Source organism: Haliotis cracherodii, unplaced genomic scaffold, assembly GCF_022045235.1.
Source record: "Haliotis cracherodii isolate W230 unplaced genomic scaffold, xgHalCrac1.p SCAF_26, whole genome shotgun sequence".
Lineage (NCBI taxonomy): Eukaryota > Metazoa > Mollusca > Gastropoda > Lepetellida > Haliotidae > Haliotis > Haliotis cracherodii.
The window spans coordinates 4,960,690-5,087,378 of record NW_027266282.1 but is presented as its reverse complement, the minus strand read 5'-3'; the positions used below and the strand labels follow the sequence as shown (position 1 = coordinate 5,087,378).

The window sequence follows — 126,689 nt, the reverse complement described above, 5'->3', positions numbered from 1 at the left end:
TGGATTTGAACTGACGATCAAAGATGTCATAGCATACTGTAGTGCCTTAGATGACTGGGCGGCCTTTGCACCCAGGATTATAAGAAGCCCAAGGGTTATATTTCTGATTGGTGCCCAGTTTTGGTCTACTGTGAGTTAGTTGGGTTTAACGCCGCTTTGAACAGTATTCCAGTCATATTACAGTGTGTCAGCTTGATGTGGGACACACCAGAAATGATGCAGGTCTCAGACGTTTACCACTTTGGTGAAACACATGAGCACAGGTATGGTGCTGACAAACCTGGAAACACAATCACGGTTAACCTGGATTCAAACCTACAAAATTGCATCACGTTAGAGGACTGGGCCACCTGTGCTCCCAGCTTAAGTCTACATTATGAAGTTCTTGTTTGATGCATAGAAGTGAGACACGGTCTCCACTCTACTACAGCAACTATGGGAGTAATGAAAAGGAGGAATCTGGAAGCTGAAGAAGAGAAACTGCTGGGCCAGATTTGAACCAGACATCACTGCAATCCTGCCCAAACCATGGTCACCTTGGAGAATTTCTGTGACAGATCTTCCAGACTAAAACTTGATGAAACATAATTCCTGCATGTTTGAATAGCATGTGTTAAATCCACTGATGTTGCAACACCAATTGAGGGACATCTCTACATCAACGCAATAACATCAATATTTTGTAAGACGGTAGTGTCATGTTTTTAAAACGTCAGTGTTACAATACCGTCCAAAGGTTTGAAAGGTATGAAAAAAGGTTATTTTGAAAAATGTCAGTCAGAGACAGAAGTAACTACAAATGTACTGATTAATTCACAGTGAAAAACATTTCCATCATTTTCCAATTCAAACATCAGACAGCAATGCCTATTTATTCACGAAAAAAAAACCCACTTCCAACCCAAAGTCAACTTACATTTTGAAAAACACTTTGAATTCATATGTGTTTTCAAAATTGAAAAGAATAAAATGAAATGTGATAAGTGACCAAAATAATGTGTACATGTAACTAATCTCTGTGCAACACTATTGCACAACCCTATGTTGTAATATAAACAATTACTGCAGTTTTTGGGACCTTTACATACTTAATTCTGAGTGAGTGAGTGAGTATGGTTTTATGCCACTTTTAGCAAACATCATAGCAGGGGACACAAGGAGTCATGGGCTTCACACATTGGACCCATATTAAATTTGGAAAAAACGTTTAACAATGATATGACAAGAAACTGACTAAATGCATGTTTTATCAATTACACTTTACCATCGCATGCATAGTGTGTAGTTTGATCATGGACTGAAGAATTGTAAGAATCGGGGCAAATGGAAGTGCATTACCCTGGTGAGGGGGAGGATGTGCTGGACAACTTGATTAACAAGCCATTACCTAAAGCATGGACTGCCTTACAGCAAATACTCGGAGTATACATTCGCAAAACAAAAGATATCCTTGTGGAACTTTAAACAAACCCTTGAAAACATCCCTTTCACCACTACGAAACCACTCCAACAAAAGAAAAGAGATATCCCCAAAATGAAACAAACTTCAAGCCATGATCACATTGGTCAGGGTAACAAATTTGGCATAGTGAACACAAAATACCGAAACTGCCAAATTTCTCACCCATTTGAAGCAACTACCTTCCATTTGCCTTTGCCTTTTTTCACATCAGTCTCAAGTGAGTGAGTAGACAGCATTATCATTTCACTGCAGCAGGAATGGACATGACAATCATATCTATGAGACAGCAAGACAGAAAAGCCTATTATTAGATGATGGTTCATCATCATCACTGGGTGTGATCACCACCATCACCAGCAAAACATAGTCATGATCCAAGCTGTCGGCCATGATGATAATGAACAAGCATCTCTGTCCATTATGTTCCCGGGGAAGAGTTTTGATTAGTATTATAGGTACATCTTATTAAGTGCAGGAACCTTCAATAACTGGGAACACATTCACATTCAAGATCAAATATGAGGAAAGCTAAATCAGCAATGTGCATGGTAGTGATACCATGTTAGAGTGATTGATGCATGCATACACAGACTGCCATGAGGCCACACTTGGCTCATTGTGAGTGAGTGAGTGTGAGTATGGTTTTACGCCGCTTTTAGCAAGATTCCACCAATATCACGGTGGGGGACACCAGAAATGGGCTTCACACATTGTACCCATGTGGGGAATCGAACCCGGGTCTTCGGCGTGACGAGCGAACACTTTAACCACTAGGCTACCTGACTGCCCCTCACTTTGCTCATAATCAGCTTCCATACACTAAGGATCAGTTCTGCACCATGGCTTCCATAATGGTTGAAATTCCACTCCTTCACAGGTTCATCATATTTGCCAGGAGGTGTTTCCTTATTTATCAACAGCAAAATGAACCATTTGTGGAGACAAATCCACAACTTGGTTTATAACAAAATTCTTGTGGGCTCTCTCTTGCACTCACATGCACAAAGGAAGATCAACAAAAGTACAACATGAGCTCCAGATCACAGAAACAATGGAGATGCTCTATCACAGACTCCTGCCATCTCACAGCCTTTCAAACACATGCAGCAGTATTCAGCACTGTGTGCTGGACCCAGCCACACAAACAACAACCTCACATTACCGGTACTCACAAGCTGTAGGACAGCGCAAGCTGTAGGACAGCGCATGTTGAAGTACTGTTGGGAAAAACTGAAGGGTTGTGTTTATGGTTGTATATAGCCAAGTTGTAGCTTCTCTCTGATGCTATGCCACCCACTGTGAATTGCATGTCCCCTTGAGGTGTGGACTTGGGGTGGGGTGGAGGGGTCGGGGGGTAGGGATGCCAGGGAAGGGTGCATACATGTGGACTCAGGGGGACCAGGGAACCTGTTGTTTCACTGACTACGTTAGTGACACATCAACCCTATTCAATCCTGACACTGTGTCAGGTTTAAAAAGAAAAAGGACAGATTACAGAAAGGATCCCTTTTTTAACAAACCAAATTAATGGCAAAGATTGCAAAAAGAGTTACGGTTCTTAATAAAATCAACTTGATCGTCTTTATAGATTGAACAATAAGTTCTGATGGCAGAGATACAATGCAATGAGTGAGCTAGTTGGGTTAATGCTTCAACTGCAAAACCCACAGGTGTTGTGCTGACAAAGCAAGAATTATAATCAGGGCGGTTCTATATAAGGATTCTGGTAGGGATGTCACAAATTACAGGGGTCACACGATACATATCTCGATACAGAAACCATGATACATATCTCAATACTGCATATACAACATTTTGTGCGGAAAACCAAGTCATTAGACTGAGAATAGAGTCCATAGACTTCCTCATAAAGGGAAAGAAGGACAGCGGATTAATACCCAACGACATGGCACATTAGTTAAGCCAACTATTCTGTATGAGAAAATAATAAGAAACAAACAACTTAACATAGTGTATTATGACAGGCAGCAAGGAAAAGCTGGTCAGTCTTGGTATCGGGCCAGTTTAGTATCCGAAAGACAGTCAAGAAAGTTATGAAGAATTACCAAAATAGTCTGTACTTGCTTATTGATATCGATGCAAGATCCACAAGGACAAACAATATGGGAATAAATGTGAATCGATGCCAAATTAAGTGTATCGGGTATAGTATTGTGCAAAGTTTGCAGACGATGCACCTGTGTTCCGGTGAATGGCAACATCACTAATTCTGACAATGGCAGCAGCGTCTCCCTCTGGTGCTGTACATATTGAAAGCAAATGAATAATGCTGCATACATTGCATTGTAACTAGGTGGTAACAATGATGAACTACTGATATTATTTGCAACCCTTACCACAAAATACTGTGTGGATACATGGAAAGCACTTCCTGAATATTAGATCCACACAAGGCCAAATAGTTCCAGTTCTACACAAGGTGAAAGTAGGTATTTGATTTCCAGATGGTGCATGCACATAGAATAATTTTCTACGAAGATGTAGTTTGAGAAAAAAATATATACCATATTAGCCGTAATAAGCACCTTGGTGGGGATTATTAAAACCATTAAACAAGTTAATTTATCTCACCTTACATTAAAATACTAGCTTCTGAATGGATAAGAAGCAGGCAATTATTTTCCATGTTACCTACTCATGTTGACCACTGAGAAATCAATTGGAACACACCTTAGGTAATTTGCTTATCTTGCATAAGTATCGTTGAGCTGAAATGAACTGTTTATCCGAATGCATTGGGTAAAGGGAAGTAACTCAGTTTATTTATCAAAATGGCTGAATCAAACAGTTTTTCTCCGTGAAAGTTCGGACATATATTCCGTGTCTGTAGGAATGAATAATGGCTCGGGGTATATAGGCTCACACACAAGGTACATCACACCACATGCCCCTCGAGATAAGTTGCCAACTTAAATTATTTTCAGACAATGAGCGGTAGTGGACAAACATAGTTCAAACATCGATGGCACTTAAACCTTTTTGATAATGGTAGACAATTACAAACACTACACAGCTAGAGTGATTCTTCCTTAAAATACACACAAAAATACAGACTGTCACATCAAGTAGGTGGCGCTAATAAAAATGACCTTTCAGAGTTGGGTGCTTAATACGGCAAGTATGGTAGTTCTAACAATGAGAAATAAAACTGATGACAGCCATTCGTACAAACAAAAGTAAAAGCTATGTAATGACTAATTAAGCATGTGAAATAAATTACCCTCTTTGACAATCATTTGGCTGGATAATTTTAACATTTTCGTATAAAGTGACTGATGAAAAAGATTTCAATTACACATATACATTCATTGTAATAATTTATATTATTTTCCGTATAAGTTTTTTTATTCACATCTACCCGATGACTTAAGTTGACTGATATTTAATACAGTATTTTGATGAAATGAATTGTGTTTGCGGCCTCAAATGGATCCTTCTAACCAACAACTTCGTGTTGCAAATGGACAATTCAATGGCCATAACAACATAAAAGCAATCACATTAGAAGCTATGAGCCCACTCAAAGCAAATCTATGACACACCCAATATATGATGGCATAATTGTGTCCATAACTTGACAAAGACGAGAGAACATGGCAGTCAGAAGATTCTTCCACAGCGTCACGTACAGAGTCACGTACAACCAGGGCAAAACAGTTCTTTAACTTTACACTCAAGTTTTCTGTCAAACATCTTCGTCTGAGCTAAAAGTCAGCATCAGTACATACATTCTGTTTTAAACAGACAGTCCTTCCTAGAAGAAACATATTTACAGCATCTGTCGTATTGCAGTATAGTACACACGACCATTCAGACTTTATAACAAGACTTCTAATACTCGATCAATCCTGAATCCTGAATCCTGAAGGTAACCAACACACACATCCACAATGTTCTTCCGACCATTCCCAGAGAGTGCTGTATTCCGACCCCACATCCAGACAACGCTAGAATGGTCAGTTTGTGAGTCAAGGCATGGTTACTGATCTGCTTCACACAAACAAAGCAGGTAGTTTTGTGGCGTGGGTTTCCAGCATAGCCCAACCCAGTCGTCTTGTCTATACAATATCTTACAGTGTATGTACATATCTACAGAGATTGTGCATCTGTTAAACAATATGGATTGGCCCTTGACAGAACTTGCAGGGTAGGAAGTTTCTTTCTGTGAAAGGAGGTTTCTCCACCAGATTGGAATGGCCGATTTCCGACAGTAAATGAAGAATTCGGTGAGCGGTTTGGTCCTCCTCGGGAAGTGTTCGATGCATATGTTTGGTGCCGTGTGCATGGTTTTCCTTATGAATAGTCATGTCTGTGTCCTCTGTGTTTAGTGATTGGTCGGGGGATGGAGTGTCGGTTAACATTGGTTGGTTGATTTCTTCAGTGGGTGTGGCCGAGTCGGTGTCATGGGTTCCACCCACTATAGGCTCTACCTCACTCTCGCTGTCGCTCTCCGAGCTTGTGTAGTCGGGCCAATCTAACAGAAAGAACAGAAAACTTTGGAAATCAAAGACTCCACAACAGCCTGTGATATTTCCCATCCAGTGAGAACAGTTACCATATTCGACGTAATAAGCGCCCCACTCTAATAAGCGCCCACGGCGTTATTTGCTTATGTAATGGTTAGTGAACAATCCCAGTTAGCACCCTTTCCGATTGATCAGTGTACACAAGACATATTTATTCGTGTATAATACACACTCGTTTGTCATATGCACCCTTAATTATGGGCAATTTAATTCTCGAAAATATATCTATCGTGTATAATACACACAGATTCTTCTTTCATATCATTTCAGGCTGTCAGCATAAATCACAAAATTAACAATCTTTCAACCTCGTTTTTAATCTCACCAAAATTATATTCTAATAAGAGCCCCCTATTTCTAATTTTGAGAGCACCCTGGGCGCTTCTTACGTCGAATACGGTAATCATAGTAACACTAAAATCTTTAGAAAAGGATACATAAACACGAAAGCAGACTCAAAGCAAACAAGTTTTTGTCAGAGACTGATGCCACAGCATTCAAGTACTCCTTAGCCAAAGTAGCATTTAGAAATTTACACAGGGCATCAAATGATTTGTTTGTTTGTTTGTCACACTCCAGATGATCCAGTGACTGGTATCATGAGAATTGATCTACACAATTTGCATACAATGACATGAATCAACCAAGTCAGCGAGTGATCGATCCCATTAGTTGTCACTTGCGACAAACATGGGTTGCTGAAGACCAACTCTAACCTGAATCTTCACAGATTTGGAATCAAATGAAATAACTTAATGTAAATCCTATAATATTTCATCAAGCTCATCAAAGCATCCAATTATTTTTATTACATGGATCAAAACAAATTTTGAAGACCTTGTATGAAAGCTTCAGAGTCAGCATAAAAAATACATGTAGTCAGCGCTGACTATCTGACTGCCATACTCTTGAGAAAAGCAAGGCAAATTTCCCAGGATAGCTTATTAAATTGTCAGAATCTTACCGTAGTTATTGTTGATGCCATTCGTCATTGCACTCCTATGATGGTGATGCTTGTGGCCCGTTTTGTGTGCAAGGGAGGAGTTGAGATGTGGCTCGAGGTCGGAGATGTCGGGGGGTCTGGAGGCCTCTTCTGTGTAGCTGTGGAGCATGTTCCTCTCTCCCAGCAGCTGCATCACTAGGGCCTGGAGCTGGCCCAGCTTACCCTGCAACACAGATACACATCACGTACAGGTCAGTAGCCTGGCCCAGCTTACCCTGCAACACAGTTATACATCACATACAGGTCAGTAGCCTGGCCCAGCTTACCCTGCAACACAGATACACATCACGTACAGGACAGTAGCCTGGCCCAGCTTACCCTGCAACACAGATACACATCACATACAGGTCAGTAGCCTGGCCCAGCTTACCCTGCAACACAGATACACATCACATACAGGTCAGTAGCCTGGCCCAGCTTACCCTGCAACACAGATACACATCACATACAGGTCAGTAGCCTGGCCCAGCTTATCCTGCAACACAGATACACATCACATACAGGTCAGTAGCCTGGCCCAGCTTACCCTGCAACACAGATACACATAACGTACAGGTCAGTAGCCTGGCCCAGCTTACCCTGCAACACAGATACACATCACATACAGGTCAGATATACAGTTACATACAGGTCAGGTATAGTCACATACAGGTCATTGGCCTGGTCTAGCTTACTCTGCAACACAAGTCAGAGATATACAGTCACATACAGGTCAGAGATATACAGTCACATACAGGTCAGAGATGTACAGTCACATACAGGTCAGAGATATACAGTCACATACAGGTCAGAGATATACAGTCACATACAGGTCAGAGATATACAGTCACATACAGGTCAGAGGCACACAGTCACATACAGGTCAGAGATATACAGTCACATACAGGTCAGAGACATACAGTCACATACAGGTCAGAGATATACAGTCACATACAGGTCAGAGATATACAGTCACATACAGGTCAGAGGCACACAGTCACATACAGGTCAGAGATATACAGTCACATACAGGTCAGAGACATACAGTCACATACAGGTCAGAGACATACAGTCACATACAGGTCAGAGATATACAGTCACATACAGGTCAGAGATATACAGTCACATACAGGTCAGAGGCACACAGTCACATACAGGTCAGAGATATACAGTCACATACAGGTCAGAGACATACAGTCACATACAGGTCAGAGACATACAGTCACATACAGGTCAGAGATATACAGTCACATACAGGTCAGAGACATACAGTCACATACAGGTCAGAGACACAGTCACATACAGGTCAGAGATATACAGTCACATACAGGTCAGAGATATACAGTCACATACAGGTCAAAGAATCAGAGTCACATACAGGTCAGAGACATACAGTCACATACAAGCGCAGTGGCCTCGACTGTTGGTCCCATCTTGGTGCCCTTGTAAAGGGGCTTAAGTACACCTCATACCTGCATTTCCTCCCTATCCCGGGCCAGTTGGGTGATGTAATCGTTCTTCTGATGTTCCCGCTGCTGGAGCAGCGCCCTCTGGTGGTGGTACAGGGAGATGTATTCACCTACAACACAGAACAAGATTATACAGCTCACAGCACACGAAGTACTTTGTGTACTTTCTGGCGACCGAGGACTGAAGCAGTACATCCACATCCTACAAATGTTCTGACCAGAGGTTTTTACTTCCCAACAGCTGTATTTCTTACACACATTTGTGGCAAGGCATTGTTCATACAACCAATAATTAAGCACTTGTAACTTCATTCAATGATGCAAATCAGTTGATGACATAAAGTTAGTGAGTGTTTGTTTTTGAGTTGCTTAACACAGCACTCAGCAATATTCCAAATATATGAGGTCAGTCTGTAATTAATCGAGTCTGAATGAGACAATCCAGTGATTGACATATGAGCATCAATCCACGCAATAGAAATACGATGACATGTATCAACCAAGTCAGTTAGTTAGTGAGTGAGTGAGTGGGGCTTCACGCTAACATATCACATGTGATATGTTATATCACAGAGTGTCAGCTTAATGTGGGCGGAATTCTGACCCCGGTCTTCGACATTAACGACTTTGGTGAAACCCAAGAGCAGAACAAACCAAGAAACAGTATCGAGGCAAACCAGGATTCAAACACATGATCACGGGTTCCTGGCGTGCCCCCAATGAAATAAACAATGAGAGGAAAATTAAAATAGATACGCTGTCTGTATATATACCTTAGTTATAGGTTTTCAGGCGCTTAAGAACAATCGTAGTATTCTCTCTTATCACATGAACAAGTGTAAAACATCTCATTCACTTAGTAAAGACTACTATCTCTTGAAAACACGCCATCATCTGAGTATGTACAATGTCTGTGTGATGCTACACCAACCGTTATAGCTTGAGTAATCAAGATAAACATGAATACATATGACGTCTAAAAAACTATGACCCAACGATAGTTGTTACATAGATCACGATGAATCGATGTGTGATTCTATTTTTCAATGAAAAGGTCATTTTCACTTTATCCTGCATTGTTTGGAGCTTAAGGCCTTTCAACATGTTCAATAAGCAAACTGTGCAACCCATTGTTTGCACTGTTGACTTGAAGGGGGCAGGTATGTTTACCTATAGTGTCTGTCTCCCCCTGCAGCTGAGTCACCATGTGCTCCAACATGTCCGCCTTGTCTGTCAACTCCGCCTTGTCCCGCATCACGCGAGAATACTTATCCTGAAACAAAGAAAATGAAACGTCAAATTTCTGAACCAACCAACAGTAAATACTGAGATACCGGCCATTTGATATATCTGGAGAGGGCAATTCATTCCATAACACATGTGTTGCAGAAAAAACACATTCTGTCTCTTACAAACATCCCTGAGAGTACGAAATGCTTAGTCCCTGACATCTGGACAAAAAAGTTCCTTGACCTGTAGAGGTGAGGACCACAATATGTGAGTTAATACCTGCACTAATTATCATCATTATTGACACAGTACAATATGTGGTTAATATGTTTATGAATTATGTGATTTGATTTCTGTTAAGCTCACCTGAATCATCTCCAAAGCCATTTTCAACTGGTCATAATCTGCTCTTGTGATGATGTCGTTATCAAAATTCATTTGATCTGAAAAAGAAGAATCATAGAAGCATCAGTTGGGAGACAGTGACCGGGGACAGTGAGTGAATATGGTTTACGCCACTTTTAGCAATATTCCAGCAATATCACGGCAGGGAACACCAGAAACGGGCTTCACACATTGTACCCATGTGGGGAATTGAACCCTTGTCTTTGGCGAGACGAGCAAACACTTCAACCATAAGCCTCTCCCCCCCAAAAAATGTACACAGAGAATGGAGACTGTGAATGGGGACAGTGTAAGGCCAAAGTTAACAGTCACAGAAATTGGTCACAGAGAACGGACACAGTTAACAGGCAAAGTCAATGGACACCAGCACTAATAACCCTGCTAACAGACTCAGACTACAAATAAATGGAAATGATTAAAAAAATGATTTTTGGACCTCATTTGGTAAACATGGAACACGGAGTACCAATTTTAACAAATCCTTTTAGATCTCAATTCAGCGTAAATACTACTGGTCTAAATATTTTCTCTTAGGGCCAACTGAGCACATTCACACCCAGATATATAATGGCATTGTCACCATATTGTCAGGCCATCTCCACATGGATACCCACATCTTCAGATGCATAACAATTGTATCATTACTGCGCTCTACATCTATTAAAGTAAACAATAAAGTAAATAATAATAACAAATATCGAAATAACTAAAAATTTCCCAATTTACCTTAGTAGACCTTTTGATAAACAATACACTTCTACAAGGCAATCTAAATAATCATGGAGCCTTTCAATTCATAATGTCCCTGGAGATGTGATGAATGAAGAGCATATATATATCTCTAAAAACAAATATTTCACTTTGAAGCAGGCCTCACTTTTCCTAAGAATCTCCTCCTGTAGATCGGCCACCTTGATCCCGAGGCTGTCTGAGAGGTCCCTCTGCTCTCGCAGGTTATCCACCAGCTGACTACGCTCACTCTCCAGTTGCTGGATTGTCGACTGTAGAGACTCCATCTGAAACAGATAAACAGTTGAATTCCGCTGCGTAGACTGAGTCATGTGTGTGAATGTTGTTTGATGCCACTGTCCGCAATATTCCAGCTATATCACAACCGCCTGTAAAAATATCAAGTCTGGACCAGACAATCAAGGACTATCAGAACAAGACAATCCATGTCATCGTGGTACAATAACCCTGTCACCAAGTTTCATCACCCAAACTCTCTTTTTGGCTTTTACAACAAGAATGGGATACTGGGCAGGGGTCCGGAAAATTTAAAATCCCAATCGGACATTTACATTTATGCCACGCCCCCTTCAAACAGCGTCTTTTAGTACGACTTTTTACACACAAATTACAAGTTGTTACGTATTCATAATATGATGAATTATGAATTGTTTCAATTTAAATTGTTTAATTCACCGGACAATTAATAAGAAATAATATCATTTTAGATATATATGGAAAACATACGTTTGTTTCTGTTATAATAACGATCTGTCAACGTTGTGAACGGTCTAATTAATATTCATGAGTCTGCTCAAGTGTACGCATTGTAACATTTGGATCGAGACTATTATCCCATATTTGGTTATCACGTGACCTCACGGGAAAAGGTTTTTTTTTAAACTAAAGATTATTTAAAAACAAGACAGATAATATAATCATAAATCCTAAACTATCGTTGATAGCAATAGTTATTTGAATACTTTTTCATCTGTACTTAATTATTGACCATAAAAAAATTTGATATCGATCGTCACAGAAAGCAAAATGGCGGTCAATCAAGATTCAATATACGACTAGCTACTGAAAACAATAAAATCGGCAAATCCTCATTGTATGTCAACCAAGTGAAAGTCGTTTGCCACGACTTACAAAATGAGCATTCAGACTTTGTGGGTTTGTCAGATCCGCTCGACTGATCTGCATCGGTCGACTGGCTGTCGTTACGTATCGTAGCATTGTGAGGATAATGAGGTACATCGATGATGCAAGGTATTTATGTACAGTTGTAAACACATTTTACTCAAATTAACAAGATGTTCTCAGTAATAAATCCTCGATTAATCAGTGTCAACTCAGTTTATTGCCTATTACAGTGATTGACCGATTGGACTATCATTCTAGGTACGATGTATTTACAGCAATCAAAACAAACAAAGCTTGTCAGTGTAGATAATCTTCATTGTGTTACAATCGCAGACAGAAATTGCTTAGTCCTAACTGTTGATCATGTCCGGTCAAAATTTAAGAATGTCCGGACAATACTTTATAAAAAGTCCGGACAGAAAAATTTAAATTCCGGTAAGCAATATTTTAAACCGGACATTTGAGATTCCCAATCGGACATGTCCGGCGCATATGACGGTTTCCGGACCCCTGATACTGGGGATCTATTCTTCCTTGGATGTTGTTTTGGTTGTTGTTTAATGCAACACTCAGCAATATTCCAGCTACATTAGACAGTCTAGTCATTGATATCATGAGCATCAGTCCACGCAATTGGGATATGATGACATGCATCAACCAAATCAGTGAGTCTGACCACCTGATCCAATTAGGCGCCTCTTACGACAAGCATAGTTGCCTTTTAGGGCAAGCATGGGTTGATGAATGCCTATTCCACCCCGCATCTTCAAGGGTTCTTCCCTGGAATCCCCACTGGGATGTCCCAAACCAGGACAAGGTATTTGCCTTCAGTGGCAATATATATATATATATATATATAGTGGCAAGTAACTTTTTCATATCCACAATAAATGTGTTCTTGAGTTGCAACTGTCTGTGCCCACTGATGCCTTCTGGTTGTGTACAAGACTTCCAAATACAACGCTTTACTACAGCAATCAACGGGATGTACAGGACTTGACAAGCTGTACGTTAGTGAACAGAACAACAGTGAAACTAACCACACCGTCTCTCTTGGACTCATTATCGGGGTCAATGGAATGTTCAGAGTTGGCCTTGACCTCAGTGGCCTTGATGAGCATGGCGCGGAGCTCTCGGTTCTGTGTCGTCAAAGCATCCATCATGTCCTGGGAAAGAAAGGGACATTCATGGTTAGTCAGGATTGACAACTGCATATTTCCAGCCCTTTTTTGTACAAAGGGACTACAACATCTACCATTACAAACATGCACTTACAGGGTTCACCTGATGCAGCTCTTACTGACATCCAAGGTCAAATACACTTGAAATGATATCATATGCTTGTATAGCATTAGTCACAATAGGCTCACTCCCCAAAATGGCTAAGATTGTTTCACACTTTACCATTACTGACCTAGCAAACATCCTCTTGCCATTTACATATGACAACATGGCATACTTCGTTTCCACCTTATTGCTACAGTTTCCCGTCTATCAGACTCTCAACAAACAAGGCTGATCATTGGACATGAGGGAAGGGTTATAAGTTTTTATTATAAAATATGAAAAGATTTACAAACCTACTAATGCACACACTTTCCAGTGAACCTTACAGTTGACCTTGACCTTGACCTCAGTTCTCGGTCCTGCTATGTACCAAGTTTCATCAAACTTCAACACTTTGTTCATGTTAAGTTCTCTTAGTATCAGGTTTCACACCTTGAATTTAGATTGCACTTTGAAAATTAGGTTGATGAAAATGAATCATGTCTTGAAAAGGTTGTACAATTTCCTAACCTACCCCCCCATCACAAGTAAAGGTGGAAAGAAAATTCAAGGAAACTTGGTAGATATCAGAACCAAGAACTGAGGTCAAGGTCAAGGCCAAGGTCAACTGTAAGGTTCACCGGAAAGGGTGTACATTAGTAGGTTTGTAAATTCATGCACTATTCTTTCTTCTGAGAATACTCTGCCCCTCTGATCTCCTCTTATAAGCATGGCGGCTTTTGTCCACTTTTGTCTTCACAGTGCAAAAAGGTTCAATGATATTTATACTCCTTGATCTACAACAAGCTTATGAACATGACGCATGATAGGCAGTATTAAAAAAGAGTCAGAATGTACACTTTTAGGATTAATTTGAAGATGAAATAACTGACCTACAAAGCCAGCTCAATCAGCAAGTAAAATCATTAATCATTAGACTGTTAAGGTATATGGGTCTTTGTAATCACCAATGAGGGAACACGTCTGCAACGGTCTTCTCCTCCAACTTCCAAATGACTGACATGATGTCACCATAATGCATACAATGGGCTTCAGTAGGAAGTGCTATATAATGTTTTGTTTGTTTGTTTGTTTGTTTGCTTGATGTTTAAAGCCGTGCTATGAATATATTGGAGAGTCATGAACTACTGTGTCGCTTCATCCGCTGCTGTGAATATTCTAGCATTAGTTGCATTATGATGAAGAAACAGAATAAACTAAAAATATGTTTGTTTTGTTGTATAATGCCGCAATCAGCAATATTCCAACCATATGACCGTGGTCTCGACCAGACAATCCAGTGATTGACATCATGAGCAGTAACCATGCATTTTGGATACAATGACATGCATCAACCAAGTCAACAAGCTTGACCACCCGTTAGTCACCTCTTACAGCAAGCATGGGTTGCTGAAGACCTACACTTGTAGGGAATCAAACGGCCTTACGATAGTAGGAAGCGCTATACAATGTATAAAGGAGGCCTCGATATGTAGTGTCTTTTGACATAAAATATATCAACACAGGTTGATAAACAAGATAAAAGTTGAGGCATATCCACTTTTATCGACAAGTGTTGATATAATTCATGTCACACGACACTCTGGTGAGATTCTATTTATCATCCAAAATCATTCTTCCAGCGTATTCAGTTTCTAACCAGTAATAACCAGTGTTTTGAGTATAATAAGTACAGCTAACCAGCTTCAGTGGCAGATTAGTGATGTCATTTGATTATGCCGTCATGGTAACACAATGGCCTGCAAAGCATTGTGGTGCAATTTAGGGGGCGATATCTCTTTGGAGAAAACACTTGATCTAACCCAAGCAATATCGCCTGTGGAAGCAAGTTTGGGATGATAAAAGTTTTTAAAAAATCACACAAAAACAATTCCAAGTATCAAAAGGAAGAAAAGTGTTAAAGTACAAAAAACATACTCTATGAAAAAAACCAAAACCAAATGCAAAATGATCCCAAAATAATGGGCTAGATAAGAGTCTTACTTTCAGTGTGATTTCTCATATGTGCCAGTATTGTTTAGCCAAATATACATACACAAATTGAGAATGGACGCAAATAATGTTACTAATATATTAATTACAAGCAGAGGATCATTATTATTCTAGTAGGTCCTGATTAATTTCATATTGTGAGAAGGATCACAACAGTGAAAGTTATGAATTAACATGTACACGGTCTACTCATGAAGCTGTGGCAGATGTCAAGTTTGTGTGATGTTACATTCAATCATCTTCCTGAGGCAAGGGAGCGAGCTGACTGTAAAAGTCCAGTTTCCACCTTTGCCAAACTTCCGGGGTTTAATTGTTTGATAGCCATTACTTAGACGTTGATGGATGAAAAGGGAACGTTTCGGTGTGGATCCTTATACCGTTGTCAAGCAAGACTGGATGAGGGACATAGTACAGACTATATATAGTAGGTGGAAGATTAACAGTAGAGGATTAACAGTGACAACAGTTGCATACATGAGTGGGATAACATGAGTGAGTGTTGACAACAGAAGGATAATACCGTCACAACACGTTGGACAGAGAACATATAGGTGGAAGCCAATGGGACATGAAGCAAATTAAACAGGACAAGTGATTATTGCTTGATGAGTTCATTGTAGGCAGATGGGATGAAATAGCCTTGATCTCTGTTGATTGATGGCTTGTGGCGGCCAATGTGGACTGCTTTTGTTAGTTTTCTTATAGTGAAATCATGGAAGTTGTTGGAGAGGATTTGGACGTTGTCCCAGTTGATGTTGTGATTAGGACAGTTGCTGATATGGTCCGAGATGGCTGATTTACAGTCTGATTTAATGGTTGATGATGTTTTGTGCTGGTGTTGATGGGGCAGGATGTTTCACCTACGTAAGATTGGCCACAGTTGCAGTCAATTATGTAAACTACACATTTAGGCTCTTGGGGGTTGGTTGTGTTCCTGTCGTTGGCTCTTAGCAGGGTGTTGAGGGAGTCCTCTACTGTTAATCCTCTACTGTTAATCCTCCACCTACTATATATATTCTGTACAATGTCCCTCATTCAGTCTTGCTTGTCAACGCTTTTTACAGTATTAAAGAAGATGTTATTCATAAATTTGTGTCTACCTTGTCACCTGGGGTTACTTTTTGGCTGGGCAATACTCATATTAGACACAGGGGGCGCTACGATCGAGACACGAAATTCCAGCACGGTTCGGCAAGAGTGGAAACTGGACTTTTGTAGTCAGTTGACACCCCTGCCTCAGGAAGATGCATTCCATAGAATGGAGAAAGACTAAACTATCTTAGATTAGACACACAGAAAGGGTTGGATATATTCATTGATTACTTGTGTCTGATATAGAGCTAACAGTAACAGACACACACAGAATAACCAGAGTTAGTTGCACACACATGTAGACTGCTGACAGAGCAGGGGATGAGTGAAGAAAAGAGGTGATCATTTTGTGACAAAAGGGCAAGCGTTCCCACAGCAGGCAGCACAGTAATCATAGTAATAATACAATGAAAAGAGAAAATTTTCTTCATATCTCAAATCCATTTCATGATATTGTTCAACATTTCTTAAAATCTATCTAAAACATCTTAAAAACTGTTCATTTGTTAGTGGTGGAACGATACACCGTGCATTGGTGGATCACGATTTTTTACTTTAAGTATAGATCACATTCACACACTTAGCAAAAATATTGATAGAGGATCATGAACAAGGTATGATATGTATCAGATCATGAACAAGGTATGATATGTATCAGATCGATCATGAACAAGGTATCATGGTACATAGAGGATCATGCACAAGGTATCATGATACGTATCAGATCACGAACAAGGTATCATGGTATGTAGCGGCCTGTGAACAAGGTATCATGATATGTATCAGATCATGAACAAGGTATCATGATACGTATCGGCTCATGAACAAGGTATCATGATACGTATTGGATCATGTACAAGGTATCATGATATGTAGCGGCTCATGAACAAGGTATCATGATACATATCGGATCATGAACAAGGTATCATGATACGTATCGGATCATGAACAAGGTATCATGATATGTAGCGGCTTGTGAACAAAGTATCATGATATGTAGTGGCTCATGAACAAGGTATCATGATACATATCGGATCATGAACAAGGTATCATGATACGTATCGGCTCATGAACAAGGAATCATGATACTTATAGGATCATGAACAAGGAATCATGATACTTATAGGATCATGAACAAGGAATCATGATACTTATAGGATCATGAACAAAGTATCATGATACGTATCGGCTCATGAACAAGGTATCATGATACGTATCGGCTCCTGAACAAGGTATCATGATATGTAGTGGCTCCTGAACAAAGTATCATGATACATATCGGCTCATGAACAAGGTATCATGATACGTATCGGATCATGAACAAGGAATCATGATACTTATCGGATCATGAACAAGGTATCATGGTATATAGAGGATCATGAACAAGGTATCATGGTACTTATCGGATCATGAACAAGGTATCATGGTACATAGAGGATCATGAACAAGGAGGTATGATATGTATCAGACCATGATCAAGGTATGATATGTATCAGATCATGAACAAGGTATCATGATATGTATTGGATCATGAACAGGGTATCATGATATGTAACGGATCATGAACAAGGTATCATGATATGTAGCGGCTTGTGAACAAGATATCATGATACGTATCGGATCATACAGTCGGTGTATCGTCCCAGCCCTATCATTTATCATAAGCCAATAATGCTGAATCCTATGGGAAGCCTCATATAGAAAGTACAAGATGTATTGTAGGTGAAATTAGTGACAGTCTTACCAAACGTTCCTCTTTCAGGCGCTTAAAACCAGAAGTACACATGCATAAGCACCTGTTGTAAGTTAGCAGTTGTACCATCACCGGGGCAACGTGACTAAGTATGTCAACTTTTTCATCAAAAGGATGGACATAGTCATTGCTGAGAGATACAAAGTTGAACTGTTGGATGCTAAGATTGTTCATTACAATATATTGCTGCTGACAGCTACGCTGTTGCTGATGTGGCATTGAGCAATAATCATTCATAGCAAAATAAAACACAGACAAAAGAGAGACATTCTGACGAGATGAAGATGTAACTCATTCAAGATGCTGGGGAAGTCTGTCATACAGTTGACACAGAGGACTACATATGAACATGCATAACAGATAACATGCACTTGGACAGGAATATTGACAAAGAGAGGACGCTTTGACTGCCATGCTTACTAGGACTGGGATGGGTTACTCGGGTACTCGTGTCGGGTGGGTACTGAGTAGGACCCAAGTACCCACAGGACTACCTGGACCCGTGGTTAGTCACGTGATATATTGTTTAATGACAAAACGTATAAAAAACTGTATGGTCACACTACAAGTCACTAATGTTTCTTTCTGACTAAGCACACATTCCTTCTGACTTTTATATGTTAGAAAAAAATATAAAATTTCATGCAGTAAACATCAGTGTATGCATGACCAGATCGTTTTATACATGTATCTAAATACAATTTTTTCCAAATCGGACAGTTTGTACCTATCTTTTGAGACCTATCTTTTGAGACCTACAGCGGGTACCCACGTAGGGTACCCAATAGAGGGGTGGGTACACGGGTAGTAAATTTGTCCCAGCCCTAATGCTTACTCATCTTCCCAAGGCAAAAGTCTTGTTTCCACCCTTGCCGACATACAATGGAATTTAGTGGCTCAATCGTAGCATCACCAGTGGCTATTACAAGTTACATCTCTTTTGGTATACTCGTGAATTCCAGCCTAGTTCGGCAAGGGTGGACACTTGACCTTTATAGTCAGTCAACTTCCTTGCCCCGGGCAGACGTGATAGTGAGTGAGTTTGGTTTAACGCCGCTTTTAGCAATATTCCAGCAATATCACGGCGGGGGACACCAGAAATGGGCTTCACACATTGTACCCATGTCGGGAATCGAACCCGGGTCTTCGGCGTGACGAGCGAACGCTTAACCACTAGGCTACCCACCGCCCGGCAGACGTGATAACACAACTTGATGGGATACAGGTGCAGGTTTTTTTTTCATTCAAATTTGGGAACTGCCATTTACTGCAGACTGGGGTTTGAATACTGGCCCCTGAGCTGGTCTAGATAAACCCCGGAAATGCCACAGCTGAACACTGAGACCAGCCTGTGTTAGTCTCTGACCCACCTGTGCGGATGTGAGTTCGTTCTGCAGTGTGTCGACCAGCTGGGCCTGGGCCTCATAGTGCCGCAGTCTGTCCTGGATCTGATCCTGTTGGTACTCCTCCCTCTGGGAGATGGACACCACCTTCTGCAGCTCCGACATCTCCCGGTCCTTGCTGCTCACCTGCAGCACATTGGAGACACAGTCAGTGTAACCGCCACAGTCGGTGTAACCGTCACAGTCGGTGTAACCGTCACAGTCGGTGTAACCGTCAGAGTCAGTGTAACCGTCACAGTCAGTGTAACCGTCACAGTCGATGTAACCGTCAGAGTCTGTGTAACCGTCAGAGTCTGTGTAACCGTCACAGTCATTGTGTAACCGTCACAGTCGGTGTAACCGTCACAGTCGGTGTAACCGTCAGAGTCGGTGTAACCGTCACAGTCGGTGTAACCGTCACAGTCGGTGTAACCGTCAGAGTCGGTGTAACCGTCACAGTCGGTGTAACCGTCACAGTCGGTGTAACCGACAGAGTCTGTGTAACCGTCACAGTCTGTGCAACTGTCACAGTCGGTGTAACCGTCACAGTCGTTGTGTAACCGTCACAGTCGCCAAAACTTTGATACACATGCAATACACTAGTCTGTCTACTTGTCCCTATTATGTATTTTGGCATACAAGTTGAGGTAAGGTGAAATGGGGTTTAACGTCGCGACCAAGATTATTGCACTCCTGTTTCTACTAGTCTGGCCAATTTAAAAGTGCTAGCTAACTGAGATACCATGCCGCAGTTTAACATAAATACCCCACTCAGACACAGTATACTGACTCTGTGCTGACCAGTCCTTGTTTTAGTATCTTAATGCACCAGACAGGGTAACAACAAGTACAATCTATTAATGTCTTTTGGAATGATGGGGTTGGAACCTTAGACCTCCGCTCTCCCGGCGGACGCTCTACCACTAGACCATGGAGGCGGTCTTGGCATACAGTATCACACATTGGACTGAATAGAGATACCTATAAAAATTAGACAATCAGAGAAAAGAAAAAGTATATTTCTCAGTGAGATTTCCAAAATATTTCTGACATATCCGTGTTCCTGTATTAAGGACCACTGTGGGTAATATACACACTAATAACCACCAGGGCCCACTTGCACAAAGCGATCTTAGTGTTAAGATGATCGTAACTCCCATACTTTAACATAGGCTTACAATAGTCGTAGCGCTAAGATCGCTTTGTGCAAGAGGGCCCAGGTGTCTTGGTTGAAATGTAGTTTCTCACCGATTCTCTGAGGTCTTTGATCTCATCCTCCTGCTGAGCGAGCCGCTGTCCAAGTTCGTTGCCGGAGTGTTCCTCCCCCTGAAGCTTGGTCATCATCTCCATGTTCTCGTTGCTCTGAAACACACAACGGACACTTACATCTCACAGATGTACGTATTGTGCCCGATTTCCGATTCCAATGGGATCTGAACTGGGGCCCTGATCCGAAATAGAACACCTTGTCCACATCGCTAAAAAGGTTACCCGTCAGCATGGTGTCGAAATCTTAAACTGTCATTGTTGTCACAGATCTTCTGGACCTCTATACAGTTAGAACCTAACCCTCTTGAGCTCTGTATTAACAGCATGATAAGAAGTCTCCTTAGCCGACCCATCTTCTGTTTCACTTTGGTCAGCTTCATCTACTAAAGTCCAGTTTCTGCCCTTTCCAAACTAGGCTGGAATAATGGAGTTATATTTTGGCTGGACTAACAAGTCGATGCACGGTCCAATCAAAATAGTTTAACAAACTAGATATCTGGTATATAAACAACTTGGTGACTGTGTACTGTTAACTGGGCATCACCAGGGTTAGAAATTGGCACTAGTCCTATAGTCCTTGCCAAACTGCCCAACAGTAAAGGTATCCTAAGGACTAGTAGAATTTTGACATTTTTAAAGGTTTTGCTATATGCTATCATTATAAGGACTAGTGGACTGAAACTGTTAGTTTCTACCGCTGAATCACCAGATATTTTCCAAATCTTTTCATGATTTTAATCAAGGTGCTCACGTGATGTGATGCCCTTCGCGTTATATTACAACAGAAAATTTTGATTATTGATCCGATCATCTTGACTGAGCACCGACATATTGTTTGAAGCAAAAGCAAGTGATATGAGAGGTGGAATCTGATTGATTGGTCAGTAGGATGAACATTGAAAGGACATAACTGGAAACAGCCACTGGTGGCGCTACGATTGAGCCTGGAAGTTCCAAACTAGTTCGGCAAGGATGGAAACTGGAATTTTACAGAATTTTGCTTCGGGAAGATGTAGCCGACCCAATTGATTGGAGTGTGGGAAACAGTTCTGAAGATGCAGCCATCCCCCATATGTCTTGTGATGGCATCATGGTAATAGTGATGTAAAAGTGGTCTCATGCTAACTAGCTGTTGAAGTTACACATGTGTGTCTCTAACTGGGATGCAGGTTCCAACAGTGGACTTTGTTTGCAGCGGATCAATAAGGTTCTACAGTAGTCTTACCAGTTTGACGAAGCCGCTCTGCAGTTCCGCCAGCTGCTGCTTGAGGTCTTTGTTCTGGGTCAGAGCGCGACTAAGAGCTGTCTTGTCACTCTGTATGTTCTCCAGGAGCTGAGCCTTGTCTCCGGCCTCCTCCCCGAGAGTGGAAACCGTTGACTCCAGCTCTGAGATCCGTTCCTCCTTCTCCTCCAGAAACCTGCAGCAGTAGCAGCATAGCTTCAGATGGGTGACAATACATAGGGAGCTAGTGACTTGTGTTTATGTTAACTTGTGCTTAAGAAAGCTGCCTTCTAAGTGGCTAACGTTGACTTCCTGTTGGTCATTTCATTGGTTGGTCATAGTTCGCGAAAGGTTGTTCTGATATGACCTGTAATGGGACGTCCTTGGCGATATCGAGAACTTGTATCTGATTTTAATGAGATTGAGGTAATCTAAGCATGTGATTAATCCTGTTTTCTTTATTTAAAGCATTAATTGTTTATTGTTTAGTAAGTTTATCTCTACAGCCGTTGTAATATGCAGCTGCCAGATGACTCGTCTCACATCAAAACGCGGGCTGTGTACTCGTGGGCAGATGACCACGGAGTAAGCTGATCAGTGTGTCTGATTAACGAGACTGATTAATGAGTGATTTTGGTAATTCTTTGCAAATTACTTGTGTCGGACTCGGAGTGCCGGACTGTCGGATTGACGGGTCTAAATAGCAGAGATTTAAACAGTTCCCATCATTAGTGTCGGATAAAGCCGAATGTCGGATTAACGTCTTTTACGAGGTTCGGCAACTTGACTGTAATTGAGTGTGTACATAATTCTGCTGCGTCAGAAATTGTCACTAGTCTTTGCCAAACTGCCCAATTGTTAAGGTTTCCTACAGACTAGTAGAAATTTGCCTGTTTTAAGTGTTTTACCAGATGTGAATTTTAAGGACCAGTGGCCTAAAACTTTTAGTTCTATCGCTTTAAACACTGATAAATCTGTTCATATAACCATATCCATTTTACTCTTAATATGACAAAATGTCACACAAATGTCAAAATACAAGTGAAGTAAGCAATATAACTGTTAACTACACAGTGACCCCAATATGAATATGCTACAAGCTAACCTCACATGAAATATGGAAATAGTGTTGAGATATGAAATAGTGTTGAGATATGAAAAAGTGTCTCCTCTAAACTGTCACTGACCTGCTGAGCTGGGCGTTGTCTCGGACCTGGGCCTCATGTCTCTCTGTCAGCTCCTGGTACTCCGACCTGACTCGCTCCAGCTCCTCCGGTACATCGGCAGACACACTCTCCTGCACCGGTCGCTCAACCACCACTGCCTCCTCTGAAAGACAAACGTCTTCAATGTTTTAACCATTGTGCTATCCCATTTGCCTAAAGGGAAACTAGAATGTGCTTTTTGTAAAAAAAAACATGTCCCCCTCCCCCATCCCACCAATGCTATTTCTTGATACGTCAGTTCAAGTTGTTACTTTCAATGTGTTTGCAAATCTGAAAACAATAATTACAAATTTGAGCCTGGCACAATAATGGTTTCTTGCAGAAATATTCATTAGCTGCAGAGTTTTGGTGGGAAACAAATGCTATTTGTTTGAGAGACTATGTCAAAATTATTTCCATGGAAATATAACAAATTAAACAAATTACATATTGAAAAATATGAAAAGGCATTTGTTGATCATGTGGTCTTTTCATATGTATAGATATTCACTAGTTTGAGAGTTATGGCTCGGACACAAAGTCTAGAATCCTTTGAGTCAAAGTTGAAATTGTTTCCATGGAAAGGTATCAACAAATAATTTAGAAAACTTTCATAATATCAAAAGGGCACCAGTCAGCAATGCATGTGTGAAATCCTGTTGAAAATCATTGAATGGTTTTCAAGTAATGGCCCGGAAATGAACCCTACCCTCATTTGAGACTAAGTCGAAATTGTTCCCATGAAAACATAAAAAATAAAATAGCAAAAGGTACCACTTAAGCTGATGAGTAACGCATCCGCCAAGTTGTGTTGAAAAACATTGAACTGTTTTCAAGTTATCGCTCAGAATAGGATGGGAACTCCACCGGGACTTGAGCCAAGAACAAATATGTCTACCCCGCCCCCACCACACCCATCCCCCATCCCTTTGAGTCCAAAAATGTTCTAAATTGAGGGGAATGCTTGAGGTCTTCTGTGGTATTTGAATCTGGCGAGACTCTCAATCTTGAACTTTAAACTTGAGGGTTATGACCTCTTGACTCTGCTTTGTTAATTCCAGACAAGATGAGCCATACAGCCATACAAGGCTTTGTAATCTTGAGTGAGCAGTGTACATACCCAGCTTTCTCTGCAGCTCGAGTGCGGAGGCCTCCAGGTGATGTTGTCTGGCCAGCAGCTGCTCTCGCTCCTCCGCCATGCTGGACACCTGGACAGAGACCAAACGTTATCTTCAACAGTCACAGAACAGACTATGCAGGACACAGGGACCTGACACAGTCCACAGACAAATATAGTAGTGGGAACCTATTCTGACCTGGAGTTTCAACGGGGACCTGACACTGTCCACTTTAGTGATCTCTTGCAAGTGGTGGTGGTTTTCTAACGCTGGAGTCAGCAACATTTGAACCACATCACCAGCAGGTCAATACTCCAGTTTACACCTTAAGAACCTTTAGGCATGAAGACACAGAATCAGCTAGTCTCCAAACTTGATCATTCGATCGTCTTTAATCAGACGAGCATGATGTCCTGGAGACTCCTCTGTCCTGGAATCTCCAAAGAGCTATGTCTGTAGACTGTGTCGTGCCCACCTGTTGCGAGAGCTCCTGGCTCTGTCGCTGCAGCTGTTCCGTGTAGTGTCTGTACTGCTCCGATATCTGGTCCCGCTCGGCGGCCACTTTATGGAAAGACTCGTCATACTGGTGGATTTTGGCTATCAATGTGTCCCTCTCAACCTGCAGCTGCTCAACCACTTTCACCGACTCACTGGAAGTTTCGCTTTCACTTGAAAGCTGAAAAACAATCAGAATGATGTATATATCTGTTTTAGTTGTAATATGAAAAACTACTGACACAAAGAAACAGAAACAGAAACTATCAATATACACAGTCCAGAGTCAAGCATGAAAGGGGTCCTTGTTGTAACCCTGAGGCTGAACATTATGTGTTTGTTGTTTAACGCCACACTCAGCTATTGTCACATATATGTAAATATATGTATGCCCTGTAAATAATTGAATCCAGACAACACAATCCAGTGATTAACATCATGAGCATCGATCTACGCAATTGGCATACAAAGTATGTATGAACCAAGTCAGCGAGCCTGACCACCCGATCCCATTAGTCGCCTCTTACAACAAAAATATTTGCCTCATACAGCAAGCATGGGCTTGCTCTTCTCTACCCGATTCTTCATGGGTCATTAAACATTAGGGGTAAGGTAGCTTGCCTAAGGTGAGGTGAGGTGAAATGGGGTTTAACATCACACATATGTACACATAAATATTACATATTATATTGCACTTGTGTATGTTTAATATAGCTAATCGAGCCCTGATACATAAAGACAAATTTAACAAAAACACAAATTAGACAAACATGTTGACAACTGATTATGTGTTTGTTGCCGTCACTGCAACGGATGATGCTTTATCATGCTTATCAGACCTACCTGTTGTGCATAGAGCTCCGCCATTTCTAGTCGCTTCCGTAACTCAGCAACAGTTTGTTCAAGGCTTGAAAATTCTCCAACCTGGATGAAACAGAAACACATCCTTAAAACACATCAACCATGGACACCCAGAGAGGAAACACTTCCGATCCATGGAACCATGTCACTTGCTGACTGAGCAATAGTCACAGTCGGCAGTATTCCAGCTGTATCAACTCGGCATGTAAATAATCAAGTCCAGGCCTGGAAAACCAGTGGTTGACAGCATGAGCAACTACCAATGCCAGTGGGCCACAGTGAAGGACAATCAGCCGGGCCACAGTGAAGGACAATCAGCCAGGCCACACATCTTGTCTACATATCAACCTATGACAGTTTAAACTATGAGAGCTCCAAAGCCCACGTTAATATTTTTCCAGTCAAAGTAATATCAAAAAAAGAAATTTTGACAACTCAGCATTTTGTCTGACATTTCTCCTGTTGGTCGGACTATTTTGAGTATCCAAAATCTTGCCCTCAAGTTATTAAAATGTTTCAGACTATACATGCTGTATGAAAGGGAATGTACAGTAGTTTGACTCACAGTAAAACTGAGTATCGGTCAGACTGATATTGACAATTATTCCTACTATTAGTATAGTACAGCGTAGCATAGCATAGTCCCATTATTCACATTACCTTTGAACTGAGTTTCTCAGATAGTTCAGAACTCTGCTGTTGAAATTCATCTTTGGATTTACTGAAACAACAAGACATGTTAACAATCCAAAAGGCGAAAGAAGTTATTCACGTCCTTAATCATGTTAATCAAGTTCACAGCAGGAATTATGCATCATACAAACTTGTACCTGAACACTTACAACTTACTGACAAATATCATATTGCATTTACCATATTTTATAATACATATGATTAATATAAACTATAATGACAACAGAATGAGGCTTGCAGACTTTTGGACATTTGTAATTCCGTATTCGCCATACTAAGTGCTCTGCTCCAATATACACCATGACAAAACTTCGAGATATCTTTAAGTAATCTGCAAAAGTGCCTCATGTAAGATCGAATATTTACATGACAGTCCACATTTTATTATGTTATTGTTTTTACAGAAATACGCAGTATAGAAGAGGCACAGAACTGCCTATAACAATTATCACAAAAGGTTGGGTTTCATCAATGTTTGAACTTAGTTTGTTCATTACCGCTCAATCTCCAAAATCAAATTTGATTGTATGGAGTTTAATGAGCATGATAAGCACCTTCTTTGCAATGTTATATGAGCCCAGGGTGCTTATTACGGCAAATATGGTACATGCCATTATTTCAAAACTTACTTTGCCTTATACAGATCCATTTTCAATCTATCAATTTCCTTCGTAGACTCTCTATTAGCCTGCAAAACATTTGGAAAGGAGTCTGATTTTCATGTGAAGAGGCACCATCATTTAACATAGAGACATGTGAGAACGTGTTGTAAGGGAGATAACTTACTCAAAATAATCGTTTCTTGAAAATAACCATATATCCTTGATATATATACCTGGTACAAAGATAAGTTACCATTATGAAGTATGCTTTAGGAGAAGGAAATATCACAGCTTTTGAGGCAATATTGTCACTGAAATTTCAAAGTATTTGACAAATTACCAAGAGTGAGTTGGGTTTCAGCTTTTATCAATATTCCAGAAATATTATGGCGGGGCACACCAAAAATGGGCTCCACACATTGTACCCATGTGAGAATCGAACCCGGGCTTCGGTGTGACAAGCAAAAGTCAGGGACTCGGATTCCAAACTAAGGGCCCTTGTCAGGTAAATTGAGAAAATAAACATTATCTTGTTGCAATTGTTTTCTGAAATTCAGATATATTTAATTTTACATTGCATTGAATGCAATAAAGTAAAACTAGCATTAAAGTCTCTATCAATAACGGTCCGGTAGTCAGTAAACTATAAGCCCCCTCTCCAAAGTCGAAATATGAATAATAGGGATGAAACGATACATCGGTACGTTTTCTTCTGTATCAATGCAAGACGATACACTTGCTTAAATATATTACTTACTACTTGTTTAATAACCCCCCAGCAATTTTGTCAGTCAAATTCGCAAAATGTATTGTAAGTAGCATTATAAAAATAGCAGCTACGAACATGTGTCTACAGCCAGCTTTTCCTTTAGAACATGATCCGAAAAATTAATAGTCAAGAGGTTTCCATGCAATTTGACGTAAATATGTGTATCACGATATGTATTGTATCGTTATCTGTGTATCAAGATACATATCGTATCATGACCTTGTATCATTTCACCCTTAATGAATAATAACTATAATCACACTTGCTGTAGAGTAGAGGCCGATCGCCCCACTGGCCTCTGTGTAGGTCTAGATAAACATTTTGAATCAATGAAGAGTCAAACAAATGAAACAATCCACGTGGGGATTGGGTGAATTTCGGTGTAAGTCTTTTGGAACTAGCTCAGGTAACAAACAAAAGTCCAACTGGCTCTCACGTCTCTGCACAATGGATAGAAATAGCTGGAAACCACATTTCATGTCAGTAAATTATCTCCCTTGTTCGGTGTGGAACACAACATTGTGAATATCTAAAAATGGTGCAACTTGGTGCACAGACACAAACACTGGCAACAAACAAAGGGCAACAAACACAATTAGCCACGACACATGATACATGATACAAACAATGACACACTTTCATCTTTACATAATAAATTCATCTTTAATTATCAATTCTGTATCAATTTGCATCACACCATGTATACATACATACATCCCTCGTCCATGATGTAATGAGTACAGACATGTAAAATGTTATTAATTGCCTAACCAGATCTGCACCAGCTCCTGAAATCTTTTTCAACTCAACATGCAGAGCATGCTGATAAATCTTATTTTAATTATAATATAAATTTCAAGTTGGTTCCATATTACCAAATAAAATAAGTAACACTTCTAATTTTCATTAAGGGGGTAAAAACAGAATGACAAACTGAATAGGATGAAAAACGAAAGAAAAACTGAAAATACATGAGAAACTCATCAATGGGTTCAACGATGAAATAAATATTTAATTATTTTTTTAACACTTCACTAGTATTCAAATTCTATGGCAACAGCCTGTAAATAAAAGAGTTTGGAGAATCCAGTGATTGATATTGTGAGCATTGATCCATGCTGTCGGGGTATGATGCCACCCAATCAACAAGCCTGACCACCTGATCCATTGAGTGGCCTCTTACGATCAGCATAGGTTGCTGGTGGCCTAATCTAACCTAGGATCCCCACAGGGGAAAGTGAGAAATATACACAGGCTTGGATTTACACTGTCTACATTCACAACAAATGCCTTTAAATGAGATGGTGTAAAAACACTTTCTGGGAGATATATCATAATTCTCACATTCTGATACTGATTTCACCAAATGATTTGTAATATATGATATCAAGTGATATTGTTGTTAAAACATTGACACATTGAAGAACAAAATAATCGCTTTGTTAATTTGTTATCCCATGAATCTGCACCAAATAGAAATCTACCCCTCTACCATCTACCATTAAAATTGTGTAAAACCGATTAAAACTTTGAAGCGAACTAGTTGAAAATGTTACGCAAGTGATGACCACAGTATCCAAACATTTCCTCTCCACCCAAACAGAGCAAGCTCCCAATCTATCTACAAGGTGGGACAAGGTGGGACAAACACAAAACAGACAACCAGTAAACATGATAAACACTCAGCTTACCTCTTCCAGAGTCTACAGTGCCAGGAAAACAAGTGTTAGTGCCACATACTGACTTAACTACAACACTTACCTACCAGTCATAGTCAGAGCAAGGGGCTGTCGGGGGCTAGGGGTGTCACAATCACCTCGTTTACGTAGCGCGATACTTAAGTCCATTGATACACATTACAATACTTTATTTGCACTAGTTTTTGCAGGAAACTAATGTTCTGTGAAGCATTGCTAACCGGGGATAGTAAGTCTGTTTTTAACCAGTTTGTGTTTAATTTGATTATGTTTAACCAGTTTTGTGTATTACCAGTTTGAATTGAACCAGTTTTGTGTATTACCAGTTTGTGTATTACCAGTTTTGTGTATTACCAGTTTGTGTATTACCAGTTTTGTGTATTACCAGTTTGTATTGAACCAGTTTTGTGTATTACCAGTTTGTATTGAACCAGTTTGTGTATTACCAGTTTGTATTGAACCAGTTTTGTGTATTACCAGTTTGTGTATTACCAGTTTTGTGTATTACCAGTTTGTATTGAACCAGTTTTGTGTATTACCAGTTTGTGTATTACCAGTTTTGTGTATTACCAGTTTGTATTGAACCAGTTTTGTGTATTACCAGTTTTGTGTATTACCAGTTTTGTGTATTACCAGTTTGTATTGAACCAGTTTTGTGTATTACCAGTTTTGTGTATTACCAGTTTTGTGTATTACCAGTTTGTGTATTACCAGTTTTGTGTATTACCAGTTTTGTGTATTACCAGTTTGTGTATTACCAGTTTTGTGTATTACCAGTTTTGTGTATTACCAGTTTGTGTATTACCAGTTTTGTGTATTACCAGTTTTGTGTATTACCAGTATGTGTTTAACATGCATGACTGGTTAATGTAGACTCTTTGTAATTACATCATGCAATCATATTTGCATTGATTCTTAATAGTCAGTAAGCTAGTGCTAACCCGAGTTGTTATCAGTCCAAGTCAAAAACTCTGTAAACATAATCCTTGGAAAATTCAGCATCAAAATACGAATCATGGTAGGCATATCAGTTCACCATCAGATGCACCATCAGATGCAGCATGGTGCTGCAGCATGGTGCTGCAACATCGCGCTGCACTGCAACATCGCGCTGCACTGCTACACCTGTGAGTTGTGACACCCCTAAAATGGGCATCACCAAAACAGTTCAACGGACGTCGCATTACTGGGGCATATTGATTCACACAATACAAGCATGTCAGTGTTATCCTGATGAAGCAACATGGTAGAAACACAACCTGAATGAACAGGGTATGATGCAATGTTGTATCTGTATGTACTTTAGCAGAATGGGTAGAAAGATCTGTGGTATGCATATCATATCTCCACTTAAAAAATGTTACCTATTGTCTAATATCAAAATGAGGGACATACAAAGATGCTTCAATTGACAGGGTTATTTAAAAAATAATAATCACACTTCCTTTTTAGAAGAAATGATCAGACAATATTGATTGGGGTCAGGGACACAGTTATCAAGTTTCAGTAATTAACGTAAATTATACATGTTTGGGTACAAATAAACAAATAAACAAACACAAACCTTTTCATACTGCTGACTAGACGAAGATACAGACGATACGTTTCTCTCCAAGTCAGCCACTCTCTGTCGAGATGCTTTCAGACGACCACTGAACTCCTCAATCTCATCTGAAATCATGAAAACGTCAGTTCACAAAACTGTTGTCATCAAAAATAGCAATCTTATCACATTACCGTACACTGATTTGTCCTGTCTGAACCAATTTGTTTGGTTGGTTTGTTGTGTAACACCGCACTCGGCAATATTCCAGCTATATGACAGCAGTCTGTAAATAATAGAATCTGGACCAGACAATCCAGTGATTGATATGATGAGCATCAATCCATGCAATTGGTATACAATGATATGCATCAACCAAGTAAGCGAGCCTGACCACCTGATCCCATTCGTCGCCTCTTATGACAAGCATGGGCTGCTGAAAACCTATTCTACCCTGGATCTTCACAGTTTGATCCTCAATAGAACCTGTACTGGGTTAGCCTGGTTGTTCTGAATTGACTGAATATAATGAGCTCTCTTGTATGAAGCCGTGATGTACAATGCAGATTAATGCCGACGTGTTCACAAGAGGCATTTAGACTGGTTGTTGGCGTCAAGCTCTTGCTAAGTTGTCAGAGAGATGACAATGATTATGTTATAATAGGATGAAGATAAAATACACCTACCTAATCTCTGCTCCGCAATGCGCTGTGACTGACTGACTTGAGACTGCAACTCTGTTTTCTCCGCAACAAGTATTCCGATCGTCTGTATGTGCACCTGCAAGGAACAGAAAGTCTGTGAACCAGTCCCTGATAACGGCCCTTGGTAGGTCACATAGCATAAGTAAGATTCAGTTACCCTCCCGCACAGTGATGACTTAGCATTACAACACTGCCACAGGCTACTTTGCACATCACTTTTGTCTTGTGTGGTAACAAACACGAGGTCAGAACAAGCCATGGTAATGGAAGACATTCAGTGGGAATTCAGATTACAAGATATGGATAAACAGCTTCTTTATTGTAACTAAGGTGACGCTTTGATGTAGATTCAACACCTTTGTCAAGCAAGTGATGTACATCAAGGTCAAATATGGGGTTACATAGATATGGATGGGAGATATATACAAATGATAAGGCAGAAGTACAAAGAGTGATTGACATCACACAGTGTAATACAATCATGATTGATGCATACAAGTTGATAAGATTGATCTGGGTTAAGTATCGTGAGGTGCTAGCTGATAAGGAAAACAATGGAATTATACGGAGGGACAACAAGTTGATAGGAAGACAGTAAGATACAAGCAGTCTAGAGATTAGAATCTCACTGAAATGTCAACTTAGTTATATTAAAGAAGTTGTTTAATGTCTATCCATACGAACATGTCCTTGATCATCACATCAACTTCTTAATCCTACTCAAAGAACTTATTTCCATATTGTTTTGCATTGTTTTATCAGGCTATCCCATTGCATCACCAGAGTAAGGAGTAGAAAAAGACATATCAAAGTAACTGTATCATTGATTACCTATCAAAAGAGTACAGTGTATCGCAGTGTAAAAGGTGAGTTTTTCATACCTAGAATAAGGGTGCTTTCAAGGGATGACGTCTTAAACACAGGGTTGAAGAGTTTTGATGTTTTTTTCCCCCCCAAAAAACAAAGACATTACTGTGAGCACGTAACACCGGAAATACCATGTCAACAAATCCATACTTAAGTACGTAAACTAATCATCTTATTACACTCTCTGGTTATAAAAAGTGTTCATTGGTTACACCTCAGATGACTGGCCCACCTCGGCTGTGACTGTTCAGAAGCTATTTACACCAGTCTGTTTCTATTCCTGATGACAAAATCACCAGCCCCCATCTCAAACAAAACATGTTTATGGAATAATAATTTTGTTGTGGCCCATGCTTAATGAGGGAATACATCTCAGAGACAATACCTGCAGTTGTTCCCTGAGGGACCCAACATCTTTCTTGTGTTTATCATCGAAGCCATCTCGCTCCTGGTCCAGCTGCTCCTGTAGGGTCTTCGCATGACTTCTCTGTAACAAGCAGGACAACAGCATCAATCTGTGTTCACAGCTGGCAGCCATTCAACACTGAAACTAACCTTGAACTCAAGGGCAGATAACCAGAAACGAGCAGGCGTTTTATGGCTCTTTTAGCAACATTCTAGCAATATCATGACAAAGGTGCTTCAAACACAGTTCCAATGCAGAGGTAGAAACTAACAGTTTTCGTCCACTACACTAGTTCTTATGATGCAAAAAGGGCCAATTTCAACTAGTCCTTATGATACCTTAACTATTGGGCAGTTTGGCAAGGACTATAGGACTAGTGCCAATTTCTAACACTGCCAGTGTTGGGAATCAAACCGAGGTCTCTGGCATGACAAGCGAATGCCAACCCACAGCCCCAAGTTTGTTTTGTAATTGGACACATAATGGCCAATACTCTGTGAAGAGTGAGGTATGACAAGGACCCTTTTTGGCCTGCTGGAAATGTTTCAAGTTGTGGAAGACTAATCCTGATATGCACCGTATGTCCATAATGTCCTTACCATGCTTAAATGCATCTGCTAGGCTAAAAAAAGAAGGATTATCAGATTTCTCGTCCATATATTTAAAAAAAACTCTGCCTGAAAACCTTCCTGACACAAATGAGACTTTCATCAAAATTTGGTGTTATCAGTTATGAATCCAAAATAAGCGTATGTTGAGAACATGAAAATTCAAATCTCATCAACACATCTGCTAACAATTTCCCACAGAAATTTCCTGCAAAAGGTAGAGGAAAGACTTAAGTGAGTTCAAAAGGCTAATTTAAAATCCCTTGGAGCAGGGGAGCCCTGTATAGGTGCTATGTGACTCACAACTTGTTCAATCTGTGTTGTCAACTGTTCATTAGTTGATGAGTATTTCTCCAGGAGAGCTGCAAGTTCACGATTCCGCTTCTATGGAAAAAAAATGAAAACCAAAAGTGAACATGTGAAAAAACAAAAATGAAATTAGAAATGCATGTACCTAAATAATGGTTAAGGATGTCTGTTTGACTGTATCAAGTGAATTTCACTGTTTCTAAGATCTGTCAAAATGCATTCAATTGTGCTGGGCACACTTAATACAGGGGTTGATTCACTGCTGGCCCGTTGGTCTGTGCCAGTTAAAATTACAAAATTTCACCCTTTTCTGTGTATGTTTAATTTTCTTAATTGGATCATCTCAGTAATGAGTGAGTGAGCTTTCAGCAATATTCCAGCAATATCACGGCGGGGGACACCAGAAATGGACTTCACACATTGTACCCTATCGAAAATTGAACCCTGGTCTTCAGCGTGACTAGCAAACGCTTTAACCACTTGGCTACCCGACCACCCCTTCAACTCAGTAGAATGACAATGCCATTTTGTAATGTTGTGTACAACAACTTCATTATTTGCACATAAATCACCATGAAATGAGGCAAATGGAAGCCAAGAGATAATCTCAGAGTGAAGGAAAAAACGTTCGAGGGGTGAGGAGTTCTAAAACTTTCAGAGCCCTGCTAGTTGGCTACACGACCACAGGCTAAAATACTCTATGAGAATACTAGTGTAGCAATAATATGATTGGGTCGTGATACGATAAATGTCCTGATACTATGGGTGCGATATGATTCGTATCCAAATACAGCACTTCCATTGCATAAGTTGATATTCTTTCTTTGTGTAGGTGACTTATATGTTTTAAAATTTCAGATCGAAGATGGGATATTGTAGGGCAGAAATATATAGGTTAAAGGGCAGCGAGAATGTTATGCTATTTATAGCCAACTGGGAATTACTAGAGAATCTGCGTAAGCTGGTTGTTGAACAGTTTCTGTTATTATTTGTGTTTTTACTCAATCTCAAAGATAAATTGAAATGTAATGTATCATATGTATCGTGATACATGGTTTGTAAACTGATGAGCCTCGGATCACGATACAATGCTATATTGCTGTATTGTTACACCACTAAAGAATACATGACAATTTAAGTGATCATCACGTTAGGTTTCTCAGACAATCAATAAAAACATAAGGATTCATGAATTGTATTCACCCTCAGTTTCTAAAATGCAGAGACATGCCACTGTAACTATGGTAATGGCATACATTGTTATTGGGCACAAAAATTAGTTGTTCTTCAGTCCTTGTTACATGCCATGATTAACTCCCCAAATCGCCTCACCTCAAGCTCTGCAACACTTGAACCATTTGTGGTATCCATCTCTTCACCATTGACAAAGTCCGAGGTCTGTAAAAAAAGGGACAACAAATTTAATATTAGTATCATGAGAAATATCAACTCAGAATTGGAACTTAACACTAGTCCAGGGCTAGTACAAATTTCCGAATTTCCCATTGTTTTAACAATACAAGGGCATTTCATCTTTACCTGGGCTAGAAAAGCTTTTGAGTTAAGTTCTAACCCTGTAAACTCTACAAGTACATACACTATGACACAGCCAATATTTTTGACCTTGTTAAAATATCTGTCAGACATCATATTTCAATCAGGACAAGTCATTTGACAAAGAATTATTGTGTCATGAGTTATCTCCCTTTGGCAACTGATCCGAAACGTGAATACCATAGCCGGGATATTGGAACCATGAGAATACATATATGCAGCATAATGCTCAATATTATGTACTTATGTGCTAAAAAATACTTTCCAGTTCTCTTTAGTGCTCCTGTCAACGACTTTCATCATGTTTATACCGATTGACAAAACTCCACAAGCAATTAATTAAGTTAATCTAAAATGTCCATCTCTCAATTGTATGAATGAATGAATGAGTATGGTTTTATGCTGCTTTTTGCAATATTCCAGCAATATCACGCCACTGGACACTAGAAATGGGCTTCACACATTGTACTCATGTCGGGAATCGAGCCTGCGTGACGAGCGAACACTTTAACCACTAGGCTACCCTACCGCCCTCTCTCAATTGTAACATATATGTAGATTATCATCTTGTACTTCAGATAATAACGCACAAAAACATTTCGAGTCCATCATCACTGGGAAACATTTCTACTTGCATATGCCATCAGCAAACCCACCTCTGCTAGAAGGCCATTGATCTGTCTGGACAGCTGCTGCAGGCTCTCAGTGGAGGACGTTGTTCTAGAGAAACAGCAAACAACATTAATAACCTCCCAATACTCTCATCAGCCTTGTCTGTCCAGTGTAGTATATCTCCATTCTATTGTGCTAAACACCCTGGATGCCATCAAAGCTTTATTTGCAGAAGTGACGTCACTATCGTCCAACAGTATCAGCTTGAATTAACCAATAAAATTACTCTTCTGGGTGATCTAATTTCAAAACTGTGAGTCCTCTAAAGGGGTCGATTTAACTACTTAAAATTACAAAGGGCTTGCTAAACCACAAAACCGATGTCCTGTCTGGCTAGTCAAAATTTCACCCCTTCTTCCTCCATGTGTTCAATATTTTTAATTGGTCACTACCTGTGAATCATGTAATTCTGAAGAGAAAATATTTAGGGGGGATGAGGTCGTGTGAATGTTTAACTCAAAGAAAGATATATGTTAATCATCTCAGTAGAGTGAGTGAGTTTGGTTTTACGCCGCTTTTAGCAATATTCCAGCAATATCACGGCAGGGGAAACCAGAAATGGGCTTCACACATTGTACCCATGTCGGGAATCAAACCCGGGTCTTCGGCGTGACGAGCGAACGCTTTAACCACTAGGCTACCCGACCGCCCCTCATCTCAGTAGAATGACAACCAGACATTTTGCAATGTTGTTTCTTTGCTCATAAATCAGCATGAAATGAGGCGAATGGAAGCTAAGATATAATCTCAGAGTGCAGGAACAGGCGTTTCAGGGGTGAGGAGTTCTAAAATGTTCAGAGCCCTCCCAGGTGGCTACACGACCATAGGCTCGGTCACTTCACGTCCTCCATCATGTTGTTGTAGTCTCGTTAGTTTGGAGAAGGGCCAGTAACTCTTAAAAGGAGCAAGCCCTGATGGCTACATACAAATTTGTTGATAAATGCATCCCTACTCTATAAATTTAATCAAATCAGAAGACTATCATTACGATGTTCAAGCTAAAAGAAATGTTTTCCCCAGTGATAAGCATGATAAGGGAAGGGAGGGATGTTTTTATACTTTAGATGTTGTAATCGAGAAGGTATGCAACAAACAGAAAAGTGGTGATCATGATTATTCCAATCCTGCATTTCTTTGGAAGGCTACGCTTAGTGTTGTGTCGTTTCAACAAGAACCTACAGCAGCAAAAGGGTACAGGGTATTTATCAAATTAGAATGGAGACATAATACACCATGATACACTGGATCATTGAGGATGTATTTATTACAGGAACAGCATAAACATCATACCACGCTTTAGGAATTCTGTTCTGGGTCCCATTCGACACAGCGATCGGATCGTGACACTTAGCTGATCGTAAGTCCTGTTCTTTAACACTGACTTACGACAATCAAAGAGCCAAGATAGCTTTGTGGAACGGGGCCCCAGGCCTTATCTAAACATCAATAAACTACTTTTTTCACATTTACCAATTTACTATAAATCACTTAAACATGTTAAAATTGTCATCAGCAAATATTGCTACAGGAACCCTGCCATGTAGTGTTCAACAATAACACCAACATAGGGGTGGCCAGCAGCGTCTCGGCATTATCAGTAAACATTGTAACAGTGCTTCACCCAAAAGGACCAAAACAATAAAAATCTATTTCTTTTATACCAACATCATACATATGCAATACAGACAAACATAATAACAGGTTTGTTTTGAAAACACAAGGAATTGGTAGATTAATAAATTGGATGTTAGCAAGAGTTAACAAAAACGTTGAACAGTGATGAAGGTTGAGAACTTGGCAATTAAGTCGGACAAATCTGAAAATGACAAAGAGGCAAGTGAACTATGACATCACTTCCTGTAGAGCTAATATGAGATTGCTGGTACACATCATGCTGTGGGTTACAAATGCTTCATGCACTATTGGAGTCAATACAGTCTGACTAATCCTGCCTATTAACTCAGCATTATGGCTGTCACACCATTGTAAAGCCGGCAAGTAATTTTTCTTTCATTATTACGGGAAGAGTTGTTTAAAAGCTAAAATCTCAGCATCTACGGACACACTAATGACACCCTACTTGCAAGGATTAGCATCTGACCTTCACTTATGTTAAACAAGAAGTGAGGCTGACTGTGGAATATTCTATTTTCAGCGTTAGAAACTGGCACTAGTCCTATAGTCCTTGACAAACTACCCAACAGTTAATGTATCATAAGGACAAGTAGAAATTTGCCATTTTGAAGGGTTTTGCTATATGTTAGTTTCTACCACTGACTTTGAAACACTTATGAGGATTGAACATGACATGACAGTAAGAACCTGGAATGACAGCTCATATTTGTGCACGAATATTCACCCATTAAACTAACAATTTTGTGAGAATGTGCAGTGAGAGCATGAACCCTGTAATATCTGCCAGGGCAACCATGGTAACAATCAGCAATTTGTATCCATCTGGTCCTCATCCTACACATTAGTGGTTAGTTGCGTCATATGAGCAGAGTGGGGTACTTGGATCCAACCAACACTGCCCTGGAATCTCACAAGAGATGCAACTTCTTATAATTGTCAGTGATGTATACATAACAAGTTTGAGCTAGAACAAGAAGTCTAGGTCTAGAATGTAACAATAGGATTGTGACATACTTGTCTGTCTCTATTCACATGCTGAAGCTATACATCTTGAAAATGTTTGATCATAATAGTTCAAACACGACTAGCATGAGTAGCAAAATGCACACACAGATATGACAGATGAGGTATGTGAGTAAATATAAATATCTAGAGGATTTATATGTCTAACATCAACAGGCTGAAAAGCAATAAAAAGAAGGACTGAGCTTTAACCATTCCAAAATACCTCGACTTCCAGCACACCAAAGTAACATCATTTTCACATTCTGATGAACTCAATACAACTTGAATTTGCAATAAATAATGCAGAGAATTATCACCATGAGCTTGTTTATCAAAACCAACCTGAAGCATATGTCTGACAGGGACTGTCTGAGATGTCAAATAACAAAACTTTCACAGCAGTTACAAACAAAATTAGATCAAAAGGGGTATGAATCTGTCCCTTGAATGAGAATTCTTTGCTGAAGACATTCCAAAAGGATGCAGACTGAAGCATTGTCATAATTACGCAACTTCATCCTGTTAGGGTACAGAGAACATGCTTCAGTCCAGGTGATATCTAGGACTACTTAAAGCTCAGTCAGTGGAGAAACAGAAGGCACAGCAAGCAGCAACACAACTAGGAACAGCTTCACGCTGCAGTTATACCTGGTGGAGGACCCAAACCACTGGGAGTGGCCATGTTTGGGCTGCTCTTCAGCTTGTCTAGGATGTGTAAAACAAAAACTGCAAGTAACTATCTACATGCTGTAGTATATGTAGTAATAACTGGCCTGAATTTAATGAGTTAATATGTGCCCCATTCCACAAATCGATCGTCGCGCTAGGACAATCATAACTCCCATACTTTAATATATCCTACGACAATCATAGCGCTGACATCGCTTTGTGGAACGGGACCCAGAACCTAGGCGTTAAATGACACTGCAAGGTCAGGATACGATACGAATCACAATCCATGGGTCATGATACATATCGCAACATGAACATTTATGTCAGATTGCATGGAAACTTGTCAATAAATATTTTAGAGCAGGTTCAAAAAGAAAAGCTAGTTGTAGACACATGTTCATGGCGGTTATTTCTAGTAGTGAACTTGAAATGCTAATTACAACATATTTTGCGATATTTGACTTACAAAAACGCTGGAGGGGTCATTAAATGAGTAGTAATTTATTTCAGCAAGTATATCATCTTGCATCTATACAGAAAAATCATATCGCGTATCGTATCGTAAACATGAAAACACACAATGCACTGTTGCACCCTTACCAGAACCGTAAACATTTAACATGCTAAACATGTTCAGGTTAGATGTAATAAACTTAGATTCCAGTCTACAACTTCAGCTACATTCTGCTTGGTACGGTAAATTCAGCTATAACTAGTTCACACATTAACAGACCCATGAAGATCTCTGTAGACACTAGGTCTTCAGCAACATTTGCTTGCCATAAAAGATGACTATGCTTTTCATAAAAGCCAACTAACAGGATCGGGTGGTCAGGCTCTCTGACTTGGATGATGCATGTCATCAAATCCCAATTGTGTAGATCAATGCTCATGATGTCAGTCACTAGATTGTGTGGTCCAGACTTGTTTTTTTATAGACCGCCGCCATATAGCTGGACTATTGCTGAGTGCAGCGTTAAACAAACAAACAAACAAATCAATATCAACACTATATTTACTGCTACTGGGCCAGCAGACCTGAAGGTTTTGTAACAGACATTCCGAATATAATGTTAAGAAATTTTCATAATATGAACGACAAATTAATCCAGGATTATCGGATCAGGTTATTTATCAATGTTATTTTAAAATCTAATTCACTATGGACTGAAAACAGATATGATTGATACAATAACAAGGTTAAGTTTGTCAATCATAATCAACATGATGATGATAAGTAGCTGCTCGCAAACAATAAAGCTCTGTCCAAACTTAAAATACCGAAAGCAGGGAAGCAATGCAAAAGGTGTCCCAAATTCTGACAGAGAATTTTCCCTGGTTGACAAATGATGTACCCACCTGGCATCGACAGCTGACTTGGGGGAGGGGGTGTCGTTACTTTCACAGTTTGACTCAGGGACCTGGAAGGAATCACAGAATTCACACAATCCTTCTCAATAGAAGACAGAATTGACAAACACAGTACCATGATCTACATAAACTTTCTTTACATAAATTTAATAACATGTTATTAAACATGGCATGTGACCCAGGAGATCCGGTAGAGAATAGGTCTTTAACAACCCATGCTTGCCATAAGAGGAGACTAACGTGACTGAGTGGTCAGGCTTGCTGACTTGGTTGATGCATGTCATCGTATCCCAAATGTGTAGATTAATGCTCATGATGTCAATCACTGAATTTTCTGGTCGAGACTTGATTATTTAGAGACCACCATTATACAGCTGGAATATTGCTGAGTGTGTGTGGCTTTAAACAAGAAACAAAACCAATAAACATGGCAAGTCTTTCCAATGATGTTCCAAAGTTTGTTTGTCGTTTAACTCCGCAGTTAGCAGGCAGCTTGAATCATTGAATTCAAACTTGTAGGAAGACAAATAGGCAATCTTAACTTCTGCCTAATGGCCATGGCAACTGGAAGTACAATCTCATTAAAATTAGATCTTAGTTCTTGCTACCGCTAAACAAAGATCTGAGGACATCCCATTACAGGTCATGTCAGACTGACCTTTTCGCGAACTTTGACCGACCAATGGAATGACTGACAAGAAGTTGATATCAGCCAATCAGAAAGCAGCTTTATGGCACTAATTTCAAACTGGTGACTATGCTTCGAAACATATTTCGACAAACTCTTGATTAAAAAAACAAAACTGAACATAAGAACATGTTGGAATGGCTAACAGATGGCCTAGATTATATGGATTAAGTCATTTATTCACCCTATTCTGCTACACATTAAACAAGATAATAAGATCCCTAGCCATGCATCAATCAGATGTTATCATGGTTAGAGATGGCACAAGTCAATTTGAGAATTAACCCTGATCAAATGTCAACATGCTCAAAGCAACGTTCAACTGTTTGATCAAATATCTTGCTATTACATTTATAACCATGACAATCACAAGGGATAACCATGGTAACTTAACATAGCTTTCATAAAAAAAACCTCCATAATCCCTTGAATAAAAACAGAATAACGTAAATTTTAACATTGTTTAACATGTTTAAGGAGGGCCTCTGTCAAAGATAATTCTTTTCACACCACAATGCTGATGAAATGAGGGAAAAACATTCCAATCCAAGATACATGTCAAACATATGCTGCACACTCGTGAGAACACAGAAGGAGTCTAGTAATCAATGTGCAATGTCATAGTATGGTCATTCTGGAGCATGTTGAGTAAATACAAGACACACCATGCAAAAGCTATGGGGAAATTTCTACATGTCCCTTACCTTGCTCTGCTCTGGAGACAGATTAGTGGAAATGTTTTCCTTGTTTGGAGTCTTGTCTTTGTTTGTTTTGGTTGCCGGGGCTGGCGAGCTGGTAGGAGTTCGTCCAGACTTCTGTTGAAATTGTTTAAGCTGGAAAACAAGGACATTTAGTTAGCTAGCAGCCCTGTATTTTACCACTGTTCATTATTAGTGGTGGAACGATACATCGATGCATACATACCTTACATGCCTAAAATGTTTTATGTAATAAATGTTACACCAAACACTAATTAGTAGTGAAAACGTAAATATTTTCATCCATTGCGCCATACTTGACACTGCCAATCACCAGTGTGTCAATACTGTGATGTATTTGGCCATCCTGTCTATGAAAAAGATTGGTTACCCACCACAGATAAGAGCACATGCAAGTATCGTGATACGTATCAGATCTTGAACAAGGTATTGTGATACGTATCGGATCACAGTGTTGGTGTATCGTCCCAGTCCCATTCATTATCTTCATGGGTTGTAATTCATCTGGACCAAGCACACTATTCATCAAGCCAATGATCCACTCCATGACACACAATCAGCCAAGTTACACAAGTCTACCTTGCAACTGCAAGTCTACCTGGTTTACACATGCTAACAATGCACAATCAAAGAACATGTTTGATCAGTTTAGTTACAAACTTAGACATGTTAGAAATAAACAAACAAACAAACAAACTGATACGAACATGGTAAACTTATGCTGGTTTTCGCAGATTCTACCACGTCTACCTTGATACAGACTATTGCTATTTTGCTTACTATTCACTGCTACTGTCAGGCATGCAGTTAGTTCATTTGTTACAAATTAAGCAAGTTAATTGGCGGATCCAGAGGGGTGTGTGTGAAAACCATACTTATATTACAAATCATGCATATCATTGCACATAACATACACAGTGTTTGAAATAAGCTTGACAATGACGACAGTCTAGGGGTCCTTGTCACAGCCCTAATGACAAAACGTCAAGATATAGGTCTTTATTCAAATACTATTGGAGCAACCCTCAACATGCTCAAGGACCAGAGGTCCCCCTTTCATTTTGTAAACTGCTAAACTATTTGATAACCAATGATCAATCAACATGATCAACATAAATGTATTAATTAGTGACACATCAAGATGATGAATGGCGATGCAATGCAGCGATCACCAAGCGTTCCTCTATAACCACGGCAACCGTTAGCAAATATGTTTTCAGCAATCACATGGGCAAAACATTCAACAGGCCTAACACAATAAATAACTGGAAAAGAATAATGTTTGTCAAGCACAGTTTAGAAAAACTGACTACTAAAAAAGAGCAGTTTGGCAAATATGCCATGTGTTATCTTCAGCACAAGCAATAAATTGAATCTCACAACAAACGGGAGAGTCATATTACATGTGACAGCTATGTTATCATCGGTTTTGTTATTTTATCATTAGTTATCACTATGGTTGCATACCAGATTCTATACTTGACGTGAGTGACTGATGATGCCCCAACATTTGTGCTCGACACTAACACTGGTCCAGGACCAGTTTAGTTAAATAAATGGTGGTCCTGTGGTTTAGTGTTATTTTGGGGACGATGAAATTAATTGAATTTTGTAGGACTTTTGAAATCAGCGATAGATTGAGTCTAAGCTCGAGGCACCTATGTGCTCAGTGAGTGAGTGATCATTGCTTAATGCAGCCATTCCCAGTGACCAAATGACCAGAATGTTGTCAAGTTGGTAATGTCATGTCATCAGAAGAATGTCCTATCATTTTTTTCCCATCAAATCATGAAAAAGTCCTAATAACATATAAAATGAGAGAATGAGACTTTACCAGCTTCAGCACTCATCTGAAGCACAAATCTGGTAAAATGCTTTTGATGTAGTAAAAGTTGGCTAGCAGATGTGGTAGACAGACCCTCTGCCATCTCTACCCTTGGACACATCAAACAGTATCCAAGTCAGCATAAACATGATAAAGCCATAATCACTTACTCTACCACTAGTGTTACAACTAACCAAAGAGAAGACTTGAAGTTATATCATCCACTAGTTAGATGCACATAGTTGTTGGACTGTAAATTATTGATTGGTAGGTTAAATAGTTGAAGCAATCTCACTCAGTGTCCGAAAGGACTGCCCGCCTGCCTGGGGCAGAAGATTCTTAGACTACTTACGTCTTCAATTTTATTATAACTCATTGTAGATTCTCAAGTACTTGTTTGCATAACTTCAACTGATGTGATTTGATTACTCTGATAAGCACAAGATAGGGCTCAGTGTAATTAGTTTGGTTGCACTCAGCAATATTCCAGCTATATGACAGCGGTCTGTAAATAATCAAATCTGGACCAGACAATCCAGCGGTTGATGTCATGAGCATCTATCCATGCATTGGGATACGATGACATGCATCAACCAAGTCAGCCAGTCTCACCACCCGATCCTGTTAGTTTCCCTTATGACAAGCATGGGTTCCTGTATGGGTTGATGTATGAAACCATACATGTACAAAGTGCATGCAAATTCATTATATATTCATATTTTGTTTAGTTTGGGGAAAATATTTTTTTAATGAGGAGTGCTGTTATTGGTGACATTTTAGAGCATCAAACAAATAATAACGACCAATATCTTGTATATCGACTGCAAGTGTAGTTTACCATGGTATACACCATGTGTACCAGCAAATGTCTTCGGTATGAAATTTGAGCTCAGTGACGTGTTTACTGTTTACACTCCACTACTGACAGTGCAAAGAGAGGCATGCCCGTAGATGTTATAATAGCGTATCAATATAAAACAACGAGAATAAACATAGCCTTGAGGCCGACATAAGCATGTGTATTTTCGATTGAACACGTACACTCATTATAGTAGTAACGGATAATCAAAACTATTTCATATTAACTCAAATTGAACTTGCATGAAATGTTGTAGTATATTTGACTACTATGTGGAGGTGCAATGACATAACTTATTAAACTATCATCTTGGATATATTAATCAAAACGTGCAAAAATGTTTCCATCTGTCAAATTGGTGTTGGCAACTTAGCAAAAAAACACTTCCGAATGGCACGATTTACTTTCGCGTTTATCGCATAATAAGCATTTCAAGGGACTCCTAGAATTACATAACATGCGTATGCAATAAATAATTATCAACCGGCATACTGGTTTGCTTAACATATTAGTAAATACCCTCTTTTTGGCAGCGGCGATTTTATCTCTTTTAGAGCTGTCTGCCATTTTCGGCCATTGATGATGCGCACGCACCTGACACGCAGTCAGGCTGGCATCCTTGCAACTGGGCTCCTGTCTATTGATTTCTAAACACGCCATGTTTCTGCGGCTTGGAAGAGAGAAACCAGTGGATTATTATAAAACTGAGGCTTGGGAACGAAGTCATGGATCCAAATATTGAATTTCATAGAAACACTGAACGGTTGTAAGTGAATCATACGGTTTACTATAACTACTCGAATAATAATTTGTAGATATGTAACATCAACATGCCATTTACAATCGGTTGAGTAGAAAATGATTGTTCAAACGAAATATGATTCACGAGTAATGCTGTGACACACTTGTGATCTAATTAATACCTTCCTCTACTTCAGAAAAGGAAGCGAGAAAATAAGTAGTGAATTTGTAGTTAGTGATATATAAGCAAGCAGGATATCAAGAGGAACATCCACGAGGGGTTGTTTAGGCGACAGTGTACAGCACTATCTGCATACATTTACATGACAAGGGCGGATCCAGGATTTTTACTGCCTACAACATGTAGTATTTGATTTTCAGGGGGTGGGAGGGAGGTCCTGGACACCCAGTATACCCTGGGCACCCCCACCCAGCCCGGATCCGCCTATGTATGATGTAATCCCGCCTCCAATACAAACCGCCCCGTGAAGATCCGGGGTAGAATCGGTCTTCAGCAACCCATACTTGCCGTAAAAGGTGACTATGCTTGTCGTAAAAGGCGACTAACGGGATCGGGTGGTCAGGCTCGCTGACGTGGTTGATGCATGTCAACCGATTACTCAAAACATTCCCATGGAGGGAGTTACAAACAGCATTTAGCAGTTTCAAACCTGAAATAGTCAATATGATGTCTTGAACTGCAGTATAGCTTTGATTAGTCATTTCATCACGCGGAACGTCCGGGGTCATACCATAAGACGTTAATTTGTTTGTTTTTTGTTTAACGCCGCACTCAGCAATATTCCAGCTATATGACAGCGGTCTGTAAATAATCGAGTCTGGTCCAGACAATCCAGTGATTGACATTATGAGCATCGACCCACGCAATTGGGATATGATATTGCTGACTGCGGCGTGAAACAACAAACAAACAAATTCAAACAAATTTAGCAAAATCTGATAATGGGCTAATAATTGATCCCATGTTTTAATAGATCGAAAGCCTCTGCGTTTATACTTTTGGATAATGCCCCATACCTTGGACATGCGAGTATTGGAATTGACAGTTACTGCATATTAACTTTGTCAAGATTTTCGTTTTTTTGTTGTTAATAAATATGCCTTGCTTTTGCATTTAAGATTTTGAAGTTATTTACATTATCATGGCATGGCAATGACAATAATTACAGCCGTTGTCATTTCGTCATGATTGTGAGGCTTTGCAGAGGATTTAGAAATACATTCATCAGAAAATAGCTGTAAATGATAAGCTTTAAAATTGTTTGAACATGTTTTTTTGAAACAGTTTGCTAAAATAAAGATGACGGAGGAACATAAAATGTGGTCACAAAATCATTGGACGGACCATTCATCCAGCAAAACGGAGTGTGTAACTGAAAAAAATCAAAAGAAAAATATGTGCCTGTACCAGGATGTAGGTTTGTTCTTGTATTATCATTAACAATACATAAATCGTCGCGAAGCAAAACTGTATTGGATCTTCCACTTACTGTTTGTATCATCCCTAGTGTGTCAATTTAAATCGTCCATGATAATGAACATTTTTTTAAGGCGAAGGAGCCCTGGGAGCACCTCGTACCTGAAACCAAGATAGTGGAAGAGCAGCCGATGGCGTATCGTGAAGTGAGTGAGTGAGTATGGTTTTACGCCGCTTTTAGCAATATTCCAGCAATATCACGGCGGGGGACACCAGAAATGGGCTTCACACATTGTACCCATGTCGGGAATCGAACCCGGGTCTTCGGCGTGACGAGCGAACGTTTTAACCACTAGGCTACCCGACCGCCCCCGTATCGTAAAGATAGACACAGTGTGAAAACAAAGCGTAAGGTTAAAAGGAGAGCATCTGTTGGAGGAGGAGTATGAGTGACAGAGACGTATGGCCACGTCTTTCAAAGCAGTTTTATCAATCAGACTGGTATAGTTGTTACACGGTGCATTGTCAGAATGGTATAGTTGTTACACTGTGCATTGTCAGACTGGTATAGTTGTTACACTGTGCATTGTCAGACTGGTATAGTTGTTATCACTGTGCATTGTCAGACTGGTATAGTTGTTACACTGTGCATTGTCAGACTGGTATAGTTGTTACACTGTGCATTGTCAGACTGGTATAGTTGTTACACTGTGCATTGTCAGACTGGTGTAGTTGTTACACTGTGCATTGTCAGACTGGTATAGTTGTTACACTGTGCATTGTCAGACTGGTGTAGTTGTTACACTGTGCATTGTCAGACTGGTATAGTTGTTACACTATGCATTGTCAGACTGGTATAGTTGTTACACTGTGCATTGTCAGACTGGTATAGTTGTTACACTGTGCATTGTCAGACTGGTGTAGTTGTTACACTGTGCATTGTCAGACTGGTATAGTTGTTACACTGTGCATTGTCAGACTGGTGTAGTTGTTACACTGTGCATTGTCAGACTGGTATAGTTGTTACACTATGCATTGTCAGACTGGTATAGTTGTTACACTGTGCATTGTCAGACTGGTATAGTTGTTACACTGTGCATTGTCAGACTGGTGTAGTTGTTACACTGTGCATTGTCAGACTGGTATAGTTGTTACACTATGCATTGTCAGACTGGTATAGTTGTTACACTGTGCATTGTCAGACTGGTATAGTTGTTATCACTGTGCATTGTCAGACTGGTATAGTTGTTACACTGTGCATTGTCAGACTGGTATAGTTGTTACACTGTGCATTGTCAGACTGGTATAGTTGTTACACTGTGCATTGTCAGACTGGTGTAGTTGTTACACTGTGCATTGTCAGACTGGTATAGTTGTTACACTATGCATTGTCAGACTGGTATAGTTGTTACACTGTGCATTGTCAGACTGGTATAGTTGTTACACTGTGCATTGTCAGACTGGTGTAGTTGTTACACTGTGCATTGTCAGACTGGTATAGTTGTTACACTATGCATTGTCAGACTGGTATAGTTGTTACACTATGCATTGTCAGACTGGTATAGTTGTTACACTGTGCATTGTCAGACTGGTATAGTTGTTACACTGTGCATTGTCAGACTGGTATATTGATTCTAACGTATAACTTCCCCTGTTCAGTCTAGGCCACCCTGATCAAAATTAGCACACACACGAAGGAGTGAACGTGAAGGAGTCGCCTCTCCATAGGGGATGATAGAGGAGAGGCATATCCAGGTGTTGTATGCACCTGAACGTGATCCTCAATTGCCTACTCTCTTTTCCAGCATCGCAGTGGAAACTGGACTTTTATAGTCAGTTAACTCACTTGCCTCGGGAAGATGCGCAGTGAACTGTTTCCTTCTTCTTTGCTGACTCTGGTTCTGATGTTGGATGTTTGTTGTGAATTGAAAAGTTCTGTCAGAGAGGCTGGCATCAATATATATGACTGGTTCTGAGACATCTGAGTGATTTCATCAAATATCATCTGCTGATCCTTCGATCAAGATATTGATGGCTGGCATGGAATGGAGATCTTGTCAAAACTGGTACCTCGGGTCAAAGATACGATCACAGAGTAACTTTTTGTTGAAGGAGTTTGAGACGTTAGATTGAACTATGTTTTAGCTTCACGATCAAAAGTAGGCCAAGTCTCGACGAGACAGAACACTCTCAGTTGACAGCGCTCTTTACAATGGAAGCCCACACATCTGAAACATTGCCGTTAAAGTAAGGTAAAAAAGAACCAAGTTTAGTTCTGTCATCGCATTTCATTTTTCAACTTTGTACGCCATTCATTCCTTCATCGATGGACAATTGTCTCTGTATATGCGTTCACCATAGATATATTTACATCTTTATCCTCAAAAGTTCAAAACAATTTGTGAAAACTAAAAGCAAATGTTACCTGTAGTTTACAGAAAGTGAAGTTTGGACGTCGTCATACATAACATCTACGTGAAATTTGGGGACAGAACATTGAGGCAAGGAGTAAGATCTGTTTCTGCTCTTTTCGGCAAAATAAAAACTAGGGAATATATTCGTAGTTTAAGTTAAGCTTCGGGTATATCGATGGTCAGACAGCGTTCATTAATGGTCAAATAGCCAAGTCCCTTTCACTGAATGGCCCATCTGAAGTAAAAATAAAAGACACCAGTGAAACCGGCTCATATGTGTCATACTATTTCGACGCGTGAAGATTCCGGGGTAGAATAGGTCTTCAGCAACCCATACTTTCCGTAAAAGGCGACTATGCTTGTCAGGCCCGCTGACTTCGTTGATACATGTCATCGATCCCAATTGCGTGGGTCGATGCTCATGATATCAATCACTGGATTGTCTGGTCCAGGCTCGATTAGTTACAGACCGCCGTGATATAGCTGGAATATAGCTGAGTGCGGCGTTAAACAACAAACCAACCAACCAATCATACTATTTCATCTATTAAGAAAGATTTGAGTGACAAATAATTATTCACAAGAATCCATGATTACAATAGCGCCACCTTTATCTGACTGGTTCATAAAGATACTGGGATTACGGGCCAAATTGTCTTCTAGGGCTCTCACACTTTGCCGAGTTGCGTCCCGAGTATGGACCCGAGCTGACTCGGGGGTACTCGTATCGAGTTCGTAGCGAGGTCGTACTAAACTCGGGGTTACTCGGGATAGCTCGTACTGATCTACAAGCGTTTTGGAACTGCTCAAAACAGTCGGTCCTCGTAACACACTCGTCCTACTCGTAGTACCCTCGTGGCGGCCTCGTGGTGCTCATACACAACTCGTATGAGGATCGTCTGCAAAATTTATTGCCGAGTTGACCGAGTCTTATACGAGTGTAGTTCCTGCCGAATTATTTTGTTGCTCGTAGCCACCTCGTACCAAAGTCGTACCAAACTCGTACAGCTCGTATCGAGATCTTTGTGCCCGTTTGCCCCTCCTTATAGACTCCTATTAGACTCCTATTAGACTCCTATTGGACTCCTATTAGACTCCTATAGGGCTCGTAACACACTCGTATGATACTCGTATATATGTAGTCTCTTCCCGAGTCGTAACCGAGTTAGGCTCGGGAGAACTCGGCATCCACCTCGGCAAAGTGTGATATTTGTAGTATTAGAACTTTTTGTCACGAAGTTAGGAATAGGAAAATGGATAATCTGATGTATACACATGTGCACCTTGTGCAATTATAATTATGTTGTAATGTTTACCCACAAGTGTGTGTATATGTGTGTTGTGTGTTTGTGTGTTTGTGTATGTATGTTGTGTTTTTATGTTTTTGTGTGTCTGTGTATGTATGTTGTGTTTTTGTGTGTATGCGTGTAGGTGTTGTGTGCGTCTGTGTTTGTGTGTGTGTGTATATCATTGGAGTGTTTTTGTTTGTGTGTTTGTGTATGTATGTATGTGGTGTGTGTGTGTCGCTCTCCCAGTGTGTCGCTCTCCCTGTGTGTCGCTCCCCCTGTGTGTGTGTGTGTGTGTGTGTGTGTGTGTGTGTGTGTGTGTGTGTGTGTGTGTGTGTGTGTGTGTGTGTGTGTGACGTATGGCAAGGGCTGCCGGAATCCGGCTCCATTCCACAACCAGTCCTGTGGGTGAAGGGTTGGTTGGTTGGTTGTTTAACGCCATGTAATCAGCAATATTCGAGCTATATCACGGCGGTCTGTAAATAATCGAGTCTGGACTAGACAATCCAATGATTAATATCATGACCATCGATCCATGCAATTGGGACACGATGACATGCATCAACCAAGTCAGCAAACCGACCACTGACCCGTTAGTCTCCTCTTATGGCAAGCATGGGTTGTTAAAGACCTATTCTCTACCGGATCTCCTGGGTCACATGCCATGTTTAATAACATGTTATTAAATTTATGTAAAGAAAGTTTATGTAGATCATGGTACTGTGTTTGTCAATTCTGTCTTCTATTGAGAAGTATTGTGAAGGATTGTGTGAATTCTGTGATTCCTTCCAGGTCCCCGAGTCAAACTGTGAAACTAACGACACTCCCTCCCCCAAGTCAGCTGTCGATGCCAGGTGGGTACATCATTTGTCAACCAGGGAACCCATCAGTCGCCTCTTACGACAAGCATAGTCGCCTTTTACGGCAAGCATGGGTTGCTGAAGACCTATTCTACCCCGGATCTGCACGGGTCCTTTGTCCTGTGAGTAAAGGGACTGGTCGTTCTCTGGTCTGGCGAGCTAAAATGGCCCCTGGATGCTCTGTAGGGGGCATGTCGGAGATCCTGGCGGTCAGGGAAAGACATAGACGTTGTTTTCATGCGGACAGTTAGTCATAATGGTTGCGTGTGCGGTCTGGCGTTGTCTTGTTGGAACACGTTCGGGTTCTTCCGCAGAAAACGCAGGGCAACGGGATTCTGGACCCAGTCGATACGCAGACGTCACCAAGGTTCCCTCCCACATTAGATTCCGATGCCAAATGTCGATGTAGCAGTTCTTGTATATCCTGATACCTTTTGGAGAACCTTCTACAAGTGACTTACGTTTTTATCGTTTTCAGTCATTCCGAACGTATTTGAGCGAACAAAATTAGCTTTTTCACAAACTGTCATGGTGGCTACATTTGGTTGAAATACATCAAACTATAGTCTTATATTATGCATCATTTTATTCAAAGTTTGGCAATTTTAAAGTTTGAATGGTTTCTTTCACCGTTAATTTAGCAACGAACCATGACGTTAACGCTACAGTTCACTGACGGATTAACGTTGCAAGGCAGTCTCTCCACAGATCCTCCGCCAGCCCCCTTAGCCTGGCAACAATGTTATCATCCGAGCGCGTGCGTTTCGCCCTCGTATGGTAGCTGAGGGTGGAGACGGAAGACAAAACTCAGGGGTGAAGTTTAAGACGACAGCAGCCATGTTTAATGTTGATGGGTCGAAATAAGTCGAAAGGGTACAGGTTGATAATAGCGTGACAGAATGCACACGGGGACCAGTGGCCAATATGTTCCCGGGTGAGGAGACCCGCACTGTCACTTACACTAAGTGAGGACGTCGGACGGTGATTCTTTATCGTAGTCGTGGTCGTTGGTGAGGCGGCGACCTAGGCCGACGCCAGCACTAGAGTACAATGCGTCCGCTTCTGTCGATGATCTGGGCCTGAGTTTCCGATTGACCATGTCAGTCAGGATTTGTAGATAGAGGAATTACGTAACGCGGTGCGCGTACCTGTACATACCAAACACCCCGCGACGTAAGGAGGTGTTCACTGATATTTATAGATTGCGCTAGGGGTAAAGGGTCTTGCCTGGAGTTGGATGATAATAAGAGGAGATACGGAGAATGTTTGCACTACACATTAAACAAAGGGGATAAAATGTCGGTGCACTTTGGAAACGTTGAAACAAATAAGATAAGTGTTGTTGTTTAACGCCGCACTCAGCAATATTCCAGCAATATCACGGTGGTCTGTAAATAATCGAGTCGAGACCAGATAATCCAGTGACTGACATCATGAACATCGATCCAATTGGGATCGATGACATGCATGAACCATGTCAGCGAGCCTGACCACCCGATCCCGTTAGTCGCCTCTTACGACAAGCATAGTCGCCTTTTGACGGCAAGCATGGGTTGCTGAAGACCTGTTCTACCCCGGATCCTCACGGGTCTTTTATAAAGAACCGTAATGAAATGGTTTGCACTGTTACATTATGTTGCGCCAGTTTACTCAAAATGTAACATACGGTCAAACACTGTTGTGTCGAACTTAAGTTATTTAACTTACATTTGTCCCTGCGTATCCCTTAAAAATTCTTTATTCATCATTTTCGACTGTATCGAACTTCGGATAACTCAAAGTAAGCAGGTAGGTCCCTTCAACTTCGACACAACGGTGTTTAACTGTACATGTACACATTATGATCACACAATGTATATTCTGTTCAACTATTTACCCGTGAAGATCCGGGGTAGAATAGGCCCAGCAACCCATGCTTGCCGTGAAAGACTACGATGCTTGTAAGAGGCGACTAACGGGATAGGGTGGTCAGGCACGCTGACTTGGTTGATGCATGTCGTCGTATCCCAATAGTGTGGCTCGATGGTCATGATGTCAATCACTGGATTGTGTGGTTCTGACTCTGATAGAGAGCAATTCATTCAACCTTAACGGTTCTATAAACCCTTAGATAGTGGGTACACACATCTCCTCATAAAACAAAAGAAAGTATACACTTGAAAACAGGATTTGACCAAATAATTACAAACGTTATCAAAACGTTACTAGGCTGAAAACAGTCGCCGAAACACAACTTTGATACTTGTATCAAATGCATCACCATCGAATAACCCATCTTCCTGAAGCAAGGGAGTTAACTGACTATAAAAGTCCAGTTTCCACCCTTGCAGAACTAGGCGTCAATTTCGCGCAACGAAACCGAAATCCGGTTCGTAAACTGTCATGCAGATTTCGGCCGATTGCAGGGTTTGCAAAGCATGTGCACCGCAAACTCGTTGTCAACAGATATTTTCTAATTTTTTAATGTTTTTAATCAAGGTGCTCACGTGATTTGATGCACTTTGCAATGTAAGACTCGTTTAATCACAATATAGATCTTGATTATCGATCAGATCGTCTTGACTGGGCGACGCCATTTTGTTTGAAGCAAATGCATGTGATACGAGAAGTGGAATCTGATTAGTCCATAGGAGAGGCTTAGAAGGGACATGACTGGTAATAGCCACTGGCGGCGCTACGATCGTGCCCAGGAATTCCAGCCCAGTTTGGCAAGGGTGGAAACTGGACTTTTAAAGTCAGTTGACTCCCTTGCCTCGGGAAGATGCGAATAACCCTGTCTTGCTTGTTTCAGTTGCCATCATCAAACATGGGGGAATACTTTCTTTGCTCGGCAGTTTATATTTAACTAGATAAAAAAAAAACACGATGGGGAACCGCGGCACCTGGGTAGAATGTCTCCAGCTCCTACCTTGCTGAAAGTCCCTTGGGACGCGAGGGCATGATCTGCATGCATCGACAATGCATCGAAATCACAAGCGAGTAGTGTAAGTATGTAATGAACAAAACCTACACAGGACATGTTTTTGACTATTTTATATGAAATATTTCAGAGAAACAGTCACATTGTTTTGTTGTTTCTATTACAGGGTGCATTGCAGATAATCAGTACCATGGAAATTATTGCACACAGCACACGTCTACGCAAAGGAGGAGAAGAAACAAGGTTTTGCAGATCAATTAAGAAGGTACTTGTGTATATTTTGCTCTAGTCTTTATCCATGTAAGTGATAACTTTGTTAGTCAAATGCCATTTTTGGCAAAACATTTGGAACCTTTAAATAATGAAACAAATGTGATTGTCACGGTAATCTTGCGTTTACTAACAAACATTTAATAGGATAATGTCTTATCTAATATGTACGAGTTTGATAAATATATGACAATGACAAAATAAATGTTTGGTGTTGAAGGATGTTGCGGAGTCACCTTTCCTGAAGCATGCAATGGTCATGTCGCTGTTACGAACATCGTCCTTGGGGATATTTACCGACGAGAAACATCTACGAAGTACACGCGCTTCATGAAAGACTTGGAACTTATGGTTTCTTAAAGTATGGCAGTATGCTTCAATTTGCTACACGACAGTTTTTATATTTCATTTCTCTTGAATATCCATGATCATGATGTATAAAGATAATAAAGAAGTCATGGTTACAGTTCAGAATTTCGTCCTTGTGATTTTTATGCCAGAGAATGTGCATGGGTGTGTGGCTATGGTTTAAAAACCATCGGGTAAACTGTATTCGACACACACGATTAGTTGCCATTTCAGTGCTTTAGAAGCACGTGTCCGAGAACGTGTGGTGTTCTGAATCTCGGTCCAGAACACTTTGCAGACTTTCTAAAAGTGTTACATCGTCATAACACGTATGTTTGTATTACACTCTTGTTCTGGATCGAGAACATCAGCGTTTAGAATATTTTATATACATGGATGCGTTCTATAAGTGTTACATCCATGTGTTCTGTCTAGTGTTGAAAGGTAGAACACATGGGTTTTGAGTGTAGACTGTGTGGCATGGTGTGTCAGTGGGCTAGCGCTATAAAACCGGCATTAGTCCAGACTAGTACAAGCGAAAATGCACACGCAAGCACACGCGTCCTTGAACGCGACCTTAAACCCCATTACTCCTCAACAATCACCCTGTCTTTCCCCCCCCCCCACCCCCCCACGCACATTTTGCAATTGCAATATAAAGATCTGTAACATTACAAAAAAAGTCCGTTTGACTCAAAATGAGAACGATGAATTAGAAAGTAACTCGAAATCCAGAAATCCTTCCACGGTTTGTCCCCCTACGTGTCATGTACACATTTCTATACAAAATTACACGATAGTTTCTTCATCCGTCATGGGTCTAAAAATAAACAAAATTCAGATTTTGTTGGGTACATGGTATTCATGGTCAAGTACCGTATTGATGTTTCATTCACTTTTCTGGATTTCGAGTTATTTTGCAATTCATCGTTCTGATTTGGAGTCAAACGGTCTGGATTGTAAACAGTGAAGCTCCTATAAAATCTACACTGGTGTTGCTGGCGTTGTGTCGACTTTGTTAACGATTGCCACAATCTCATCTCAAGTTGTTTTGTTTGTTACCAAAAGCCAAACACAGATGAAGAGAGCAACTGATGTCACATAGTTATCACAATACAGCAATTTCCTTATGTTTGCAGTGGGTAGTGTTAAAGTCGTGAAATTTGATGAATGAAATTTAAGGGTTTGTGGGTTTATTTGAAAATTTTGGGTGAGTGAGTTAAAATCTAAGGTCCCCACGGCAGAATGTCAGCCATATTGTGAGTTGATAATTTTGGAATGTTGGACTTATGGGAAAATGTACGAGAAATACATGCATTGACCGCCGTCATACAGCTGGAATATTGCCAAAAACGTGCCGTTAAACAACCAACCAAACATTTAATGGATAACAGATACTAGTAATGCTTAATATGACGCGAAAAAGTAAAGAAATATTTTCCTTTTAGTCTTATAGAAAATCGAATTATTAATCAGTATTGTCAAGCACATTAGTTAGTTATATATATATTTACACATAATTTTCTTTTGCACTGTTTATTGACTGATATGTACCCCTGTATCTGATAGATATCTTTATCTCACTCTTTCATGAAAGAAAAACGTCCTAAATCTGTTCAGATACTTTACTTTTTAATGTTTCCCGAATCACTACATACATGTAATCATATAGCGGCGGTAGGGTAGCCTTGTGGATAAAGCGTTGGCTCGTCTATTCCCCACATGTTTACAATTTGTGAAGCCCATTTTCCGGTGAACCCCGCCGTGATATTGCTAAAAGCGGCGTAAAACCATACTCACTCACTCACTATTTATTTTCTAATTGCCCCAAAACGCATATTTCATTTTAATATTCCGCAATTCAGCTTTTAGTATTACCCGTTGGTCCGACCCAGTCTGGCTCTTTTTGGTTCTTCTTTGGGGGTAATTTTCTGATTTTCAGTGATCTGTTCATATAATTCTCACCGCTATATTGCCTTTTACGCCCAATGGAATCCGTTTCGGAAGATAATCGAGACTGGTTATTCTCAGGCTCTGACGTTTTATATTTATATTCCGCTTCGTGTTTGGACACATTCAAGGAAATTGTGTGTTTCCTGGAATTGTTGAACAGATGTCGCGAAAGAGGATTTGCATTCTTTCTAATAACTGACCCACACAGAACTACACATATCACCATCGTTGTCGTCACGCACGTAGCTTCTCTGCTGCTGGCTGTAGTTGTTATTGGGAAACAAACAAACAGATTTACTCACAGACGAGCGTTATAGCGAGGTAAGAATGTGGAGCGACAAGGTCACAATGACATAACTTAGTTCTTGTGTAGTGAAGTACTACTAGGGTATTAGTCCAGTAATTAAAAGGACCAGGTTCAACAAAATTGACGGAAAAGGTTTATTGCTGGATTTTGGTGCCTTGGCACCTATACATTAAAATAAAAAATAGTTTACCAAAATAGGACATGGGGAACCATCCGAAAATAGGTCAAATCCAAGATGGCCGCCAACAAAAGTAATAATAGTCATAAACGTGGAACCAATAACAAAAAACCCATTTATGATGAGTCTATCTATATTAGCTTGCCAGGATAAATGCAAAAGAATGTATATTTAACAATTTTGAAAGGAAAATTCACATAGAAATTTAAAATAATGCTTCAAAATGACGAAGAAGTAAATAAATTTGTTAATATCAGTAATTCTTGCAGAACATGAACCGATTTATTATTATGTTGACGTTTTGCATATAAAATCATGCAGTTTATTGTCTTCACGTAAATAATCAAGTTAGAAACAAATATAATTGAAAAAACCCAAAGTATTCCCTTCTTCAAAATGGCGGCCGAGCATACAATGTCTTAAAGATAGACCTCAAGAACATAAAGGTATGTATAAGCTATTTTCTTTTATAGCTAAAATGAAAACTTGTATGATATATAGTTGATTGGCTCTAGAGAGGAATAACTGATGAAAATATGAACAAATATAAATATAAAATTTGAAACAGAGCCTTAAAATTAACATCAACATTTGTTTAAAGGAAAATCAAGGGAGATAATCCAAACTGCGGGAAGCAGTTATTTTTCTCAAATGGTATTAGCTTCTCAGAAACTTTATTAAAAGTTAATTCAGAAGATATAATCAAGACATTTAGCACAAAAATCATTTGCTATAATCGGAAAAACAACATTTGTATCTGGACACATGTCAACCATATTTCTATCAACTGTTACTATTCGCAGGTGACTATTCTCAACTGAAGGTGTCCTATGTAGATCACAGATAGCAACTTGTTTGCTATGTATGGAACCAGTTAACCTGGACAAACCCCAGGATTATGTGAAGTTGACAGCAAAATGCTGCTGTAAATTCGATGCACCAGACATCATATACAACTGTAGCCTGTTGGTACACAGACAGTGTCGAAGTATGCATAAAAATTCAAAGGCAATCAAAGTAGCTGAAACCTTTTGATCATATGTTAAAATTTTAAAACTCACTGTTTTCTATGTAGTACTTGTATTGACCAGGATGTTGCATACAAACATCCATATAGAAGTGTACTTCAGCCCTGCGATGGCTCTTCAGTTACTCAACATATGTCTGCAACATACTGTGTCAACAGGCAAGATGATTGGACCAAGATGGTACAGTCAAGTATTGTGCCCATATACAATCTACCAGCTGAAGAAGCTATCCATCACCATGCTTGTGATAAGAATTTTCGGAGAGGGACAAGTATACCTGCAGCATGTATTGAACATGGGGAGGCTCCACCAAAGAAATGGAGACTTGGTCGACCGAAGTGTATGTCCTAGATGACAGCATTTGAGATTGCCATTTATTACTTGGAAGAGAATGATGATGAAACGATTCCTTTGGACAATTTGCATCACATTATGAAGTCAATGAGTGCACTGAGTGATAATCAACTACACACTACATCTCAGCTGAAAAGGGAATTCATGAATCACTATGGGAACAAGGTATTCATAACAAATCAGGCAACAACCTAACATTGCATCTCTTACGGCATATGAAAATGTTGCAAAGGTAGACAAATCCGACATGGACAGTTTGATTAAAGTTGGAGGAGGATACATTCATACGCAGGTAGAGAGCATGTCGAAAAATGTTGATGTGTATCTCGACAATGAGCAGATGGCATTGATTGACACCAATCTTGATTACCTCCCACATGCATTACGCATCCTCCTTCAAGCTATCATCAAGAGCTGAGCTGCGTCATTGGGTCAGGCAATAATGCATTCGAAATGTCCCCATCATTTCTGCCTCCTCGACAAGTTTGACAAAGTATCACACTATAACACATATATGGTCATCGTAATTTAGTGGATATGATAAGCCAACTCGGTTTCAGCTCCTCGTAAATTTAGAAAATTCTCGGTGACCACTCATGGTGTTCACCTAATCAGAGACATTGCAGATACATTCGTGCAATACCAGGCTGGTTATATAGATCATGCCAGCAAAAGGTTTGATGGGACTGGCTCAATCCATGCTATGGGCGAGATGGTGAGACGGAGGGTACCAAGAGTTAAGGTGGACTTGGATGATGTTAAAAAAATCAACAGTGTCAAACCATTCTCACAAAGAAATCCAAAGGCAGTGCTGGCGAACATTATCTATTCACCAATTGGTGACTTCTGTCGTGATGAAAAGAATAGCAAACTAGATAATTTGTGGAGTGCGCCACTTCTGTGTGTGTTGACCACTGTGTTCCGGTTGCATGCAGTTGCTCCATTCTGACATTCCATACCCCGGGAAGAGCTCTGAGATATTCTTGTTGATTATCAACGTGACACCATGTGACGAATCCTATGTCAGATCAATGCTGGAGTATGCCAGAAGACATGGAATCACACCGGTTATTACAATCGACCAGCAACTTTGGTGAATTGCATACATGATCTTCGAATCACGGCCAGCTGAGAGCCCCTTGCATCAAATAGCCCTGGTCTTGTGGGGATTCCATACTTAGATGAGTTTTGTGGGTACAGTTGGGAATCTGATGGCTGGATCTGGGTTAAAGGAGATCATCACTCAAGTATATTCAGAGGGTAGTACAGATCAGATGTTGTCCGGCAAATCTGTGTCACAAGCTGTGCGGGCTCATTTCTTGAGGAACCGCTTCTGCAATGCTCTTATCGTGTTTGATGGTTATTGAGGTGTTTTTTTTACCAAGGATGAGACCCATCAGAGAAGAACTGGAGGCCATCTTTCTTCAGACAAGTACAAAGATCACTGACATCTTCATCCTACAGATGATCCTTGATCCTAATCTCAGCCATTCTTTGCTCTTTGTACATGCATTGTCAGGGACCGACACAACATTGAGGCCATATGGCATAGGGATGGTCTCAGGAATATTCAAAGGTTTTCATGGTGACAGGTGGAAACCATGCAGAAATCGAGCAGGCTGGTAATCAGGCACTTGCAATCCTCTGCGGCTGTATGCCTGGCTTGGATTTGAATTCTGAACGTGTGACAAAATTCACTGAGAAGGTATCTATCAAGCTCAAATTACCTAACCCTTCGACACCTTCCACCGACATCAGATGCTGCCAGATTGCCCAGCCAACGAGTCTGACTCCAAGTGCAGACCTGGCTAGGCAACAATATGTATGCTACAGAATGGGGCTGGACGTTTCACAAGAGCAACAAGGGCACTATATTGAAACCAATCACAAGGCACCAAGCTGTCACTCCTAAATTTCTGTTGAAAATAATCAGATACAATTGCACTGGAAAGTGTGATGAAAACACATGCTCATGCAGAATTTTTTTGTCTACAATGTACCTCAGCATGTGGTCAATGCAAAGGGATGACATTTTCAAATGGACCAAGTCATGACTTCTCTGACATTACTGAATAATCGTCTCTTCATGTCCAATATATGAGTGTGACTGTCTTGAACTTTAGACATTTAAATTGATTGTAAGTTTGACTTGTAAACTGTAGTATTGCAGGGTTATTCCCTCTTTGCTCATGCTCATGCAGAATTTTTTTGTCTACAATGTACCTCAGCATGTGGACAATGCAAAGGGATGACATTTTCAAATGGACCAAGTCATGACTTCTCTGACATTACTGAATAATCGTCTCTTCATGTCCAATATATGAGTGTGACTGTCTTGAACTTTAGACATTTAAATTGATTGTAAGTTTGACTTGTAAACTGTAGTATTGCAGGGTTATTCCCTCTTTGCTCATGCTCATGCAGAATTTTTTTGTCTACAATGTACCTCAGCATGTGGACAATGCAAAGGGATGACATTTTCAAATGGACCAAGTCATGACTTCTCTGACATTACTGAATAATCGTCTCTGTGTGACTGTCTTGAACTTTAGACATTTAAATTGATAGTAAGTTTGACTTGTAAACTGTAGTATTGCAGGGTTATTCCCTCTTTATAAGGCCGTGTTAAGTATTTTGTAGTCCGATATGGAACAATTGCATTTTTTTCACATTTCGGGCAGCCGTAATTTATTTCTGTGTAAGATTTCACTTTAAAATTGTTAAATATATATTTCCCTGTCTTAATCTTATGAAGTTGATTATAAATAGAGTCATCATCCATGTTTAGATTTTGATTGATTCTTTTTTTTTTACTTTTTCGATTTTCGTTTGTATTGATGGCGGCCATCTTGGATTTGACCTATTTTGGGTGTTTCCCCAAGTCAAATTTTGGTAAACTATTTTTTTTTTTAAAGCAGACCTATCAAGGCAGTGAAATGTGTTAAAAAACCTTTTCCGTCAATTTTGTTGAACCTTCATGAAAAATAAACCTTTAATTACTGGACTATATGTTTGGGCGGTGTGATTGCAGCTGCTACTTTTTAAAGCAGATGGTCTGTGTGACTACTGTCACGTGTAATCACATGGTCTCTCTGACTAGTGTCACATATTATCAAAGGTAAGATGTTTAACGTTCATGCAGTGTTCCGTTCCTTCGTCACTATTTATTTCACGATGTGATTGTCTCTGCTGATTTTGTCAACTTCATCAAAACGAAAATCATGCTTAAGACTAATATCAACATAAACTAAGATACTTAACCCTCTTACTGTCACGGGGTCATATATGGTCCCGCGAAAAAAAACCTTTTCAATTGTGAATTAAGATGTCAAACACTAAGTGCGCAATATCAAAATTCTAACTATCGTCATCCTGATCATCTCAGCTTTAACATCGTGTAACTCATATTTTCTACAGTGCTGCGGATTGCGAAATATGGTGATAATAGTAAATTTAAAGTGGTTAGATCTACCGCTCTTCTCGACCTTTGTCTGCCATGATAAATTTCATGTGAATGATGGCGATGTTTTTTGTTATGCACCTTTGCCACATACACGTAACTATTATATTACAAGACCCACAATTTAAAAAGAACATGATCAGACGGGTCTGAAATATTTTCTTTTCCCCACTGCACAGTTATTGGCGTAAGACTACTAACGTTTAGTCCGCAACGGAAGTGTTTTGTTCAAGTATTGCATATTTTTATCGACCGTGTCATGGCGATTTAGCACGGCGCTAGAGACGAAACGGCAGTGCAAATTATCTTTCTGTTTATGATGCTGATTTACAGAAAATATTCAAATCTAAGATATGGAAAGATAGTATGATCGTTAATATAAAGGTGGTATAGTCATATATAGTGTATATTTATGGGCAGGAAGTTCATGATCAAAACGTAAACATTGAATGACCAAGCCCGAAGTGATCGACAGGGCAGGTTCGCATCACAGCTGTGCCGCGATTTCTGGTCCACCAGTTGTCTTTCATGCTCGCCCGTTTCGACAAATAACTGCCTTTCTTTTATATGAAATGACTAGGAGTCATATGTGATTGCTCAAACTACCTAACTGCGCGAATGAACTGCCCTAACCTTTGGATATTTTGTCACAAAAGGTGATTTCTAACGTGAGTCGACGCCATATCGTAAACAAATTGTGTCAAGGTCGGTTTGATATGTGGCAGCTCGGCCCCCGTTTATGTCGATGGTACACGCGATACAAACATAATACAACTACTGAAAACATCAACATAACTTTTAAAACCTTTTTTTTTCAAAATACCTTTTTTGCATTTGGGTTAACCGCTCATGGATACTATGTGCTTTAATGTTCGATTTCGATTTATTTTTCCTTTCATTGTGATAATGGCGCCATGATTGGTTTGCTGAAATAGTATTATTCGTGAGTCCAATGCAGCGGTAGAAACTAACAGTTTTAGCCCACTAGTTGGTTGGTTGGTTGGTTGGTTGGTTGGTTGTTGAACGCCGCTTTCAGCAATATTCCAGCTATATGACGGCGGTCTGTAAATAATCGAGTCTGGACCAGACAATCCAGTGATTAATATCACGAGCATGGACCCACGCAATTGGGATCGATGACATGCATCAACCAAGTCAGCGACCCTGACCACCCGATCCCGTTAGTCGCCTTTTATGACAAGCATAGTCACCTTTTACGGCAAGCATTGGTTGCTGAAGACCTGAATTTCGTTTTGTTTTGTAGAACACAGTTTTATTTGAATAATGAAAATACAAGTTTGGGACAAGTGAAGTGCCCCCCCCCCCAGTCCGGTTTCCACTCTTGCCGAAATTGGGCTGGTATTATAGAGTAACATTTTGGCTGGACTAACGAGGCTAGAGTAGTGGAATGGAATGTTTTACAGTGTTAAAGCTGTCAAAATGGATCCAATTATAAACAACCTTTTCAATATTTTAGCCTCATATTTTAGAATCGCGCATGGTTCAATTTATAACAGGAATTTAAGTAATTACACCTACACACAATACATATAATCGATTGCTTATAACCGTACCGAAAAAAACAAAAATATTGCCTTCTTTCACCTGTGCAAGTTATCATTTCCTTCTACAGTAAACTACAGTTAAAACGAACTCAAAGGGACCACTATTTTTAGTTCGTTATAACCGCAGTTCGTTATAAGCATACATACAACATCTATACAGCAAATATCCTGGACAAAAAACAAAACAGTTCGTTATATCAGTATAACTGATAGCCCATTGATCTACGTTTCTCGAGCTTTCAAATTCAAGTGTTAAAATAGTCCAATTACATCTCGTTTCAAGCTTTTTATAAGTTAGGTTAAACCATTAACAATACAGCATACCGCCCGAAGTATAAGTAAGCGGTCTGTGTGATTGCACAACGAAGCAATGCTTGTATGACATGTGGCGTCCGAGTTACGAGTGATCGAAAATAGGTTTGTTGAATAGATTTGCTGCCCATGAAAAGGTTTCAACGATTTTTATTGAATCAACGTGTACTTACTCTTGGGTGGTAGAGCCTTGTCCTGTGAAAATGTCCGATGACAATTACCCCGAAGTTGTTTTTATCACTAATGAAAGAGAACTGACACGGAAATCTACATGGATGTAATCGGGACTTCTACAAGATATACATTCAAAACTGTCATTCGTTTTGTAACATAATCTTTGAAACAGTCTGCGTATGAACCAATCACGACCACTACCGTCAATTTGTTTTTGACGTCAAAAACACTGACAATTTCATCGGGATTTTTTATATATCACGGAAAATTCTTAATGAATGTGTACTTCGACATAAATGTCATATGTCTATCACCGTTAGGAAATGTACTTTCCAATGGTATGGACTATTGGGACATTTAGATTTCAAACAAGGGCGCATACTTGCCAGCTTCCATATAACGATTTATGTAGAAAAGTAGGAAACTTACAATACCAGCACTTTCATCAATGACTGGGCAGTGCATAGATCTTTTGGATTTGTTGACATTAGATATTGTTGGAAAGGCAATCACTCGAGTTGCATGTTATACAATTTGGTTACACCGTGTGAAGAAATATATACGTTGTAACACTTTTAATACGATGTATACGTTTTTAAAACCGCGACGTCATCTGAGTGCGGCAGTGAACGGTATGCAGACGGCCAGGCACAATGAGGGTTAACAAATACCTGATCTTGATAATAATTAATATCCCAGTGAGCAGTATTGATGCTTGGGGAGATGAACGGGTGGCTGTCTCCATGGGTACCAGAACATCTACACAGTAGATATGTACCCCGTACGTTTCTGTATACACAAATTTACCCAAGCCAAAATCAGAATACAGAAATATAAAGACATGTGTAAATATGAGATGGTTTCAATATAAAGTAAGACAAATATCATAACAAATGTGTTCTTATACAATATAAAATACATCGACTAGGAAGATAGATTTTAATGATCTTGTATGTGTATGCAAATACGTGGTGTGCTTGCATGAATATCCCGTGACATACTCTGTGACATTGCTCAACGTATGAAACACTCCGTGACATTGCTCAACGTATGAAATACTCCGTGACGTTGCTCAACGTATGAAACACTGTGACGTTGCTCAACGTATATAGAGAATACTACACTAATTCTCGTTAGATACTTTTTTTACGAAACGAGTGGACTTTCTATGGTATCTGACCGAGCGAAAGCGAGGTCAGATAACATAGAAAGTTCACGAGTTTCGTAAAAATGGTATCTAACGAGAATTAGTGTGGTATTTTATTTATTACCCACATTAAATATATATTTAAGTGTAAATACATAACAACTTTCGTTCGTTGACCGACCAAACTGAAACCGGTTGCAAAATCTGGTTGTGCATGAATATTGATATATGCCCAAATATGGGCATTGTTGACATGTCTATGCATACGCATAAACAACATGTCCCTGCAGTTATGTTTGCAAACAAAACAGCACCGACGCTCAAGATCCTTATGGACGAAATTCTTCAACTTAAGTTAATTCAAGTGCCATGTTTTTAGTACGAAGGACCTTTATGAAAATTTGAAAAGTCACATTAGCGCCGCGCTTTGGACTAACAGTCGGTCACTCGCACTGCCGGTGTCCCGTCTGTGCAATCAATATGGTTCGGTTTCCTTGATCTATCAGCAGAATTTATATCATCGTACCATTTTGGAAGAGGGAAATCAGAGTATTCGCCAAAGACATTCATGTTAACTGTACCACCCTATACTGAAGACGTGAAAATCAACAAACTCAAGTCGGCTTGCATGTCAGTGACTGCTTCGAACGATCGAAGGGCAAGGTCACCACAGGAATAAGAAAAGACAACCGTGATCTAGGCCTACTCACAGCGTTTTACGCAAGAGATAGGGAATGTTATTGTTCACATTTGGGATGTTTGGGGCCACACAATCAGAAGTCAGGCACACTTCCACGGAGCTTTCGAATGATTTTTATCAGAACTGTTCTCTTTTGGTGATATGGTAGTGCAGTCGTGTACGTTCATTCATGAACAACATCTCCCGAAACAGCGCCACAAAATACGCTCCGAAGGGGACACTGATGGAACAACCGGATCATCCCAAGTAAGGCTAAATATCTGTCCAGATAGTTTAAACATACTTCATTTCACAACGCTTATCCCTTTACGTTAAATCAAATTGAAAGTTGCGAAAGTGGTCAGGTGCGTCACGCTCATGGGGGCCCTCGCTCTATTGATCGGTAGTCGTACATTGTAAATGGATATAGCGCGATTATATAATGTTTGTAGAAGCTCTATGCATAACTTGTATAGAATGCAAACTGAATTTGATGCCTGTGACTATTTTGTTTGGTTTAATAAAGTGTTTGTAAATATCTCTCGTTCTCATTAATTTCTTCAGTTCTACCTTGTGGTTGCAAAAGGAATGACGTCTCGCGATTTTTATGAATGAAAAAAGTAGTCCCGGTGTGACAGAGGTCACGGTTATCCAATCAAAACGAATAAAACAAGGTCAACCTTGTACGACACACGTGTGACGTACGGATTTATTATCTTACCACCTGTATGTTCACCACGTGGGTAATAAAAAACACTCCGTGACGTTGCTCAACGTATGAAATACTCCGTGACGTTGCTCAACGTATGAAACACTCTGTGACGTTGCTGAACGTATGAAACACTCCGTGACATTGCTCAACGTATGAAACACTCTGTGACGTTGCTCAGCATATGAAACACTCCGTAAAAGTTGCTTAACCCTCATGGTGCCTGGACGTCAGTCAGCCTGCAAACCGCTCAGTGCCGCACTGTGCTGACGTCGCGGTTACAAAAACGTATACATCGTTTAAAAAGTGTAACAACGTTCTTATTTCTTCTCACAACGTTACGAAATTATACGACATAATAGATCTTTAAATTGCCTTTCTGTGAGTCTAAAAGTTGTTGCAAAATGAGTTTATTGACATTCTGGTACCATCGTTGAAAGTGTGAGTAGTCCTAATTTCGTGTTTTTCTTACTTTCGGTGAATATTGAAACATCCCCATGACCACATGAACACCGGTACTGTGTCTTTGTCATAAATATATGTTATTTGAAATGAATAACATTTGACAGGAAATACCTTCATGGTTCTAACCATATGACATTTATTTAGATGTGTTCCGAAACAGAGATATGCGCATGAATGATTAGACTTGCAAATAATCGAGAGAGAAAAATATCAGTTTTCACGATGTCAAAGCAAATTACGGGAAGTTGACATGAACTGTTTTCCATGTAAAATGCTTCATTGATTTGGTTTACACAAATGATATTTTGTAGCACCACTCCTGAAAGAAATGTGTGTAAGGCTATGCAAATTTTAATGTAAATAATCGTCTGTGAAAATTACAAGTCGTTACAATATTTACCGATGTAAAAATTTTTTTGTCATGTTTACCTCATACAATCTTCGGCGCACGCTGGTCACGAATACGGATTTAAATAAATGATATTTTCTTATTTTAAACAGACACTTCCAACCTAACGTCCGTCAATAACTTGTTATCCGAAGTTTGTTAAAACATAATAGACGGGACAGCGAGTAACACTACACAGACTGCACGTACTATTTCTCGAACTGAAATGGCCGCCACTCGGTATTCGCGACATGTAGGGCTATTGTATGGATGTACCGTACTTACTTGACATTACATGCAATCAATAATAGTAAACATAAAGATATCTGAATAATGATCAGGCGTTTGATTATCCGTCCCGGTTAACTTTTCGACTGATATTCGTTTCAGCATTCAATTCCAAATTTCACTTGCCGATAGCTTGCCAACTTGTACCCGTGTCCAACTCGTGCCTTGCTCTCACATGACATAAACATTTAACGTGATCCCTCATGCAGATGGTTCAATAAAACTACCACTGATCGAGCATCTTAGGGGTAAGTTCTGATATCCCCCACCGGTTATCTTTATGGGTTTGCATATTTGAGTACCGCCGGGGAAAAAATGAAATTTGACCAAGACGACATGTGATATCTTGACCATCCTGTCAAATTGTCCGATTGACTATTTCCTCGCGATAATTCGCGCGACTTGGCACTGCATTCAGCGCAGAAGACCAGTTACACATAGGCGATGTAAATAAACTATGTTGGGAATAATATCCAAAATTTCATTGAGTGTTAGGTAAAAAAATGACAATATTTATCTGATTTAGTAGGTGAGACCGGGGTGCAATTTGTAATATCCAGTCTAGATATCTATATCCCAATTGAAATGGATTAAAAAAGAAATAGACACATCTTCTAATCAACACCTAAATAATGAATCAATGAACAAAATAATTATCTCACAAACATAAAATTAACTGAGACACTGATTTTTTAATTTTTTTAAATAATTTTTTTAAAAACCCGTCCCAATGCATCCCCAGGTGGACAATGCATCCCCAGGTGGATTGTGACATTAAAGACATGGATAGATAGATGTTGTCTGTATGTAACTAGTTATTGTTCAGGACTCTATAACTTCACAAGGAAACAACTAATTAAATGTCAGACTATAACTAATTCTTTGACCGGAAGATATATGCAGATCAGCTCAATAAGCTTAACTGGAAGGTCAAGGAGACCAGTTATTGAACCTACAAGAAAAGTATCTTTCATTGATATTTCATCATATTTCAAGAAACAAATCCAAAGTATATGTCAAAGTAATGACATTTTGAATTAATAATAATGATTACATGCTGGTCATTTAGAATTACATGTTTGGGGTGCACCTAGGTATCCCCTATATTTATAAGATGATTTTAATATTCAGATTAATACTTAATGCCATCCTATTGCAAAATGTTTATAAATTAATCGTTATTTTAGAGTAATATATAAGTTAGGGTTAACAACAGTCACTGCTGAAGATTTTTTTTTTTAAATTATGAAGAGTTATCCCCCCTTGACTTTCATTAATATTTATTGCATTTGTCAATGGATAACAACAAATGAACGTTACCTGCACGAAATAAATTAACTTTCCATGTTGAATTGCCATCATATACAAATATTTAAAACAATGTATATCAGTACACCTATCTTTTCGTTTAAAAATATGAATGGCAAATTTATACTAGTCCTTATGATACCTCAACTACTGGGCTGTTTGGCGAGAACTACAGGACGAGTGCCAATTTCTAATGCTCCAAGATATACTAGTTATATACCATGTCAACCAAATCTCTGAAAGAATTTTAAATAATGATAAACTAATTCATTAGCATATTTCCTTGTGATTTATGAAGAGAATAAATAAAATACAGACCAAGCTATGTATGTATGTTTGTATGTTTAGCCACTTTTGCAATACAATTTAATAACTGAGTAATATGCAGATTTACAAGTACCCTTTCAGGGTCAATCACTCATGCCTGTCTTAACAAATGAAAAATCCAAAAGTCAACTCAACATGTTCAAGAAACATTTATTATTAAATTGTATTTACAAATGTCACACCGTGATATAACTGAAAATACTGTTTAAAGCGGTGTTAAATTTATTTCTCTCAGCATGCAAAAGACAAATGGACAAAAAAGTATTTACAATTAGCACATGATTGGTATTTAGTTTTACAGTACAAGATGAAAGACAAGTAGGGCTTCTCCCCAGAAAAAGTTTTTATGATGTAAGTTATAAATAAAATCCATCATAAAAAGATCTACCATAACAGTTTAAACACAGATTTACTGGACGCTGTGATATGGATAAAACAATTTTCAAAACAGCGATGAAACAGTTTCTAAAAGTATTTCATCTGCAGCTAATGAAGAATAGTCTATTCTTCATTTGGTGCAGATGAACGCAATTGAAGGACTGTATGGTAAACACGGAAGCAGTTGCTGATGCAGAGGCCAACCCCGCAGTCAGGACACCATGACCTGACTCGCGACCGTCCTCTGCATACAGCACACTGCTTCCGTTTCTTCTGAGGCAGAACACCTGGAAAATGTCGTCCGGTCAATCGTAGGGGATGGGGCGCTGGACCAAGTTTAGAAGCACTCCTTGAAGTAACTTGATCCCCTACGAGTGAAGCGACAATGGATTCCTGAAAGGGCAAGCGACCAAGTTTTCTCGATTGTAACCAGCAGCGTTGGTACACCACGTATGCATTGACTGAAAGAAGATAAGAAATATTTTGAGCTATGAGATCCTACAACAACAAAAATTACACACACAAGATTACTATTAATACATATCACTGAATTGTTTGACTTTAATAATTTCACTGCATTCTTATTCCTCAATGCATACAGTGTTTACTACATACCTGCTGCTGTGAGGAGGACTTCAAAGAGTGCCTTCCTCCACAGCTTGCAGGAACGGAGCCTTGGATCGTAGAGCTTGATGAATTGGTCACCAAGATCTACCCCTCCCATGGTATGATTGTACATGTTTACCACAGAAGGGATCTTCAAGGTCCGTCCCTTAGCATTAGGGCAGTCTTCCATACTGAAATTAACCAAACAATATCTCATCACAAGTCACAAATAACATCTGAAAATATTAATTTGATATTAACACAAAACCCTGTAAAAATATATTACATATTTTTTATTATGTTTGTTATGATGTAATGCTCTCTAGAATAAATGTCTTTGTTCATTGTGTAAAAATATCTTACCGTGGTGTACCAAGCGTTGTCAGCATGGTAAAAACCTTCCTGTCGGGCCAGAGCACTGCCAGCAGTGGGCCCTGGACCTTTGATGTCGCTTGTCCTCTCGTCAAGCCCCTCTTTGGTACGTTGAAGGACTTGGGCATCCCTTGTCTCCGAACGGCTACAGTACCTGTGCAGAACGTGCCTTTGTCATATAAAGCATGACAAAGGCCAGGACTGCAAAAGTAACTGTCCAGGGTGACGTGATGGCCCTTGTTGAGATGAGGCTGCATCAGTTCCATGACCACCCGGTGTCCAACATTCTGTTTCCCGGGTGGTCTGGCACATCCGTGTTTCCTGCCCACGGAGGCCTGGAACTGATGAGTGTAACCAGACTCAGACTCAGCAAGAACCCACATCTGCAAACCCCACTTGTCTTTCTTCTTGTTGGCCAGGTACTGCTTCAGCTTGTGTCTTCCCTTGAAACCAACGACCCTCTCATCCACACAAACATCTCGGGCCAGCCTGTAATATATATATACACACATATGTTCATTATGCATTTAACATGTTTCCTCATGAAGAATACATTAAAAAATCCTGATTGATATGAATGTTATCAAAACCAATATGAATGGCTTGATACACCTGATGTTTCTTAAGTTCACTTAGATATCTTGGAGTAATACACATAAACTTGCTTACCTTCACTTAAAACAATACATACCGATAGTTTGATGCGAACGACTTGTTGACAAGTTCAAACATTGGTCTGAACTTGTCGAGGAGCTCATCACCAGGCTGTGTTCGGGGAGTTGGCTCCGCGTTATCACTTGCATGAATCACGTGGAGCAACAACTGGAAGCGGTTTCTTGTCATCACCTCCCCGAAGCCTGGTGTCCTGGAAAGTCTGAAAGAAATCATAAGCTTAATTTATGAAATAATCTCTACAAATATTACTGTTATTTTTTAAAAAGTAAAATGTTTGAATTTAACTGAAATAACTAGAGTATAACAAAAAATCCTGATCTTATAATATATCATTTGATGAAGCCTACTAATGAAAGGTGGAAAAACAGAACAGGAAATCTCAATCCTCAGTGAAATTGCTATGAACTGCAATATTACCAATTTGTGACATCATAAACAATGGTATGATATGATATAGCTTAACTGACATGAAAAAATATATGTCATAAATATATCATTATAAGTAATAATAAATTATAAGTGTTAAATAGCATACCTGTGTGTGAGCCCCTCATTCCAGTAAGAGGAAATCGTTGGTTTCTTCACCAGTCCCATAAGCAGTACCAGGCCCAGAAATGCCCGCATTTCTGAATTTGCAACTGGCTCCCATTCTTGGAGTCTTGACTGTGGAGGAAGGGTGTGGTCCCGCAAGCAGCTGTAGGCATACTTGTTTGTTTCGTTGGCCAGTAGGGTGTACAAATGTTCCCCCTCAGGACCTGGACCAGACAACTGCCGATCAAAGTAGTTAATCGGCTTTGCCTGGCCATTGTTCTTGGTTCCTGAAATGAAATGCAAATAATCACTGACAACATTCAACCATTTTATTATTTCGCTCATAAACAAACATGAAAGTCAATACGTCATTGCAATAACCTTAATGTTATAAGTATCAAATCTTCAAAGTTGCCAACATACAAAACATATGCACCTAAGGGAGTGAACATGGGATATTCAGGGGGAGGGCTTGTAATGGTATGTTGATTTTCTTGGGGGTATTAGTCAGCAAAAGAGCCAGAGTCACAAGAGACTAATTACAATTTTATTTACAAGAACAATTAACAATATCTCAAACTATAGCTGAGGGTGCCACAGAAAGTTTAGTAGAACCCTCTGGGCTGTTGGTCAGAGGTCTGCTTGGTTTTTTTTATCTTAAAAGCTACAACTGAAACTACTAATATTTTGTTGCCTACATTTCCCTGAATCCTAATATAAATTACTTTCAGTTCTCGAAAAGTTTTATACAAAATTGTACATTTGTTACAACATGATAACTTATAACAGCACTTGCTAATTATTTTAGGAAAACTTAGTATCCGTGACATTGCTCAACGTATGAAACACTCAGTGACATTGCTCACCGTATGAAACACTTCATGACATTGCTCAACGTATGAAATACTCCGTGACGTTGTTTATCGTGCGAATAGTCGGTGGAGAAAAGAAAAGAAGCCAAAGTCTCAGCCTAAACTACGAAACCATTCATATGCTCTTATCACAAGCAAGATGTCGAGGTACAAGGGGCCTTCTTTGCCCTGGAATACCAATTGATGTGAACTGTACACGACCTTTCAGTACTGACAAACAATCTTACAGTTCAAATTTTCCTCTTTTTTAGGGCATATTTGGAGGTGACCACAATGTCGATGCTTGCCTCAACAGACAAAGCGTCCAAAGTGTTTTACTGTACCAACTGCAAGGAGAAGAAACCAGGCCCCGTTACTTTAGCCTGTTACCACACAGTTTGCCGAAAGTGTCTTGAAGTCCATCAATCATTCAGCGTGGATAAACACATCTACTGTCCTGTGTGTGAAACAAACACACAATGCTCTGACGAAACGGACAGTCTGCGATCACAGTTAAATACATGTATTGACAGTGCCTCTCGTACGTTAGAAGACCTGTTATTCAAACCCGAGGGTGAATATTGCAGCGTTTGTTGCCTACACAAACAGTGCAATGACGTGACCCACCAGTGTGTTGACTGTGGCGATGTTCTGTGTGGTGTGTGTCAGGCAGGGCACCAAGCATCAAGCGCCACTTACTCACACAGGGTCGTGGCCATTAGAGATGTGAAAACTGGGAAATATGTTGTCGAGGCAAAGACAAGAAGCTTTCCTTGTGGTGACGCCAATCATACGGGAAGGGCTTGTGCATACTTCTGTCAGTCCTGTGTCATTCCAATTTGTGAATTGTGTTTTTTATTTCAACATAAAGGTCATGTGATTCTTACCTTGGATGAGGCTGCCCAGAACTGTGCAACGAAATTGGAAGAGAGATCACAACAGCTTAGCACATATGTGACTGAATCTGCTACTCCTAAGTTGGAAATGTTCAGGAACCTGGAGCGTGATATTTCTTCAATACAAGAGGCTGCACTTAAAAGTATCAGGAACAAGACACAGACAGCTGTGGATTTAGTTCTAAAACAGGAGCAGGAAGCTGTAAAAAAGCTTTCAAAATTATGTGACCGGCAGCTTAAACTCACAAGTACCTTAAACACTGATTTAGAGCAGATGTCAAATCTGTGCCCAAAACTGTTGTCTCTTACAAACTTAGTTTTAAGATCGGGGCAGGATGTGGCAGTTCTCATTCTTCACAATGACCTTGAGAGTTGTTTTAAAGAAAGTAAGCAATTACAAGATGCCACTGATGTCTTTGCTTCCAAACTGAAAGTGCCTGTGTTTGATGTTAGATGTGATGTCCCTCCGAAATCTGTCATCAGCATCACACATTCGTTTCAAAATGCCGTCGTAGGTGATGAAGATATTAAGAAGGATGAGACTATACCATGTGAGGAGTCCCGCAGTTCTGTATCAAGCACTTATCCAGGGAGTACTGCCAAGCCTGGGGATGGTTTAACCAGGAAACAAGCTGAGGGGATGAAAGACGTTTTTTCTTCATCTTCACTTAGACCTAAAACTCTCATTGCCAAATCTAATCCTCACTTGTCTGTCACCGAGAGCAAATGTCTGGCTGGTGAAACGGTAAGTGGGATCCCGTTTGCAATTGTTGCTCCAAGAGTGAAGTTTGAACCTTCCAAAACTGGATTTATCATCACTGATGTTTTGTGTAGCAACGAGAACCTTGTCGCCGAGGGTTCTGCAGAAGATGGTACAGCATCAGTGTATATGAGAAATGACAGCGACACCTGTCAGCAGGAAGACTACAGTGGGTTCAAGTTGACCGAGTCTTTGATGATAGTAGGTGAAGCTGGGAAAGCCCTTTTATCAAGGTGTTGTTCTTCTGGACATCCATCTGAGGGTCCACTCAATAGCATGAGCTTGAAGCTTGAGGATTCAACAAATGTGGAAATCTTTGTACAGAATGCCATTAGGCAAGAAGTTACCCCGGATTCCCTGATGACCGAACCTATGGATAGAGGTGTGCCAGATTCACCGATGATCTCTAGAAAAATGAATGGAGATAGCTCAGATTCACTGATTACATCTGGACCTATGACAGAAGACAGCTCTAGGTATGGACCTGTTGGGTTAGACAGCTCTAGGTATGGACCTTTTGGGTTAGACAGTTCTGCATCTGTACAAAAGTTTGATGACGAACAGAAAGCCCATCAAAATGTAGTCACTAATGTATCTGGACCTGGGAACAGTGATACTACAGGCATGACCCCAGCTGAACCAGGAAACATCGCGACTCATGATAAGATGTCAGTTAGACCAGGGAACTGTGAGACTCCAGACACCATGTCAGTTAGACCAGGAAACAGTGAGACTCCAGACACCATGTCAGTTAGACCAGGGAACAGTGAGAATCCAGACACCATGTCAGTTAGACCAGGAAACAGTGGGACTCCAGGCAAGATGTCAGTTAGACCAGGGAACAGTGGGACTCCAGACAACATGTCAGTTAGACCAGGGAACAGTGGGACACCAGACAAGATGTCAGTTAGACCAGGGAACATTGGGACTCCAGACAAGATGTCAGTTAGACCAGGGAACAGTGGGACTCCAGACACCATGTCAATTAGACCAGGGAACAGTGGGACTCAAGACACCATGTCAGTTAGACCAGGAAACAGTGAGACTCCAGACACCATGTCAGTTAGACGAGGAAACAGTGGGACTCCAGACACCATGTCAGTTAGACGAGGAAACAGTGGGACTCCAGACAAGATGTCAGTTAGACCAGGAAACAGTGAGACTCCAGACACCATGTCAGTTAGACCAGGAAACAGTGAGACTCCAGACACCATGTCAGTTAGACGAGGAAACAGTGGGACTCCAGACAAGATGTCAGTTAGACCAGGAAACAGTGGGACTCCAGACAAGATGTCAGTTAGACCAGGGAACAGTGGGACTCCAGACAAGATGTCAGTTAGAACAGGGAACAGTGGGACTCCAGACAAGATGTCAGTTAGACCAGGAAACAGTGAGACTCCAGACACCATGTCAGTTAGACCAGGAAACAGTGGGACTCCAGACAAGATGTCAGTTAGACCAGGGTACAGCCAGACTCCAGACAAGATGTCAGTTAGACCAGGAAACAGTGAGACTCCAGACACCATGTCAGTTAGACCAGGGAACAGTGGGACTCCAGACAAGATGTCAGTTAGACCAGGGAACAGTGGGACTCAAGACACCATGTCAGTTAGACCAGGGAACATCGAGACTCAAGATAAGATGTCAGTTAGACCAGGGAACAGAAGGGCTCCTGACAAGATGTCAGTTAGACCAGGGAACAGTGGGACTCCAGACACCATATCAGTTAGACCAGGAAACAGTGGGACTCCAGACAAGATGTCAGTTAAACCAGGGAACAGTGGGACTCCAGACACCATGTCAGTTAGACCAGGAAACATCGAGACTCAAGATAAGATGTCAGTTAGACCAGGGAACAGAAGGGCTCCTGACAAGATGTCAGTTAGACCAGGGAACAGTGGGACTCCAGACACCATGTCAGTTAGACCAGGGAACAGAGGGACTCCAGACAAGATGTCAGTTAGACCAGGGAACAGTGGGACTCCAGACACCATGTCGCTTAGACCAGGAAACATCGAGACTCAAGATAAGATGTCAGTTAGACCAGGAAACAGTGGGACTCCAGACAAGATGTCAGTTAGACCAGGGAACAGTGGGACTCCAGACACCATGTCAATTAGACCAGGAAATTTCGAGACTCAAGACAAGATGTCAGCTGGACCAGGGAACAGCCAAACGCAAGACACGATGTCAGCTGGACCAAGAAACAACCAGACTAGATACATGGTCCCAGCTGGACCAGGGAACAGCCAGACTCCATACATGATTCCGGCAGGACCAGGGAACAGCCAGACTCCATACATGATTCCGGCTGGACCAGGGAACAGCCAGACTCCATACATGATTCCGGCAGGACCAGGGAACAGGCAGACTCCATACATGATTCCGGCAGGACCAGGGAACAGGCAGACTCAAGACACGATGTCAGCTGGACCAGGAAACAACCACACTAGATACATGATCCCAGCTGGACCAGGGAACAGCCAGACTCCATACATGACTCCGGCAGGACCAGGGAACAGCCAGACTTCATACATGATTCCGGCAGGACCAGGGAACAGGCAGACTCCATACATGATTCCGGCAGGACCAGGGAACAGGCAGACTCCATACATGATTCCGGCAGGACCAGGGAACAGGCAGACTCAAGACATGATTCCGGCAGGACCAGGGAACAGGCAGACTCAAGACACGACACGAGAAGAAAACCCACGCCGCTGCCGTATCTCTTGAGGATGGAGGGGATTAGAGATCAGTTAGCCTGGAGAAGATGAATATTTGTATATAAACAGTTGCCAAAGACACCCAAGATCCAGAAATAAAATCATTGGGAATCTTGAATTACAAACTTGTTATTGCAGACAATGCCAATAACAAAAATAAGGGCGATGACTACATGTGGAACTTTAACTGAAATGAACCACAAAGATACACCACTAACTGATGATCTGCCCGCTCACACAATTGCCTGTTTGGATGACTGTGTTGTGTACATGTATGGATCAACGATCTATATCACTGGTAGGATTCTTAAGTGTCTACGATCAGTGATGCTCAGAACAGGCAGCAAACATGTAGTTCTTTGCAGGCATACCTCCACACAGGTCTTGGTTGGAAATCTCCCAGGCAACTTGCTGTTGCCCTATAGCTGCTATATCTCTCAGTAACGAGGACGACCTTCTGATCAGCTCCTTGAACCAACCAGGTGCCGTCTTCGAGGTTAAAAAGAATGGAACCCTTGCCCGAACCTTCAGACCTATTGTTGTTTCAGGTGCGACGTAATTGAGTCATAGGGTCAGGCTCTGTTTGGGTCGGTGACTTTGTTGATTGCGTGTCATCCTACTCCGATGTCGTGGGACGTTGGTCATAATATCAACCACTGGTTTGTCTGTCTCAGATCCGCTTATTCACAGGCGAGAGCAACAAACAAACTAACCACATGAAGAGCGTAAGAAGCAACACACCAGCTCCAGGTTGGAAGTAAATGTTTGCGAGGCGTACATGCCTTATACATGACCACATTTCGAACAATAAACATATTTTACTTTGATTTTTCGTTGACTAAATAAAACAATCTGCTCGACAAACAATGCGTTCTATTTTACGCGAATATGCATGATTGGCTCAGTCATCTAAGGCGCGGAAAATCGCTGTGCACAGTTGCATCCCTTACATATGCCAGGATCCTATGATTGTGGGTTTGAGTCCCAGACCTGCATCAGTTGGTAACAGGAAGAAGAAAAACTTAAATCAACAATAGCCTAAAATAAATATTAATAATTGATATTGCCATCTTCCAAAGAAAAAACATTCAAACGCTCCAGTAACGCATATTTCGTTTTATTATTTAGCAGTTCACCTTTTAGTATTTTTGTCCTTATTTGGGGTTGTCATTCAGTGATGTGTTCTTTTAATTGTCACAATTAAGCTAATTTACCGTTTACACCCAAAGGATCTGTTTCGGCGGATAACCGAGACTGAATAATCTGTGACGGTGACGTTTTATATTTAAAATCTACACTCCGCATCGTGTTTCGACCTGTTCACGTTGCTGTTCAAGGAAAGTGTGTCTTTCCTAGAATTATTGAATTCGCGGGCATATAAGAATTTAAGGAGGATTTGCATTCATGTTATTGTTGTTCTGCACAGCACTACCATCGTAGTTGTCACAAACGTAGCTTCTACACTGCCGGTTGTATTTGTCATTTGGAAACAAAGAAATAGATTCATCCGCAGACGAGCGTTATATCGAGGTAAGAACGTGCAGCACATCGGGTCACAATGACATAACGTTGTTATAGTGAGCTACTGTAGGTATGGTTGGTCGATGTGCAGCTGCTATCAATACACAATAGGTGGGATGTATGACGTTTACACAATGTTGGTGGGCGAGTTTTAAAAACCTGTATCCGTCGCTAATTTATAGAAATGTTTATCGTTGCACGGAGAAAAAGTGAGATCAGTTGGTAAAAGACCAATATCATTAAAATCAGATCTTACTTCTCGCTACCACTTAACCTAGGAAATCACTGAACGGCAGATCTAAATTAAACCCGCCATTTTGAACGGATTACAAACAGAGATGGCAAAATGTGCATGCCATACATGTTGGATAAATGAGCACAATTAGACCCACAGGTATGTAATGTTTACTATTTCTTACACAAGACTTTAAATATATACTTTACTGTATGCTGTAACGATATCTATCAATTCTGTGTAATTTAAAGGTCAGAATGATATTGCTCATTATAATACATATTTTCTAAATAAAAGCGATCTTCATTGAAAACTGAAAGACATGTTTAGTAAGAAAACTCAATTCGTTCCCAGGAGGTAGCTAGGGGGACTGAAAGAAGTATACCCTTGAAAGGTATTGAACGAATTACATCATTTGTCACGAATAATTTACAAATGACGTTACCTTCTCATTTTAGAGTGATATGGAACAATTAAAGCCGGGTTTCAAATGCTACTAGAGTCATCTTCACCTTAACCATTTTATAGAGGCCCACAGTAGTGAAGCTCAGTGACAGTGGATTTACTCAAATGACCCCAACACACTACTGTGTTTGATAATATTCCATATTGATATACTGATATATAAATCGACCCGCCATCGGGTATGATATCACCTGAAGTACCCCTCTCTTTAAACTTTGTTTTTTTATGTACCAGATTTCTTGATCAAAACGTTTCGGGTGGAAAGTATAATTTAAAAAAAAATCTCAGTCGGTTGAAAGAAATGATACAGTGTTTTTGTATATGACGACAAACAAAGTCTTAGAAACTGACAAAACCTGTCAACAATGGTACAGAGCGTTATTGTTGCAGGCAGCGTATGTCATGCAATAAATTAATCAATATGATGTTTATCGATGTGATTAGTGTCGCATATATCAGATATGGTAATTGATCTGTGAAGCACATGTTTACTCGATTACTTTTTATCGTGGAAATTTGTCCGCTAAATGTTGCTTCAAATTTCATTTTCAAGAGTCCGCGGTCTTTTGTCCTTTGTAAAACATTCTGTTTGAAACAATAGAGGATGGTGGTACTTTTGTTCCAGACACATTTGATTTTTATCCATAATATATGGCCACAGCACAATTTTGGTTGCACCACAGTCAGCAATAGTCCAGCTTTATCATGGCTTCCTGTAAAGATCATCCCACAAGCAGGAGGTTCAAGGGGCCTACTCTGCCCCGGAATAACCATTGATTCGAACTGTACAAGATCTAACAGTGCTGACAAACAATGTAACAGTTCAAATTCTCCTCTTTTTTAGGGCATAATTGAAGGTGGCCACAATGGCGATGCTTGCCTCAACAGACAAAGCGTCCAATGTCTTTTACTGTACCAACTGCAAGGAGAAGAAACCAGGCCCCGTTACTCTAGCCTGTTACCACACAGTTTGCCGAAAGTGTCTTGAATTCCATCAAACATTCAGCGTGGATAAACACATCTACTGTCCTGTGTGTGAAACAAACACACAATGCTCTGACGAAACGGACAGTCTGCGATCACAGTTAAATAGATGTATTGACAATGCCTCTCGTACGTTAGAAGACCTGTTATTCAAATCCGAGGGTGAATATTGCAGCGTTTGTTGCCTACACAACCAGCGCAATGACGTGACCCGCCAGTGTGTTGACTGTGGCGATGTTCTGTGTGGTGTGTGTCAGGCAGGGCACCAAGCATCAAGCGCCACTTACTCACACAGGATCGTGGCCATTAGAGATGTGAAAACTGGGAAATATGTTGTCGAGGCAAAGACAAGAAGCTTTCCTTGTGGTGATACCAATCATAGGGGAAGGGCTTGTGCATACTTCTGTCAGTCCTGTGTCATTCCAATTTGTGAATTGTGTTTTTTATTTCAACATAAAGGTCATGTGATTCTTACCTTGGATGAGGCTGCCCAGAACTGTGCAACGAAATTGGAAGAGCGATCACAACAGCTTAGCACATATGTGACTGAATCTGCTACTCCTAAGTTGGAAATGTTCAGGAACCTGGAGCGTGATATTTCTTCAATACAAGAGGCTGCACTTAAAAGTATCAGGAACAAGACACAGACAGCTGTGGATTTAGTTCTAAAACAGGAGCAGGAAGCTGTAAAAAAGCTTTCAAAATTATGTGACCGGCAGCTTAAACTCACAAGTACCTTAAACACTGATTTAGAGCAGATGTCAAATCTGTGCCCAAAACTGTTGTCTCTTACAAACTTAGTTTTAAGATCGGAGCAGGATGTGGCAGTTCTCATTCTTCACAATGACCTTGAGAGTTGTTTTAAAGAAAGTAAGCAATTACAAGATGCCACTGATGTCTTTGCTTCCAAACTGAAAGTGCCTGTGTTTGATGTTAGATGTGATGTCCCTCCGAAATCTGTCATCAGCATTACACATTCGTTTCAAAATGCCGTCGTAGGTGATGAAAATATCAAGAAGGATGAGACTATACCATGTGGCGAGTCCCGCAGTTCTGTATCAAGCACTTATCCAGGGAGTACTGCCAAGTCTGGGGATGGTTTAACCAGGAAACAAGCTGAGGGGATGAAAGACGTTTCTTCTTCAACTTCACTTAGACCTAAAACCCCCATTGCCAAATCTAATCTTCACTTGTCTGACACCGTGAGCAAATGTCTGGCTGGTGAAACGGTAAGTGGGATCCCGTTTGCCATTGTTGCTCCAAGAGTGAAGTTTGAACCTTCCAAAACTGGATTTATCATCACTGATGTTTTGTGTAGCAACGAGAACCTTGTCGCCGAGGGTTCTGCAGAAGATGGTACAGCATCAGTGTATATGAGAAATGACAGCGACACCTGTCAGCAGGAAGACTACAGTGGGTTCAAGTTGACCGAGTCTTTGATGATAGTAGGTGAGGCTGGGAAAGCCCTTTTATCAAGGTGTTGTTCTTCTGGACATCCATCTGAGGAACCACTCAACGATATGAACTCAAGGCTTGTGGATTCAACAAATGTGGAAGTCTTTGCACAGAATGCCATTGGGCAAGAAGTTACCCCGGATTCCCTGATGACCGAACCTATGAATGGAGATAGCTCAGATTCACTGATTACATCTGCACCTATGACAGAAGACAGCTCTAGGTATGGACCTATTGGGTTAGACAGCTCTGCATCTGTACAAACGTTTGATGACAAACAGAAAGCCCATCGAAATGTAGTCACTAATGCATCTGGACCAGGGAACAGTGATACTACAGGCATGACCCCAGCTGAACCAGGAAACATCGAGACTCAAGATAAGATGTCGGTTAGACCAGGGAACAGTGGGACTCCAGACAAGATGTCAGTTAGGCCAGGGAACAGTGGGACTCCAGACAAGATGTCAGTTAGACCAGGAAACAGAGGGACTCCAGACAAGATGTCAGTTAGACCAGGGAACAGTGGGACTCCAGACAAGATGTCAGTTAGACCAGGGAACAGTGAGACTCCAGACACCATGTCAGTTAGACCAGGAAACATCGAGACTCAAGATAAGATGTCAGTTAGACCAGGGAACAGTGGGACTCCAGACAAGATGTCAGTTAGACCAGGGAACAGTGGGACTCCAGACACCATGTCAGTTAGACAAGGGAACAGTGGGATTCCAGACACCATGTCAGTTAGACCAGGGAACAGTGGGACTCCAGACAAGATGTCAGTTAGACCAGGGAACAGTGGGACTCCAGACAAGATGTCAGTTAGACTAGGGAACAGTGGGACTCCAGACACCATGTCAGTTAGACCAGGGAACAGTGGGACTCCAGACAAGATGTCAGTTAGACCAGGGAACAGTGGGACTCCAGACACCATGTCAGTTAGACCAGGGAACAGTGGGACTCCAGACAAAATGTCAGTTAGACAAGGGAACAGTGGGACTCCAGACACCATGTCAGTTAGACCAGGGAACAGTGGGACTCCAGACACCATGTCAGTTAGACCAGGAAACAGTGGGACTCCAGACAAGATGTCAGTTAGACCAGGGAACAGTGGGACTCCAGACACCATGTCAGTTAGACCAGGGAACAGTGGGACTCCAGACACCATGTCAGTTAGACCAGGGAACAGTGGGACTCCAGACAAGATGTCAGTTAGACCAGGGAACATCGAGACTCCAGACATGATCCTAGCTGGACCAGGAAACAGCCAAACGCAAGACACGATGTCAGCTGGACAAGGAAACAACCACACTAGATACATGATTCCGGCAGGACCAGGGAACAGCCAAACTCCATACATGATTCTGGCAGGACCAGGGAACAGGCAGACTCAAGACACGACACGAGAAGAAAACCCACTCCGCTGCCGTATCTCTTGAGGACGGAGGGGATTAGAGATCAGTTAGCCTGGAGAAGATGAATATTTGTATATAAACAGATGCCAAAGACACCCGAGATCCAGAAATAAAATCATTGGGAATCTTGAATTACAAACTTTTTATTGCAGACAATGCCAATAAATAAATAAGGGTGATGACTACATGTGGAACTTTAACTGAAATGAACCACAAAGATACACTACTAACTGCTGATCTGCCCTCTTACACAATTGCCTGTTTGGATGACTGTGTTGTGTACATGTGTGGATCAACGATCTATATCACTGATAGGATTCTTAAGTGTCTACGATCAGTGATGCTCAGAACAGGCAGCAAACATGTAGTTCTTTGCAGGCATACCTCCACACAGGTCTTGGTTGGAAATCTCCCAGGCAACTTGCTGTGGCTTTACAACACAGATGGCCAAATGATCACAACCCAACAAGCTCCTGTCGATGGCCCTATAGCTGCTATATCTCTCAGTAACGAGGACGACCTTCTGATCAGCTCCTTGAACCAACCAGGTGCCGTCTTAAAGGTTAAAAAGAATGGAACCCTTGCCCGAACCTTCAGACCTATTGTTGTTTCAGGTGCGACGTAATTGAGTCATAGGGTCAGGCTCTGTTTGGGTCGGTGACTTTGTTGATTGCGTGTCATCCTACTCCGATGTCGTGGGACGTTGGTCATAATATCAACCACTGGTTTGTCTGTCTCAGATCCGCTTATTCACAGGCGAGAGCAACAAACAAACTAACCACATGAAGAGCGTAAGAAGCAACACACCAGCTCCAGGTTGGAAGTAAATGTTTGCGAGGCGTACATGCCTTATACATGACCACATTTCGAACAATAAACATATTTTACTTTGATTTTTCGTTGACTAAATAAAACAATCTGCTCGACAAACAATGCGTTCTATTTTACGCGAATATGCATGATTGGCTCAGTCATCTAAGGCGCGGAAAATCGCTGTGCACAGTTGCATCCCTTACACATGCCAGGATCCTATGATTGTGGGTTCGAGTCCCAGACCTGCATCAGTTGGTAACAGGAGGAAGAAAAACGAAAAACTTAAATCAACAATAGCCTAAAATAAATATTAATAATTGATATTGCCATCTTCCAAAGAAAAAACATTCAAACGCTCCAGTAACGCATATTTCGTTTTATCATTTAGCAGTTCACCTTTTAGTATTTTTGTCCTTATTTGGGGTTGTCATTCAGTGATGTGTTCTTTTAATTGTCACAGTTAAGCTATTTTACCGTTTACACCCAAAGGATCTGTTTCGGCGGATAACCGAGACTGAATATTCTGTGACGGTGACGTTTTATATTTAAATTCTACACTCCGCATCGTGTTTCGACCTGTTCACGTTGCTGTTCAAGGAAAGTGTGTCTTTCCTAGAATTATTGAATTCGCGGGCATATAAGAATTTAAGGAGGATTTGCATTCATGTTATTGTTGTTCTGCACAGCACTACCATCGTAGTTGTCACACACGTAGCTTCTACACTGCCGGTTGTATTTGTCATTTGGAAACAAAGAAATAGATTCATCCGCAGACGAGCGTTATATCGAGGTAAGAACGTGGAGCACATCGGGTCATAATGACATAACGTTGTTATAGTGAGCTACTGTAGGTATGGTTGGTCGATGTGCAGCTGCTATCAATACACAGGTTAGGTGGGGTGCATGTCGTTTACACAATGTTGGTGGGCGAGTTTTAATAACCTGTATCCTTCGCTAATTTATAGACATTTTTATCGTTGCACGGAGAAAAAGTGAGATCAGTTGGTAAAAGACCAGTATCATTAAAATCAGATCTTACTTCTCGCTACCACTAAACCTAGGAAATCACTGAACGGCAGATCTAAATTAAACCCGCCATTTTGAACGGATTACAAACAGAGATGGCAAAATGTGCATGCCATACATGTTGGATAAATGAGCACAATTAGACCCACAGGTATGTAATGTTTACTATTTCTTACACAAGACTTTAAATATATACTTTACTGTATGCTGTAACGATATCTATCAATTCTGTGTAATTTAAAGGTCAGAATGATATTGCTCATTATAATACATATTTTCTAAATAAAAGCGATCTTCATTGAAAACTGAGAGACATGTTTAGTAAGAAAACTCAATTCGTTCCCAGGAGGTAGCTAGGGGGACTGAAAGAAGTATACCCTTGAAAGGTATTGAACGAATTACATCATTTGTCACGAATAATTTACAAATGACGTTACCTTCTCATTTTAGAGTGATATGGAACAATTAAAGCCGGGTTTCAAATGCTACTAGAGTCATCTTCACCATAACCATTGTATAGAGGCCCACAGTTGCGAAGCTCAGTGGCAGTGGATTTACTCAAATGACCCCAACACACTACTGTGTTTGATAATATTCCATATTGATATACTGATATATAAATCGACCCGCCATCGGATATGATATCACCTGAAGTACCCCTCTCTTTAAACTTTGTTTTTTTTATGTACCAGATTTCTTGATCAAAACGTTTCGAGTGGAAAGTATAATTTTTAAAAAAATCTCAGTCGGTTGAAAGAAATGATACAGTGTTTTTGTATATGACGACAAACAAAGTCTTAGAAACTGACAAAACCTGTCAGCAATGGTACAGAGCATTATTGTTGCAGGCAGCGTATGTCATGCAATAAATTAATCAATATGATGTTTATCGATGTGATTAGTGTCGCATATATCAGATATGGTAATTGATCTGTGAAGCACATGTTTACTCGATTACTTTTTATCGTGGAAATTTGTCCGCTAAATGTTGCTTCAAATTTCATTTTCAAGAGTCCGCGGTCTTTTGTCCTTTGTAAAACATTCTGTTTGAAACAATAGAGGATGGTGGTACTTTTGTTCCAGACACATTTGATTGTTATCCATAATATATGGCCACAGCACAATTTTGGACTTATCTTTTTGTTAGCTCAGCAGGACAGTCTATTCATCCATTAAGTTTCAATTTCTTCTCCGAACTGGCTGAAGGAACGACCTTTCAATTTTTGGAAGACTCATGTGCTCATATTTCATCATGGAGTTGAAGTATTTCTTTTTGAAGAAAAATGAACACAAAATAAAAGTATAAAAACATATAAAGACTCTTCACCTCAGATCTCACACGGTCTTGAGATCTGTAACATGGACATGAGTGTGTGAGTGAGTATGGATTTAGACCGCTTTTAGCAATATTCCTGCAATATCATGGCGGGGAAAACCAGACATGGGCTTCACACATTGTGCCCATGTAGGGAAACACTGTAGTGGGAAACAACTTTGTCCTGATGAGCAAATGCTTGAACCACCAGGCTACCGCACCGATCTTACATGGATATCAGGGGCAGCAACACACATGTTTTCAGATTCGTTCGTGACACTACAGCTAAAAAGAACCCACGGGGCAAGGATGATGTCACTCTTTTCAGACCGAAACAGATTTCATTAATCGCTGATCATAATAAAGTATCATCTTCTCAGAAACTAAAATGCTGAGAGATATTATTTTGTTGAAAATGTAGCACTAATCTGGGCTAATGTTGATGATGATGCTTACTAAGAAAATCTTTCAGCTCAGAGACTGCTTTTACAAATGAGATGATGCTTTACAATAATGCTACCATATTAATGTTCTATACAGTAAAAGGTGAGGTGAAATGGGCTTTAACACTTTAAAGCTAAAAGGAGTCCCCTTACTTAAAAAGAAGAAATCACACAGCCATTTAACACCCACACTTCCCTAACTTCGCTTAAGATTACACTTCCTAGAACATCCATACTTTGAGAGCCACAGAGTCTTGATGCTGTTTTCTGTTTAAAAAAAGACGATATTTCAGAGTCAAACAAGTATCCGATCTTGGCAATGTAAGTACCCCTGCGCTCCATTTTGATGCAAGTGAGGTAAAAAATGTGTTGCACCACAGTCAGCAATAGTCCAGCTTTATCATGGCTTCCTGTAAAGATCATTCCACAAGCAGGAGGTACAAGATCTTTCAGTGCTGACAAACAATGTAACAGTTCAAATTCTCCTCTTTTTTAGGGCATAATTGAAGGTGGCCACAATGGCGATGCTTGCCTCAACAGACAAAGCGTCCAATGTCTTTTACTGTACCAACTGCAAGGAGAAGACACCAGGCCCCGTTACTCTAGCCTGTTACCACACAGTTTGCCGAAAGTGTCTTGAAGTCCATCAATCATTCAGCATGGATAAACACATCTACTGTCCTGTGTGTGAAACAAACACACAATGCTCTGACGAAACGGACAGTCTGCGATCACAGTTAAATACATGTATTAAAAATGCCTCTCGTACGTTAGAAGAGCTGTTATTCAAACCCGAGGGTGAATATTGCAGCGTTTGTTGCCTACACAACCAGCGCAATGACGTGACCCACCAGTGTGTTGACTGTGGCGATGTTCTGTGTGGTGTGTGTCAGGCAGGGCACCAAGCATCAAGCGCCACTTACTCACACAGGGTCGTGGCCATTAGAGATGTGAAAACTGGGAAATATGTTGTCGAGGCAAAGACAAGAAGCTTTCCTTGTGGTGATGCCAATCATAGGGGAAGGGCTTATGCATACTTCTGTCAGTCCTGTGTCATTCCAATTTGTGAGTTGTGTTTGTTATTTCAACATAAAGGTCATGCGATTCTTACCTTGGATGAGGCTGCCCAGAACTGTGCAACGAAATTGAAAGAGCGATCACAACAGCTTAGCACATATATGACTGAATCTGCAACTCCTAAGTTGGAAAGGTTCCGGAACCTGGAGCGAGATATTTCTTCAATACAAGAGGCTGCACTTAAAAGTATCAGGTACAAGACACAGACAGCTGTGGATTTAATTCTAAAACAGGAGCAAGAAGCTGTAAAAAAGCTTTCAAAATTATGTGACCAGCAGCTTAAACTCACAAGTACGGTAAACACTTATTTAGAGCAGATATCAAATCTGTGCCCAAAACTGTTGTCTCTTACAAACTTAGTTTTAAGATCGGGGCAGGATGTGGCAGTTCTCATTCTTCACAATGACCTTGAGAAATGTTTCACAGAAAGTAAGCAATTACAAGATGCCACTGATGTCTTTGCTCCTAAACTGAAAATGCCTGTGTTTGATGTTAGATGTGATGTCCCTCCGAAATCTGTCATCAGCATCACACATTCGTTTCAAAATCCCGTCGTAGGTGATGAAGATATCAAGAAGGATGAGACTATACCATCTAGGAAACAAGCTGAGGGGATGAAAGACGTTTCTTCTTCAACTTCACTTAGACCTGAAACCTGTCAGCAGGAAGACTACAGTGGATTCAAGTTGACAGAGTCTTTGATGATAGTAGGTGAAGCTGGGAAAGCCCTTTCATCAGGGTGTTGTTCTTCTGGACATCCATCTGAGGGTCCACTCAATAGCATGAGCTTGAAGCTTGAGGATTCAACAAATGTGGAAGTCTTTGCACAGAATGTCATTAGGCAAGAAGTTACCCCGGATTCCCTGATGACCGAACCTATGGATAAAGGTGTGCCTGATTCACCGATGACCTCCAAACGCATGAATGGTGATACCTCCGATTCACCGATGACCTCCGAATGCAGGAATGGAGATACCTCCGATTCACTGATGACCTCGGAATGTTGGAATGGAGATATCTCAGATGCAACGATGACCTCCGAATGTATGAAAAGGGATTCTTCAGAACCACTGAAGACATTTGGACCTATGACAGGAGACAGGTTTGGACCTTCGGGGTTAAACAGCTCTGGTGCATCTGCACACTCTTTTGATGACAAACAGAAGGTCCCCGGAAATGTAGTTACCTCAAAAGTGATACCAGAAGCAAACCAACAACTCCGTTCTGCTGTATCTGTTGAAGACGGAAGTAATTCTATCAGATCAGTTACCTTAAAGAAAATGAATATTTGTAAATTAAAAGTTACCAAAGACACCCGAGATCCAGAAATAAAGTCATTGGGAATCTTAAATGACAAACTTGTTATTGCAGACAATGCCAATAAGAAAATAAGGGCGATGACTACATGTGGAACTTTAACTGATATGAACCACAAAAATACACCACTAGCTGATGATCTGCCCGCTCACACAATTGCCTGTTTGGATGACTGTGTTGTGTACATGTGTGGATCAACGATCTATATCACTGATAGGATTCTTAAGTGTCTACGATCAGTGATGCTCAGAACAACAGGCAGCAAACATGTAGTTCTTTGCAGGTATACCTCTACACAGTTCTTGGTTGGAAATCTCCCAGGCAACTTGCTGTTGCTTTGCAACACAGATGGCCAAATGATCACAACCCAACAAGCTCCTGTCGATGGCCCTATAGCTGCTATATCTCTCAGTAACGAGGACGACCTTCTGATCAGCTCCTTGAACCAACCAGGTGCCGTCTTCCAGGTTAAAAAGAATGGAACCCTTGTCCGAACCTTCAGACCTCCAAATGCCACAGAGTGGTATCCAGAGGGCACATGCATGGATAAGAGGAATAACCTGTATGTTGCTGATCCCAGACAGAATCAGATCCACGTGTTTAGCGCTGGGGGTGAACAGCTGTGCAGTCATTCAACATTGAGTGATGATCTGGTGTCACCTCGGTGTTTGGCCATATCATCAAACAGACTGTTTGTGTCAGGTAATCAACCGCATCTGTTTGTTTTTGCTATATTTAACCATGCAGGCAGAACGTGAACATGGACAGTTACAATACAGGACAGAATGGTAAAATAAATACAGCCCTGAAATATGTTACCCAAAACGCTCACCTCATAATATTGACAAATCATGATCCAACATTAATTATATAGGGGAACAAATGTTATTTGTAATATGGAAAATATAGACATATAAAGCTACAACTACAAGAATGCCTGACCCTTATGGCCCATGACAATGAAGAATGCTTGATTCTGATGGGTAAAAAAGAGGTTTCCTTTTTGCTACAGATACCTGCCAAATTTATATTAGGCCTTTCACACAGTTTATGTGCGTATGAAAACATCGATAATCTACATATCGTGATAGGGATGCCGATCACCGATAAGAACTATCCAGTATCGATATTTCCTCTACTATATGCTGGATCTCAAATACAAACCAGGTCTCTAATTCACGCCGGGTCAACGGCTCTCCTGAAATTAATACACGGCCTTGCTTGTAAAAGAAGAAATACAGTAGTTTGGGATCGGATGTTTTTGGCGATGACGTTCCATCCCGGACTGCTTCGATTGTGAGATTACAAGATGAGGACACATCTTTTGCATACACATGATAATGTTTATGAAACTATGTTCGATGGCGAACAGGCAATTTCCTCATTGAAACAACCGACAGTGAAAGTAAAATATAACATTATAAAAAAAGTGTTTAAAAAAACTTTATTCATGACACCATGCTGTTCACACAGCTCTTTGTGATACGCATTCATTTCAATCTCAGTCAACCACCACCGTCAGGACTAGTGAGTTGGGGATTTGAAAGTCCGTCAGAAAACACTACTCCCTTTGAAAGGCCACGAAAACAATGTTCTGACATCACTGAAGTCACAGCACAGGCACTTGATCATACAAACTTATCTAACTTGATGAAATCATTTCAGAACACGCACATTTAGGCAAATCATACACGAACCACTGTTTATGGGCCACGATGGTCACATTATTCCACACGCTGGCGTTGAATGCCGTGAAATCTTGAAATGACTGGTGGCAAAATAGCCATCTCGTCTGCAGCCTGGAATAGGGCTGTTCAGTCCAGTTCCATTGGACATCACGTTGTACCATCAGGCTCATTCCGATAAAATCTACAGTAAATCTACAGTAAATCTACAGCAAATCTACAGTAAATCTACAGTAAATCTACAGCAAATCTACAGTAAATCTACCGTAAATCCACAGCAAATCTACAGTAAATCTACAGCAAATCTACAGTAAATCAGAAATTTGATGTACCACTGTTGTGTAGATAAAACACTCGGTTCCAAATTAAAATAAGACGTATCTGTACAGCAGGACTACATCAAATTTCAAAACAGTGGATTGATTTTCTAAATGTCCTTGATGGAAGCCGGTTTGGAATAGGCCCATAGAACTCTAATGCTTGCTCAGGAAGCGACTAAATTGGATCGTGTGGTCAGTTTCCGTCCGGGTCGGAGACTGGGTTGATTGCGTGTCATCCTACTCTGTTGGCGTTGAGCGTCATAATATCAACCACTGGTTTGTCTCGCTCAGATCCGCTTATTTACAGACTGTCGTGATATTGTTGAATATTGCTGTCTGAGGCGAGAACAACGAACAAACAAAGCACATGAACAACTTGAGAAGGAACACACTAACTTCAGGTTTTAAGGAAATATATGCGAGGCGTCCTTTCCCTGTAAAAGACCACATTAAGAACATTAAGCACATTTTACTTGTATTTGTCGGTAAAATAAAACAATGTAAAATCATATTTGCTTTGTATTATTTACAATCTGCTCAACAAACAATTTAACGTAACTGCCAGAGATTCAGTCTCCATTATCCAATGAAACAGATTCAATTGGACGTGTTCGAATCCCGGTTGTGCAGAGTTGCGTCCATTGGCACGCCAGAAACCTATGATTGTGGGTTCGAATCCCTGTACGCCCCGATGATGTTTCTAGGTTTGTCAGCACCAAACCCGTGCTCGTGGGTTTCACCGAAGTGGTAAACGTCTGAGACCTACATCACATGGGGCTTTCCTCCCACATTAAGCTGACGCGCCGCGATATAACTGTAATACTGTTAAAAGCGGCGTTTAACCCAACTCACTCACTCACCATTGGACGTAAAGGGCAAAATAGCAGTGGAAATTATGTGAATGGATCACTGAAAATCAGTGATGACAAACAATGACTTTCAATGTAAGCAGGAAGCAAGGTTGATCCACTCATCTGAGGCGCCGCAAATCGCTATGCGCAGTTGCGTCCCTTACTCATGCCGGATCCTATGATTGTGGGTTCCAGAACTGCATCAGTTGGTAACAGAAGGAAGAAGAAAGGCTAAGAAAAACACCTTGTAACAATGTAATTTTTGTAGCATGCATTTTTAATTTTTTCAACAGTCCGAAGCATAAATCTTTGAAAGGCATTTAGAAGTGATACACATAAGGAAGATAATTTATGGATGTAAACTTCTTCATTATTAGGAACACGTTTCGGAGTACCAACAAGACTTCCCACGTGATGTTATGGTCTTGGTTCTTGAGGATGTGTTCGGAAATAGCGGATTTGAGGTCTAGTTTGTTGATAGATGTCTGGTGCTCCTTGAGTCTGGTGTTGGGGGGTCTGAGGGTTTCTTCAATGCGGTGGCCACAGTAGTGCTCAGTAGCAGGGGATTTGGCATATATATATATCCTGTTGGGTTGGGCCTACCGCTGCTTGTGCCCCTAAAGGAAATTTTTTTCAAATTATTCCGGTACAGTTTGTTGTCTTACAAAAATAAAACCGAACAACCGAATAATTATTTCATCTGCCAGATGCTAGTCACAATTCGGATAGGAAGACTATTGTGGCAAACCTAAGCGACTGAAAAATGATATTCAAAACGACGAAATTATGCATGTTGTCAATGTATATATCGGTCAAAATCAGCCGACAAGATGACAAGTAATGTTATATAGTCTATCATATAACTTACTTCAAGGGATAATTTCGTAAGTGAAAACTTGAATATGAATTATAAGTAAGTACACTATTCAGGTTAAACCGGGTTTAACTGCTGCCTGCATGTGATTATGACACACATCCAAAATGCTGACTGCTTGTGAATATGATACAAATCCATGTCACATGCATATGGGCTTCTTTCGACACACCCTATATCTAATATCAGTACAATATCAGTGATAAATTGCCCTGCTATAAAGCGTTGTTAGGATGTGTAAATGTGGTGTACTGTGACATGAATGTTAGACCGACTTTTAGCTCACCTGAACTGACGCTTTAAATGACTATGTCGTGACGTGTGTATCCATCGTCTATCTGTCCATATCTAAGATACGGAAACACAGAAGAGTAATGTCTTTATGATAATGTATTTCGTTAAAAGAATCAATGCTGAGACATATGTTCATTAACTAAAGTAATTTAGACACCACCTGATTAAACCCCTGCATCTTTATCTATCTATCTATCTATCTATCTATCTATCTATCTATCTATCTATCTATCTATCTATCTATCTATCCACATAATAAACACACATTTGTGCTCGGGTCTTTAGTGTCAAAATCAAGGTCATACAACAATATCTTCTTAACAAAGTTATACAATCTCTTAATCCAGCAGTGTCTCATGTATGATGAGAATGTGCTGAGAATGTGTCTCAGGTAGGATGAGAATGAGTCTCATGTATGACGAGAATGTGCTGAGAATGTGTCTCAGGTAGGATGAGAATGTGCTGAGAATGTGTCTCAGGTAGGATGAGAATGTGCTGAGAATGTGTCTCAGGTAAGATGAGAATGTGTCTCAGGTAGGATGAGAATGTGCTGAGAATGTGTCTCAGGTAGGATGAGAATGTGCTGAGAATGTGTCTCAGGTAGGATGAGAATGTGCTGAGAATGTGTCTCGGGTAGGATGAGAATGTGCTGAGAATGTGTCTCAGGTAGGATGAGAATGTGTCTCGGGTAGGATGAGAATTCGCTGAGAATGTGTCTCAGGTAGGATGAGAATGTGCTGAGAATGTGTCTCAGATAGGATGAGAATGTGTCTCAGGTAGGATGAGAATGTGCTGAGAATGTGTCTCAGGTAGGATGAGAATGTGTCTCGGGTAGGATGAGAATTCGCTGAGAATGTGTCTCAGGTAGGATGAGAATGTGCTGAGAATGTGTCTCAGATAGGATGAGAATGTGTCTCAGGTAGGATGAGTATGTGCTGAGAATGTATCTCAGGTAGGATGAGAATGTGCTGAGAATGTGTCTCAGATAGGATGAGAATGTGTCTCAGGTAAGATGAGAATGTACTAAGAATTTGTCTCAGGTAGGATGAGAATGTGCTGAGAATGTGTCTCGGGTAGGATGATAATGTGCTGAGCATGTGTCTCAGGTAAGATGAGGATGTGCTGAGAATGTGTCTCAGGTAGAATGAGAATGTGCTGAGAATGCAAATTCAATGTACATAGATATGTTGATCATGATCAGATGCATAATTGTAAACGCTACGCGCATGCTTTGTGTGGAACTAGCTCATATTTGTATGTACTTATCAATAATGATGGACAATTATGATAATGATACTACTACTACTAATGATAATAATATAGTACATACATACAAATATATATATTTGTCCTTAATCACTTACTAGGGGCAGGGGCGGTGGGGTAGCCCAGTGGTTAAAGCGTTCGATTACCCATTTCTGTGCCCGTGCCGTGATATCGCTGGAATATTGATAAAATCGGCGAAAAACCATACTCACTCACTATCAGGAGCAAGTCACGATGCGTTTTATTACCTTGATTTATCATCACCATTCCCGACAATGCAGCAGTCTTCATTGCATCGTGTTAAAATGTATCTTACCTTAAGCAGGAGGCGCCCGGCTGTCCCAGTCGTCTAAGGCGCCGCGATTCGCTGTGCAGAGTTGCGTCCATTGGCACGCCAGAAACCTATGATTGTGTGTTCGAATCCCTGTTCGCCCCGATGATGTTTCTAGGTTTGTCAGCACCATACCCGTACTCGTGGGTTTCACCGAAGTGGTAAACGTCAGAGACCTGCATCACCTCGAGCTTTCCTCCCACATTAAGCTGACACGCCACGATATAACTGGAATACTGTTAAAAGCGGCGTTAAACCCAACTGACTTACTCACTACTTTATGCGGTTACTTGTTGAGAGGAGTTTTCATAAATGTGTCACCAGTTTGATTCAAAAGTTGGTGAGATGAATTAAAAAGTTATGAGTTAAAAGTTTATTTTGGTTGAGAATTTGTTTTCTCTTCAGATACGAGTATATCTTTCGGTGCGTCGGCTTCTGACCAGGGTTGTTTTTCAAGGACGTACGGCAATTTCTTTTTTGAATGTTGCTATGTCTAGCCGCAGTTATCTCGTGAACGTTTGATCTCTAGTATGTCTACAGCTGATAGGGATTACAGCGCTGTGCAGCACTTGACACGAGTAGAACCAGATATTTTCACACGAACACATACATCAGTGTGTATGTGTCGCATGGATGTTACGAAAAGACTGTCTCGCTCGGGCAACAAGAACATGCTGACACTCGCTTTATGAAACCATGTATATGATCATCTATACTATTGTAGGCTCAGGTATAATCACCTATGATCAGGTATAATCACCATTACTCAGGTAAAATGACCTACACTCGTGCATAATGACCTATACGTGTGTATAATCACCTGTACTCATGCATACTTAGGTAAAATCACCTATAATAATGCATGCTCTGGCATGACTTATACTCATGTATTATCACCTATACTCGCGTATAAACACCTATACTCATGTATGCTCAGGCATGATCACCTATAATAATGTATAGGCATGACATATACTCATGTATAATCATATAAGCCCACGTGTTCAATCAGCGACAATAGTAACAATGAGCCACAAGGAAAGTCTAGAGAAACGGAAGTCAAAGAATGTTTAAACATCAGCTCTTTTTATTTAGAAAATAAGTCAGGAAACTCGTGAATCTGTGTCAAAGACATAAATCAACCTATTGTCCATGTTCAGGCTACAAAACAAAGTTTGAGAACACATGCTGTGATAAGCGTTATATCGAGGAAGCGCGAAACATCCGTGTAATAGCAATGGCCAGTGTTTGACTGTTGTTTAACGACATGCTCATCAAGATTCCAGCCAAGTGAACAATTGAATCTGACCAGACAAACCATTTTGTTTCCCTGTTGTGTTATATTTTCACATATTTTGGAAATTATTTTTCAATTCAACATAAATAAAAGCATTCAAGGAATGCAAAAATATGGCAATTCAATCTTGCACCTTTTAAAAGATACAGTAGTTTTACTGTAATTCATACACCGCTATCACTCCATCTTTACACGAAACATACACATTTCCACCATCCCCTAACAGCAAACAGTTGGGTTGCGACAAATGGTGCTGTAACGTGTCAACAACGCACAAAGCTTTTCCCCGAGGAGAGAAAATCAAGATGTCATTCCTGTGCATATCAGACACAATCGTTTGACCCTTTATGCCGAAGATTGCGTGTGATGGTCGCCAATTCATGCCATTCCGTTTTCGTCCATTGATTTTAAGAAGACAACCATCTTCCTCAGATTCCAGACATACGGCACCTTTTCCTTCCCATGTGCAGGAGATGACAGCATCGTCTGCCACGTGTCTCAGTGACGTCATCTCGCCGGTGACCTGACTGGACCACTTTCTGATCACCTTCCCTGATGTAGTCATCACTCTCATCTCCCTGTGTGGCAGATTACCGATAAGAATGTGCTCACCAAAGTTAGCCACAATAGGTTCACAAACCATGTCCTGTTTTTGCATCAGCAGCTGTTCAGACACAATCTTTAAATGACGTGTTAAGATCAACAGGTTGTTTTCATAAATAGCAAAAATCTTGTCGCCATCGCCAAAATGCACAAACTGTTTAAACAACTGACATTTTCCTTTTTGTAAAACTGAATATACAAACTGACCATTGGTTTTAAAGACTTTTAATTTTGTATTGGGTTCGTCTAGAACTTGGAGGGTTCCATTAGGACGTAGAGCCATGCAGGACAGCATTGTCTGCGAACGGTCTGTTCCTATGTGAACACTGAACTGACGTTTATATACCATGTACTGTGCCTCATTATCAACCTCCTCAACTCCATCGTTCTTTTCACTTCTTTCCTCACTGGTTGTGTCCACCACCAGCTCCTGTTCCAGGACTGAAGGACATGTGCTTTCATGGACATGTCCATTGTGACCTGTCACTACGGGTTTACTGGTCTGTGGATGTTCGACATCTCTTTGTTGACGGTGTTCTGATGGGTCACTAACAGCCCTGCGTGAAGGAGTCCTTGTCTCAACCTTGCCAGAACCCGCTCCGGGTAAATTGGATGTCAAGCGCTTGAAGTCAGAGTTTGGTAGGTCATCACTTTCTTTGGCTGATCCAGGTTCCAGAGTGCGAGAAACGTTAACATAAGGCATTGGGCTAGATAGAGGCAAGTGGTCACCTGTCACGGATATTTCACCCAATGTCAAGAATTCAGTATCAAGTGGTAAGGAGATGTCCATTTTGAACTTTGTCAGAGGTTCTCTGGCAGACACATTATCAACTGCCTTTGTGAACTGTTTAAACATCGTAACCCCTTTCAACCCTTCATTGAGGGTTTTGCACATCAAAAGGAGCGTCAGATCATCACCCTCTTCCACCTGTCGACACACACTGACAATCTCCTCCCTCCTTTCAGACTCCGAATTCATCAACTCCAGCATCCTTTGTCTCTTCATCCTCTCGTCCTCAAAACTTCTCCTGCCCTTCTCCAACACCTCAGAACTCTTCTCCCCGATCTTCTCCATCACTGCCTCAACTGATGAAGTCAGGTCACTTACAAATATCTCTTCCTCTTTGTTCAACTGATCTATCTCTGCTTGTAGTGTGTTGGCAGAGTCCTGGATATTGGAAGACGTGGCTACCACCATTGTCAGTGCCTGTTTCATGGACTGACGTCTCTTTTCGACAGTCTCACCCACAGTCTCGAACTGGTGTTCCGTGTGTTCAGCAACGACACATTGAACACACAATGCCTCAGAACATGTCTGACAGAAAATCGCCAAACCCTCGCAATGTTTTTCACAAATCCGTTCCTCTCTCTGTAAAAGATGTCTGTCGTAATGACCCTCCTTGAGCTCATCAAGGGAGACCACTCGATGTGTTGCAGTAAGAGTTGAAGAGTTATGTCCCGTGGAACATGTCTTACAAAGTTTGTCGCCACAATCCAGGCAATGGTGAGTTGAGTCAGAAAAGTCGCCTTTCATTGAACAAACCACGCAGCCTGATGCTTTTGACGCGCGACAAGCATACACCCTTTGACGCCCGAGTACATAGAAGTTTGTTGTTAGAGAACTCGCAGATTTCGTCTGTAATCGTGTTTGATGCTTGCACAGAGGACACTGGAAGACATGGTCTCCACCATCGGTTGTAAGACGCTCTTCAATACAAAGCTGGCAGAACGAATGGAGACACGTCAGAAGTTTTGGGGAGGAGAACGGCTGTTTGCAAAGCCTGTAGATGATGTCTTCTTGAGAACTTAGGATTGTTCCTTTTAGTAGCGTTGACGTCATACTGCATCACCTAAATTATGAAGAACAATTAATTATTTGTCTGCGCATACATGCAGAAAGGTCAGAGCTTTGTTCTTTTCTGTATATTTTCATACACTTTTGTATGATATCGATGTAGATCTACCTGGAATATCTTTAAGTGTGTGTTTAACTACAACGTTGCAGCAATATTTCTCTCACTTCAGACCCGTGAAGATTCCGGGGTAGAATAGGTCTTCAGCAACCCATGCTTGCCATAAAAGGCGACTATGCTTGTCGTAAAAGGCGACTAACGGGATCGGGTGGTCAGGCTCGCTAACTTGGTTGATGCATGTCATCGATCCCAGTTGCGTGTATTGATGCTCATGATATCAATCACTGGATTATCTGGTCCAGACTCGATTATTTACAGACCGCCGCCATATAGCTGGAATATTGCTTAGTGCGGCGTAAAACAACAAACCAACCAATCTCTCACTTCATGTTCCTTCCACAACAGAGTGTGAACCAGACACAGCAGTGAGTGGGTGACTTTTGTCTTTCGCAGCCGTCTGCAATATTCTAGTTCAATCACGAGTCTGTAAAACGTTATGACGAGGTATGAGGTACTTTGAAGCCATGCAGGGGAAGACAACCCCTGATAGAAAGAATTCACGATCAATGGTTGACAGCATGAACAAATACCGTTTGGGTCAGAACAAATGCATCATGGCCCAGTGTCAGACAACCCAGATAACATTAACAGATGAATTTAGTCTGGCCCTGACAAGACCTATCATTGACAACATGAACTAAAGAAATTTGGTCTAGATGCTCCAATGGTTGACAACATGAACTAAAGAAATATGGTCTAAATACTCCAATGGTTGACAGCATGAACTAAATAATTATGGTCCAGATAACCCAGTGGTTGACAGCATGAACTAAAGAATTATGGTCCAGATAACCCAGTTATTGACAGCATGAAATAAAGAATTATGGTCCAGACAAGCCAGTGGTTGACAACATGAACTAAAGAAATATGGTCCAGGCAGCCCAGTGCTTGACAGCATGAACCGAAGAAATATGGTCTAGACATGCCAGTGGTTGACAGCATGAACTGAAGAAATATGGTCTAGATGCTCCAATGGTTGACAGCATGAACTAAAGAAATATGGTCCAGACAAGCCAGTGGTTGACAACATGAACTAAAGACATATGGTCCAGATAACCCAGTCATTGACAACATGGACAAAAGAATTATGGTCCAGACAACCCAGTGCTTGACAGCATGAACTGAAGAATTATGGTCCAGACAACCCAGTGGTTGACAACATGAACTAAAGAATTATGGTCCAGACAAGCCAGTGGTTGACAACATGAACTAAAGAAATATGGTCCAGACAAGCCATTGGCTGACAACATGAACTAAAGAAATATGGTCCAGACAACCCAGTGGTTGACAACATGAACTAAAGATATATGGTCCAGGCAACCCAGTGGTTGACAGCATGGACTAAAGAATTATGGTCCAGATAACCCAGTTATTGACAACATGGACTAAGGAATTATGGTCCAGACAACCCAGTGCTTGACAACGTGAACTAAAGAATTATGGTCCAGACAAGCCAGTTATTGACAACATGAACTAAAGAATTATGGTCCAGACAAGCCAGTGCTTGACAGCATGAAATAAAGAATAATGGTCCAGATAATCCAGTGCTTGACAACATGAACTAAAGAAATATGGTCCAAACAAGCCAGTGGTTGACAGCATGAAATAAAGAATAATGGTCCAGATAATCCAGTGCTTGACAACATGAACTTAAGAAATATGATCCAGACAACCCAGTTGTATCTTTATTCAACCATATGAAAAATCAGAAGGATTGGGCGCATGGTCAGAAAGAAATGCGAACATGAATGGCTTGTAGTATAACCATAGAGTTCTAGATGTTTTTTGTCATTGAACAATATATCAAATAACTAACCGGGTCCTACTCAGGAGGGTCCTGATGGGTTTTAATGCTTAACTAAAACACCCTTCAAACACTATCGTAAACGTAAAATTCAACTTTTTTTTATCGTAAATGCTTGTCGTGAAATACAAGAAAACCCTGCTTAACGTAAATAAATAATTTACTGCTTATCGTAAAATGATTAAAAGGGTCAAAAACAGTCTGTCTTCAAGACCCAAATGCTTCGACACAGAAAGCAGGCTGCGCAACTGACGCAGGGGACCAGTCTAGAATGTTTAGCGATTTGAGATTTTACCACGTATTAAAATATGAATTGTCATGATGAAACGAAAGTAGAATTAAAAGTCCCATATCCCTTCATAGCCGATTTAGGAATTGTTCGTGACGATTTTATTGAAAAAGAAGAAAAATTACTGCGCGCTAAATGAAAAAGTACCCTAAACTTTACTGCTTACTGCTTATGGGACCCACCCATCAGGACCCTCACTCAGTACCCAACCAACCCAGCCCTAGTGGTTTGGTACATGAATATATGCATGAATTTCGCTTAAACATGTCATAAAGTCATATGCCTAACTAGACTGTTGTCAGCTCGGCATTTGAACGTAGGTATAATTCAGTCAAGCCCATTTGCCCAGATATTGGAGTCGAGTAGCATACACCCATTACGAAATTGAGAATCATAGACGCTTAATAACGAGGAGATACAAAATAAATGTAACAGGATGTCGAATAACATGTGTGTCGTTCAGATCAAATAGGCAGACGTCCACAGAGTTTTACGGGGTACGCTACCTGGAAAGGCTGTGACAGAAATCTTGAATTCCTCGTAATGATGTCAATCTGATACTGGTCGCAATTAATACGTCTGCTGTGTTCAAACCGTGCACAATTCAGGTCGGTGTTGATAGAAAAATGACCCCGTGAAATAAGCTATATGGGGTACACTATATTTTAGTAGTTATTGTTCCAAAGATGTGGTATGGGACATTCGAATCTAATACGATCCAGTCATGTTCAAGGCAATTTATAAGTCAACCTTCATGATATTATATGACCGCTCTTCTCACCTGATTCGATTTGTTTGTTGTTAACGCCGCACTCAGCTATATTCCAGCTATATGACGGCGGTCTGTAAATAATCGAGTCTGGACCAGACATTCCAGTGATTGATATCATGAGCATCGATCTAAGGCATTGGGATCAATGACATGCATCAACCAAGTCAGTGAGCATGACCTTCCGATCCCTTGGTCCGAATTATATGGAGAGAATCTATAATATCGAGAAGAATGACACTTTCGCAGCACTTACATATCACATGTCACGTATCAAATTCTTATTCAAAAGACCGGCAGCTTTATATCAATTAAGGTTTAAAATGTTTGAAATTAATTTCATTTTAAACAAATGGGATGTTTTTTAGAAGGATCATTTACCATCTGCACCGCCGGTGTGATCACAGCCTACAGCTCGGTGTAGGCGGCTCTATATCGCGGAAGATAGTTTCAGCTTTCATGATGTAAGTTCCCTGTCCGACAAGCGTTGTTCATCGCTCTACAGAAGGTAATATGTGTTCTTCATTCCGACTGATACACAAATTAAGCAGCGCCCTGCCAAGAAAATACACCAGAGTTGATCGAGATATTATCCCCGTTATATCGCGCTAGTCGGCGACCTTCGGCTTTAATGGGATCTATTTGAAAAGTGTGAGAGCTATAATTTATCATTGTCGCTGACAATCAATACATATGCTGCAAAGTAGCGATCGACAATCCCGTGTAAAAATAGTTCCCGGGCACTTTATTGTTTGTCGTGAGAGACGATTACCGTAAATCCTTGAATAACTGTGGGCGGCCATTCGGTTATAAATTATTATAATATACACAGCGGAACAAGCTGATTAAACTCGGAATCTTTTTACAAAAATTTATTGTCAACGTTTTAGTGTCAGTTTAGTGTCCTTTCGTGCGCACTGACGTTCTTTAGTACACATTGTTCTTTCTTTTCATATGACGTCTTTTCGTAATATTTGACTTTTACACTGCCTACTTTTGACCTTTATTTGAACTTATATTTTTTGACTGAATGACCACCCGTCGTGTATTTTAAACCGGGTTAAAGAAACTTTTGATTTCACCATACCAACTCAACGTAAACACTTAAAAGAGACATTTCAGCAAACCTCAGCAACTTGACAATTGAAATAAACAGAACCACTAGAGAATCCGATTATATTGACCTATTTCTTTTAATAGTATCATCTTAATAATAATTATTATCAGTTATCAATTATTATCAAACATTTTTGCTCAAGCCTTCCGTTCATATGATGTGGCAAGGGAGCCAAGGCCCAAATTAATTAATGAAAGATTTTATGTATGTATAGTATTTAATCATTTTTTAGACTTAAATGCACTAGACATGTGTTTGCGTTTAGTTTAGTGTAGTGCACCAACGAATATTCAAATTTGGTCTCTGTTGAATGTCTTGAAAGAGGTCTTTCCCCGTCCTTGAATCCAGATAGTGCTGGAAGCTGGCGGGAATGAAAATCGCACTTGGCAAATGAACTGAGAGGCAAAAGAAAGTATACCCTGTTTGTTTTTTATGTCATTGAAAATTAAAAAAAACTGTTGTTAAATTTGATTATGACTGTTTAACCATCTCTCATTCCAGCAGCAGTTTATAAAAAGTGGCTGGGTATGTGGCTGGATAATTTTGTGTAAAAATAAATTGGTTCAAAGAAGACTGGGGTAAATAATCAACTTGCAACCACGTGACCCCCTACCATGTTTGAAATGTACATTTGTGTCGAAAAAAGTCAATTTATGGATTTTCAAAGTCAAGGTGTCAAAGATACCCATTGAATTGGTGTATTATGCGATTTGTTTTTTTTAATTTTCAAAAGTCTAAAATCAAATTATATTTTGAAAGATAAAACCATGTAGAAGACTTCTTTGAAAATCGAAAAAATCATTAAGTCAACTGTGCGGTTTTGTTTCTCTTGCTCCTCAGTTTAGATAGGACACAAGGCAGGTCTAAAAAGGCCTCGACAATTCCCCTTGTCGCTCTTATATATGTGAGCTAAAAAATATAAACCCCCTCCCAGTCTGCATAGTCATTAGAAACAATTATTTATCGTTCCCTCAGAATATCAGTAGTCATAGTCTGTTTATGGTCATATAGTCATGGATTTATGCTCATATGATGTCAATCACTGGATTGTCTGGTCCAAACTCGATTTTTTTACAGACCGCCGTCATATAGCTGGAATATATCTGACTTAACAAAAAAAAGAAAAAAAAGTTGTCCATTTTGGTTTCAGGTGAAGGAATATGACGTCGACATCATCATCCGGAGAAATAATGGTACCACAAGAAGACGTAACCTGCAGGCTGTGCAAACAGCCTTTCGTCACCCCAAAACTTCTGACGTGTCTCCATTCGTTCTGCCAGCTTTGTATTGAAGAACGTCTTACAACCGAGGGGGGAGAACATGTCTTCCAATGTCCTACGTGCAAGCATCAAACACGATTACAGACGAAATCAGCGAGCTCTCTAACAACAAACGTCTATGTACTCGGGCGTCAAAGGGTATATGCTTGTCGCACGTCAAAAGCATCAGGCTGCGTGGTTTGTTCAATGAAAGGCGACTTTTCTGATTCAACTCACCATTGCCTGGATTGTGGCGACAAACTTTGTAAAACATGCTCCACGGGACATAACTCTTCAACTCTTACTGCAACACATCGAGTTGTCTCCCTTGATGAGATCAGGCAAGGTCAGTATGATAAACACCTTTTTGAAAAAGAGGAGCAGATGTGCGCAAAACATTGCGAAGGATTGAACATTTTCTGCCATACGTGTTCTGAAGCACTCTGTGTGCAGTGTGCTTTTGCTGAACACACGAAACACCAGTTTGACACTGTAGAGGAAGCAGCTGAAAAGAGACGTCAGTCAATGAAGCAGGCACTGACAATGGTGGTAGCCACGTCTTCCAATATCCAGACCTCTGCCAACACACTACAAGCAGAGATAGATCAGTTGAACAAAGAGGAAGAGATATTTGTAAGTGACCTGACTTCATCATTTGAGGCAGTGATGGAGAAGATCAGGAAGAAGAGCTCTGAGGTGTTGGAGAAGGGCAGGAGAAGTTTTGAGGACGAGAGGATGAAGAGACAAAGGATGCTGGAGTTGATGAATTCGGAGTCTGAAAGGAGGGAGGAGATTGTCAGAGTGTGTCGACAGGTGGAAGAGGGTGGTGGGTTGACGCTTCTACTGCTTTTCCAAACACTCCAGCAAGGGTTGAAAGAATTTGCAAAGGCAGTTGACAGTGTGTCATGGAGGAGGGGTCTGACCACATACAAGGCGAAAATAAACCTTCCGCTTGACGCAGAATTTATTACTTTTCGAGAAGTACGAATGGTCGACGATGTGCCAGGTTTTCATGCAGGTCCTGCGCTTACCCCCCAGTCTTCCAAGCCCGAATTGCTCAATGAAACACCGAAAATGCAAGCCACACATTCCACAAGTTCTAGCACACAACAAGACGGGACAACTGTCACAACAGCCAAAGATCAGGAGAATGGTGAAGTTGTGGGAGCGAAAGATTCGTCAGCGTCAACAGAATTCCTGGAGATAAACCTGCACGAGATAGATGCAACAGCTGGAGGAGTTTTATCATACAAGCGTCAGTTCAGCACAGAAGTCAGTACTGATAAATCACAAGCTAGAATAAGTTCCATCGCTCTTAAAAGTAAGGGTAGACTTTTGGTTTTGGACGAATCAAATGCAAAACTGAAAGATTTCCATGAAGATGGTAAACTTATTATCTTAGTGAATCAGGATGGAAAATGTGATCTTTTCAAGCAGTTTGTGTCTGTTGATAATGAAAACATTTGTGCTATCTATGAAAACTTCCTTGTTATATTGACAAAGCATTTGCAGGTTGTGTCTAAAACACCCTTGCTTCCAAAAGGAGAAATGACCTGTGGTCCCATTATCGCTAACTTTGGGAAGCACATCCTTATCGGTAATCTGCCAAACAAGGAGATGCGGGTCATGACGACAACAGGCAAGGTGGTCAGAAGTTGGACGAGTCAGGTCAAGGGCGCGATGGAATCCTTTCGCTACGTAGCAGATGACGTAGTGATCGTGTGCTCTTGGCGAGGGAAAGGGTCTGTGTGTCTCGAGTCAGAGAAAGGCGGCCCTTTCCTCAGGATCAACGGACACAAACGGAATGGCATGAAATGGCGGCCGTCGGACGCCATCTTTGGTGCAAATGGACGTATCATAGCGTCTGATATGCACAGGAATGAGATCCTGATTTTCGCCCCTAAGGGTAGAGCTCTGTGTGTCGTTGATACAATGCAGAACGGTGTGTCTGAACCGCGTTGTGTGATTTTGGATAAGGGTGGCAAAGTGTATGTTTCCTTCAAAGGTGGCATGGTTGCTGTTTACAAAATAGCGTGATCTATGTGAGATCTTAGAGATTAATCTGAGAATTGTTTGATGTGTGTGAGATCTTACGGAGGAACGAAAAAAGGGTATGATGCATTAAAGTATCTGAACCGTGATGTGTGCTTTTTGGATAAGGGTGGCAAAGTATATGTTGCGTTCAAAGGTGCATGGTTGCTGTTTACATACATGTTTGATACATGTAAGATCTAAAGCTGGATTTAAGTGAGTGAGTGAGTGAGTTGGGTTTAACGCCGCTTTTAACAGTATTCCAGTTATATCGCGGCGTGTCAGCTTAATGTGGGAAGAAAGCCCGAAGTGATGCAGGTCTCAGACGTGCTGGATTTAAGATTCGCGTGGTGCTAGTGAGATCTTACAGAGGAACGTTAAAATTGTGTGAAGCGTGCGAGATCTTACGAGGAACTTATGAAATGTTTGATATATTAAAGTGCCTTAACCGTGATGTGTGCTTTTGGATAAGGGTGCAAAGTATATGTTTGTTCAAAGGTGCATGGCTGCTGTTTATAAAAGTGTGTGATGCGTGTGAGATCTTAAGAAGAACTTAAGACTTGTGTGATGCGTGTGAGATCTTAAGAGGAACTTAAGACTTGTGTGATGCGTGTGGGATCTTAAGAGGAACTTAAGAATTGTGTGATGCGAGTGAGATCTTACGAGTAACTTAAGACTTTTCCGATGCATGTGAGATCTTACGAGGAACTTAAGAATTGTGTGATGCGTGTGAGATCTTACGAGGAACTTAAGAATTATGTGATGCGTGTGAGATCTTACAAGTAACTTAAGACTTGTGTGATGCACGTGAGATCTTAAAATGTCACGAGGTGTACTTCTGGAGAAGCGTGCAAAGTGTATCATTCGTTCAATGGTGGCGTGGTTGCTGTGTAGACAATTATGTGATGCGTGTGAGGTCATTAAAGGGCAAGTCAAGTGAAAAAATTGGTTGCGTTTTTTGTTGCGAAAGGGACGTTTCCCAAGGGACATTGCGTCAATTCATGAGAGAAAAAAAAATCTGAACATTCGTAGAAAGTATTTAAATGTAACATGAAAGTGATGAAATCATACGCTTCGTATTGAATTGCAAAACAAAACTATTTGAGGGCGTGGCCTGAAGCTCCCGGTGCAACCGTGAAGCGATGCGTGACAAATGTGTCATTTGCTGATATGTGAACTTATTTGCAGTGTCTGTCTACTATGTAATCTATATAGAATGGTATTGTATCTACCTAAATATCACTTTATAATGTCACAGATCGTGGTACACTTGTCACGAATTAAGCTGATTTTGGCCGCCAAGTCAAGTCGGACCAAATATTGGAGACAGAGATTTGTTTGAGAAGAGACAATAAAAGCGCTTCACTTTAATGGGCCGGTTCTCTTTGAATACGATGACCAGTGACATCATAAAGTGGAATGTGGGTAGATATAATAACAGTCTTTGGATGTAAACACAACTGATGGTACATCTTGACGTTTTAGTTGCTACCAACTGCCCGGGCCTAGTCTGAAAAAACACTTCTGACAGAGCGAGTGAGTGTGGTCTTACGCAGCTTTTAGAAATATTCCAACAATATGACGGCGTGGGACACCAGAAATTGGCTTCAGAAATTGTACCCATGTGGGGATTCGAAACCGGGATTTCGGCGTGATTAGCGTAGGCTGTAATCACTAGGATACCCCACCGCCCCTCTGATAGGTGAGGTGAGGTGAGGTGAGGTGAAAAGGGGTTTAACGTCGCGTCCAAGATTATTGCACTTATTATATTATAGCGACGTGCATGCACGTGTGTGTGTGTGTGGCTGCTTGTACTAGTCCGGACTGATGCCGATTTATAGTGCTAGCACACTGAGATACGATGCCGCAGTTTAACATGAATACCCCACTCAGTATACTGACTCCGAGCCGACCAGTCCTTGTTTTAGCCCCTTAATGCCGAGCGCCAGACAGGATAACAACAAGTACCATCTTTTAACGTCTTTTGGTATGACGCGGCTGGTGATCGAACCCCGGACCTTCCGTTCTCCGGGCGGACGCTCTACCATTAGACCACGGAGGCGGTCTCCCCTCTGATAGCCACCATGTGGAGAATGTAGAGACAAAAAGGTTTCATTTTAACGGACTAGTACGTTTAAAATGCGAGAAACTGTGGCCTCATAAAGTTGTGAGTTGGTAGAGGAAATATCCTTCTAAATATGTTAACACTTCCCATGATACATGATTCATCTTTGATATTTCAGTTGATTTTGACCACACGGTCACGCTTTTGACGAGGAAAAAGGTTGTAGTTTAATTGGTGTATAATGTAAGAATATAATATATGGTATGTTTACATAACACTAATGTATCAATCTGAACACATTCCCTGAATCACCTGTTCAGTTTTAATTGTTTGGCTCGCCTGTACATTCCTGTACAAACATATTTCTGAACAAAGGGACATGTTGATTTTTTTAAAAAATATATAACACTTCACTTTAATGTATGCATTGTCAAGAGTATTTATTGTAACGCTATAAAAAGTATAAGGCGTCGTATTGATCGGGATCCATCATCACGTGGGGTGAGTCACGTGTAACTCCTCAGTGAATTATCTTTAAATGCATGCTTGAATTGTAAATATGTGGACACTTTAGTTTAATGGTGATTTTTTGTTGTTTGTATAGAAACTTCTAAGAACGGACTTCAGATACTAGTATCTTTCTTAATTGTATTTTAGTAACATTCCTGGAAGTGCTTTAACAGTTATTAATACGTGTCGTGTCAGTCTCTTGCACATTCGCGAATGTCCAGTTACAGAAAATAACGTGTGTGTGTGTATGTGTGGCTGCTTGTAGTTGTCGGACTATTGCCGATTTTATAGTACTAGCCCACTGAGATACCATGCAGCAGTTAAACATGAATACCCCACTCAGATACAGCAAACTGACTCCGAACCGACCAGTCCTTGTTTTAGCCCCTTACTGTCGAGCACAAGGCATGGTAACAAGTACCATCTTTTACCCTCTGGATGCCAGAGGGACATATATGTCCTTCCTCTACAACCCTCACTTTCAAGTCGAATAACTACAACTACACTCAACTACACTTTACAGTTTTGAATAAGGTGGGAAACTCCCTGTTCTGTGATATCATCCACTGGCATTTAAGGCCAAGCAAAAGTACTGAACATGACCTCTGAAAATTAGGTACATCGTAAATGTCGCCATTTTTTACACATGACTAAATCACCACTCACGGCGTTATTTACAGCATGTTTTGAAATCTAAATTTCGGATATTTACTCGGAGAAATGAATTTCAAATATAGCATATTAGTGATCACGGGTATCTGTCCTTTATGAAATCACCAATGATCATTCCAAAACGTCTCCGATAACCCTAGAATCGTTTAGAATGTTTTGGGAAAAACGAAAACGCAAACGCCGAAGTGAACTTTCCGCCATATTGGGTAGTGTTTACAAAATCACGTTTCAGGTACACCGGTTATGAGACGCCTGTAACATCACGTATATTTCAAACTTATCTGCGATACCTACATCCTTGAATTCCTCATACATTTTAGAATCAAATGACCAGTGGTCTTTGTCACCAATACGAAGTGGCTAGATGAAATCAAGCAAAATAAGTAAGGTGTGAAAACGAACGCTGTGCTCGAAAAACTGCACATGGTTGAAATGTAAACAAAGCAAAATTCAGATTTTACACAGTGTAGCATATTCTCCTATTTTGAGCTATCCATTCGTCTATTCGTTCAAGATATTGACTCAACATTTTCAGAATATGCATGGGAAGAGAATCGTTGGAAGAATTAGGGAATTTTAAATAGATACATTGCAATGATTTGATATTTTAAACAGAAGTTGTCAAAGTTACCGTTCTGGTTGACGCCATGACTGACGCAAAATCACGCACAACGACAACGGTATTTATCGGAATTCCTGACTATTTCCGTTTGATTCAATGAAAATTATGACAACAAATAACAGTACATAGATTGTCAGAATGTTTCTGATTACTTACATGTCACATTTATGTTTATACGATCCCTGAATCAACGAAAGTCCCCTAGTACAATCCCACGTACTGTGCAAAGTGTACACGCCATTTTGTAAAAGTGGGTCACAGGTAGTGATGTCATACGTCAACATTGTTGTACATATTTGGTAATTTCTTTGAGGTGAAGGTCCTTGAATGAGAGTGCACACGATCACTGTATCATGCTGTTTACAGTTTCAGTTATGGTGTATATGTTGCGTGTCTTTTATACATTTTTTCACACAATTAATTACACTTTGGATATTTGTCAATGTTCAAAATGAAATCATACGTACATATAGGCCACAACAATGTATGAACAAACCTTTGATAATCTGTTTGTTTGAACTTTGTTTACATAACAATGTAATAGGTTTATAGTGTCGACTACGATATTTCTTTCCTTTGGACAAGTGTTACAAGATGAAGTGTAAATGTAACTGCAGCATGTATACGTATGTTTTGGGATTTGTAATAAGTCAATATTATAATTCATATAACCAATGTCCATGAATAGCCGTTTCATTTTATTTTATAACTGAAACTGAATATATTACTTTAACAAAATGGATACTATTTTTCGGTAAAATATATGCACACATTTCTGAAATGTCTTGGTCATGGATTTGTCTTTTATGTCGTTGGATACAGAGAACAGTGATATCTAACAATTCGCCAGGTGCGCGTTAGTCACAAACAATTTACGAATTAATCCTCTCATTTTGCATTATATGATCAATGGTTTCATTCTGTTTTCAATATTGTGATCCCAGGATAGTAAACAGTTTACTTTATTTCTCCAGGAATTGTAAAATGTATAAAAATAAAACCCATGCCAGGTACCCCGTTGGTTCAAACGTATACGATTATCCTGATAATTCTATACCAATAGAGCTTTCTTTGCATCTTTTATTGTGTAAGAAAAAATAACATAATCATGAACAAATATATGTCCAATATTGAATATAATTTTGGTTGTTTTGAAATATTCTTTTTGGAATTTCATTACGTAAATTGATGCCAAACAGGTGCGTGTCTTGTCCAATTAGGATACACGATAAACTATCTAATTGTTTACATATTTAAGACATTATTTACTTGGTGAGAGCAGTCATTTTATGTTGTGTCGAAAAAGCGTCAAATTCCGCTCCACACGTCGAGATTTCCCATAACATGAACGAAAATTAGGGGAGATATATATTAATCAAAATACCAGTGTCGTCTTTTTCCGACGTTATCAAAGACATAAAACCAGCAATGACGTCAAAAGGAATGGTGTTATTTTTAGGGTATTTCATTACATTGATGATAAGGCTTGTGCTCCATTAATAATGATGCAACATTAGTCAAATTACACTTACACAATCAGGAGAATGTTGGAATCTAAGGACTAAGTTATAGGTTAGATAAGGCAATCCATTTCTCTATTACCTCCTATTTATGAAGTACGATTTCATCATTTCTTATGGGTATATTTTATAACTAAACGTGTATAGTTTCAATATCGATATTTGTGTTGGAATAGTTTGGTTCCTCCTGAACAAAACACCACGAAAATATATTGTCCTTACCCACAGCTAATTCTTACCAAGTGACCTGAGTTACAACAAACTAGAGCTAAGCATAGCGGAGTTATGCCCCCTTTTCTCTGTACGTGTGTAACCTCTCAGACACCTTTTGACGTCATAGAGAAAAATCAGTTTTCGTCATTTACGGCATGCTATTTTTGGAATTGAATGTATGTCGTTATACATACGCATATAACTCCATTTGATATGTAGTTATGTCGTTCAGATATTAGGCAGTATTTTGTTCGCTCACAGTTTCCGTAAAGCTTCGTAATAAATTTTTTTGTCGCAAAGTACTTTTATCGGTGTACCATAAAAAGCGGAGAAATTTACTGTTTTTCAACGCAGAATAAATTCGCGGACAACACTTAGGAGTGTCTGTTTTTAAAACCGGTTTGATATTTACAGTTAGATTTACACCATCAAATAAGAAATTTCATATTCTCCACCTCTGCGTAATTTTATAGCCAGAGGTAGATCCAGTGCCGCGTGAGCGCAATTCTCGCACAACCTTCACTTTTCCGATCTTAGGAAAATGTGGGTCAGAAAAAAAACTCGGCATCCAGAGGGTTAACGTCTTTTGGCATGACGCGGCCGGGGATCGAACTCCGGACCCTCGGCTCTCCGGGCGGATCCGGACGCTCTAAATCTAGACCACGTTGGCGTTCCATATATAACAGAAAACACAAAAAAACACAAACAGGCTATTCCAAGAGAACTATCGGTATGTAGTCATAGTTATCACTTATATTGTGACATATACATTTAGATTCAAACTGAATTCCTTGAGCACAACTTTACTTCCGAAATGTCCTTCAGAGATATATTTGTCCAGATACGTGCGTTTCGTTTTTTTCTTATTCTGCAATCCATTATAAGTATTTAGTCCAGTAGAAATTGACGTCATAATTAATTAACCCGGACATTTGTGATAACAACCCAATTATTGCACAAAGTTAATCTTCAGTGTGTCCTGGTTGTGTATACAAAACCCAAGAAAAATCAAGCTTGGGGAAATCAGTTTTTGAGGGTCACTAAAAAAGGGCCCTAGGCTTTGTTTTCAGAAAACTATGTGAAAGCAGTTGTGGGAAGATAGTACCGTTGCCAAGTAAACAAACAGCTGTCAACTGTCAAGCTTCAGTCAGAATGGACCAAAACTAGGTATGTATGAATAAACTGGAACAGTCAGTTGCCAAATACAGTTAAATATACCTTAGACACCATGTCCACACATTAAGTGATATAAATATATTAAATAAACAAGCAGAACATGACTTTGCAATCACTAAGCAGAAAAGATGACAGCATCAAACTCCCAGTGTTCTTTTTCTCCAAATAAGATTTTAAATGACAGTTACAGAGTTGCATGCAAATAAAAATGATAGATTTATACTGTCAAATCAACACTGGGTCTGTTTTTTTCACTCATTATAGCAATACTGAAGAAATCTAGATCTTTTTTCATGATGTTACTATAAATAGACTCCAGTCATCTATGTTTATATTTCATAATAATTTGTTTGTATGAGATTATATCCTAACCCCAAGATGTATAGCACTTATTTAAATTTTGATACCAATAATGTTTTCCAATTTGGACAACATTAGTGCTCAAATAAAAATAATTTTCAAAGTAAAAAAGGGCTTGTATTAGTGCCAAGGTCAAGGTCATACAAATCAGATAATGTTTTCTTGACAACATATTATGAATATGTGTATGTCAAAAACTTTTGGATGAAAATATATTGTTATAGGTAAAATATAAACTGCAAAGTGGCTGATTTCATTATTAATTCTAATGGAACTTTCTAATTAATGAATGTAATAATTATAAGGGGATATTTCTCTACTTTAGGGGCTAATATATATCTTTGAAGTGTAAGAATTCTGAATTTTCCATGAACCAGGTATATCAATGTGGATACTTTGAGATAGCTTATGTGTAAGCTTGCTCTATCTTTAATTTAATCTTATATCAAAATTTTAAATTAAACATGATAATGTCAATGTGACTGTAATTGAATTAAAGTGAATAAAACAAATTTGTCTTCAATTCATGGATAACTAATATATACATTTCTCAGAAAATTGGCTTTTATTTTGCCATGTCAAAATATGCTTAATATGAAATATTTTTTGTTTTATTTTTGTTTTATTTAATTCAATTTTTATATAGATATATTAGAAAAATATTACATGTTCTATTTGTCAAGGCAGTGCAACAGATTTGAAAATAAGAATGGTAGTGTCAATTAGCCGGATGAATTGATGTAGATGTTTCTATCTATCTTACACACTTGATTAATACAAGACATAATAACCAGCATTAAAATTTCTAATCCAATATTTACACTTTAAACTAAACATGATTATGTCAATTTAACTGTTATTAAAAATACATTGTTTTCTCTTAATATTCACTTTTATAAAACTAAAAATCTTGCCATGTCAATATATGCTTATTTTAAATTACAAATTTCATTTATCCCTCCTTTTCTTACAGATATGTTTGGATCCCCATTATGACTTGTGTTATTTGTCACAATGGTTCTGGAGAAGTCAAACTAAGAGACAAGGGTGTCAACACTTTACTCAAAGTTTCAGTTCATCGCAAAGATTCACTGCAATCAACTCTAAAATCAAATGAAATTAACTTTGTTCATGAAAAATGCAGAAAGTCCTACACAGCATCATCAAATATACTGAAAGCTCAGAAAACAGAAAACCATGAAAATATCCAGCCATGTGTTTTAAGATCGGGAGATAATTCTTTTAACTATAGGACTCACTGTCTCATATGTGCAAATGAGATTGATTTTGAAGATCTACAAAAACATCCGATCAGCAGTGGGAAAAGAAGTATTCTGCAGGAAACCCTCCTTGGCCTCTGTGAGAGTAGATCTGATGACAACGCAGCAGATGTTAAAGCTCGCATTATTGTTGCTGGTCATGACAGGGGAACCAGTGAAAACTCTGAGGCTTCAGCCAGAAATATTCAGAACACTGCTTTCACTACCTGGTGTGACCTACTGCCTGAGAGAATGCAGAATGGAAAGTTGTACACTGTACAAGAGCTGTTGCATCAGTATGCTGGTGTTCTGCCTTCTGGGATTCCACCCTATAGCCTGAAGCATTTTAAACGCCACCTCCTTCAGTATTTCAAATCAAGGATCACCATCGCAGAAGTAGATGGAAGACCAAATGTTGTGACTTTAACAGATGAGGCATGCTCTATACTTCATGAATCATATCATGAATCATATCATGAATCACAAGTTGATAATACAGCCAATGAAGACCTCAAAGCAGCAAAATCCATTGGACAGACAGTCAAAAATCACTTAAAGGACATGGCACCAAACACAGATGTGTATCCACAACCAGGTGAAATTGATATTGAGCTTCTTGAAAAACAAGTTCCACCACTACTTCTCATGTTGATGCAGAATATTTTTGATAAAACACGAAGTCCATCTGCCTGCCTCAGACAAAGGATCTTTATAGTTTCTGTATGTCACATACTCATGCAAGCTTCTCACCAGTCATTTGTATCTCCACTGCTCTTGTCTACTGGACTATTCATTCATCAAACAACACGATCCCGTGTTGCCTCGAATCTTCTGTCTACCCTTGGAATGAGTGTCTCCTATGACCAGGTCTTAGATTTTGAAAAAGCTGCAGTACTTTCTCAACAAAGTGATGATATGCCTCAAGCCTCACAAGGAGACGTCTCATCAGGATTTTGTCAGTGGGTTGCTGACAATTTCGACTATAATGAAGACACATTGAATGGGCATCAAGCAACACATGTTATGGGAATTGTTACATGTCAAACTCCAGCTCATCAAAGTCCAGTACAGATACAAAGAAGAAAGGTGTCTTCATCTGATTTACTTTTGGCTGGAAACTTTGGAAATATGGTGTATCCATACAAGCAACCGGCAAAGAATCGTATGTTTGATGTGAATTTTTTGGAATTACCTTTTCAGTCATTTCAGTCAGTCAGTCAGTAAATTCCTTCAACTGGATTCAATGTGGCTCTTGTCAAGCCTTTACAGCCGTTCATCACCTAACTGGCAAGGCTTTATGTCGGAGATTGCAAGTGGTCAGTGCATCTGCACATCAGTCACCTACAACCCAATGATACCGTTGAATCCTCAAACAAATGAGGCAGTGTACAGCACCATGAGGTTTGTTGATTCTCAGAGAATAAAGCTTGGACAATGTTGTGCTCAACTGACATTTGATCAGCCCCTTTATGCCAAAGGGTACAAAATCAAGACCGACAACCCCAATGAGTTTTCTCACGTTCAGTTGAGGCTTGGAGGATTTCATCAACTTATGTCCTACCTGGGTGCTGGTTGCAAATGTATGGAAGACAGTTGCCTGGATGAACTTTGGGCAACTGTGTATGCAAGGAAGAGTCTCCCAAAGATGTTTGATGGCAAGTCCTATTCAAAGACCCTGAGGGCATGCCTTTTGACTGATGCAGCACTCCATGTAACACTACTGGAATCTGACAAACTTGCAAGTGCTAATGACTTGGATGACGATGATGAAGTGTCCGTGCCTGAAGAAGAGTCCTCATTTCCAAGGACACAGCAGATCAACTGAATAGGCTTCAGCAAGAAATGTTTAAGGGAGATCATGACACCTTTGACAGATGAAACACTGAATCAGCTCCATGTGCAACTGGTTGAACTGAAAGAACAGAAAAGATCACTATCAAGGACAAGTAAGCTGTGGCTGATGTTCATGGACTTTGTTTCCATTGTAAGGATGTTTGTTAGGGCAGAGCGCACAGGTAACTGGCAGTTACATCTGAAGGCAACTGAAAGCATGTTGCCCCTGTTTGCAGCATCTGGTCACAACAACTATGCCAAGTTTTGCAGATTGTATCTTCAGGATTGTCTTTGTCTATGCTCTTGTCTGAAAGTACCAATGGAAGCGGGTCTGTTTACAATCCGAAGGAACTCAAAGCAATTTTGGAGTGGCACTTGGAATGACATGATCATAGAGCAATGTCTTATGAGAGCAGGAAAAACTCAAGGAGGTTTGATCAACATCACTCACAAGGATTCAGCAAGAACAAAATGGCTGCTCTCTGCCCATATTGTGGCTCAGTACACAGATGCTCTACGACTGATGACCAACACCTCCTCAGAGATTGTTGATCACCACAGAGATATGAATCCAGGCCGGATAAAACAAGATTATGCTGATTTGCAGACGTTCCTTTCATTTCTTAGGAGTCACAACCCTTTCATGGCAGCTCCAGAACATCAACTGAGAAATATTGCCAGTGAAGTTGTTGCAGTTGACAAAGTGAATGTTGATGAAGCATTTGAGATTGGAACAAGGATTCAGTTAAATATGACAGGAATGAAGTTTGGAGATGTTGTTTTGAAGAAATCATCGCAAGTTGTCACGTTTGCCACCATGAAGAAGTCTATCCACCTATCAGATGGAGCACAGCTGAGAATGTCATCAATGGAGCTTTATCAAAGATTATTAGCAATGACTCTAGTGAGTGGTCCCCCATCTCATGATGTGTTCTCGTTTGAACTTGCAGCAGTGTCACCAGCTCTCTTCCATGATGACGGATCTATGAGAAAATGCCAAAAGTCTGTCCTGGCCAAATATCTGCTTACACATTACCACAAAGAAGAAGCACACACCACAACGCCAGGCATAGTCATTGATGGATGCGCACTTCTTCAGCAGATACCCTGGCCAAAGATCGGTACGATTGAAGACATCTGCAAGATCTATGTTGAAAGTGAAATCCATCGGACAACACAACATCAGCCATGTTATGTAGTGTTTGACACATATGAAGCCACGACCACCAAGGAGCTTGAACAGAAGAGAAGAAAGATTATGAAAGTATCTGCACCAGACATAATAGTGAAGAACTCAACACCAGTCCCTCAGGATAAAGCAAGATTTATGTCAAACAAGCAGAACAAGCAGGCTTTAATCTACCTACTTGCAAAACATCTAGCAGCAGAAGGAATTCATTTTGAACATGCAGCCGAAGAGGGCGATGCTGATGTTGTGGTTGTAAGTCAAGCTATCAAGATGGCAGAGTGCACAGATGAAGTGGTTGTTTATGCAGATGACACAGATATCTTGGTGTTACTGATCCATCACAGCAAACCTGGAACCAATCTCTTCATGAAGTCAAAGGTACAACTCATTTCTATCAATCAGTGTAAACAAGGTCTTGGGGTAGACATGTGTAAATTTCTGCCTTTTGTGCATGCCATGTCGGGTTGCGATACCACTTCTGCCTTGTTCAGCCTAGGAAAAGTGAAGCACTTCAAGCTGCTGCAGTCAACAGACACACTTCATGATTCAGCATCGGTTTTTGGAGACGTGTCAGCTTCGAAAGACATGGTCACTTCAGCATGTTCAGCAGGTGAAAGATTTGTCAGTGCTCTGTACAACACAGTTGATGAAGGACGCTGCCTTGATGAACTGAGGTATTTATTTGCTGTCTCCACTAAGTTTGTACCTGTAGAGAGAATGCCACCGACAAGCAGAGCATGTTACTTCCATTCGCTTCGTGTTCATCACCAGGTTTCCACATGGATTCATCTTAAACTGTGTTGGACATGCATGAATATGGATTCCAAACTGTGGATGGGACCATCATTGCTACAATCACAGACAAACGTGTGTTTTCTGATGAGGTTATTGATGAAGATTAATGTGGACTAAGGAACGCTTTGCTACTTCCTAAATTTAACATTGCAATATATTTCTTCGTCTCTGATTCTCTTCAATTGTTGGTGACTTATAGCAATATGTGTGTATTGACGGCTGAAGAAGTACTGAGTGCTATGAAAAAGTGGTTAGTTATGTATGTGGAATGATTTGGGGACATTAACAGGATATGCATATTATTAATTAGATCCCCAAGAGTTGTACTTTGAACTGCACTAATGTAAGGCCAGGCGTTTTATATTTTTATGATTACAGACCCGCCGACTCTAATTTTTGAGAAAATGTCAGTTATTTTATTTGTTATCATCACCTTTTATTAAAAAACATATTTGATGTTATAACAATCTATTTGGGGTTAAATGAGCAATGCCTTTTGTGGGTATTTTCCACATCAAGTCCAAAAATTATTTTTGAGTTACATGAGACTGCCAGTAGCATAATTCAGGCAACTGAATCCAAATAAAGTATAAAACAAAAACTCTCTCAAAGATTACAAGAAACTGATGATAATGTTAAGTATTAAGAACTATTATTTATTGAACTTGTGCAATGTTAAGAGTAAGTTAATGAAATGCATAAGCAGCATTATATGTAGTAGCAGCATTATATGTAGTAGAGTCAATTGAAGGCGACCATCTTGAATTCAAGATGGCGGCCATCTTGAATTCAAGGTGGCCGACATTGACTATACGATAAATAAATTCAAATATTTTGTATCTGATCCAAGTAGGATTCCTAAGAAATGACAAGACAGACTAGAATGAAGACCACAAACAATATTGGTCTATGTAACCATGACAAATGCATTCCTGCTGATACTTGTGTGAAAAAAACAACAGACCCCACCCCCAGAACCATCCAAATAAAACATATTTCCCCAACCTTGATTTTCTGTGGGTTTTTTATGGTGACCAATAACATCCTTCTGGTGAGTGTAAACACAAATTTGGCCTGTTATCAGAAATGTCCGGGTCCAATGCAATTTCTACTGGACTAATTACCCGCCGGTCCGGCTTTTTCCTTACCCGAGCTTTTGCCCGAAACATTGGCCGCGTCCGGTCATCTCGCCATTTTAGGCCAAACCAAAAGACGTTTTGTCTTATTGGCGAAACTTTATCATTCAGTCTGGGCTATGAATTTAAAAAATAACAGGGTTGCATCGGTATCAGCTTTATTAGCTATTTCATTAAACAGAAACATAGATTTGAACCGTCTTGTAAAGATGGAAGGTCGAAGCTCAGGGGCTTGTAACGTAAATTTATATCAGCAACAAGATATATGGACGATATTTCATGTGTCGTGGGAAATATCATCTCCTTTCCCCAGTCACTCGATGAGAGAAACATGATATTTCAAGAGACAAATGGAACAGGCTATTTATTATACACTTTTTGTGTAATTGTCTTCCTGAAAATTGAATTATTTCATTACAAATGTAAACCTTGAAGCGTAAATTCTCCCTACTACCGTAAAAAGGAAGACAACAGTCATCTTCGGGGTAGACATTTGCGATAAAGGGAGACAATTTGCGGGGAGGTATCTCTTGTGTGACAAAAGTTCCGTCCAAGTGTTATGTTCACTGCAATGAAATTATCACTTTTCACAACTTCGGAAAACTCGCACTGACGTCTTTCACACTGAAGTATCCCCATGTTATGTGTTTTCGAAAGCTTAAGAAACATTCGTAGTTTTCTCTCTCATCACATAAAAAAACCCTTTAAAACATCTCATTCACTTATTAAAGACAACCTTCTCCCTAAAAAACCCAACAATCAATCACCCGAGTATTTACAATGCCTGTGGGGTGCTACATACCCCGTTATTTCGCGAGTAATCGCGATAACCATGGCCGTCCGAAAACGAATGACACCCGAAAACCCATGATCCGACGGTATATAATAAAGTATAATCTTTTTATATTGTAATGTAACAATGTTACGGTATAGTGACCATATTTCTTGTTGCTATTGTTTTGCGTTACAAGGCCCTGTGGGTCGAATGCCAATCGTGGCAAACTTCCAGAACAAGCCGAATCTCCAAGGTAACGAAAAGATGCGAATGGTGACGAATGAGCTTGAAAGGGCTGAACTCCTTTGCTCCCTCAATCACAGTTTGACCCTGCAAAGAAACTAACCTAATACATTTCTACGCGGATGGAAATGTCAACAGATGTAAAAGGATTTGATTAGTGATATTAATCTGCTGGTTTAGATTGCTTTCAGATATATAGCACCCATGCATACCTATGTGTTGCAGACATATAATTGATATCTGTATACGTAACCATGAATATATGACGCACTATATCAGGGGACAATGCACTTCCGGAAAGGAGGCGGAAGTGCTCTTCGGCTCGGCTGTCAACACGTGTGTTTTGTGTATGTGTTGATTTCGATGTGCTGATAGCGTACCATGGATGCCTCCTCGTCTGATGAACTTACATCAGATAGCGAATTGGACGAAATATTTGAATCGGCTTGGAAAAAGACGAGCGTGTCACTGACTCGAGACAAAATAACAATTAAAGCAGACTTGGATCCAACTGTTGTAAGTAATTCTGACCCAGAATCCGATTCGGAAGACCAATTGCCTTTCGTTATTGACAAGACCCCAGCACGGAAAAACGCGAGTACATCAAAAGAAGAGGAATGCATTGTTTTGAATACTGAATCACATAATCGAAGTGATAGTGAATCAGGTGGAGAGAGCGATGACGGGTCGTCCTTGTTCGTTATAGATAAGACACCTTCAGCTGAGGGTGCCAGTACGTCTAAGGCGACAACATTCATAGACGATTGCGATGAAGGTGGAAAACGGCTCACCAAAGAGAAACGGAATCGTGGAGAACATAGAAATAAAAATGACAGAGGAAAATCCGACAAAAGCCACAGGTCAGATAGCTAGAAATATTATCCATTATCAACTTATCATGATAATGATATTGTTTAAGGAGATATTTATAAAAGACATAGCTCCAGATAAGCTGCGTATCTGCATAAAATACGCATAAAAAATGCAGAAATATGCAGTAAAATAAAATCCAAGCGTATCAAATACGCAACGAACATTACAGATTCGCTACAAAAGTAAAACTTGTGCGCAACATCAAAATATTGTGAAGTAACCCTGCGTATTCGATTAGCAAATCAGCAACTTATTTTGAAATTATAAACGGACATTCTGTCAACCTTGCCAAACTCCACGATGACAGTTACATCATAATCATTTGCCATCCCACTTTCTTGTGGAAGTATCGTGGTATTTTTGAGTCCTATAATGCTCTCGAACCCACACGACACCAGTTTGCAGGGACTAGATGAATGTCGTTTTTAAATATTTAACCTAAATACCCACGTGTAAAAACTAGTGGGTAACAGAAATTTGAATACCCAGACAGAATTACTGATAACCAATGATTTTAAAATGCATGGGTAAAATACCCACAACTCCAAAAGCTTATCTGGAGCTCTGAAAGAGGTGGGGCAGCATGTAAAAATGACACAGTACTAATTTTTTCAAATAAGAGAAATGATAGTGTTAAACGCTATTTAGGGTCTGGTTTTTATTGGGAGGGGGGCTGGTGGGCATGGAAATATGTTGCATACTGTCATAATAAGGAAGAGAATTTATGGATGTCAACTTCTTTATCATGTTTATTATGAGGAACACAACGTTAAGAGTATATGCATACTCCTTCATCAAGTGAATGAAGGAGTAAGTAAGTACTCCGAAATGTTGTGTTCCTCATAATATAGAAGTTGACATGCCTAAATTCTCTTCCTTATGTGTATCACTTCTAAATGCCATTCAAAGACTTGTCATAATAAGGCTGGTTATTGTTGACTACAGATTAAACCATCATTCACTAAGTCACCTTTTAACCCACCAAGCTGATGATTCTTACAGTTAACAAAAGTAACGATGATACAGTTGAATGATAATATGCCTAAATGCTATCTTCACACCACATTTTACTCATTGTAGTATTATCACTGTACAAATAATACATTCTTTTCTATACCACTTACACCCACATTTTTTCTTTCTATTGCAGCATGGAACTGTCATCTTCTTTGCAAGTTAAATCAGACCCTTCGGATATATATATAAATTTTCACTCTATTCATGCTCCTCAGCCGAAATACAAGACTCACATTGAACGTCTTAGCAAAGAACATCAAGAGGTTGGTATCATTATGAACATGCAGATCATATTCTGCCACTGAAAAGGACTGCCTCCGTGGTCTAGCATCCACCCAGAGTGCGGAATGTCGTGGTTTCGATCCCCAGCCGCATTATACCAAAAGACGTCGAAAGATGATATTTGTTGTTATCCTGTCTGGATATTAAGGGGCTAAAACATTACAGGTCAGCTGGGAGATAGTTTAGTTTGACTGTGTGGGGTGTTCATATTATACTGTGTAATTCATTGGGTTAGCACTAGTATAAAATCGGCATCAGTCCGGACTAGTACAAGCAGCCACACACATGCATGCATATTGCTATATAAGTGCATTAATCTTGGACACAATGTTAAACCCCATTTCACCTCACCTCTGCCAGTGAACAGAGGCCTCTTCTTCAGTATCATACTTTGTTTCGAATACTGTTGATGCAGTGCAGAACTAGGCCACACTTTCTTAGAAAATATTTGGCTTACATTTAATTATTTTGAATACAAATTCGCTTGGGAACACAAAACTAAACATGCTAAACACAGATCAGTATTATTTTTTTATTTGGTTCTGTTAAATTTGCTGGAGAAAATGTAATCTGATTGTGTTCAACAATAATAATGATCAAGATCATGATGGTGAGGCATTTATTGGTTTCAGATAATGGCTAAGAGCGTGATCACCCCAGACTTTGAAAAGAAAGATGCCATTCCTACTAATGAGGAAGGATTTCGAAGAAAGCAGAAAGAACGGAAGGTTGGAACATAAGGGAATTTCAAAACTATAAGTATATCAACTATACTAGGCACCAAAAGGACCCGTGAAGATCCAGGGTAGAATAGGTCTTCAGCAACCCATGTTTGCCGTAATAGGCGACTATGCATGTCGTAATAGGCGACTAACGGATCGGGTGGTCAGGCTCGCTATGGATTGCTGCTCATTATATCAATCATTTGATTTATGATTGTCATTAGGTCTGGGATGAGTCCACATTTACAACCCGGGTACCCACTGTAGGTCACAAGAGTTGAGTAAAAAAATATCCAATTGGGAATTGTTTTAGCACAGTTGTGGAAAAAACTATTCAAACACATCAAACGATCAGATCATGCATATACTGAAGATGGCGGAAGCTTTATCTTTACTCAAACATATACAAGTCAAAAGAAATGTGTGCATCGTCAGAAAGAAATGCGAACATTAGCGACTTGTAGTGTAACCACTGAGCAATAGTGATTTTTGTTGTCGTCAATAAACAACGTATCACATGACTAACCACGGGTCCGAATAGTTATGTGGGTGTGACCCACCCCCTGAACCGAGTTTTTCGTCCCAGTCTTAATTGTCATACAATTGTCAAACTGGTGAGTGTTTTAAACAAAAATACTCAAACATACAAACATGAACTTTTTTTTCAGAAAGCACGAGAACAGACCAAGGGGCGGGGCTGGTATAACATGCCGATAGGTGAGCTGACAGAAGAGAAGAAGAATGATCTCATTGCACTGAAAATGAGACGAGCCCTTGACCCCAAGAGGTTTTACAAAGGGGACGACATCAAGGGATTGCCCAAGTATTTCCAGGTGCTGTCTTGAAGGAGTTATCTCATTATAATGCTTAGCTTTTCATGATGTTTCTTACAATTAACATATATTGCTTAATATGTACTTCACGAAAGAAGGTAAAAAAAACCCCAATTCTTTTTATACGACAGATTAACAATAGTTTTATGAAAAACTCTGGTGTTCTTTAATACCTTTTGAGTGGTACATACTGAACAAGAAAGTTTGGGATCATGATTCTTTTTGGGGATATTTGTTTTGTAGTGAAACTGAGCACAAAATGTCATTTCAAAACCTTTTTTTATTCCGGACATGTCAGTTAACTGAGGAAGTTGTTATGATCCAGATTTTAAAGTAAACAATGGTAGATCAGTTGTATTAGGTTTTAGGAATAGCTGTCACGGTGGCCATATTGAAAATAAGATATGAATCTTTTGGAAGAAATTCAGATGTCATCATCATTGATGGGGAGATGCATGTTCATGACGTCATTACTGAAGAGGTTTCTGGGAGATGCTTACAGTGCAAAAAAATGCACTTGATAACTGTCCAAAGTGCATAGGTCAAATTAATGTCCAAATGTAAAATGTCGTCCCCCAAAAGGGATGGCTGTCATCGTGGCCATATTGAAAATATGATGACAACCAAATGAATAAATTCAGGTGTTATTATTGGTGAAGATTCTGCTTCATTGCTGCGAGGAGAAGATGCTAAATGCCCGACAAGCAGGCAATGATTATGATAAGTTCACCATGTTCACTTGACTTTCTGTCAGTTTAGCTGAACACTTGACCATGTTGAGTTCTGCCCTGGCTGTTTCTCCATATAATGAGGATATTTCCTGTATCGGGTGAAATATGATGTTTCTCTCATCGAGTAAGATGTATCCGTGTCAAACCTATTTTCATTTTCCCTGTACTCGTGCGTTAATGAATTAATACTCAATTGACGTTAACTTGTCAAGTTCCCCGCAGGCAAACTTGTTGAAGAGTCCTAGACTGGCAGAGGACAGACACACCCTCTCATATTTTCAAATTAGTGAGCACCATTTTGACAGCTTTACGGCATGTCGTAAACATGCAATGGTCGTTTGACCGCTGATGTTGTTACAGTGCTCTAAACATTTCACATGGGCAAATATAAAAAAATGTGTGGGTGTGTTTGTTCAGTCCCGAGTCGGGCAGGGATGATAATGTCGCGATCGATTTATTATGGCCTTACTGAGAGATGTGTACAAGGCAACACTATTGCTTAAATTCCAGAAAAAAACACTGCCCATCTCATTATTTTGCCGTCTTAAATTCCAGTTTGGCACCGTGGTTGAGGATGCAAGCGAGTTCTACAGTGCTCGAATTCCCAAGAAGCAGCAGAAGACGTCCATTGTTGAGGAGCTGATGGCGGATGCAGAGTTCAGAAAGTAAGACCAACTGACTTGTCTGTCTTTAGGACTCTTGACGGGTGCACAAGAGTGGGCCGGTTTTAGACGGGCTCAGGTCTCAGACTTGTGTACCCCACCAAGAGCGACAAGACAGTCATACAATAGTTTGATATGCAGCAGAGAAGTATTTGTCTCTAACTAAGTCCATCCTCCGATACACACATTCACGCATACCGCTACACCCAGGATATTTAATGGTTGGTCCTTCATCATGATTTGTAGCAAGCAAGATATGTAGCATGATGTCTTGAGTCTTGATGTGTGTTGTGTAAGAGATTGTAAATTATACTTGCAATAATATCCGTAACGTTATTACAAAAATGATGTTTTGACTCTTTCTGTCATTGTTTGTGATATGTTGCCTTTTCCAGATATAATAAACGGAAATATGCTGAGGTTCAAGACCTCAAGTCGAAAGGGCTTGGGCCTTATAAGGGCATCCGAACTACGAAAATAAAGAGGAAGAAGAGGAAGTGAACACTACAGTAACATTTTCGGTGCAGATATTCTACTTGTGAAATAAATGTATTTACAAACAGAACTGGTTGTTGTGACATACTGGTTTAGGGTAAAGTACATACACCCTGTGCACTCAAAAGAACCCACTCGTCTGATGGTAGATGGCCAGATGGTGGAAATATGAATATGTGCATACACTCGAAATACAAGTATAAACACGTGTGGTGTCACCCTGGGCAACTGACTTAGTTCAAATGGGTCTCTGTTCACACAGCACGGAATGGGTACCTGATATGTGAGGTGGGTGTAAAAGTGTCAACACGTGTGGTGTCACACA

General features: G+C 40.2%; 6 protein-coding genes and 2 pseudogenes across 9 annotated transcripts; 5 read left to right on the top strand and 3 right to left on the bottom strand.

Moving 5' to 3' along the window:
* Window positions 1-2,656: 2,656 nt before the first annotated feature.
* On the bottom strand, window positions 2,657-45,504 carry LOC139472960 (golgin subfamily A member 2-like). Of its 4 annotated transcripts, XM_071255437.1 has the most exons (27): window positions 45,364-45,504; window positions 42,146-42,274; window positions 40,742-40,803; window positions 39,359-39,415; window positions 36,055-36,118; window positions 35,177-35,242; window positions 33,839-33,919; window positions 32,907-33,008; window positions 31,637-31,730; window positions 30,972-31,078; window positions 29,402-29,413; window positions 26,969-27,027; window positions 26,307-26,367; window positions 25,629-25,709; window positions 24,766-24,966; window positions 24,293-24,380; window positions 23,155-23,296; window positions 21,971-22,163; window positions 20,725-20,838; window positions 19,465-19,623; window positions 13,011-13,136; window positions 10,973-11,111; window positions 10,057-10,133; window positions 9,631-9,733; window positions 8,464-8,570; window positions 6,974-7,175; window positions 2,657-5,957 (listed from the first exon to the last, which is right to left on the bottom strand). In XM_071255437.1, the coding sequence occupies exons 1-27, from the start codon at window positions 45,502-45,504 to the stop codon at window positions 5,593-5,595; spliced, it is 3,132 nt and encodes a 1,043-aa protein (XP_071111538.1). In that variant the 3' UTR covers window positions 2,657-5,592. The 4 variants fall into 4 exon arrangements, with proteins under 4 accessions (XP_071111538.1, XP_071111539.1, XP_071111540.1 ...); XM_071255438.1 differs by lacking the exon at window positions 29,402-29,413 and having other exon boundaries at window positions 45,364-45,427; XM_071255439.1 differs by lacking the exon at window positions 39,359-39,415 and having other exon boundaries at window positions 45,364-45,427.
* A 16,460-nt stretch (window positions 45,505-61,964) lies between these two features.
* LOC139472946 (uncharacterized) lies at window positions 61,965-78,388 on the top strand (annotated as a pseudogene).
* On the bottom strand, window positions 70,265-72,418 carry LOC139472918 (piggyBac transposable element-derived protein 4-like). Its single transcript, XM_071255397.1, has 5 exons — window positions 72,330-72,418; window positions 71,811-71,993; window positions 71,111-71,608; window positions 70,757-70,938; window positions 70,265-70,602 (listed from the first exon to the last, which is right to left on the bottom strand). The coding sequence occupies exons 1-5, from the start codon at window positions 72,416-72,418 to the stop codon at window positions 70,265-70,267; spliced, it is 1,290 nt and encodes a 429-aa protein (XP_071111498.1).
* A 2,254-nt stretch (window positions 78,389-80,642) lies between the features above and the next one.
* On the top strand, window positions 80,643-84,521 carry LOC139473044 (uncharacterized; annotated as a pseudogene).
* Window positions 84,522-87,742: 3,221 nt separating this feature from the next.
* Window positions 87,743-90,376, top strand: LOC139473076 (uncharacterized). Its single transcript, XM_071255589.1, has one exon. It carries the CDS (start codon window positions 87,743-87,745, stop codon window positions 90,374-90,376), a length of 2,634 nt encoding a protein of 877 aa, XP_071111690.1.
* A 6,314-nt stretch (window positions 90,377-96,690) lies between these two features.
* Window positions 96,691-101,799, bottom strand: LOC139473082 (E3 ubiquitin-protein ligase TRIM56-like). Its single transcript, XM_071255594.1, has 2 exons — window positions 101,712-101,799; window positions 96,691-98,989 (listed from the first exon to the last, which is right to left on the bottom strand). The coding sequence occupies exon 2, from the start codon at window positions 98,977-98,979 to the stop codon at window positions 96,691-96,693; it is 2,289 nt and encodes a 762-aa protein (XP_071111695.1). The 5' UTR covers window positions 98,980-98,989; window positions 101,712-101,799.
* A 616-nt stretch (window positions 101,800-102,415) lies between these two features.
* LOC139473047 (E3 ubiquitin-protein ligase TRIM56-like) lies at window positions 102,416-107,301 on the top strand. Its single transcript, XM_071255560.1, has 2 exons — window positions 102,416-102,482; window positions 104,242-107,301. The coding sequence occupies exon 2, from the start codon at window positions 104,252-104,254 to the stop codon at window positions 106,385-106,387; it is 2,136 nt and encodes a 711-aa protein (XP_071111661.1). The 5' UTR covers window positions 102,416-102,482; window positions 104,242-104,251; the 3' UTR covers window positions 106,388-107,301.
* Window positions 107,302-121,074: 13,773 nt separating this feature from the next.
* LOC139473041 (deoxynucleotidyltransferase terminal-interacting protein 2-like) lies at window positions 121,075-126,404 on the top strand. Its single transcript, XM_071255555.1, has 6 exons — window positions 121,075-121,609; window positions 122,773-122,902; window positions 123,554-123,649; window positions 124,312-124,476; window positions 125,763-125,872; window positions 126,265-126,404. Exons 1-6 carry the CDS (start codon window positions 121,131-121,133, stop codon window positions 126,368-126,370), a joined length of 1,086 nt encoding a protein of 361 aa, XP_071111656.1. The 5' UTR covers window positions 121,075-121,130; the 3' UTR covers window positions 126,371-126,404.
* The last annotated feature ends 285 nt before the right edge of the window (window positions 126,405-126,689 follow it).

Bases quoted from the DNA above. Each gene is read 5' to 3' on its own strand.
- LOC139472960 (XM_071255437.1), bottom strand. From the start codon at position 45,504: ATGGCGTGTTTAGAAATCAATAGACAGGAGCCCAGTTGCAAGGATGCC. The intron at 24,381-24,765 runs GTGGGCACGACA...GTCTCTGTCCAG, and splicing joins GCCAGGAGCTCTCGCAACAG to GTGTCCAGCATGGCGGAGGA. The intron at 10,134-10,972 runs GTGAGGCCTGCT...CTTCTTTTTCAG, and splicing joins GGAGGAGATTCTTAGGAAAA to ATCAAATGAATTTTGATAAC.
- LOC139472918 (XM_071255397.1), bottom strand. From the start codon at position 72,418: ATGCGGGCATTTCTGGGCCTGGTACTGCTTATGGGACTGGTGAAGAAA. The intron at 71,994-72,329 runs GTATGCTATTTA...GATTTCTTTCAG, and splicing joins AATGAGGGGCTCACACACAG to ACTTTCCAGGACACCAGGCT. The intron at 70,939-71,110 runs GTAAGATATTTT...GGTTAATTTCAG, and splicing joins ACAACGCTTGGTACACCACG to TATGGAAGACTGCCCTAATG.
- LOC139473076 (XM_071255589.1), top strand. From the start codon at position 87,743: ATGGCGATGCTTGCCTCAACAGACAAAGCGTCCAATGTCTTTTACTGT.
- LOC139473082 (XM_071255594.1), bottom strand. From the start codon at position 98,979: ATGACGTCAACGCTACTAAAAGGAACAATCCTAAGTTCTCAAGAAGAC.
- LOC139473047 (XM_071255560.1), top strand. From the start codon at position 104,252: ATGACGTCGACATCATCATCCGGAGAAATAATGGTACCACAAGAAGAC.
- LOC139473041 (XM_071255555.1), top strand. From the start codon at position 121,131: ATGGATGCCTCCTCGTCTGATGAACTTACATCAGATAGCGAATTGGAC. The intron at 121,610-122,772 runs GTCAGATAGCTA...TTTCTATTGCAG, and splicing joins AAATCCGACAAAAGCCACAG to CATGGAACTGTCATCTTCTT. The intron at 124,477-125,762 runs GTGCTGTCTTGA...CTTAAATTCCAG, and splicing joins GATTGCCCAAGTATTTCCAG to TTTGGCACCGTGGTTGAGGA.